This window comes from Chlorocebus sabaeus, chromosome 14, assembly GCF_047675955.1.
Source record: "Chlorocebus sabaeus isolate Y175 chromosome 14, mChlSab1.0.hap1, whole genome shotgun sequence".
Taxonomy (NCBI): Eukaryota; Metazoa; Chordata; class Mammalia; order Primates; family Cercopithecidae; genus Chlorocebus; species Chlorocebus sabaeus.
In genome coordinates, this window is record NC_132917.1 from 93,638,983 (window position 1) to 93,783,161 (window position 144,179).

General features: G+C 44.6%; 2 long non-coding RNA genes and 1 pseudogene across 2 annotated transcripts; 1 reads left to right on the forward strand and 2 right to left on the reverse strand.

Annotated features, from left to right (window-relative positions):
• Positions 1 to 27,936: 27,936 nt before the first annotated feature.
• On the reverse strand, positions 27,937 to 31,729 carry LOC119622405 (uncharacterized). Its single transcript, XR_005239033.2, has 2 exons — positions 31,602 to 31,729; positions 27,937 to 29,108 (listed from the first exon to the last, which is right to left on the reverse strand). It is a non-coding gene; the product is annotated as an uncharacterized lncRNA (long non-coding RNA).
• Positions 28,049 to 93,431, forward strand: LOC103241254 (uncharacterized). Its single transcript, XR_500380.3, has 2 exons — positions 28,049 to 28,392; positions 93,120 to 93,431. It is a non-coding gene; the product is annotated as an uncharacterized lncRNA (long non-coding RNA).
• A 45,309-nt stretch (positions 93,432 to 138,740) lies between these two features.
• Positions 138,741 to 140,511, reverse strand: LOC103241255 (platelet-activating factor acetylhydrolase IB subunit beta-like; annotated as a pseudogene).
• Between the last annotated feature and the right edge of the window lie 3,668 nt (positions 140,512 to 144,179).

The following is a 144,179-nucleotide window of genomic DNA, read 5'->3' on the forward strand; positions in this document are numbered from 1 at the left end:
TGTAAAGCGCACTAAGAAAAAGCCTGACAGAAATCCCAGCGACGTTTCAGATTAGAGGAGGAAATCTGTCCCAACCTCATCCATTTGGAGGCAGCGGGAAAGGGGAAGGGGGTCTTCCGGGACTCCAGGGTGAGCCAGAACCCTCCTGTCTCCTGTGTGGATCCACGTCCACGTTTATGATGCAGGCAGTGTGTTCTCAAGCTATATGGAAAGCAACTTTTTGTAAGGAGAATAATATTTTTATTGCATGGGATGAGGAGCTATTTTTGTAAAGGAATCCTGCAGTGAATAGTTTGTACAATGAGGAACCCTCCTGTGCTGCAAATGTATTTAACTTAATAAAAGCCTACATTTGGATCTCAGGGTTTCTTAAAGCAATGCACACACCACATACAGGAATAAATACATTTCTGAACACACAGATACATTAGATAGGGTAATGCCAGCAGCTATACAGATGAACCCCAGCATACCCGTGCGTTAGTGCTCGTGGAACAGTCCTGGTTGGCAGGCTCTCTCCTTTCCCTTGTGATTCAGAGACCCTGGTTCCTTCCATCTCACGCTCTCCACCATTCCCTGAGACCTTGGAGGTCCCGGCGGCCTTGGCATTCAGCCAGCAGACGGGGAGAGCGGCCTGAGTGAGATCCATAATGCTTTCCCTCTCCTCCCACTGGTGAGAGCTGGATCTAGGGCCATGTCGGGCTGCAGGGGGGCTGGGCCATGCAGTTTTTGGCCACAACGCCATAGCATGAAGAGGAAGCACCACATTTTGGTTGACAGATGTCATTTCCTTATGCATGGGTTTAAAAAGCAAATTTCCTCTAAGATGTCTGAACTCCTACATGGAAGTTTGAGTGACTGGTGGTACCTTTAGTTTTTGGAGAGTGAATTTGAGACCCTAGGGAAATTTATTTGCATTCTGGCAGACGTGAGAGGAGAAAGAAAGATCTCAGGGACTCCCCGGGCTTTGTGAAGAGTGCTTTTATTTATTTTTTAATCACTGTGGTATTGACTTCATTTTTTTTAAAAAAAGCAAGCCAGTAAGCAGAAGTGAACTGCACAGAGGCAGCTGTGTGGCCTGTTGTCAAAAGAGAGGAGTCTGGAGGCTGTGGGGCCATGGGGCCATGTCTGTCATGGGGCTATAGCCTGTGCACTCATCATCTGTGTTATCCTGGGTCTGGTTCTGGTTTCTCTGGCATCTCTGGGTTCCAGAGGAGCCTCTGTAGAACTGACCCGGGGCTTAAGCCAGCTTTGCACTGTTTACACTTCCCTGAATTTCATAACTTTACTGGAACCTGCAAATAGTTTGTTTTTTTCCTAAAACACAGATGTACCAAGTTCTTATGAAACTAAAAGGAATCCAGTAACCAAAACCCATCTCCAATCTCATTTGTTGTGAGTGCAAATGTCACATTTAAGGACTGGAAAGTACTTGGCCTTTGGCCTGGAGACATGGGACCCTAGAAGGAGGAACCAGTGGAGAGTCCCACAGACCTGGGTTTCACCCTTCTCTGCCACCTGATAGCATTTGAACTTGGGCGAAAATTGTAACTTCTTAGGGTTCAGTTGCCTCATCTGTAAAATCGTCCACTTTGCAGAGTTGCTCTGTGGGCTGGAGACACAGAGAATGGGTACCTCTCCTGTGTGTTTAGTAAGTGGTGAGTGGGAGGTGATTTTCATGGTGTCCATGCCTTCCCTCTTCACTTCCTTTGGAAAGATTCCTCCCCAGCCTGCTCCTCACTGCTTTGAGCACTTTGCACACAGTTCTCTGTTCCAAATCCCAGACCTGGATCTGTAACCCCAGCTTACCTGCTCTGTACACTCCTTCTTGTTCTCTTACCTATAGGACAGCTTCCCTTCAGAGTCTCGTAGGCCCTGAAAGTACACACGCCAGACACTGACCTCTTTTCTCCCCACAGGGTGTCTCCTCCTGCCTCCCCGTGCCTGCTTCACCCATCTGATGTCTCAGGTGCCTGGGTGGCAACCTCGGAGTCATCTTTACTTTTCTTTTCCTGTCTCTGATTACATCCTTTCTGCTCCTTGCCAGCCCCTTACTCTTGCCTCCCGCATCCTCGATGGTGCCCGTTCATTTTCCATATTAAAGCCGGATGCATTTTCCTACCACTCTCCTTTCCTTGGCAGCCTGCAGAGATGGCCGGCTTCTCACCAGGGGAGACACTTGTTGTAGGCCACTAGCTCTAAATGTCATGAGTCAGAAATAAATTTCTAGCCCCCTGGTCAGGGTCTTGTGGTCTAATTCCACCTCATTGTTCCTCCTTTAGCTCCCTTTCCTCCCCAGCTGAAATCATTCCGGTTCAGTCCAATGGAGCAAAACATTAGCCAGTGGAAGCTACTCACATTCACTGCAGAATCCAGCTCTCCGGTCCCCATTCTGCTTTCTAGACTCATCTACTTTACTGTTGGACTACTCTTGCCTAGAATGCATTGTTGACTCCCTACTCTTTAATTTTGTCTAAGCCTTTTCTCTCGTCTTATTTCCAAAATCTTTCATCTATTGGGTGTTGTCAGTGTGAGTCAGGGTAGAGTCCCGGAGAGTGGTAAGTGCAAAGAAAACAGGTCAAATGTATTAGGGTTGAAAAATAAATGTTAGAATTTCTTAAACATTCAAAAACCTAGCTTCTTTAGGTTTTAGAGTTCAAATTATAAATTTCATTATTCTACCTAATTTAATTTTACAACTTATTAATTACATCCCATAAATATTTTAAAATGCATGTATGTATCTAATGTATTTGATAGTCTTAAGTTCTCCCAAAGCTTGTAACAAACAAGACCTCTCCAAGAACTTAAAACGTTCTTTGAAATCGGATAAATGAAACGTAGAATGCATGTTCAACCTATGTAAAAGCTTACACAAATCATTTTATACCTTTTGACCAATATCCAGATTCTAAAGTTGAATACCCAATTATACACTTTACACTGGAGTCACCAGGCTAATCCACCGGGCTTGCCAACATTTGCAAAATATTACAAACCTTTTAAAGGTGAAATACACACCAATGGCTCACCAGGGTTAATGTAGCTCTGTATGGGTTTGGCAGACTCCCTCATTTCTCAGATGAATTCTCACCTCCTGTGTTGAAACACTGGCCCATCTAAACAGCAAACAAGTTGAGATTCCCATTGCAAGGACCTACCAGAGGGATTTGCGGCTAAGGCTCAGGATCTAAGTCAGCACAGCCATGTTTATTTGATTGTAACATGAATGCCCCTACTTACCAAGCGATTGGCCTGTCAGACCACGGTCCTTAGATCAAAGGTACACGTCACCCCGCTCTGGGTCCCTTCCAATCTGCACTCCCTGGGTTTCCATTTCTGATTCTCCTCTTCACCCCCTCTCATCTGGGCTTTAATGACCCTCCATGGGCTCCCCATCAGACCCTCTCCTCTGCATATAAATGGCTAGGGCCTCTTTTATCATCACAGATAATTTTAGTGGAAGGACTTCAGTGTCCTTCCCAGATTCTTCTTGTCAAACAAGCCCCAAATGTTGAGAGATGTTAAGATGTCATGGACAGAATTCTGCCTCTCCTGCAGACTCTGCCTCTGGGTTTGTGCACCAAAGTCCTGCCGAGGACAGAGGTCTGGGCAGAAAGGAGTGCTCCTCTGTCCATGATCTACTGCATAGGGCAGCATTGCCTGTGAGATCCCACATGGCTTTGAAATTGCAGCGGGTCATCTGTGATCCATCTCCCCTCCTCCCCGCCCCCATGGTAGCCCACATGTTTTAGGTGAGTAATAACTAACTGAAGTCCTGCTGGATGCATTTGCCTGTGAGAGAGGGCCAGAAAAGGGGAGTGATTAGCTCAGGACCGTACAGAATCAATGCCCTCACCATAAACTGTGTCACATTTGACATACTTTCTCTTTCTAGTTTAGCTGCTGACATAGGACTAATGGGCTAGCTCTTATCCTCATATTCTGAAGGTGCTTTTTAGCTATAGGAACACGAATTTATATTCCCCAAGTGAGAGAGACTTTGAGTTCTTAAACCGTCATCACAAGGTCGGTTCCCGGGGTTAACAGTGATCATGGAAAACATTTCACTTCTTCATTCATTGCAGCTCAGTGAGGTTGTAAAAATTACATAAATTGCATTTAGTAGTTCAGGCTCCAAAAAGGGGGTGGCATCAGATGTTGTATTTGTTAGGCATTTTCTAGTAGCAAGTTAAGAGAAAATTCAGAAAACTTGAGATCACACGAGGGAGACAGAGACTATATGGGAAGATACAGGAGTTACTCACAGAGTCAAAGAGAGCCTTGCAAAGTGAATCCTGGGAAAGCAGAGATGGTCAGCCCGTGCCAGCCCTGGTTCCAGGAGTGCAGGGAAACAAACAGAAACAGAGTACAGGGGGACACAGGCCTGTGGACAGTGACAGTAGTCAGCATGTCGTTTCTGGATTTGTAGTCCCCCTTCCAACGTGCCCACACTGTGAACGCAAACTGAACCAGCCCTAGAGAAACTGCTGGTGGAGGGGGAGGTATGTTTTCACGAAAGGATTTCTGCTTCTGGACCACATGATGTGCTAAGTCACAGAAGCGTGAGAAGGAAGAAATGAGAATAAACAGATATCTTGAAGGACAGAAAGGGGCCTGTACGTGGAAATGAGTTCCTTTACCCTTCGAGGAAAGTGATGCAGTCCCTGCCTAGAGGGCGGTTTCCCTGCAGACACCTGTGATGGACTGGGCTACCTGTAACTTGTGGCTCCTTTCAGCGACCAGCCTCACTATCCTCTTGTTTTCAAACAGGATTGGGATTGGATGATTTCAAACCCATCATGGGATTGAAACTTTGTCCTAAGTCAGTGACTACTACACTTCCAAGTACTTTCGAGGAGACATATTTTCATGTATTTTTGGCATCGCTCCGGATTTCAACTTATACACCCAGAAATGTCACATTTAGAGGCCCCTTTGTTGAGTACATTTGATCTCAAGTATTCCAGGTCTGGGGACGGATCTGGCTGGAAAATGTTCAGACACTGAAGTTTCTAGAGCCTGAAGATGCTCCCCTATCAGGTAGCAGGATGAGCCAGATTTCATTCTCTGACTCTACATAACTTCTGACAAATGAAATGAAGTTTGCATTTTTGGCCAACTATGGAGCCTGCTCAGTGTCTAATATTCTTCTTTGAAGACTGAGGATGTGACCTGATTGTTCTCTCCCTCCTTTTTCTAGCTATATATATATATATTTTTTTTCTAGCTGGTTCTCACACGGGTTTTCCATGGCCTCTCTCTGACTGTGGGGACTGGCCGTTTCCCAGGCACAGCACCTTGGCTTGGGGGAGCTGTGAGAACTGATTAGTGTCTTTTGAAGGAGGCATTGGGCTTCTGCAATGAGAGAATCTTCGTGTGTGGGGAGCGTGGGAACTTTTCCTTTTGTTGGCTCAGGAATGAAGTTGTTGTGTAAATGGACCAAGAGAGCTAAGGAAAGGGACAGTCCTTTTGGCTGGTAGGTCCTCTCCACTGACAGATCCAAACAACAGAGTTGAGAAGGTACCACGAGAAGACTCTGCTCATTGCCTGGAACTCAGTAGCCCCTGTGGCTGATGTTGGCACTCGCCTCACCAGAGTGAGCCTGGTTTTCCCGATCATTTGGCCTTCCACAATAAGGACAATTTAAGAGATTATTTCGCAATGTTAACTACTTCCTTGAGTAATTTTGTGATCTACATTTCTCCTTTCTGACCAGTAGTAGAATCCATTTATGTTTCCAAGATGTTGCTACTTAGGATACAATTATTTCTAAGAAATACAAGCGACATTGCTTTGTAGAATGGGAACCCTGTTCTACCGCCCTACAAGGACCTGTCCTGAGAGAGCTGGGGGGATGCAGGCTTGGAGGAGGTGAGGGCATGCACTGAGTGGGTGGAGGGAATCAAACGACTGCCAGAATAAATACCAGATGAAGCTCCTGGGCTTCTTGAGGGGTAGAATTTCCTCTGAGCTCTCTGCAAGACCCCGGCCACAACCATTCATCTACTTAATGCATTGAAGCAAATCATATAAAAAGCCAGACATTTTCTCTGAATCGAAAACTGGATTTAGAGACTAGATTAAGAAATATTGTCTTTGTCATGTGAATCTCTTTGGAGAGAATCATGTCCCCACTGTATGGCAATGCAGCAGATCCTGACCATGCATATTGGTGTGTCCTTCCTGCTGTCTTGGGGAGACCATCCCATCAGGATGGAGCACGGAGCTCTCACCCATCTCCCTGCTCTCCCATGCACCCTTCTTCTTGCCTGCTCTTTCTGCTCCCCATGGCCAGCCCCTCCAGCCAACAAACTTTTTATCTCTCTTTATTTTGCAAAATCATCACCTCCAACATAAAACTAGAATTTGGCAAACAATCACATGTCGGCATAAAGCTCTTAAATTGACCTGTTTTCGATTAAAGCACAATATGGGTTTTACAGTTTGCCTCAGGTGGACCATTTAAATGCCTTGAATAATGAAATGAAAAACTGGACAGACTAAAATAAGAGTCCTGTCTGCTTGTGACAGTAACGAATGATCCCTCATTGCCTCTCACACAGCAGCAGTCAGGGTTCCCACCACCCTTTCTGCTGATTCTGAAGTCAGTCCTAGTCCATAAATTATCAGGGAATTTGGTGAGTTTTCTCTTTTAATGTCAGTCTGTTTATTTGATTGGTAGTTTATTGACTGGTGGTTTCTGGCCTTAACACATCCTATTAATGTGTTGCTTAGTTGAGCACAATGATAAATAGAACTTTTGTTTACTTTTACATCCAAAGATAAATGTTGAGTGCTATTAAAAACTTTTCTAACATAGTAAGGCCTCCAATGAGAAATTTTCCTTCAGCAAATCATAAAACTGGGTCTAGAAGTGCCAACCCAAGTAAAATTACTGATGAACTAATCATATAGTTGTTATTTTTCCTTCATCTTCTCTATGCGCTTTGTTCGACACTTATTGAGGATACAGTTGCTGAAGACTAGCTGGGTAGGACAAAGGCTCTGTCATGCATTAACTCATCCACCCATTCATTTATTCACTCATCTATTGAGCGTCTGCTATGTGTCAGGCTCTATGCCAAACATTTTATTCAGGAGCCAGTATATCAATAACTATAGTGTAAGCTAAGTCATGCAATGAAAGACTTAGAGATAGACACGAAGCTGAATGTTAAGCCAAATAAATTGTTGGAAGATATATTAGTTATCTAAAATAGACTTAAAACAATAAACATTTATTATCACATTTCTGTAGATCCAGAATCTGAACACGGCTTAGCTTGATGTTTATGGTTCAAGACTTCTTGAGGTTTCAATAAAGGTGTTAGTCAGGGCTGCAGTCTCATCTGAAGGCTCAACTGGTTGGGGGTGGTGTCTGTATCTATGTGGTTATTGGCAGACGTTGGTCTTCACTACACTGGAACTCTTCAAAGGGTTATCTCATGACACAGAAACTAGCTTTCCCCAGGGTGAAGAACGTAAAAGAATGTGGGAGCTCTCAAGACAGACGCTATAGTCTTTTTCATAACTTAATTTTGGAAGTGATATTCCATCACTTCTGCCATATTCTTTGTTAGAATCAAGTCAGTAAATCCAGCTCAGATTCAAGTGAAAGGATTCCACAAGAGTGTGAGTACCAGGAAGTAGGGAAATTGGGAGCCATCTGAGAGGCTGATGACCACAGAGGGCCTGTCAGTTAGGAATTGGGTTCAGCTGTTGCTGTTAACAGGCTCAACCTAAGTGGCTTAAACACAAAAGAGTTTTTTTTTTTTTTTTTCCTAATGAGAAATCTGGAGGCAGATAGTTGCTGGCCTTGGCTCAAAGGCTGAGGTCACTGTGGTTCTTGTAGCCTTTCACTTATGGCCCTAAGCTGCTGGAACTCTTGCCGTCATGTCTGCATTGTTCTGCAGCAAGCAACAGAACAACAAGAAAAGAACAGGGGGAGAAGAGAAAGAGGGCACCAGCCCATTGACTATCCTGTTCATCCCAGGAAGTACCACTCAACAAGCTCAACTCTCATTTCCACAGCCATCTCCAGCTGCTCAGGAGTTTGGGGAAATGTAATCACATGCACCATTATCCCCAAGTGCACCACTGCCTCCAGCCCCTTTCCACCTTTCAGTTATAGCCATAAACATCCAATTAGCCATAAACATTCAGCTAATCCATGTCCAGACTTGACCTATAGAAACTGTGACAGTAAATATTTATTGTTTTAAGTCTATCTTAGATCACTAACATATCCTCTACTTAACATTTCACTGGTGGTTAATATTCAGCTTAGTGTCTATTCTCAAGTTTTCCATCATATGTCTTTGCACCCTCCTCATTGAAATATTGGCTCCTGATTAGAACGCTTGAGTACCCTTCTTTTATACCACCAAGACTGCTCCTCAAGCTGATTTTGTGCCCTGCAAGCCAGTGATGCCTCTATTAATGGTTGTCCTTGTCTTTTATGAGTTGATGTGACTGGGTGGGGGAGATTGAACACCCACCCTCACGCTGCTCACTCTCAAGTAAAGAAGTAAGCCAACATTAGAGTCTCAGGGCTATGAGAGGGAGCAGAGAAATCACAGTGCAACCTCCCAAGTACAGGTCAGGAAGCCTGGTTTAAATATTTGAAGGCAATGTTATGAAGTTCCCAGTGGGAAATGAACTTGAGAACTGGGTCATTCATATGTCCAACATCCACCTTCTGCATATCTGGAGTGCGCACGGCACTGCCTGGGGCCACTGCAGTGAATAAGAGAGATGAGAATCCAGGCAACTCCGAGGGACCCAGTCCCACCTGCTTTGCTGGCAGGGGCTTAGGACGCAGTCACTTTCCATTAAAGTCAGAGTCCTTCGCTTCTGCATTCCCTACAATGATGAGTGGTTAGGAGTCCACGTCCCAGAGAAAGACTGTCTGGGTGTGGGTCCCCACCTTGTCACTTCTGTGTCCCCTTGTGTGAGCTGCTGGACATCTCTGGGCCTCAGTTTCCTAATTTATAATGTGGCTGCCTGTCGGAGGATTACATGAGAAGATACATATTGCTTAGCATAGTGCCAAGGGCATAGTACTAGCCCAACACTTATTAACCACGTAGGTGATAGCTATGGAGATGATGGTGATGATGACAATGGTGATGATGATGATTCCGTTTCTATTCTAAGGTTTGGTTACAGTTTCCTAACTTTGGGAGATATGCCTATCTGTATATATCATGGCATAGCCTCTTTCTCTTATTGTAGAGAAAACACCTTCACATTATAGACGGACCGCTTGACCTCCCTATCTCTCAGGGTAGAGGAGACTCTGGAATTCCTCTCGACTGGTCCAGATGCCCAGAAAATTCTACAGGCAAGCAGCACCAAACTTATGAGCATACATGTGGTCCAAAATATTCTTTTAAAGTCAAAGCTGTCATTGCAGTTTTCCAGAAATAAAATGATATAAATTGTGCACAGGACTGCTTACCATACTTAACTCTTAACACAGCTGAGCTTTAAACTATATTAACAGTACCAACCTGAGTTCTGGGTCCTGGGAACCAGGAGGAGATAAAAGATGAAGAAATGGGGAAGGAGAGGCTGGGTGCAGTGGCTCACGCCTATAATCCCAGCACTTTGGGAGGCCGAGGTGGTGGATCATCTGAGGTCAGGAGTTCGAGACTAGCCTGGCCAACATGGTGAAACCCCGTCTTTACTAAAAATACAAAAATTAGCTGGGTGTGGTGGCCTGCACCCATAATCCCAGCTACTTGGGAGGCTGAGACAGGAGAATTGCTTGAACCCAGGAGGCAGAGGTTGCAGTGAGCTGAGACTGCACTGCTGCACTCCAGCCTGAGCAACAGAGTGAGACTCTGTCTCAAAAAAAAAAAAAAAAAAAAAAAAAAAAGGAAAAAGAAACAGGGAAGGAGAAATGATTAGAAAAAGATGGATATGCTGAGTCACATTTTGAAATTGAGAAGTCTATCTGTGATCACTTGCACATGTTCCCCTCTGGGTAGTGTCTACATCCCATGTCACTCTGCCATTCTTTTGCTGAAGCCACGCCCACCTTACCACGGGGTGCAGGGCAGTGAAGAAGCAGCAAGCTGTGAAGGCTGAGCCATACCTGGGAAGAGTGACTGCTAACATGTGTGTGTCCCTGGAGGCATTTGCTCCTTCACAAAAAAATGCTTGTGAACTCAAACTGGGTTCTAATTGTCAACATTCAAGGGAGCTTGCAAAAAGAGTCATTATTCAATAAACGATACCAAATACTACAATATGTGCCTGGCATGTTGTAGATGCTGGAGACACAGGAGTGAACAAATAAGCAAAGCCCCTGCCCTGTCACTGCATTTCTGCAGAAAAGATGTTTTGCTCCAGGGAAGCCAAATCACTCACCAGGAGCCTGGCCCCGAGTCCAGTCTGAGGGTTAACACCTAGGGCTGCCCAGTGGGCTATGTCTGCTGTTCCCTTGGTCCTAGTCCACAGGCTTTTTGATACCTCCAGTGCGCTCACCATGTAGAAAGCAGAGGTGAACTCTCCTGGGCAGCCTTTATCATGTCTGTGAATAGGGATGACTCTTTTCTGGACATTAAAAGGAGCAGTCCCGCTATCTCACCATACAATCCCTGGTGTAGTTTACTTTTTTATTCTGTGTCTGGATTTTTCCCCTGGGGCTGCAGCAGTAAGCCTGCTTCCTTGCTTCAAAGCCAGTGTGTGCTTCTGCAAGAAAGAACTTCTGGAGCAGCGGGACCCCTTAACAGGTTGCAAGCTTGGTCCTGAGAGGGAGCAGGCAGCCAAACAATATTTGGCCTGTCCTTCCCCTCCACGTCAGCCTTAGTTCTGGTTCCTGCTCAGTAGGCGAGCGGCAGCCCAGGACTTCGGAGGGAACCTGATAACTTGTCTTTATGTGATTAAGGCTGGGTAGCAGAGTCCACTGAGAACCATCTAAGCTGCACCATAAAAATAGACCTCGGCTCTGGGTACCAGGGAGTTTTAATAATGTGGAAAAATGCTTACGTTGTCATGTTAAGTGAAATAGAGTCCTAAGTAATGTATACAGTGTAACTACAACTATGTAAACAGAGAGAGAACAGAAGGAAATACAGGAAAATATTAATAGTGTGTGGCTTTGGAAGGTGGGATTAATACACTCTACTTGGCTGGGCTCAGTGGCTCATGCCTGTAATCCCATCACTTTGGGAGGCCCAGGTGGGTGGATCAAGAGGTCAGGAGTTCGAGACCAGCCTGGCCAATATGGTGAAACCCTGTCTCTACTAAAAATACAAAAATTAGCTGGGCGTGGTGGTATGCACCTGTAGTCCCAGCTACTGGGGAGGCCGAGGCAGAAGAATCACTTGAACCCGGGAGGCGGAGATTGCAGTGAGCCGAGATCATGCCATTGTACTCCAGCCTGGGCGACAGAGTGAGACTTTATCTCAAAAGGAAAAGAAAAATACGCTTTACTCTTCTACATTTTCTAGATTATCCCCAGGCAACATTTATAACTTTTATAATCATACAAAATAAACTTTATATTATAATATACATATTTTGCATATTTTAACACTTTTCCTCAGCTTTAAGAATATCTGATAAAAGAAATTTATGTTACTCTAACGAGCAGCTGCTATCTTGGTTAATTCGTATTTTTTCACAATTAATAATATAAACGTTAAACAGAAACTGATGGGAGCAATTGTCCGTTGGGTAATCAGTGGGCGAAATTGCCCAGGAAATGAAAGCAAAACAAAAACAATAGGAAAATAAAAACAAAAAATCCACCAACTACATCAGAAATGAATTTCCTCTTTGGGACATGCTGAAAAACATCCTGGGTAAAATCAAGGTATTTTGCAATTATTTTTCAAGTAAATATTGTACAGAAGGATGCAGTGACCAATGCTGCTTTCCTTTACTGCTTTGCAGGTCTGTCTGGAAACTTTAGTGGCCAGAGAGGTGGCCTGCAGGCTCAGGGATAACTGTCTTGCTAACAAGGAACTTAACAAGTTCCCTGTTGCAGTTTCCTGCTACGAAAATGTGGGGTAGTTTTGTGGGAAACTGCTAGTTCCCTAGTCAATTTTTGAAAGATCTAAGAGAATAAAGAGGTTCACCAAATTGCAAATTATGCTGGGGTTACAGTCACACTGCAGAATTTTACAATGTGGTACCCAGAGCTGATAAGGATGGGGCCCACTGTATCAATTACACTTAGGGTTGGTTGTATGTAGCGGAAACCTACAATAACAAAGGCTCAAATACAAGACATTTTATTCTTTCACATAAAAGAAATCCAGAGGATAGTGAATCTAGGGTTACCCGGCCACTGCTCTTCCCTGCTAACTCAGGCTCCTTCCACTTCTTCACCCTGCCTCCCCCAAGTGGTGGCCACCCCCAGTTGCAAGGGTGATAACACACGTGGAGTTGTTCTAGAAAGAATTATTTTGTGCCCAGCTAAAAATCGGGGCTTGATTTTCAGGGAAGAGGGGAGAACACATGTGGGGTTAGGCAACCAGCAATCACTGCTGTGGCTATAACTGGAGCATATTGAATGTTCTGAGGCCTCCAGGGGGTGCATGGCAGTCTCTCAGTAGTGTACAACGCTGCCTTTCTGGACCCAGAGGCCTATAAACAGATAATAAAGCAATAAATTGGCTGCCCCACACAGCTGGGTAGCCTGCAGTAGAACAGGGGCAGGATAATAGCAACAGCACCACCATTCTGAGAGGAGCAGACGGGAGGCACACAGGGGCCCCCGCCCAGCTACAAACCTTCTGAGCATGCAGCAGAAGGCCTTTCCCCCAGATTTTCTGGTTTATCCCTGGGGAGCCTCTCTACTCACTGTCCTCTGGGGCCCCTAACTTGTGCTCAGAGAGACCCTCTGGTCTCTCACTCTGGATAGCTGTGTATGATATGGGATTAGGGACATGCCCTTAGTGGGGTCTACAGCTCCTCCTGCCCACTTGCTGCTGCTGAAGGTTGGAGATTCCACAGTTGAATAGTCAAATGCCTTTTTAAAAAAATTGAGATGTGGTGGGGCACAGTGGCTCATGCCTGTAATCCTAGCACTTTGGGAGGCTGAGGCCAGAGGATCCCTTGAGCCCAGGAGTTTGAGACCAGCCTGAACCATACAGTGAGACCTCAGCTCTACAAAAAAATAAAACAATTAGCTGGACATGGTGGTACATGGTAGTCCCAGCTACTCAGGAGGCTGAGGTGGGAGGATTGCTTTAGCCCAGGAGGTCGAGGCTGCAGTGAGTCGTGAACTCACCACTGCACTCCAGCCTGGGTAACAGAAACAAACACTGTCTCCGAAAGAAAAAAAGAAAAAAAAAGGGAGGGCGGTGAAATTCAGGTAGCATAAAATTACCATTTAAAAATGAACAAATTCAGTAGCATTTAGGACAACCACAACGTTAGACAACCACCACTTGTATCTGGTTCCGGAACATTTTCCTCACCCCAAAAGGAAACCTTGTACTCATTAAGCAATTATTCTCATTCCCGCCTGCCCCCAGCCCCTGACAACCACTAAACTACTTTCTATCTGAATGGACTTGCCTATTCTGAATATTTCATGTAGATGGAATCATGTAGTGTGTGTCCACTTTGCATAATGTTTTCAAGGCTCATCCATGTTGAAGCATGTATTAATATTTCATTCTTTTATGGCTGAATAATATTCCAATTTATTCATAAAATATATTTTTAACTCATGGTTTCTTTGACAAATCGGGATCCACAAAAACACAGTCAGCTTCTGACCTGCTTGCTTCTCATCAGCTCCCTGGCTGCAGTCACGCTGAATTCTTGCCAAGACCGACACCGCGGACCTGCTTTATTACTTTTCTTTTGTGCCCCTTCCCTCACTCTCATTTGATGGAATGGTGGCTACCTGGACTCTTCCTGGAACACCATATGGCAAAGGCCAGTCCTTTCCCTTCATCTCGTTCTGAGTCGCTTCAGACCCTTGACCACTCAAAGGCCAGCACAGTCTCATCTCTCACTATTTGGGATTTATAAGCAGTTGACTTTTCTGACTTTGCAAAGCCCTGCATTTCGGAACTCTATTCCTTTCCTAAGAATAACAACTGCATTGACTTCTAAACAGCGTTGGTTGCATCACCAAGGGGAAAAATAAACCAAAAAAACAAAAAACAAAAAAAACCTCAAACCTCTGCCAGTTAAACCATGTCATGCCATATACTGCAAGTGCCATTACAATGTGAAAAAGAAATATGCACCGCCGAGTTGATGACGTGCAGTAAAACTACCGATATGAATGGCTGACATTAGTTGAGGTCCTACGCATTGTGAATCCTTGGAGAGAGATGTCAGTATTGTTATCTTTCTTATACAGAGGAGGCAGTGGAGGCAGAATGAGGTTCACACCCAGCAGCCCTCACTCAGAAGGCTTCTGCTTGGGTAGAGCTTGCATTGGCCAAACCTCATCCACTTGCCATTCATTCGGTCATTCAGTGACAAGGGTTTATGGTCACCTGTGGGAGTGTGTGTGTGGCAAGGATGGAAAATTTCCCTCTTGGTGTTTTCAATTTAGTGGAGGAGTAAAGCCTTGCAGCAAAATATGAAAGAGATCATTCAGACATTTAGGGACTCAAGTGAATGCAAAGGAGTTGGGGAAAGCTCCACTTAGGAGGTGACATTTGAATCAGGTTTTCAAGGCCAAGCAGGAATTTGCTTGGAGAAGGGGGCTGGAGGAGAAATGACCAGGCTGGGGGTGGCAGGAGCACAGGTATAGGCAGGGAAAGAAGAAAAGGGGCTTTTGGTTTGAGACCCTGCAAGGAGGCAGCATGGAGGAAGGGGCTGCAGGGAGCTTTGGGGTTGGGGAGAGAATGCAGCTGGAGGTGTCCCTGATGTCACTTGGGTATTATTAATGTCAATAATAAGCTTATATAGAATGACCTGCTCACTACAATAAACAGTCATAACTGTGGTGCTCTAATCAACATGACAGCATTGGAGACTCTACTCCAACTCACTTGGGTCTAGAGGTGATCAGTTTTTCCCTGGCCATAGCCCAAGGGCAGTCTCGCTCCTCTCTCCCTCCCCTGGCTCTTGTTCCTCTGTGTATGACTGTGTCCCTCCAGCCCATGACCCATCTCTCTGCCAGTGTTGGAGACCAGATCCCATGGAAGGGCACTCATGTCCACCCTGGGGTCCCTTGACTTGGGAGACACTACTAGTTGACAACAGATACCCTTCTCCCCTTCTTGCTTAATTTAAAAACAATTCTATTTCAGATGGCATTGTGTCAGTGAAAAGACCACATTTTCTAGACTAGTCTGCAACTAGGAGAGCCCAAGTGATCTAGTTCTATATGTGGAACCATTATGTGGAATTTTCAGTAGGCTCCATCATGGTGGGAAGGGATGGCGTTACACATTTTTCTGTCCTCCCTCACTTCCTCCTACTGTCAATATGGGAAACATGGACTTGCTGGTTGGAGTGCCAGCAGGCATCCTGGGCTGTGAAGTCACTTTGAAGATGAAAGCCAGGCTCCGGGATGGTGGATCAGGAAGACAGGGGCCCAATTTCCTAGTAATGCTTTGGGGCTGCACCCTCAGCCTGTGCTTCTTATGCCAGGCTACTTTTACATGAGAGAGAGAGAAAAAAAGCCCTGAATTAATGCATTGCTGTTTTTTTCCAGAAATGTGCAGCCCGACCTAATGACAGGTGATTTAGGGTGGGAAGCAGAGTAAGATGACAGAACTATAGGATCACATGAAGGGAAGGAATGGGTCCCCCAGGAAAGGGTGCAGTTTGTTGGACAGAACAATAGCATATCCACTACAAAGAGCTGCCATTTGCTGGGTGCTGAGGGCCTGGCCCTCTGGGAACCTCACCATCTGCATCATCTCACTTCATCCTCACCACAGTGGGGGCACAAGGACCCTCTTATGACCAGGGCTATTCTCAGTTTACACATGAGGAAACAAAGGCTCAGGACGGGTTCTTTCTCAAGGCCAGTGGGTTGGGAGCTACTTTCCACTCTGGGTCTGTTTGACTCAGGGACAAATCTTGAAGCCCCACAAGGGCACTGAGAAGCTGTGCAGATGTGAAAGCTGGAGTGGCCTGATGTGATCTGTGACTTTGTGTCATCACAAAAGTGAAAGAAGCAGTTCACAGAAGGGAGCGGAGTGTGCAGCTCAGAGGCAGGAAGAATAGGCAGACACTGTGATGATGACAGGCTGTGAAGAGGTGGGCGATGCCTGGGGTGGGAGGGACGGTGTTGGGCCCAGTGCTGACCTGAGAACCTCCTCGCAGGCCCTCAGTCAGGCTGGCCCCTGTTAGACATGAGATTTGACTCACCGGTTCCCATTAATAGCCACTATAGATGAATGCACTCTATCAATCCATGTCTGATTAAATTCAACAACTCACGAGCAGTCGTCAGGAAGTGTGCTGATTTTTTTTCAATATAGATAAAGTTTTTAATTACAAACTTTTCAGAGGGCAAACTCGGATTGCTTAGGGTGTATGTGCCCTTGTAGTGTTTTTGAAGGAGTCATTAGGGGCATGGAATAATTAAGTGAAAATTAAGAAGCTATTAAAGAATCACTCAGCTAAGAAACAAGATGGTGTATCAGATCAGGCTCCATCTGATCTCTTGGCAGTATACATTAGACCAAAGGGTTATTTAGGTGTCAAGGATTTTGTTTTGCCAGTTATCAAGTCTAAGAAACTTCCCAGTTACATCAAATCAAGCAAATAATGAAGGCTATCATCCACCTTTGCTTACAACAAAAAGAAACCACTTATAAGTTCTTCCTGTTAGCCAAAACTGAAGAATTTAAAGTGCCTTGGCTTTTAATAATAGTTTTACTTTATGGTTTTCTTGCTAGTATTTCAAACACATAGTCTGTCTTCACCAAACTAGAGATAGTTGATATCAAGAAAAATGTGTTTGCCCGGACTGAATGACGTCATTGCACACTCAGGGACCATGCACTCTTTAGCAGCACCCACCTAATTCCATGCTGTCCTGCCTTCTCCATTTGTAGGAAAACTGCAGTACTCAGAAGCTGGCTGGTGGAGCCCAGGCCTCTATCATTCAATTGCCATCACTGTACTTGGTGGGGCCTCAAAGGATGCTCCAGATCCCATTTTCCTGCTTCCCTTTTTGACAGCGTTGTCTATGGGTGCTGCACCCATTCCCTGCAGCCAAGTTCCTGTGCTTCACTCATGGAGGCTGCCAGAGCCATCTCCCTGGTCACCATGGCCTCCCATGCCAGGCCAGTGCATGCCAGGTCAGTGCATCCTACTCTGCTCCTGTCTGACTTGACCTCTCAGCAGTGCTGGCAGGTGGACCTCTCATGCCTTCTTGAAACCCTCACTCCTTGGCTTCAGAGCAGTGATTTTCTTGGTTTTCTTCCAACCTCACTGGCTGAGGGTGCTGGGTTCGCTTCTCATCTCTCTCCACATGCTCTCTCTCTCTCTCTCATCCAGGCTAGGTCTTTAATTCCATCTGTAGGACATTAACTCTTGAATCTGCCTCTAATATTGACTTTTCCCAAGAATTCTAAGCCTACTCAACATCTCCACATGGATATCTGATAGGCATGTTCAAATTAAGATGGCCAAAACCAAATCTGGGATTTCACCCCACCCATCTCTGTAAGTGGCACTCCTCAGTTACTCAAACCAGAAATTGAAGGGTTATGCTTGATTTATCTCTCTCCATCACTGCCCTCAAACCCAATCCATCTAACAACTCTATCTCCAAAACATTACTCAAACAGGTCCTCGTCTTTCTGTCTCTGCTACACTCATCAGACCCCAATGGGACCCACTGGACTCCCTTGTTTCCGCCTGGTCCTACACAAGGGCTCCACACTTAACAGTAAGAGTTATCCTCAGAGGCTGGGCATGGTGGCACACACCTGTAATTCCAGCACTTTGGGAGGCTGAGGCAGCTGGATTGCTTGAGCCCAGTTCAAGATCAGACTGGGCAACACAGTGAAACCATGTCTCTATAAAAACTACAAAAATTAGCCAGGCGTGGTGGTGTGTGTCTGTAATCCCAGCTACTTGGGAGGCTGAGGTGTGAGGATCGCTTGAGCCCAGGAGGTTGAGGCTGCAGTGAGCCATGATCACGCCACAGAACTCTAGCCTGCAACGGAGCGAGACCCTGTCAAAAAAAAAAAAAAAAAAAAAAAAAGGAAAAGAAAAAGTTGTCCTCAGAAAATTCAACTCAGATCATGTCACTCTCCTGTTTAAAAGCCTCCAGCGTCTCCTTGTCACACCTGGCACAAAATCCAAGCTGCTTCCTTGCCATCTTCTCCAGCCCCATCCTGTCTTCTCTTGCTGTTGCTTAGTAAGCAGCAGTCATCCTGGGGACTCTTTCCTGTTCCTTTTTGTCTTGGGATCTTGGCGACAGCTGTGCTCTTGTCCTGGAATGCTGCTGGCTGGCTCCTGGATATCATTCAGATCTCAGCTTAAATGGCATCTCTCCAGAGTGACCTTCCTAGATGACCTGCCCATCTCAAGTACTTCCCTCCTACCCTATGCTAATTTTTTACACTGTTCGTGTCACTAGCTTGTACTTTTCTCATGTACTTATTTTCCGTCTCACCCTCCTAGAATGTAAGCTTCATGAGGACAGGGATCTTTTGTGTCTTCTTCTTGCTGTGTCCCAGGACCTGAGTTGGAGCTTGGCATCTGGTGTGTATTCATTAAAGATTTGTTGAATGGTTGAGTTCCAAACTTACTGTCTTCTGCTCCATGTGTTCTGATATCTTCTTTATTATGGTCTGCTTTGTTGAGTAATGTGTTATGATCATCGAGATTTACTCATAGACAATGAGTTTCAAAAGATGATGCATATTTAGTGTATGATTCATTTATTTAAAATTCTAGACTTTTGACTGCGGCCTGTGACTCAAATACTGTATTGGTGGAAAAACTTTCAAATCATCAACCACATGTATTTGGATTTTACCAGCTCCATGGCACCTATGAAAAATAGCCAGTACTTAGAGATTGTTTTTATTATCATCCTAGACTTTTGTGGATATTAATTTTTAATTCTCATATAACCCTGTGAGTATGAAACTCTTATCCCCCTTTTGTAAATCGGCTGAATGTGTCAGTTCTCTAATGCTGTGTAACAAATTCCTGCAAATGGAGTGGCTTTAAAACAAGCCACATCTATGAGTTCACAGTTCTGTGGGTCAGAAGTCTGGGCAGACTCCACTGGGTTCTCTGCTCAGGGTTGTACAAACTAAAATCAAGATGTCAAAGGGGTTGTGTTCATGTCTGGAGGCTTTAGGGGAAAATTGACTTGCAAGCTCATCAGGGTTGTTGGTGGAATCCGGTTCCTTCTGGCTATAACTCTGAGGTCTCTGTTTTACTGCTGGCTGTTAGCTGGGGGTTGCTCTTAGTGCTTAAAGACCTCCTGAAATCCTGACACAGGACCCTTTCCTGCTTTGAGTCTCTGACTTCCTCTTCTGCTTTCAGCCAGAGAAAACGTTCTGCAATTTTTTTTTTTTTTTTTTTTTTTTTTTTTTTTGAGACACGGTCTCATTCTGTCACCCATACTGGAATGCAATGGCATGATCACAGCTCACTGCAGCCTCTCTGAGTAGCTCGGACTATAGGCATGCACCACCATGTCTGGCTAAATTTTTAATTTTTTTTTATAGGTAAGGTCTCACCATGTTGCCCTAGCTGGTCTTGAGATCCTAGATTCAAGTGATTCTCCCGCCTCAGCCTCCCAAAGAGTTGGGATTTCAGGTGTGAGCCACCACACCTGGCCAATGACTTACTTTTAAAGGGCTCACCTGACTGGGTCAGGCCCACTCATCTATTCTCCTTATTGTGTGGTCAATCAACGTGGACTTTATTGTACTTACAAAATCCCTTCACAGTATTACCTATTATTAGTGTGTGACTGAAAAAGCAGAGACAGGAATCTTGGGGAAGCATCTTTAGAATTCTGCCCACTGCACTGAGGTTCAGAGAAGTTAGGTGATTTATCCAAGGTCATACAACCAGCAGTGGAAGCCAGATTCAAATCAAGATATTCTGGCCCCCAGAGTCTGTGACCTTAAATAATACCCTACAGTGTGATGAGAATCCAGTGCTGCCTTGGAAATCGTGCTGGGCAGATTTTCTGACAATCTGATGTAGTCATGCAGGTGAGATACACTGGGCTACTTTGTTCATAAGGACTGGAACGATCCGTGGTGCCTTGTCTACTCACTCCCATCACCTCCGATGTAACTGAAGACAGACATGACCACAGAAGTCAGGACTCTGCTTTTCAATGGATTGAACCCACGGATGTTGCACCATTTTCCACGAGTCAGCAGCACCATTTCCAGGTTTTTGTTGCCCCCAGAACTTGGTTACCCCTCAAATCCTTTCATCATCAGCATGAGTGAAATCAATGTGACTCCCATTAACAAGAATATTATTATTGTGCACATGAGAATTAAGCCCAAAATGCAATCTGTGCTCACACAGGTTTGGTGATGGATGGATGCAGTGGTGTGCTGGCAGTGACTTGTTCTGGGTTTTGGAACTGATTTGCTCATCTCTGCCCAACTCACTTTCAGTGAGAGCATGCTGGTAGTTTGCAAGTGGCAATTGAGGGAGAATTTACACTAGAGAAATCAGCAAACACTACAAATTAGGGTTTGCTTTATTCATCTACATTTGGAGAAGTGATTGTTAAACATTTGCCAGCACACCTCTGGATGGATGGATGGTAGATGGAAGCAGTGAGAGCCAAGAGAGTTCAGGGATTCTAGCTTTCATAACCAGAAGCATGAACATTCTTGGAATGCTTAAGGGGGTGTGGAGGGAGGACCCCCAGCATCAGCCCAGGAGAATGAGTCTTGTGAGCTGGGAGATGAAGTCTCTAAAGAAGTGAGAAGGGAGGCGATTTGAGCTAGGAATCTTCACAAATAGCCCCAGGACAGAGGCAGAGGGGAGGAGAAAAAAGAACCATCAGGGCCAGGAAGATCAGTGGAAAACTGGAGGCCTCACAGAAAGCAAGTGGCTTGCTTGAGCAGAATGATGCCTCATGAGTTTCTTAAAAATGAAAAGGTAGGGGTAAGGGGTGTTTATCTGTCAATACTTCAACCCACTCTCAGCGCCCAAATAATAGGGTGGGTGCATCAAATCTTGGTAGCTATATATATATGAATACTTGTAGGGGTTGTTTAATTTAGGACCTTATAAAGACAATAAAATGGCTTATTGAGAATCACTAAACCAACACCCTGTAATGAAAATACTTTTTAGCTCATATAGATCGAGACACCAAACCTGACTATATAAATAGAGAGATATACCATGTTCATAGATTGGAAGACTTAACATAGTGAAGAAGTAGATTCTACCCAAATTCGTCGATAGGTTTACTGCAATTCCTTTCAAAATCCAAGGGGGGACATTTTGTAGATACAAATGAGCTGATACTAGAATTCATGTAGGAAAAAAAACAAGAATAGCCAAAATAATTTTGAAAAAAGAAGAATAAAGTTGGAGGAATCATACTACCTGATTTTAAGATTGACATATAGCTGTAGTAATCAAGATTGTGGTATTGGGAAAGGAATAGACTGGTAGATTAATGGGACAGAATTGAAAGTCCAAATATAAATACACATAACATGGTCAAGTGGTTATTTTTGTTTTTTTTTAGACAGAGTCTCACTCTGTTGCCCAGGCTGGAGTGCAGTGGCACGATCTTGGCTCACTGCAACCTCCCTCTTCCGAGTTCAAGCAATTCTCCTGCCTCTGCCTCCCGAGTAGCTGGGACTACAGGTGTGCACCACCACGCCTGGCTAATTTTTTCTATTTTAGTAGAGATGGGGTTTCACCATGTTGCCCAGGCTGGTCTCCAACTCCTGACTTCAGGTGATCTGCCTGCCTTGGCCTCCGAAAGTGCTAGGATTACAGGTGTGAGCCACCATGCCCAGCCAGTCAAGTGATTTTTTTACAAAGTCCCAAAAGCAATTCAATGGAGGAAAGATAGACTTTTTAACAAATGGTGTTTTATTGGATATCCTCAGTCAGAAAACTCCTCAATCTAAACCTCACATATTGTGAAAAATTAACTTAGAATTGATAATATGCCTAAATATAAAATGTAAAAGTCCAAAACTTTTAGAATAAAAAATCTTCATTACTAGGGTTAGGCAAATATTCCTTGAAAGACCTAAAGCACTACCCATAAAAGAAAGATAACTTCAATTGGATTTCATCAAAATATTTTATTCTGCATAAGATATTGTTAAAGAGGATGAAAAGACCAGATATAGACTGGGAGAAAATATTTGCATTTACATATTTGATCTACAAAGTTGTACCTAGAATGTATAAAGGTGGCTCTAAACTCAACAGTAAGAAAACAAAGAATCCGGTTAAAAAGTGGAGAAAAGAATGGGATAGACACTTTGCCAAAGATACACAGATGGCAAATGAGCACATGAAAAGATGTTCAGCAGCATTAGTCATTAGGGACATGCAAATTAAAGCTATGTGGAGATACCACGACTCACACGTTAGAGCAGCTAAACTAAAAATACTGACAGTACCAGCAGGGGAAAGGATGAGGATCAACTGGTCTCTCATGCATACATTGCTGGCGGAAATACAAAATGGATTGTATGGTCACTTCGGAGAAAGTTTGACAGTTTCTTATAAGGGTAAACATACAGTTACCATATCACCCAGCAGTAGTGCGTTAACTATTTACTTTAGACAAAAGAAAAACTTACATCCATACAAAAATGTGTACACAAATGTTTACAGCAGTTGTGTTTGTCATAGCCAACGTGGAAAACAAAACAAATTTCCCTCAACATGTGAATGGATAAACAACCTGTGGTGTATCCATACAATGGGATAGTTCTCAGAAATCAAAATAAATAAAATCCCACAACATTACCAAAGGGGACTTTAGTTTTGTCTGTAATGTTTTAAGATTTTTAGTAGACAGACTATTTTAATGTTCTATTTGTTTTGAATTTTTAAAATTGATGTTTCTTTTATTACAAAGTGTGAAAACTACGAGAGCACACCTCCCTGCCTGGTCAATGTCCTGTCATGTAGACAGACTCTCCTTCACCAAGCCCAAACCCTCTCCTTGAGCAGTAGGTTCTAGCCTTCTTCCTACTCCACCAAATTCCTTCTCACTCTCTCTTGCAACATCAATTTTTCTCTTTCTACTAAATTATTTCTATCAATAAGTACACAGATGGGCTGTTATTTTTCCCATCTTAACAAATAAGGAAATCTCTCTCGACCTCATTTCCCCCTGCAGCTATAGCCTTATTTCTAGAAAGCAGTGTCTGTTTTGTCTTCATTTTCTTTCCCCTTTCTCTCCTCACTCAATTCAGAGCTTCACCCTCATTTCCCCAATAATTCCTTTTTTTTTTTTCCCCAAATCCACAGATGCTCTTCTGTCTCCACCTTACATGGCCTTTCAGCAGTGATTATGCAGGTGATCAGTTTCTCCTCCCTAAAGCACCTTCTTCACTTGCCCTTGAAGGTCCTACACTCTCTAGGCTTCCCTCCCCTCACCAGCCCTTACTTCCCCACTCCCATCTTTGCTGGCTCCTCCTCACTCCCCGACCTCTTAAAGTTGCAGGGCCCCAGGGCTCAGTTCCTGCTTTCTTTTTCTACATTCATTTCTGTGGTGAACTCATGCAATTTCCTAACTTTACAGACTATATTACATCCAATTTAAGATGCCCTCAATTATAAGATGCATCATTAAGTTTAAGTTCCAGTAAGGAAGAAAGAAGCACTGCCAATGAAACTCTTTTCAAACTCTTTTATTTATTTATTTTTTTGATATGGTGTCTTGCTCTGTCGCCCAGGCCAGAGTGCAGTGACACAATCTCGGGTCACTGCGACCTCCACCTCCCAGGTTCAAGCAATTCTCCTGCTTCAGCCTCCCCAGTAGCTGGGATTACAGATACTCACCACCATGCCCTGCTAATATTTGTATTTTTAGTACAGACAGGGTTTCACCACGTTGGCCAGGCTGGTCTCGAACACCTGACCTCGTGATCCACTCACCTCGGCCTCCCAAAGTGCTGAGATTACAGGCGTGAGCCACTGAGCCCGGCTGCCAATCAAACTCGTATATCCTATCATCTCAATTTCAGATGTTTCTTTGTTCTCAGAGTCCCTCAACTGCTCTGGAGAGAGTGATCATGCTTCTCCTTCCCAGCACCCCTCTTGGGGAACAGGGTTCACACCCCTCCTTCTATCCTTTTTCTTCTAACTCTCTTCAGCACCCAGCCTGTGCAATCCTTATGTGAACTTGGGATGGTATCACCTGTTACTACACCTAGCTTTGCCACGTATGGTTGTACACATCACAACTTGTATGAATTTACTCCGTTAGGTTGTGCAGTATATAATCTGTACAACGATACATTGTTGCCTGACTTCACCCATTCTTCCAAGGCTTTTTATTTTTCTCTTTATAATACTGTCTTAGTTCATTTTTTGTTGCTATAACTGAACACCTGAGGCTGACTGGTTTATAAAGAAGAGAAATTTATTTTTTTAACAATTCTGGAGTCTCGGAAGTCCAAAGTTGAGGGGTTGCAACTGGTAAGGGGCTTCTTATTGGTGCGGACTCTCTGCAGAGTCCTGAGATGGCTCAGGGCAACACACGGTGAGAGGACCCACCAGAGACGGCCAAAGTGGCTTTCATATGAGACCCACTTTTGTGATAACCCATTAATCCATTAATGTATGAATGGGTCCATTCATGAGAGCAGAGCCCTCATGACCCAATCATCTCCCACAGGCCCCACCTCTCAATATTTCTGCATTGGGAACCAAGTTTCCAACACATGAGCTTTTGAGGAACACATTTAAACTACAGCAAATACCTTGTCCTGGACTTTTGAAACTTTAGAGCAAGAAGGAGACTCTTTAGTTCTGTGTATTCTTCCCTGTTATTTCTTCCCTGAGGCAATCGCTGTAGCCTTGGGCTTTTTGCTCCAGTTGGGCACCCCTGAGCTTACCACTGTGGCTAGAAAAAAATGTGCCCTAACTGACATAGGCCTGGGAGCCCATCTAGGAGCCATTCACAGTGGCGAGGGGTGGCCCTTGTTTGGCTTAACCGATGAGAACACTCCCTTGGCTATGAGGGTAGGGTCCATCTTAACCAAATGTCAAGATTGCTACCAATGGGGGAGGGATGGAATGAATGTGGGGGTACCCACTGGGTCTGCTCCACAGGGTCAAAGGCAGGGATGGTGTTACTGGGATGAAAGAGACTTGAGCTTGTGTTTAGGTCCACAGACAGGAAGCGATTAAAGATGTTGGAGGGAAAGAGCCTAAAGTTGGTTAGGAGCAAAATCCCAGAGAACAAATGAGGTGTATCGGGGAGGGTCTAGATTTGAAATGAAGGCATGAAACTTCTCCTGGATGGAGGATGATGAAGAGACTTGCTATGAAGGTATAAATGAAGGAAGGGATGTGAGGGCCTCTGACGGTCTTGTGTCCTCCAGGTAGGAGGAGCAGCCCAGCTGGAGATATTGGTAGTGTGGGCAGCTTCATGGTACTTTCTGGGAAGTGTCCAATGTGTAATTTTAATTGGCTCTTTTCATTAAATAGAATTGATATTGTTTGAAGAGATCGATCACTTGAAAATTAGGATTTTGATTCACTTCTCAAATGAAGAGAAAGTACCTTTGCCTCATGTATGTCTGCAGAATTTGGGAGAATACATCATGAGCTCAGGGAATGTGTGTGCGAAGATGTTTAAAAAGTCACTTGTGGGAATTTGCCTGGCTCGGTGGTTAGGAATGTGGACTCCGAAGCCAGGAGCTCTGGGCGCACATCCAGGCTCTGCAACCTTGGGCAGGCTCCTGAACTCCTCTGTTTCCTTGCTAAAAAATGGGCAAGATATCACTATTTTTGGTGTAGAGCTACCAGAAGGATCAGAAGACTTAATATCTGTGTGTGTTTTGGAGAGTTACTGGCACATATTAGATAGTTTTACTGCAAATCATCATTATTTATAATAATTCTATGACATGCTGGATTGTACATTGTCTTTATAAATGAAATTTATTTTGTTTTCCTAATTTCGTGAAACCTACATTTTTCCAGGGCTATTTTCTTTGGGGAAAGAGCATGCAGATGTTCAGTGTTTTCAATGTAGCGGTGTTTAAAATGTCATCATTGTTTCCTTTCTGGTGGGATATTCAGAGCCAGCTTAAAGAGAATCTACTCCAGAAAGTTCCATATTAGCAATTATGTGGGGGGTGGTGCTCATATGCCTTAATGAATGATTTATTTATTAGTATATTGGGAATGGCTTCCCCCTTCTCACACTAGCATCTTTTCCCCACTTTCCGGCCCATTTCCAAATGAGAAGGGCTGAAGTCAATCAGGATTTAAGATTTAACATTTCTGGGATTATCTTCGAATGAGACACTGCACTGGGGGGACACAGTTTTACTCATCCTCCATGGTGGCAGTCTAAATTGCTGCTTCGGGAGCAGGCCTGGCTGTGTCTAAGGCCTCAGAATGTTCCAGAAGGCTCCCGTAACAGTGCCACTGTGGAAGAAACCACTTCTAATGTGGCAGGAAGGTATGGCCCTGCTTGGAGCCCGTGTTTTCTAACTATTTCACGTTACTTTCTTTCATCCCTGGTGTTATTTTTTGAAATTAATTTTTATTTTTAGTTCTCCCAGGAATTAACGAGTTAACTTAATAAAAGTCTTCATAAAAGAAGGTAAAGTCTGGCTTTCCACATAGAGAACAAACATAACAACCCACATCTCTGCAGAGATCCTGGTCAATGCATTCTTCTAGTGGGGCTGCCACACCCCTGGGGCCTCGGACAAGCCTGTTGTGGACGACAGGGGCTGGGCTGAAGACTGTCTCTGGGGCTGTGCCTCCTCCCTGTTCTCCACTCTCCCCCTAAAGGAAATGCACTGCAATGAATTGCGCAATAAAGGCATTCCTAAATTCTGGAAAACCAGCAGGCTTTGAACTCTCCTGGGGGAAAGAACCATAAAAAACAAAACTGCAAGGAATGAGACTATTTGGCCAAATGGCCAATATGCTACAACTTTCATAGGGAACTCACCGCACTTGGTATTGCCTGATGGAAAAAATGCCCTGAATTTCCCGATAAAAGATCTGAGATGTGGCAAAGGAATAAGCATTTTTTCCCTAAGACAAATCTAGCTGTAAATGGAAACTGGGTCTCATGCCTCCGACAAAATATTATTTCCGTATTTACTCTAAACCTTTAGGAGTATCAGAATATAGCCTACATAACATCAGGTACAAAGCCACAAAAGGCTTCCAGGGCGCCATTGTTCATCCATGACCTTGACTATGTCACCCCCAGAAACCTTGAGTTGGGCAAATGCAATCACAGCAGCTTTGCTGGCTTCTTGAGCAGCTGCTAAGGATCACATGGATTCTGCTCACACCCAGTGCTTCTCATAATTTAAAAATGCTTGAAGCTGTGGGAGGCTGCCCGGCCCTCTGCATTATTCAAAAGAAAACCAGGAGGCAGCGACAATTCTTGATTCTTGCAGATAAACATTCTCCAACAACTATTAAGAGTTGGATTGCTCTACCTTCATTTAATTCCTTGTTGCTTTACTATTTGGATCTAGCATATTCTTGAAGTCTGAAAGATGGATAGAAAAGATGTAAGTCATGTAAACTGAAAAACAGGGCACCGACCCCCCAACAGACAGCTTTGAAGAGATGATGATTTTAGATCTTGTGAATTGTTGTGTCAGAGGAACATATGCAGAAGAAAACAGGCACCGCAATGGTTATTACCAGAACAAAGTAAACCTGAACACCTAAAAGAATAAGAAAATATCTCATCCTTCTCTCTACTCTGAACTGCCTTGAAAAGAGCAAGAATTTCATACATGAGCCTGTAGCACATTACAAAATCTTAGTATGTATTTGAAATTCAAATGCACACAAAGTTCATGCATTTTATTTTCCAGTTGTTCTCAAGACTCCTAAATAAAGCATTTCCCCTGTGTGGGCGACCCCTGGGTCCCATGTGGGGTCAGTGTTTGGGTCTCTCTGAGAGGATCAGGAAGGCTGCCCTTCCAGGAAGGGCTGCAGGGACCCTGGGAACCGGACCAGTCCAGCTCACAAGTATGAAGAGAATGTCGGGAGAGGAAGTGGTGGCTATGAGTCAGCATGAGTCATCTCGTTCCAATGAGAATGAAGGCTGAGGTGTGCGCCTTTTTTCTTTTTCCTTCTTAGTCGTGTGTACATCATTGGGAATGGAGGGAAATAAATGACTGGATGGTCGCCACTTTTTAAGTTTCAAATTGACATTCTAGGCAAGTGGTGCCTGAGCCCGTGCCTGTCTTCAGATGTTCACAGCACAGTTCCTGGGAAGGTGGAGCCACCAGCCTCTCCCTGGTGAGTATGTTTCTGTCATTTTTAGGGTCGCTTCTGCAGTTTGCCTTGGAGTCTGGGCTGTGGGAAATGCTGCTGCGTCCTGGCGGGGACACTGCGTTTCTTTCAGACTTTGAAGATATGTCGTTTTAGAAAAGTGGCTGCCTCTGCCCCCAGCCCTGTGGTTACTGTCCTGTAGTGTGACTGTCAGGGGGTGTTTCTCGGTCCTTCATTGCGAGAATGTAGATGCCGGTTGCACATTCTGTTGTCTTGGAAGAAACTGCAGTGCTTGGCTGGAAAATAAGCTGCTCGGGACTCTGAGAAGCCAGAGTGAAGCTCAGAGATGGAAGTGGGTATACTTGTGCTAACCCAGGGTTGCTGAGGTTGGGTGAGCTTCCGCTTCTCAGAGGTGGAGGAGAGGCAGCTCCTGAGCCATTTCTGGCCTCGTGGTCGGAGCTGCCCAATTTCGGTGCAAGAAATACCAGAGAGGCAGAACTTTGGCTGCCTTCTCTAAAAGCATATGAATGGTTGCTGGAGCTTATTTTGCGTCCTTTCCTTTTCCTTAACGTTGAAAGTCACAAACTGTAGTAAAATCAGGAAGAACATAAAAATGTTGGGGGCTAGCGCTGGGGGTGGGGGACTGGGGAGGACTGAAGAGGGGGGCACTCAGTCTTTGAGGCCTGACTTGATCTTGATAGGTATTTCTCAGGCTGTTATTATTCCGATGAAGCTTAGCTTTACTGTCAAGTAAAATACAGGAAACATTTTTTTAAATGTTGTTCTAGTTACTGTAAATGAAACGGTTAAAATGTCATAAATACCTTATGATAAACATTTTTTCAAATTTGCTTAAAAAGCAACACCTCAGTAGGCAGGGTATGACAGGGAGCTTTTTCAGTACAGTCATTTGAGTGTGTGGGCTTCCTGGGTTAATAATGAGTCAGCACCCAATTTCTAAAATTGGAGCAGCTAAGAGAATGTTCAATCTGCCCCTTAGCACAGCACGGTGGCCGGCTGGGCCCCCGTAGGAAGGCTTGGCTGGTGGATCTTTGGTTAAAATTGACTTAGGATGCCCCCATTGTGTAAGTGACCAGCTCCCAGCTTAGGTCCCAGCTCCTCTGGGCTACTGCTGAGAGACCCCCTCTGCTAAGGGATCTGTCTCTAAGGCAGGAGTTAACACATTTGGCTTCCAACCTTTGGCTAATGTTGACGATTTTTGAGGGAACAGGTTGAACATCGTTTCTGAAATGAAAAATCTAATGTTTATTAAGGCTAGGGCAGCTGAGGGCTGAGGCTGCATCTGGAGCCTTGAGATGTTCCGCTCGCACGTCACCTCACCAAGGGATTGGGCGGGAGAGTCGGTCACCGAGTGAACTTCAAAGTTGGCGCTCTGCATGTGACGTGTAGCGTGGGAAGATTAAGTCAGCTTAAAATGAGAGAACAAGATCCCAAGGAAGAAAACCTCCCCAGAACCTTACTCTTTTATAGATAAAAGAAGATACATATTGAGAAAATTAAAAAAATAAAATGAAATAGTTGGGCTGCAAACCAGCAGCTCTAGGACCAGATGCAGCCTTGGTGAAGGCATCCCCCACCAGATTCTGTTTGGCCTGCTCAGGATTGTTTTTTTTTTTGGTGTTGAGATAACTGTGGGTGGGGTCCACGCTCTCCGGATCTCAGGCGCTGCCACACCCTGATGCCACAAAGCTTGGAGAGTGCGATTACAGGGAGGTTCAGAAGCCAGGCTAAGGGCCTGCCAGCCTCGTGGGGCTGCCGTGTGGTCCCCATGGTTTAGCATCCGCCCAGCCCCCAGAACAGGGCCTGGATGGAGAAGGAGCTCCATCAACACTAACTCTGCTAGACTCTCTTATTAATTTGCCCTCTGAAGGCACTTGGGCTTGTGGTCCTTGAGTTAGCTCCACGCCTTTTTCAAGAAAGATCCTGCAGTTCCAGCGTGAGCAGTGGTTGTTTCCAAGGCTAACAATCCCGTGCCAACTAGGGGGCTCCACAAGTCAGGTGCCAGGCATTTCTAAGCCGGGAGAGCAGCCCCGCTTGTCTCTCTGGGTGAGTCCTCTCAGGGTGAGACCCTGTCTCCTTGTAAGCACTTGGAGACGTGCCACCTTCATGGAGACGGGAGCCAGTAAAAGGCAAACTGCCTTAGACAGCGCTTCCGTGCCGTGTGGACACCAACATTCACTCATCCTTGTTTCAGAGAAGGTGCCGGGTCCCAGACATGTGCTTATCACTGGGTCCCATGTCCTTCAATCCTTTAAAGGGTTTTGAGGTGGCTGATTTTTATCCCATACATTGATCATGTTTTTTCATGCAGAATTTGGGCAGTTGTCTGGACATTAGGAGTTGAGTCACCTCCTACCCATGAGAAACAAGCCTGTGGGGGGACTGACATTATCACTTCTGTCATCAAGAAATAAGGCCGTGGGCATCCTGAATATATAGCATGTATTAATCGAACTGCGAAAATGAAATGCAGCCAGTGATGACTGCTGGAAGTTGGCCAATGTCCTGTTGTCATGGTGCCCTCAGCCTAGGGACTGGCCTGTGGCTCACTGGACCTGTCTCCCACTTTCCACCTCTCATCAGCACCTGGACCTGGTGCACCTGGTCTACCTCATGTCCAGCATTTTCCACAGTACCTGACTGCTGTCCCTACCCCTTGTTGTTGTGTGGTGAACTCGTCCCTATATTGGCAAGTTACTTAATTCCTTGGTGTCCCGCCTTCCTCATTGTAAAATGTGAATAGTCATAGCACGAGTGTCATGAGTTCTTGTGAAGATTTTATGATTAGCACACAAGTTACAAGGAGACACGATAACTGTTACGTACATACTCATTCGTTCAGAAATATAACAGAAAGCTTAGTGTCTCCATCTGGGTCCCTCTGCCCTGTGGGAATCCATAAAGAATTGATTCGCATCCCCCGGAAGTGAGATCCCTCTTGCGTCATCAATTACATGGCATGTTCTGCATTTACAGGACATTGATTTATTAGGTAAATGGGGAATCCTCCTTGGTTCACTCCAGGAAAACCTGGAGTTCTAGATATCATCATCATCATCATCATCATGGTCATCGTCATTGACATCTCACAATAAGAACTCCCATTGTATTCAGCCCTAACTATATGGTAGCAACTTTACGGTATTCCCTTTACCCTCTCCCCACCCCAATATCCATCCTGGAAGATGGGAAGGATGATTGGTTTGTTGACTCACTCAAGGCGGTGGGACTCTCCAGCAGGCATCAGGCATAGCATCTGCTTCAAAGAACGTGTCGGCGGCAACAGGGGAGCCCCTTGCACTCACTCAGGCAGGAGAATCAGGAAAAGCAGCAGCTCTGCAGGGCTTTGTGTGTAATCCAACCAGACTGAAGCCACAGGCCAGGAAACTGAGGACGGTTGGCTTCAGACCTACCCTGGAGTGGAAGCAGCTGGATTCTGTCCTCATGCTTCCTGTCTAAAGCCAGCTAGAGTGAATTTCTAGTCATCTAGATTCGGGTTATTTGGAAATCATCGCAGTATCTGGAGATGACTCATATTGAAAAAAATTAAATAAGATACACTTAAAACTTAACCCAGGGTGAACATAACATGGCCTTTCCTTGTCAATTCTGAAGAAGATCTTTCAAGTTTGTGCAGTGCCTTAGAAGCCAGATGCTCTCTTCCATTCTGCCAGGGTCCTAAAGAAGTACTACTGTGTCCTTTTGATCACTCTGCCTTGATCACTCTGTCCCGTCACTCTGCTATTTCACCTGTCAGTGAAATACCTGGTATTGGCCTGTCAACATGAAGCACTGAATGCTTTACACGTCTCCATCCGGATTGTTTAGGCTTTGAATGCCGAGAAGTATCTGCACTTTGTTGGTCAATTGTAGTTGGTGCTAATTTGTGGGGAGTTTTTCCTGCAACTTCCCCTTGTGCCATAATCCAGAGGATCTCCCTCTGCCCCCAGTGCTGTAGGCTAGGCAGATATGGGCCTGGCTTAGGGCTGTCGGGCAAGGATTGGACTCTCTATAGGTTCTGGAGGGTTCTGGTTAGATCACAGAGCTCAGGCAAGGAAAAGACAATAATAGATCAGAAGGAAGTTGGGCCATCAGGAAGGATGAGTGGGCAGGATGCTTGGTGGTATGAGAGGATTCCTTCTGATTAAAAAAATAGAGGTTATTGCACTTTGTGTAATCAGAAAAGCTAAGGGTGACAGCAGATCTTATCCATTGTGGTTTTCCTGCTTATCTTTTGCTTTTAGGAGTGACTACCCTGCGAGTGAGGGCTTCTGCTACAGGGTCTTGTAGCTCTTCTCTTCATCCTGCCCTTTAAAAAATTTATCAGACTAGGCCGGGCACGGTGGCTCAAGCCTGTAATCCCAGCACTTTGGGAGGCCGAGGCGGGCGGATCACAAGGTCAGGAGATCGAGACCATCCTGGCTAACACCGTGAAACCCCGTCTCTACTAAAAAAATACGAAAAACCAGCCGGGCGAGGTGGCGGCGCCTGTAGTCCCGGCTACTCGGGAGGCTGAGGCAGGAGAATAGCGTGAACCCGGGGGGCGGAGCTTGCAGTGAGCCGAGATAGCGCCACTGCACTCCAGCCTGGGCGGCAGAGCAAGACTCCGTCTCAAAAAAAAAAAAAAAAAAAAAAAAAAAAAAATTTATCAGACTAAAAATCACAGGAATTTTAATGATGGCAGAAAATGTATTATTTTGGCTGTTCTCACTGGACAAATAACTTACAGAGCGTGAGACGGATGTGTAAATTTCTATCAGTTCAACTAGGTACAAGCGAAAATGTGTAAAATAGCAAGGGCTTCGAAAAGAGTCAGGCTTAATTTCTCTTGCACAGAAAAAGGATTCTGTTGCTCTTTCTGTCCCGTCCTCAAACAGGAAACAGGTTTTGTCTGGGACAAGGGTCAACAGGCAGCCTGTTCATCCATCTGCCTACTCTGCCATCCTTAGCACTCGCTTCCTTCTTCCAAGTTATCTTATGCTTCAAGAAGGCTGCTGGAGCTCCTGCCATCACTTCTGCATTCCAGACAGAAGGGAGGAAGGAAGTGGTGGGCAGAAGGCAAAGCCTCCTAGATGTCAGACTCCTCTGCAGACCTTTCCTTGAATTCCCAGCTAACACTTTCACCCTAGTCTTTTACTGGCCACCCTATCTGTGAAGCAGCTGGAGGAGAAAGATGGAGGAGTGAGGCAAGGCCCTGAGATGATGTAGAGCAAAGGGCACACAAGGGGGGACTCAAGTCCAAGGTGAAATGGCAGCAAGCACCGTCCCTCCAAAACCCACTGCCTCCTTATGAATCCCTTTGGCCTCGGTTATGCCAGTAGATAATGGGTATGTGACAGTTTCAGCTTCTCTGGCCTTTGATCAGGTTGAATTATGTGAATAGGCTCTGTGCCCTTGGAGATGAACCTGTTCTAAAAATTCTAAGCAACTCAGCCATTTGGCTCTTTGCTGGAAAGTAGCCTGATTTTTGAAGCCAAGTCTGGACAGTTTCCTTGCTGCACCTTGGGACTCAAAGAACATGGTCCTGACTCAGAAAGAGCTGGCTTTGAGGGAAGGGGTGAGTCATGAACCCAGACACAGCAGAGATTCCTGGTGCCAGTCTCCTGGGGGGAATTTATGATGGCCTTACATAATTGGGCTTATATATGTTTCACTAGAAAGACAAAAATAGGAGTGAATTGTCTGCCAATTCACTAACACCTCCTTGGGGTCTAAGAGCCAAGCTGATGGTTCAAAGCTGGGATCCTCTATGTATTAACAGTGTGGTCCTTAACCCCTCTTTGTCCCAATTCCACATCTGAACAATGGGGATGATAATGGTAGACTCTGCCATATATGGTTCTGAGGACTAAGTGAGGCCACATGTGCAAAGGATTCGGAACAGTGCCTGGCCCCAAGTCAGCCCTCAGTCAACATAGCAGTGTTTGGATTGTCCTTATTACTTTATTGGATGCATGATAAATACTGTTTAAATGCATGAATGAAAAGAAATCCTACTTGATTTTAATAGGAAAATCAAACAAGTGACTTCTGTCCCTTTGAATACCCTCCTCTAAGTTGTCCAAAGTCCTTGAAGTTACCATCTCCTTGGTACCCTTCCTGATGCCTCTGGTGCGGGCAATGTGGTTACTTCAACAAATAGACCCTGGTTACAAAGAAGCTAAGTGATCTGTCCCCAGGCCCACTCACAGGACAGAGTACTATACAATATCAATCTGGTTTTCTTCATAACTCTGTTGCAGAGACTTTAGTATGCATTCTCTTCTGCTTCCTCTGTTGTCAACCACAACCCCGTGTTGTTAGGGACAACAGTGTGCCTGGTTAAAAAATGGCATTTCCTAGTCTCCTTTACAGATATGGTGGCCAATGAAAGATGTAGGCTGAAAGGGTTAGCCGGAGGTTCTAGAAAAGCTCTCTAAAGGAGCCTGACATCTAGTAGGCTTAGCCTTTTGCACCTGAATTCCCTCCTTCCCCCTGTCTGGAATGCAGACGTGACGGCTGGAACTCCAGCAGCCTTCATGAAGCCATAACACAACATGGAGGAAGGAAACCAGTGCTAAGGACGGCAGAGCAGGCAGATGGTCACAGGTCTTTGAGTGACCAGTTATTTTGCCTGGATATTTGACTATTTTTGGAGCCGGATGCAGACGGAGGTGGGAAAATTATTCCTGCTGACATTCAATCTGTAGGAGTATTTGTCAGAGTGTCAGGGTCACCTCTGTGTGGAGCTGCCTTTCAGGTCTCTGGTATGGGGGCAGGGGTCATGGTCTTATGGTGACACCCAGGGACCCCAGTTACTTTGGTCTTTGCAGACTACTTTCTTATGAAAAAGCAGAATTGTGACTGCCCTGGCAGAAAGATAAATGTCATTCAGGCTGATTCATTATTATACATTCATTTTCATTTATTTGCGGTTTTCCTCTGATTTTAAAAGAAATCAAAATTAAAACACTTTTCAGGCCCCTAACAGTATCATGGGCCCCACGCACTGTGCCCAGTGTGCCTAACGGGCATGCAGGCCCCAGGAAGGCAGAGAGCAATCACAGAAGGACTTGCCCTGGCCAACATAGGCTGGTCTCTCTAAGGGCAGCTTCAGAATTTTGGATTACCCAGAGATGCATGGCGGGAAATGTGGACCTAACTCTTGCCTCTGAGGAAGGCAGGCAGGCTTGGTTTCATGCACTGTTGGTGAGCCCGACATCCTCAGTGCTCACTCAAGCTTTGGAAATGGCAAGCAGGATTTTCAGAACAGGATTATCTGTCCTGTCCCTGTTTTAATTTCAGCCTCCTTATTCCCCCTGTAATAATGTGCTACACTGCCTCAATATATTTGTTTAGTGGGTATGAATTCTAGTCTATAATGCTAAGGGATCAAATATGTGACATAACTTTACTCTAGAAATCTCTAAATTATGTGAAATCTGCTCCAAGCTCACCCTGCCCTACCTCACCCTTTCTACCTGGTTATTGGGAGATTAAAATTCTGTCATTATTGGGGATCCTTGCTTGTCACAATGCTCCAGATATCATCAAGCGATCTTGGGCTTAGGTGATGCCAGGAAACCTGGGCGGGAGTTCCATTGTCTGCGGTGACTGCTACCATTGCAACTTCGACACCTGGAGCCTCAGTGTGTGGGGAGCTCTGGGAGCTGCTCAAGGCCTGCTCCAGCTGGGGTGGTCCCCACACCTCTCTTGCTCTGTCCTCTAACCACAGGCTCTGCTGCTGGAAATGTGTCGCTGCTCTCCTGGCCACGGTGTGAGCTCCCGGTCTCAGCAAATGCACCCAGCAATGTCTGATGGGGCACCCTCTGTGGGCCTTGTCCTGCTTGCTGCTAGCTGCTGCTGGGCCTCCCCCAGCCTGGGCCTCCTGTCTCAGTCTGAAGGCCAAGAGACAGCAGTGACAGCAGAGGAGGCAGAAACAGAAAACTCTCTGAGGACCTGGGGAAGTCACAAGGTGGCTTCCCAAACTCTCTAGTGCAGCCCGGTCTGATAGAATCTCCTGCAAGGATGGGAAAGTTCTGTACCTGTGCTGGTCAATGCAGTGGCCACGAGCCACTTGTGGTTACTAAGCAACTGAAATGTGGCTACTGTGACTAGGAACCGGATTGAAAGTTTTATCTAATTTCAATTAATTTTCATTTAAATGCCCACAACTGCATGTGGCGTGTAGCTACCAGGTTGGACAGCACACATGAGGAACACAGACTCCTGATCTGGGAGCCTTGAAAGATGAGCTGTCACTCTGATGAGGTGGAGGGCCTGAATTGAGCCCTGCAGTGGCACTAGGCAGGTCTTCAGAGGGGTTGGTGACCCCTCCGAGGTGCGTAGCCCCTGGGCCAGGAGCAGTGGCTAGTCAGGTTGGGGTCCCTGGCCTCTGCCACGAGGGGCCACTAGTGGAAACCTCAATGTCTCCACCTCCAGTGGGCTCTCAGGCCTCACATGCCCATGCCAGGGTAGGGGACCTGTCGAGGAGGATGCCCTGGCACCCAGAGCACCTCTGCTGTTTGTCCTGACAGTTCCCTTGGGCTGGGGGCCCCAGGTGCAGGGCACGTGCAGCCAGACTGTCCAGCCTTGTGGTATTTGTGCATGAACTTTCCTGTGTGGGGATAGACAGCCTTATTCTTGTTTGTGTAAAGCCATTCCAGGAACTATTAATAGTTAGACTGGCATACATAAGCCTCAGTCTTGGTTCTTGTTAGTGTCCTACAAGTCTCCCAAACTTTACTCTTTTGGCTTTTTAAGGGAGAGGCATTACACTACGTTCAGGCACAATTGACAAGAAACATACAAGCTGTGAGGAGATGAGCAGACCCAGGGCCCCAGGCCTGAGCCTCTTTTCTCTCCCATGCTCCACCTGCTCAAGTTACCTTGAGCACAAATGATGTCCTTCTGTGTGTGGGATCACAGACTGAAACGCGGGGCCATCCCTCCCCTGAAGTCACCCCTCAAATTCCCCACATGATTTTACTCTTGGTTACTCCCCAGTTGGCTGTAGTTTGCTGGGCCATGTGACCTTGGAGGGGCTCAGAAGGCACAATGATGAAGCCACCGCCAGGGCTGAGCCTCAGCTCAGCCAGCTACTTACTGCATGCATGGCAACTGCATGTATTAACACCTACTGACCTCAGTTTCCTCACCCGTAAACTAGGAATAGAGAACAATTACCACAGAGCGTTGTTCGGAGGATGCAAAGAGTTCTTGCATGAAAACTTCTTAGGAAAGTGCTGCACGTGGTAGGTATTCAATAGCATTAGCTATTTGGATTGGAATTAGTGGCTTTTTGCCATTTACTCCTGACCATAGGAGCTGTTCTCTGGGTCCCAGCTCTCCATTCCAGCAATGATCTCTCTCCTCCAACCCCGGCACTGGAGGAGTACCACAATCCTGCCTCCAGGTTTCATTGGCTGACACCCAGGAGCAGCATTAGGTGTAGAGTGCTGGACGTCTAAGGGAATAAGTTCAATTGTCCATCTGTTTAGTTATTTATTCGTTATTCAATGAATGTTCATTGAGACCAGTCAGGGCAGGTGAGAAGCAGTGCGGTTGTGAAGAGGGCTGTTAGTCGGGGAGATGCTGGTGCTGGCGTGCTTTCCTGTATGAATATGGCAGCTAGTGCACAGTCATGAAGAGGGAATCAGGGACACCATGGGGATATTAAAAACTCTGCTGATGTGGAATCAGAATCCCTGGGCCAGTCCTGCCTTCCTCTTGCTTAGCTGTGTGGCCATGATCGAGGGTCCTCTTTGATCCTCCGTGATACACGGGCGAGGTGACCCACAGTGGCGGATGCCCAATCATCCAGCATGGAGTTATCATTTCTAAGACACCTTTACTTGGAGTCACGATTGTCAGTGGGAAGGACACTTCTCACCTTAGAAGCCCTCCTCTATGAGCCCTCAGAGGGCTGTCTAATCCATAAGCCCTTTGCCTCCCACAGAGGCAGCCCAGCGCATCACTGCAGAGCACTAGCTGAGAAGATGTTCTATAAATTATCCAAAGCCTATTCTCTGGCACATCCATGGTTTGGACCTAGCTCTGCCCCCAAAGTCATATAAGCATAGCCGTGATGGGAAGGATGGTGATAACTCAACATGCCCATTCATATTCATTGAGCATGTATTCTGTCCTAGAAACTGCTGAATTACTGCGTGAGCCCCAACTCTTTCCATACCAAAGCCCGTCGACTGCATGGACCTCACCACTTGTGTTCAAGCTCTTCCTTCTTCTCATGGTTCCTGGAAAGATTCTTTACGTGCTGAGGTGTTCAGCTACCCTTGACCTTGTGCTGCCTTCCACAGCATCTACTTGGCAACTTTCCAATGTCCCTCTTCACGTGGGCACAGTGACCTCCCTTGTCTGGTTTTTGGCAACCATATCCATCTGTTGGACCCGGGCACTGCACTCACAGCCAGCTGACCTCCCTGCGTCTCTGTGTGGGAATGTGCTGCAAAGTCACATCTCTCTAAATAGTGTGTGTGTGTGTGTGTGTGTGTGTGTGTGTGTGTATCTTTTAGAGACAAGATCTCACTCTGTCGCTCAGGCTGGAGTACAGTGAAGCAATCATAGCTCACTGCAGCCTTGAACTTCTGAGCTCAAGTGACCCTTGACCTCAGCCTCCTGAAGAGCTGGGACTAACAGACATGTGGCACCATGCCTGGCTAATTTTAAAATATTTTTTTGGTAGAGATGGGGGTCTCACTATGTTGTCCAGGCTAGTCTCAAACTCCTGTCCTCCAGTGATCCTCCCACCTCTGCCTCTCAAAGTACTGGGATCATTCTGAATATGAGGTGGTGAGTTTTTTAAAAAACTTTAACCAAAGTAGAACTTTACATTATCCTTGGTGTTGTCTTTTAGATTTAGCCCATGTATTCTCTAATATAAAACATGAAGCTCCATGTCATCTATAACTTGGAGTGGTATCCCCTTTGCATCTTCACCAGAAGACCACTTGGATCAGTGAAGACCAAGAGCAGAGACCTGTGACATCCACTAGCAATTGTCTTCACTGCTGCCACTATCCCAGTGCTCTCGGACACCGCATTGAACACGAATATCTCCCCTTGCTGCACAAGGTTCACTGACGGGGGTAAAGGGAGTTATGAAATGTATCATATGATCGAATATGTGATAGTGATCCCACAGACGAATGGAGCGGGTGGGGATGATTTAGACGCTCAGTCAGGCTTCTCCTCATGGATACCCATCCTTCTCTGTTGTTCTCTCTTTACTGCATCCTCAAGCACGGAGAACTTTTGGCGAGGTTAGCTAACTTCAGGGCAGCTGTGAATTAGATACTGGCTGTAAGTTACCTCCAACATCCAGAGCATGTAAACGCTCGGCTGTCAATGATTGTAATTTTCATTGTTTATACATAGTCACATCCTCAGTTTGTGGGGTGGATGCATTTGATTCAATTCAGATATGCCTTTCAAGCTGGCCCTGCTGAGCCGGGCCTGACAGGCACATGGCTCATCTCATCTGCGTGTGACAGTCTCTTTGAAGTCCCCAGAAGTGCCTGCTCAGAGTCATGCGCAGGAGGGAAGAGGTAAGACACAGAATGAGTACAGACTGCCACCCAGCCGCAGGAGAGGTGACTGCACACCAGAGGTTCCTGGTAAGGAGGTGACTCACCCACTGACTGTCTCACCTGTCCAAAGTGTGTGTCACCTGCTCTGTGTTCACCCACTGCGTTCATCAGAGGGGCACTTGGACAAAACAGGAATGCCACTGGACAGGGGAACAAATGCTGCCCCCAAGTCCTTCCCTGCCCTTTAGAGTAATGCAGCCACTGTCAGCACATCCTCACCCCCACCTGCCCTCAGCTTGCCAAAATTATCAGAATCTCTCAATTCTAATTTCAACCCTTCTCTGTGAAAATGAAAAGGTAGTGGCAGGCAATGGACACCCTATTGAAATAGAAACTGTTCTTCATATGTCAGAAAATAGTCCCAGAGTAATCTGGGAGTAATCTGAGCAAACGGATTCAAAGGATTATTACAATTTCTTAGTCTTCTACTGCTGCAAAAGTGGCACTCTTTGATTCTTATGTTTGAGGTTCTAATTGCAGGACTTAGGAGAGATCAGTCATGTTGCTTACACTGTGTATAGTGAATCAATGTTATTCTGAAGGGCCCCCTGGAAGCAGTAGGGATTGGAGAATGTATGTTAACATGATCATTCCTATCCTATGGGGGTTAGGCACTCTTAACTCATGTTGCAGATGAGTAAACTGAGGCTTTTGAGATTTGAGGGTGCACAGCTTGAGGTAGAGGTGGAATTCCCAGCTTCATCCAAGAAACCACGAATCTCCAATAGCTTGCACACATCCAGGTCTGCTGGATCCTACTTTCTAAGACCACTTGCAGATTAGGAGACTTCAAACAAATTATTTCCAAGGGAGGGCATCTTTCTTTGTAACCCCTCCCCTGGCAATTCTCCATGGCCTCAGGGAATCCAGCCGGAAGCTCTGCGATGAGTCCTGGGGAACTCTTGTGCCCAGGCAGGTGCTGTAGGTACTTATCTGGAAAAAGGCGCTCATGACAGGTGGTGCCAACCTTCCACGGATGCTTTTCAGCTTTTCTTGAGATGAGGATACAGAATTTCTCTTTCACCCTGTAAATGTGGTAAATGAGGGAATAGGATTTCCAGCTCTAATTTTTCTGAATAGGATTCAAAAATGAAACTGAATAAAAAGGTATCCAGTGAAAAACACACACCCATCCCCATCTCCCATCCAGTTCCCTCCACAACCCTTTTCTTAGTTTCTTATATGTCTTTTCAGAGTTTCTTTATGCAAATACGGTATAAACAAAAAAGAATGGGCCTTTTTCTTCTCTTCCTTATTTTCCACAAAATCTATCAAAATGGGTTTTTTGTTGTTGTTGTTTCATTTTGTTTGAGACAGGGTCTCACTCTGTCACCCAGGCTGGAGTGCAGTGGCACGATCACGGTTCACTGCAGCCTCGACCTCCCCAGGCTCAGGTGATCCTCCCATCTCAGCCTTCTGAGTTGCTGGGACTACAAGCATGCACCACCATGCATGGCTAATTTTTCTATTTTTTGTAGGGACAGGGTTTTGCTGTGTTGCCCAGGCTCGTGTCAATCTCCTGGACACAACAACCAATCTGCCTGCCTCAGCCTCACAATGTTTTTTTTTTAATGTTAAACCTCTTTTTGTGTTGAGAGGCCTGGCTTGTGTGTTTGATCTCAGCTGCCTACCTTTGCAGCTGTAAATGTCAGGGCTCCAGGAGGGCTGGCTGGGTCTCTCCTCCTCCCCTGTAGGGTGAGTGGGGCCCTGAGCTTATCCAGGCATCCGCAGGGGAAGTGTGGATGGATGGATGGATGGGCAGGCCCTGGCCTTTAGGGAATGCGCTGTGTGTGGTCTTCTAGCCTCAGCAAAGTCCCAGGGGGCCCGAGCGGGAAGTCGCCATCCTCAGGGGGTCTGAGTGGGGAGTCGCCATCCTCAGGGTCAGTCGTGGTTTCGAATTGAGCTCCCGGGTACGGAGACTCCATTCCCGGGGGGACAATCTGATAGCTAGAAATGAGAGCAGTGACTTGGACGCTGTGTAATTCAGGAGGGTCCCAGTCCCTCAGAGTCACCTGGACACCAGATTGTATTTACCAAACAGATGGATGAGGAAATGGAGATTGGGTCTTCAAAAGAATTAATCTCAGATTTTATTTATTTATTTTAAAAATATTAATTTTTCCCGAAGACCCTTTCCAAGTCAAGAATTGTTTTAAAAACCAGCCTAGCGAAGACAAGTGCTGTCTGTGGCGGAAGGCACCGCAAGGAGCTGAGGCTGACTTACGTTTCTCCTCTGGGCTAGGTGCGCCTCTAAGGAGTTCACACACTTTAACCCCCTTAGTGACCCCACATGCTCATCCCCATTTCTTAGACGGGAAGCAGAGCCAGCTCACAAGTCGGGGAGCCACAGTTCCAGCCCAGGTGGCACTGGGCCCTGCCTGCCCCAGCCAGATCCTCAGGAGCACACGGCACCCCACGCGCGTGCAGGGGACAGCTGTCCTCACAGAAGCAGCCCCGGGGCCTACAGGACTTCCTGAGGTTTACCCTCAGAGCACCCATGAGGTTAGAATCAGAAAGCCTGGGAGTCAGGAGACCCAGGGCAGCTGGAGGTCTTTGCTGAGGCACAGCAGCCCCGTCTGGAGGCCTCCCTGAGAGGCACTTCCTGAGGAGTCTGGTGGATTTTGAGCTGCTTTTAAAACAACCTTCTCCTTAGCATAGACACTGACACTGAAGGGAAAGAAAGCAAATGGTCCGTTCTCAGTGGGAAGGCAACTTGCTTTCAGGACAACGAGTTTGGGGGAAGAGGACTGGTAGAAGACACGACTAAGAAAGTGAGTAGGAGTCCAGACGTGTGTGAATCATCCTTTAGGGCCTCCATGTGTGTGACGGGTTGACTTGTGTCTTCCAACATTCACATGTGGACGTCCTCGCCCCTGGCAGCTCAGAAAGTGACCTTATTTGGAAACAGTGCCATTGCCGATGTAATTAGTTCAAATGAGGTCATGCTGGAGTTGGGTGGGCCCCTCATCCCATACCACTGGTGTCCTTATAAGAAGGGGAAATTTCAAGACAGACTTACACACAGGGAGTACACCATGTGAAGACTGGGCTTACATAGCTACACCACCAGAAGCTGAGAGAGACGCTGGAACACAGCCTTCCCTTTGGAGGCAGCCTGGGCTGGCGGGCACTGTGATCTCAGACTTCCAGCTTTCAGAACTGTGAGACATATTTTATTGTTTAAGCCACTTATTTTTTGGTACTTTCTTACGGCAGCCCTAGCAGATGCTAATCCAGCGTGCATTCTGACAGAGGGTGAAGTGGGCTCCTCAAGTCCCAGGTCCAGCTTGGTGTGGTTCAGCTACTCGAGAGACATCTGCTGCTAATGGATGAGCAATCAACCTGGACGTAGGAAATCATTTTTTATTTGGGTGAATACAATATTCTAATTTTGTTTTAACTTTTCCTAAAAGTTAAATCAAGGTTCAAAAGAAAATTGAGGTTCAAAGAAAATTTTTGGTCTTTACATGTGCTAAAAAGAAAAAACAGAAAGATAGACTCATTTCGTCTTTATGTGGGATGTGATCTATGCTCTGGTGGGCTAGAGTGTGTCTCTATGCGGGTCCCTGTACTCCGTGCGAGGTTGGCGGCCAAGCCACGGTTCCCATGTGAGCAGGACAGCAGTCTCACCTCACACCGAGAACCTTGCCCGAACATGGAACTTTCACCCACGTTGCCATTTTCCCGCTCCCTTTCCCTCCTTGGAGGTTCACACTCATCTCTCCAAATTAAAATTTACAAAGAGAGGAGATGGAGGCTCCCAAGTGACCACAAAGTCACATTTTATGTGAGACCTTTTTGCCTCATTTGCTAGTTATTGAACAAAGGTGACTCTGAACCTAGCAGAAGCACGGGTTCAACACACAGTTCAGAAAAACAGGAACCATCAATTCGTAAGAACTTAAAGAAAAAAATAGTTTAAAGAACTGAGAAGTTGCCACATTATAGTGAAAGAATGTCGGGTTTTGGAAATGACAAAAACGAGCAATCTTCACCTCGAAAATCCGGTGGAGTCAGTTACACAAGACATAACCGCACACAAACATGGCATTTCTGATAATATAATGGCATTTACAGTCAAGAAGCCTCTTTCAGAGTATTTCATGGAAAGTTATTTTAGTAGCAAGGGTAGCCTTCAGCAGTGAGTATTCGTCAAGAGAGTGAAACCTTGACTTCAAAGTCAAGAGGCGGAGGAGTGAGGACTCAGATCTGGAGGCGACCTGCAGGGTGGGTGCCCACACACAGGTGCCCCAGCTGTGGACATCCCACGTGCACGGGAGTGGGCCAAAGAGAGGCCCATGGATCCCTGCCCACCTCAGAAATGTGAGCAGGCAGCTGGGGGGCATTTGGACTCCAGCCGGGACACCCTCGTGGCAGGGCAGGGGATGCAGGCAGCACAGGTCACAGTAGTTTGCTACAAGCGTCAACTTTTAAAATTTTAAATAATCCTCTTATTGTAAAATTGAGGACATTATTTTAAGCAACACAAAAACCATGTAAAAAAATGTCTGTGGGATGTGAATAGTATGTTTCTTTAAGGTAATGTCTGAAGAAAACATAAAAGCCCCAGGTGAAAGACACCCTGGGAGCAGAGGTGCCCCTGAGGGTTGGCTGCCCCAGGACAGAGAAGGGCTTTGCTGGTGCCCAGGTGGCAGTGCCTGTCTTGATGCCAGGTGCAGGGGTTTAGAAGAAAAGGCAAGGAAGAAAATAAAACTCACCGCTGACATTCCCACCACTAGAGCTGCCCACTGTTCCCAATCAGGCCTATTTCCTCCCAGCCCTGTCCTCTGTGTATATTTGATAATTGCATAAACCATCTCTCCCGTAATTAATCTCCTTTAAAATTTGGAATAACATAGTTCTTAGAATAAATAATAATCATGCAGAATAATTTAGAATAATGTTATTTAGAATAATTTTTGTAGTCATACCACTTTGCAGTCATTCATAACTCAGAAGGACTCTGCATTTAGAAGGTGTATTTAAAATGTGCCCTCTTTGCTGAAGAGTTAGTTTTATGGTAAAAATCCAATAAAATTGTAGCTAAGCACTGAGAAAAAGTGAAGGATTAAGCTCAGCCTCCAGAAATACTGATTTTATATATATTTGCTCTGGGGAAGATTGGTTTAAGAAGACCTACAGCCTGTTAATTGCTCTTTTATCAATTGCCTCCTCATAATTTTTGCCCTCTTTTCCCCTCCCTCCCTCCCTCCTTTATTCCCTCTGTCTCTTCCTTTTCCCCTCCCTCCCTCCTTTCCTTCCTTTCTTCCTTCTCCCTTTCTTCCTTTTATACATTGTTGTTCTGGGGGAACTTTTCTAATATCATGGATTTTAAGCCTTTGATATATGTGCTGCAAATACTGTCTCTCAGCCTGTCTTAACTTTCTTTACTGTGTCATTTATATTACGGAACTATTTCACTTTTAAGTAGTTATTATTTTCCTTTTAACACCCAGGTTTTGTCTTGCTTAGAAAGTCTGTTCCTACCCCTAGATTCCAAAAATATCCTCATATTTTTTTCTTCTGATACTTAATAATTTTATTTTTAAAGTTTAACATCTCAAAACAAGTAGAACTTATTTTTGTTTATAATTTGAAGTAAGGGGGTTTCGTTTTATCCTAAACGTGTAGCAAATTTTCCCAGACTATTTATGAAGTCATCCACTTTTTTCCTGCGGAAATTATGATATTTAAGCTGATACGTTTTATATGTTGGGGAGGTGTCCAATGGGCAGTTTCCAGTTGGAATGTGGGATTAGGTAGAGCTTTGACACGACGTCTGTGTCTTTCTGACTCCCATGTGACTTCAGGGCAAAGAGGTAGAGGAATGGAGCTCAGAGCTTTTAGAGAATATGGGCCAGAAACAGGAAGGAGTCAGGGCCTGATAATGGGAACTAGCGGACAGTGAACGCAGTGGAGGGCCACTGGAGCCAGAGCAGCTGAGAGACTTCAGGAGGTGAGTTTCAGAGAGCCTCGGCATAAATGGATCCAGGGCGTGGTCAGCTCAGGGAAACACAGACAACCAGACCTGAGCACAGGCCAGGCCAGGCATTTTAGTATCTGCATATTGAGAGAGTTTGACCTTGAGTGTGAAATGTAGATAAGCAACCCAAATAAAAAACAGGCCTGATTGGGGCCAAAACTAAACCAGATTGATGAAAATAATTGCAAGAGTAGGAATGGACACAACCTACAAGAAGGAGACTGAACCCACCAAGAGTGGAGCTTGAGACAAACCAAACGAGTGGAGGCTGCCGTCAGCCCAAACCCCAAGGGTGTGGGAATTTGGGAGGGCACCAAGGGCTGGACTGAGAACCTCTTCTCAAAGAAGTCTTTCCAGGATGCTGTACTTCTGTCTTGCCACCTTGCAGGCCTTACAGTGAGACCATGAAGTCCCTGGCACTCTCTCTGCTGGACCCGTGGCTGATGTCGATGTCCGCTGGGCCGGCCTCACAGGCGTGCGTGCTGTGCAGTCGCTTAGGGCCTCCCCTGTGCAGAAGGGCCCGGCTTGGTTTAATGCCCTGCTTTTACCATCTGAAAATTCTTAATGGTTTTTGAACAAGGGCTGCACATGTTCATTTTGCACCAGTTTATAATTACATCATTAAAAACTCTGTGTTTTTCCTTTTTATTAAAAACAAGAATATCAGAAATTATCCCTTTAAAATGGTAAAACAAGAAGGCATTAAACTCTTAATATTTCAGGTCAAATTTGACACTGTCCCTGGACATGCAGGTCTGGGTATCAGTGGGTCTTAGCCCCTTTCCTGCTGAGTCCAGAAGATGCTTCTAGTCACCTAGCATAGGTTTCTAGGGGACCCCTGCCACAAGGCAGGGCCAACACCAAATGACATGTAGTTGCCTTTGATGACTGGGACTCTCCACCACTGCTTTATGTAACAGCAGGTCCTAATTTATGAAATGTGGCTTAAAAGCAACTTAAAGAAATGAAAGGTCAAGGATAGAATATGTGATGAGATTCTGACCCCATGGAGCCTCCAGCCCCATGGCTTACTGTGCTTGGGCTGTGTTCTCTGGCTGGGAAGGGTCCACAGAGAAGGCAGGCTGCCAGCAGGAGGCCTGTCTGCTCCACCAGACTGATGACACTTATCCCACTTGGTTCCCAGAACTAGGAGACCAGGGGCTCTGAAGGACTAGTTGCAGGAGAACGCTCTGTGTTAATTTAAGGCATGCTCTGTGGAGTGGGGCTGTTGGGCAGCCTTTCCAATTTATTCACCCATTCCTGGGATCCCTTGGGATTGAGAAACCGAGTTTCTCCGGGGTTCTTCTCTCACCACCCATATCCTACAACCTTAGGGTCCTCCCTGTACTGGGCATCAGCCTGGTCTCAGCATTCAGGGACTCAGAGAGAACAATCAGAGGTGCATTTCTATCACTATGAGGATCCTTGACCTTTCTTCCTTGACCTTGACCTTCTATCCTTGACCTTTCATTTCTTTAAGTTGCTTTTCAGCCACATTTCGTAAATCAGGACCTGCTGTTACATAAGGCAGTGGTGGAGAGTCCCAGTCTCCTATGAGGACCTTAGGCTCAGGTCAACAATGCAAAGAAGCACCCTACTTGGGGGAAACTTGCTGTCCAGTTGTAAAGAAAGCACCAGGGGGCCATGATGCCCATCCCACTGGTGTTCCCTCCCAAACTCTCCTAAACCCACAGCTCCCAAACAAGTTCTGGATTGCACTGATCAGGCTCCAGCCAAGGTGAGCCCATGGAGGTCCAAGCTTGCAGAATCTGGGAGCTCAACTAACATGATGGTTTCAGAGATGAAACACCCAGCACATCCAGCTGTAGTTACCCTGTAAGGAGCAGAAAGTTTGCTATCACTTCCTCTCTACTGTTTTTATGTACAGGTGACCAGTGGGTCAGTTGTTCGTACTGTAGTGATGCCTGTAAAGGGAGCACTGGAGGTCAGGGGGTGCCAGTGAGTGATGGAGACCATTATAAATACTATGTCCCCAAAGGGTGTACAGTCAAATAAATATAGCATGGGTAAAACCAGGTTGATCCAAGAGAAACATCTTTTTCTAAAAATCTGCAAGACTTTTCAGAGCCTTTGGTCATGCATTTTAAATATCCAAATATGTGTTTTGAAAATATGTGAAATAGCATAACCTTTGCGGTATGTGTTAAATGTAGATGATGGTGGAACTTTTTATTTTTTCTTAGAGAATTTCATGGGACCAGAGTTCCAAAAAACACAAACGTTTTGAGGACAAAACCTATGAATATTGTAGAAGATTAGAAGCAATACATTACTATAGGCGGAAGATAAATGACATTGGATAGAAATTTTTAAAATGGGAAAATAATTGCAAATGGAGGAGTGGCACGGTCAGAGGTGGAGTGCAGGTGCCTGTAGCACATCTGGATTCACTGGCTCAGGCAAGCTGTGGTGGAGCAGGAGACTGGGGACGTGTGTATAGAGTCCCAACTGCCAGATCACAGTGTTGGGTTGGGTCTTTCACCTGCAGGGCTGTGTGTGTGTGTGTGTGTCTGTGTGCACGTGTGTGTGTGCTGCTTAAAGGTTTTTGAGCAAAGGATGGAATGATGAATGTGCAGCTTTAGAATAATGACTTGGTGGGAAGAATTGAAGTGAAGAAACACTGGAGATTTGTAGCCCTCCTAGGAGTCACTTTCAGCATGGATCTTGGTGCGGCCTGGAAGGAAAGGACCCGGCTTGTGGGAGGCAGCAGCAGAATGGACACATGAGAGCCGCAATCAAGACAGACGTGGCAGGGTGAAGAACTGGCTGAACTGTGAAACTCTAGGCTGCCCATATCACACTGACATTTTGAGAACTCAGAACATATGGCAACACCTGGGCCCCTGCCTGTGCAGATGGGCCAGAAAAACGTGACACATGTGAGGGTGGGCATGGGGTGGCAGCAGTTTCTCTCGCCCAAGCATTAAGAGTGTCACAGAGTAGAAATATTATAACAGAATTAGTGAAGCACCTCTGGGGGACTCCCCTTCCTTCCCCCAAGTATATGTTGGCTAAGTAGCCACCAAAAACAAATGGAGACACCTGCATGCTCTCGCAGCCACTGCAGTGCGGCCAGCTCCTCTGCTGGGCTATACACATGGAGATCGTGTAAGTGACCAGGGCCAATGTCTCTGGCAGCCATGGAGAAACAGGTGGTCCAGCCAGGCCCCTTCATTGCCCATGATGGACCAGCTTGCCATCGCTGGTCAATAGCTGCAATCCCAGATAGTATTAGGCAATATATAATTAATAAAGAATATTCCAGTTGATCTGGTTGTTTTAAAACAAGGAAACTTCTTGCTATTTGGAACCCCACAAAATCCACTGCTCCCTGAATTGTATGTCCTGAAATCTCACAAATTTGCACGCTGACACAGTTAATAAAGGAACAGCAGATAATTTAAACAGCCCTGTGGTTTGGAAGTCACAGGTTCTGCTGCTTCATGTTCATGCACAAGACTAAGAGCCTTTGAAGAAGATCACTTCCTAGACGAACGCTTTATGTTTGGATTAAATGCAGCTCCTCCAGATCATCTCCAGAGGAGATTCAGCCAGCTTCTGTTCTCTCTACTATCCCCGTCTTCTTGCCTCCTCTCATGCACATATTTATATGTGTTCATATTTATGCACGGACATGCTCTAGTGTGCCCTCTAGTGCAGAAATTTTATGCATGAAACTTTAACCCCTCTTGCATCAAGGCATATAAGCAGAACAGATGAGTGGAAAGATTTTAGGGCTTGGAAGGGCAAACATGATAGTCACTATACATTATAAAGAACACCAAATGACAGTGTGCTTTGGAATATACCACTAGGAATGTTTGTGCATTGCAATTAGAAAGTAATGATATTGAAATGAAGTGAAAAAAAAATCACAGGTATATAATTCAGCACTGAATTGATGAGGACACAGAGGTGAACTAGAAAGACATCCCAGTGGAAACCACTTACAGTCCCACAAAAGTAAGATCTAAGCAATGGGGGTATAAAAAAGGAAGGCAAATTGATGGAGATGGCTTGGGGTGATGCGACCTGGAGTTCAGGGAGGGACAGGGACTTGCCTTGGACTCACCATGGGTGCTCATGAAGGAGGCAGCATTTGGACAAGGCCCTGAGAGGCAGGTGGATTTGGATGTGCAGTGGTGGTCCAGGTGTGTGGAGTGGGGGTCAGCATGTACAAAGGCATGGAGGTGGGCAAACCGAGGCTGAGAGCACAAGAGGTTCGCTGTGTGTCTTCCAGCTGGCCAATGAGCACATGGAGGTAAAGGTCCACAACTCGGTAAGAGACAGGAGTTTGTGTGGATCAGGCCTGCTGTGACATAAATATGCAAATGATGTGGTCCCTCGTGGTAGCACCCTCAGGATGACGCACTCTTCTACCAAGGTTGACGTTGCTCAAAACATGGCTGAAAATTTTGGCCGGGGGTGTACCCTGGGAGCCCATTTAGAAGCCACAGTGGAAAAAGCCCTCATTGCTTCAGCTTTGAGTCACCCGGGCTCTCCCACCTGGCTCATTTCACCTGACAGTTTCTAAAACTTCTCACAAGGAATTTGTCAGTTTATTACACATCCATAGAATGCCCTGAAACGCTATTCCAAAAGAAGAGCTTGAAAGTCGAACGCTAAGCAGCAAAACGGTGACTTCCAAACCACAGGGTTTATTCGAATTATCAACTTAGTCCTTTATTAACAACTTCAAGGTGCAAATTTGTGAGATTCCAGACGGGCAGTTCAATGAGCAGCTGGATTTTGCTGGTTCCCAAGCAAGGAAAATTCCCTTGTTTTAAAGAGCCAGATGCATTTGGAATAGTCTTTCTTCCCCACATATTACGGCATGAACATGACTCTAAAGTACCTGCCGAGGGTCTTTCTTTTTGCGGCGGTGGGCACTGTTCCCCACTGTCGTGGGCTTGTCACAACGCTCAGTGTGCATTCCGTTGCTTCTCTCCATAACGCCTCTCAGCTCACTCTACTGTTTCTGTGCTCCTGGGTTGTTAATGTTCGAGTCTTGGCTCTATACCATTTTCCTTATCATTTAGGATTCCACTGGGAGGACCTCACTAAGTTTTGTGAAATCAGACTTCATGTGTTGGCTGAAATCATGGGGGTTGAGTGTTCTCTGAGCACTTGCAGGCTGGGGGAAGACAGAAAACCTGGACACCTTGCAATCGTTTGCCACGAAGTGGAAAGACTAAAGTAGTTTTGATTTGTGCATTCGTCTGTTTGGACTACTATAACGAAATACTACTTGGTGGCTTAAACAACAGAAATGTCTTTTCTTACAGTCCTGGAGGCTGGAAGTGCAAGAGGAAGGTGTCAGCAAGATCTTTTTTTTTTCTTAGAGCTCTCTCCTTGGCTTGAGGATGGCAGCCTTCTCCTCGCACAGCCTTTTCTCTGTACGTGCTCATGTCTGTGTCCTGATTCCCTTTTCCTAGTAGGACCAGTCAAATTGGATTAGGGCCTAAACTAATTACCTCGTTTTACTTTACCTCTTTAAAGGCTGTGTGTCCAAATACAGTCACATTGTGGGGTGCTAGAGGTTAAGATTTCAACATATGAATTTGAGGGGGGACACAGTTCAGCCCACAACAATTTGTTTTTTGTAATACATTTAAAAGACCCATTTCTGGGCTGGACTCAGTGGCTCATGCCTGTAATCCCAGCACTTTGGGAGGCCGAGGTGGGAGGATCACTTGAACCCAGGAGTTTGAGACCGGCCTGGGCCACATAGCAAGACCCTATCTATAAAAAAAAAAAATACACACACAAAAAAACTTGACCAGATATGGTGGTGCACACCCATAGTCCTAGCTACCTGGGGGCCTGAGGTGGGAGGGTCGCTTGAACCCAGAAGTCTGAGGTTACAGTGAGCTACGACCATGCCACTGCCCTCCAGCCTGGGCAATAGAGTAAGACTATGTTACTTAAAAAATAAAGTAAAATAAAAAGACCCACTTCCATTGATTTCACCCATGGAGAAATTGTGCAGCAAGTGGTTAGGTGAAGTGTGAAATGTCTGACCGATTATTGTCATCATGCTCGATTATAGAGACACGGTATCCTCCCCTTTGCATTCTTCATTGCTGATTCTGTGCTTTACATCTGGTGGCTACAAAAATTTAGTATTTTGCTGGCAGGTACATATTTCTCATTTCAAACATTACACTTTTTGTTTTCAACGATTCTGACCCGTAGTCAACAATTGCAAGTATGTGGAAATGTGATTCTCCTGCTTTTGGGAACAAGGGAGCTCCCAGTTTTCTGGGCAGGATCTGACATTCCCATCGTAAGGGTGGCCTTACCTGTCTGTTCCTCTGGCACTTCAGTCAGAGCCCTTGGAGTTGGCTAGGCTGGTTTTGGCCCTCCTCATTGAGACCTAGTCATTCTGTAAACACACTTCATTCTCCCACGCTTGGGCTTCTGGTTCAACCTGTGGCTCTGTCAGTATCACCAGAAGATAACCATCTGGCCCACCTTCTATGATTTTTTTCCCCTGTACCTTTCTGACTAAATTGTATACGATCATCCTCCAAAGGGTTGGCTGTCTTTGGTGGTATTTTGGCCGGAGTGTTCTGCCTTGGATTTATGTTTTTTGTTTATATATATATATATATATATATTTTTTTTTTTTTTGAGATGGAGTCTCACTCTGTTGCCCAGGCTGTAGTGTAGTGGTATAATCTAGACTCACTGTAACCTCCGCCTCCTGGGTTCAAGCGATTGTCCTGTCTCAGCCTCTGTGTAGCTGGGATTACAGGCATGCACCGTCATGCCTGGCTAGTTTTTGTATTTTTAGTAGAGATGGGGCTTCACCATGTTGTCCAGGTTGGTCTCGAACTCCTGACCTCATGTGATCCACTTGCCTCAGCCTCCCAAAGTGCTGGGATTACAGGCGTGAGCCAACGCACCCGGCCTTATTTCATAATTTTTTACTGTAATTTCACCCACATGTTCTATTCATGTGAAATTTACTAAGATGAGACCAAGTAGAGATAAAAACTATCTAAACGAACAACTTAGGTCTCTCTTTCAGACTTTTTTTTTTGTTTTATGGTCTTAAATACAACCCACTTGGCTTTTCCCCTCAGACCACTGATTCTTTTGTCACTGGAGTCCCAGAGATCAGGGTTTGAACTAGCCCACCACTTACTAGTCATGTAACTTTGGGCAATTCAGTTTGCATCCCTAAGCCTCAATGCCTTCATCTGTAGGATGGAGGTAACCATAATGCCTGTCTCGGAGGCTGCTGCTAGTGTTAACTGTGGGACACAACACAGAATGAGGCACATACAACCTGTGCAGAAAATGTCGGCTTCATTTTTTACTCTTCTGCACTTGCTGTAGCATTCTGCAAAGCTATTACTCCTTTCCTAGACTCATGCCCAAAGTTACAGAGGACCCAGCAACCATCGCCTGCAGCCCCTGGAAACCTCTTGACTCTTCTGTGATGTCCCCAGTGATGCAGCAGCCCCGGCCTTCTTCTGATGGCTTGAACAGTTGGTCTTCATCGAACAGTTCTGTATTGGAAGCTTGCCAACCTCCATCCACATTCCAACCTCCATCTGCATCCCTTGGTAGAAAATGGTTCAATCTGTCTACCTCCTTTCGCATTCCACCAAGATATTCCAAGGCCCAGGGTTCCTTTGACCACCTCACACCTAACAAGTTCCCTCACTGTCTCTCACTCTCCCCTGAATATTCTAAGCTGCCTCTGTCCTGCTAAAACCGTAGACCTGAGAACGAAGTAAGGTGCTTCAGGTGAGGCTTGATCAGCATAGAGCAGTAAGGGGCCACCTCCTCCCACTCTATAAGACCCTATTAGTGCACCTTGGAGCCCTTTGCTTGGCTAGTGGCTACATTACACTTCGTTAATGATGGAATTCCATAACATTTTTCCCCATTAATTTCTGCTACAAAACATGAAAGTCTTAGCCAGGTGTGGTGGTGTGCACCTGTTGTCCCAGTTAGGCAGGAGTCTGAGGTGAGAGGATCGCTGAGCCTGGGAGGCAGAGGCTGCAGTAAGCCAAGATGGCGCCATTGTACTCCAACCTGGGTGACAGAGGGAGACCCTATCTCAAAAACAAAACAAAAACAAAAATAAAAACAAAACAAAACACACACACACACACACACACACACATATAAGTCTCATATTTTACACTTATGAAGTTAGGTGGGTTTTCTTTGTTTGTTTGTTTGTTTGGCTTCGTTTTTTGTACCCAAAAGTACATAACCTACTACTACCTACCCTTATTTTTTTTTGAGATGGAGTCTTCCTCTGTCACCCAGGCTGGAGTGCAATGGCGTGATCTCAGCTCACTGCAACCTCTGCCTCCCAGGTTCAAGTGATTCTCCTGCCTCAGCCTCCCGAGTAGCTGGGATTACAGGCACCTGTCACCACATCCGGCTAGTTTTGTATTTTTAGTAGAGACGGGATTTCACCATGTTGGCCAGGCTGGTTTTGAACTCTTGACCTCAGGTGATCCACCCACCTCAGCCTCCCAAAGTGCTGGGATTACAGGCGTGAGCCACCACTGCGCCTGGCCCCTTTCCTAAGGTTTTTCTAAAGCATGTTTTTGGCAATCTATCTTAGAATCTTGTCAAAGGTAAGTACAAGGTTCAGGGTTTATGGAGTCACCTTCTAGCCCTTTAAGGCCACCGGAATTGCTGGTGTCTTATGGACTCCTGAGAAGCTCATGGCGGTGATTCTTACAGATCAGCTCCTGGCTGCTGGGCTGCAGGTCACTGGGCAGAAACAGAACTCAGTTCTCATCTCCTGGATGCCGTTTCATACTCTCCACCCTCTCCTGGGTTTTAGTTGCCCCACACAATGTCAGTCTCTTTGTGATTGTTAGTTTTATGTGCCAACTTTGCTAGGCCATGGTACCCAGATATTTGGTCAAACGTCATCCTGGATGTTTCTGTGAAGGCATTTTGTAGCAGATTAACATTTAAATCAGTAGATTTTGGCAAAGCAGAGTCATTACCTTCCATAATGTGGGTGGGCCTCATCCAATCAGTTGAAGGCCTTAATAGAAAATGACAAACCTCCCCAGAGAAGATCGGATTCTGTCAGCTGACCCGAACTGCGACAGGGACTCCTGGGGTCTCAGCCTGCCAGCCTGCCCTGTGGATTTCGGACTTGCCAGCCCTTACCATTGTGGGAACCTAATCTTTAAACAACTCAACCTCCCCCCTCCCTCCTCTCACACACACATACCCAGTTGATTCTGTTTCTCTGGAGAACCCCGACTAACACAGTCTCCTTCTCAGTATTAATGTGTTTTTTTTTCTTGGACAGAAAATATAGATAAAATAGAAGTCCAGAAGTTCTGTTTTCTCTCATGACCAAATTCTTCTATTTCTCTTTTAACCCATTTGGATTTGTGAGTCCCGGAGCGTGCTCTGCCAGGGCTCTGTTGAGTTCCAGAGTGCACTGAGCACCACTAGGTGGGAGGCACTGGCTCCCAACAGGCAGTGGGCACCTTTTCCCTAATGAACTGTCTTCCCAAGTTTCACTCAAGCCCTTTCTATCAGACTTCTACCATGAGGCTCTGTCAATTTCTTTAAGCATCTCTCCCTTCCTCCTGACTGTCCTGGCCAAGAGACTCCCTAATCTCTAATATCTAAAAACATGAAACCAATTGCATCATTAGATCTGCAGTATATATAAATAACATTTACTTACAAGAATATTTGTATAGAAATGTACGTAAACGTACTTACACACATTTCTATAAATACATTTAAATGCCTAAAGACGTGTTTGAGCAATTTAAAAAAATGCTCCAGTTTAACTTGCTATTACCATTAGGAATTTGGGGCAGGGGGCAAAATTGCCTGGTCTACTCACAGTGACTGCAATTAGAACGTGCTGCGGAGTCAGAGGAACTGCGTGACAACGCCTGGCTGTTGACGCTGGACTGGGTTCAGAGCTCTCCAGTGGCCACTGAGAAGTAGGAGAGTGTTTCCTGCACAATCCTGATTTCTTGGGGGAGGAGGTACTATTGCACGCTGCTGGGCGGAGCCTCTGAAACCTGGGCCAGGTCTCCTCCCATGTTTCCTCTCCTTGAAGCAGCCTCACCTCTCCCCAGCACACGCCTCTATAGCTTCCCTCTGACTCACCGCTCTGTGTCTGTTTCTCCCCAACTCGGAGTCCCGCCACCTAGGCCTCTCTCCTTTTTCCTAGGTGCCTGGCCGTTGCTCTTTCCTTGGTTTTCTCTAATTCGATCTCTTTCCCACCCTTCAAACCTGCCACAGTCACCCTTGACATCTGTAGAATCAATCCACCCGCCTTGGAAGGGGTGAGGAAGGGGGTTTATGTAACTCAATTTGATTTGTAATGTTTCAAATGGTATTTTTTTTCTGGGAATAATTGGCATTGGATTCTGAACTATCTTTCCTGTCGCAAAGAATGAAATCCCTTCTAGGTGATGGGGCTCGATCTTCCTCTGCTGCAATAGCAGCGGTGTCCAAAACAATCAGAGACATTTTCTACCGTACCTGAGCCATTCAGTGGTTTCGACCTCTGCTCCAGACTACCCTGGGTTATCCAGATGGGTTAATGCGAGTCCTTAGAAAGGTGTTTCCCACCTTGAGAGTGAGTTGTTGGCTAGGTGTGGGGGGGAGCTGTTTGTCTACACCTCAGAAACGCTCACAGCAGTAGGTTCCAGGCAGAGTCCCTGGGTCTCCCTCCCTGGGGGGCTCTGAGACTAACAGAACGGATGGCCTCATAAATGGAAGCACAGGTATGCAATATTTCATAGGAGTTGGTGGGCAGACCCATTTCTGTTCCCACCAGGGATGCAGGGGACCCTTCTCCCTTCCCCACGTCAGCCCAGGGCTACAGAACAGCAATCTTGAAGCTCCTCAGGAGGCAAGGAACGGAACAGAGAGGACAAGAGTGCCTGCAGAGTGGGAAGGAGACACAAATTCTCAGGTATTTACTCAGGGTAAGGGCAAAGGCAAGGGCTTTTCTGCAGTCCAGGACATTAGAGAGAGTCCTGAACCAAGAACTCCACTCCTGCCCCGATATCAGCTGTTTTGATGGACTGAGCTGTTGGAGAACATAGTTTTGGGGTGCGGAAACAGTGAGATCCCTAACCCCACATCCCTGAACCCAGCAGATGTTTCCACACAGACCAGAAGGGACTGGGTGTGCACGGCAGGGAAAGGAAAGCCATTCTTGAGTAAATGGTGTTCAAAGGTTAGGCAACATGTGTATACGGTATTCTCCTGTAGACATAATGATGTACAAGGGTCAGAAGCAATTGCTTTCATCGGGCAAGTTACTTAACCTCTCTAAAGCTTTGGTTTTTTATGATCTATAAATGGAGATCCTATCTCATGGCTCTGCACGTCATGCAACGATAGTGGAGTGCTCAGGCGACTGCCTGGCAGGTAATTAGCAGACAGCCCGGGTGTACTTTAGCTGTTCAAGTTTCCTCAACCAAATCGCCTATGAGTTTGCACAGAATCCCCTGCAAAGAAATATGTTCTTGTTGTTGACTTACATTTGAGTTGGTTGGTCTTACAGTTAAGGCGGAGGACATCACTCTTAATAAGGGCCATTTTAAGTGGAGTGACGAGTCACTAAGGGAGTTGTTGGCATTGTTTACTTCTTATTCAGGGCTTTCCGAGAAAGGACGGTGTGTCTGTAGTTTTTATCTCATGAAGGTTTCCCAACTGCAGTTTAGTTTACTATTATCTTAAGGGCCATTTATAAATGGACTAGCTTGTCTTTGCACTCAGGGTAATTCACAGAGTTATCAGTAATTTCATTGCAGCTGTGAGCTTTACACAAACCTTGCAATCTGCCTTGAAAAATGAAACTGAGTATACGTGGGGACCAAGGAAGAATGTTTTTGAGGGAAATAGAAATTACCATCCTAAAAATGGTTCCTTCTCTGTGTCTGCTGATAGAAACCCTTGACCTCTTTAGAAACAAGGGCAAAATTATTCACTACAGTGATCTGAATCTCATAAATAAAATAATGATTATAGCCGAATGGAATTATTCAGGTCTAAATTCATAACCCTAACTAATTTATTTACCATGACAGTAAAGGAAAGCATAGCTTTGTGCACCCCATCCCACACCCTCCACCCCCTACAAATTTTACTAATGCTGTTTCTGGATTCGGAATTTTTTTTGTCTGAGTCGGTACCTCAAATCACTTGAGTTAAACTGCAAATAAATCACACATAATGCAGATAAAATGACTGCATGCCCTAATTTCTAGAACGTGACCTGAATGTGAACTAGACATTCATTTTCTTCAATCCCATGAGACCCAGGGATTCTTGACATGTGTAGCGAGGATTGAAGAGGCCCGAGGCTGTCTGTCCACTCTCCGTGGGCCTGGCTCCCCTTGGACCAAATCGAATGCATGGGAACACACCCCTCAGTTGTCTTTTTCCTTCGGTTTATATAATTCCTGGCATGTGCCTTTCAACGCTCCATTTATGTTAGAAGTTTGGTATTAGCCTCGGGGCTTTACTCTTGACACCGCTACTAATTCTCTACTTTATATTCGTGATTGCCCTTCTGAAAGGAGAATCTTGTTTCAAAATTGCACCTGGGCATTTTAAAGTAAATAGGATGCAAATCCTTAGTTGGCCTCTTGTGTACATTAACTTCAGAGTGAAGAATGAATATGTAAGACACTGGTGGGGGATGGGGAGTTGAGCAAGGAAAATAATTTGCATAATGGTGTTTGCTGCCTGGTGAAACTGAAACCCAGCCTGTGTGGGTGGGGCCTTGTTTCCTAACGTCAGCGCTGCTGCCCACGAAGGCCTGCACCAACGCACGGTGCCCTCTGGCCGCCCACAGAGGCCGGTGTCTGGCCAGGGGCAGGGGCTGGGGGCAGCAAGTGTGAAACCAGCTGAAGCACCTGCAGCTCAGGCGGGCTGCAGACTCCCTGCTCTCCCCCTGTGAAGCAGCACACATTGTCCTTTCTTCCTGCGCATTTGAATCTCTCAGTGGGGTCTCATTTTCTGTGACATGGCAAACCTCAAAAAATGGAAGTAGATCATTTCTGAAGAGCTTAGCTAGGCACGGTAGCTCACGCCTGTAATCCCAGCACTTTGGAAGGTCGAAGTGGGATGATTGCTTGAGCTTAGGAGTTTGAGACCAGCCTAGGCAACATAGTGAGACCTCATCTCCACATACACGCGCGTACACACACACACACACAAATTAGCCAGGTGTGGTGGCATGGTAATTCCAGCTACTCTGGGGGCTGAGGTTGGGAGGATGGTTTGAACCTAGGAGGTAGAGGTTGCAGTGAACTGTGATGGCACTGCTGCCTTCCAACCTGGGTGACACATTGAGATCTTGTCTCAAAAAAAAAAAAAATAAATAAATAAACAAAAAATAAAAAATAAAGAGCTTCTGATTTCCACCCCCCACCGAGAGTCATTTTCTGAGTCAGCTGGAGTGTTTCAGAGCCTAACATCTGAGGGACAGTGCAGGGTTGGTGCCCAGTTACAGGGGACGGCTCAGTTCTGAATGTCACAAAGGACACTCCACGGACCACCACCTTTTCTCTGCTTGCTCTGTACCCCTAAAGTACTACAAGGCGTTTTTGGTTAGTAATAATTTGAATACTATGTGATCTTGTATCTTCTACTGTGTTTGGGTAGCTAATGTCTCTAAGTAGCAAGATGATTTATTTTTTCTGGACAATACCAGGATTATATGCTGATATAGGACTGACTTGCTCTAAGGATCAGATTTTCCACTGTAAAATATATAGTCCTTATAGGGTTGTAAGAGCAGAAGCCGTTCATAGCCATGTTTCTTTTTGCTCTTTCTTCAGCCAGCAGTTGGCCTGGATCTTTGCTGGTAGACAGAGGGGAATGTTCTCCTTGAGGAGTGGTTCCCACCCTGGCAGCCTCAGATCCCACCATGTTGGCAGGGATGCTGAAACCCACCTGCCTGTCAGCCTCTGTAAATAACACAAATCACAAGTGACTCTAGCGTTTATGTATTCTATGATATTGGAACTCTCGTGATGTAAATAATACAAATCCTTTTACATGCATTAGTTAATTTATCCTATGTTTTATCTTTAATTACCAGATAATAAAAACATAACTACTCTCAGGGAGTGTGGGGGATGGTGACTTGGGCTAAGTGGAGACTCACAGCCTGGAGGTTGGCTTTGGTGCTGGCTGGGAGAGCCGCAAGGAGACGGCATATGCTGCCAATGAAGGTGCTCTCCAGGAATTTTCAGTTGGAAGTTTTGATCATTGTTCATTTGGCCTCAGGATGAACATCATAGTACTGCTTCTCATTCTCTATAATTAGTATACTTTTCACAGTCAACTTTGCATTGGAAAGTATTTATTTTATAGGAAACAGTACAAAGCAGATAATTAGCACATGTGCAAATCTATTTGGCATTTGTGGGGTGTTTGCCCTGAAAACCTACGGATGAAGCCCAAAGACAGGAGCTGGGGGGTTTCATTCAGTTAACTTAAAAGTTTTAATTGGTCTGTGTTACTCTTCTTGTTTCATATTTTTTAAGGCCCTAAGGTAAGCAAGTTACATTTTGAAATAAGGAGGAAAAGCCAGTTTTAAAAGTAGAATTGAGTCATTGCATGTGTTTTTTTCCACAAACATTAACTGTGTGATTATTATGTCCTAGGCACCTAAGGAATAGTGCCCTTGTCCTTGGGAAGTTCACAGTTTGGAAGGGCAGATAGTTGGGAAAGGTAATGTGAATATTAACACTTGTGTTTCCCGGGGGCCAAAAACGTTCCACCTTCTGGGCCAGGTTAATTATCTGAATTATCTTATTTCATCCTCACATTGGGAGCCAGATGCCCCCAATGCCCTTCAGTGACTTTTTGGGGGGCTTTGAGGAAAAATGAGGGCCAGAGAGGTTATGTAACTTGTCCAAAGTCACACAGTAGGTAGATTTCAAGTCAAACAGATCCCAAAGTGCGCACTCTTAATTACCGTGCCACTAAACCAGACTCTGCACAAAGCACTTTGGGAGCACAGAGAAGACCTCTGAGGGTCTGTCTGTGTGAGTCTAGGGCGTGTTCAAAGTTAAGAGCTGATGTTTAGCCCAGCAGGAAAGGGTTGGGGCACAGTGTTGGATGCACATATCAGGTGGCTTTTATTGCTGATGACAGTAAAAGAAAAGTATAAAATAGGATAATTTGTTCACATTTCAAGATGCATTAAGTTTTTGTTTTGTTTTTTTTTGAGACAGAGTCTTGCACGGTCTCCCAGGCTGGAGTGCAGTGGTGCAATCTTCAGCTCACTGCAACCTTCGCCTCTCGGGTTCAAGCGATTCTTGTGCCTCAGCCTCCCAAATGGCTGGGACTACAGGCGTGTACAACCACGCCTGGCTAATTTTTGTATTTTTGGTAGAGATGGGGTTTTACCATATCGGCCAGTCTGGTCTTGAACTCCTGACCTCAAGTGATCCGCCCACCTCGGTCTCCCAAAGTGCTGGGATTACAGGCGTGAGCCACTGTGCCTGGCCTCAAGATGCATTAAGTTTTAAAGACCCCTGGTTATTTTTTGTCCTCTGAGACCTCATTCCAGTGTGACATGGTTAACATCAGTGAGGATGGCATTCCTGTCCCACACAGTAAAATGTCACTTCTCACACACGTAACTCTGGGCATAAAGCGAGTACAAATATAAGACCTAGAAGAATATAACATCATGGTATGCTGATTGGGAATTTCACTTACTGACACTAGAAAGGTTTTGCATTTCAGAACACGATGAAATAGGTAATATTTATCTGAAAGACACAGACAAGTGGTGGAGGAGCTAGACACCCCCACTGCCTTTAGGTGGCTTTTACCAGAGAGAAAGCAGAAAAGGAGAAACGTGTTTTATCCCATGAGAAGGAAATATTGGCTTGATGCCTACCATGCCCAGCCTGGCATTAGACCATCCAGGTAGCTGCTCCCTGGAGAAGCTCACAGGGTGGTCAAGATAGCACGGGGAGGAGGTAATACGCTTGGGGGAAGTCCAAGAGGGACTGAGGGAGGGTAAGCCAGTAGGGGGCGCCACAGAAAGGGAATGAGGATGTGCCTTGAAAGATTGACTAGATGGAGGAGGAAGGAAAGCATCCGAGGCTGCCCAGCAGAGGGAGGAGCTGGGGCTGGGGTGGGCAAGGAGAAAGTCATGCCATCTTCCTGTGTGAACAGTGGAGTTTTGTCTGCTGAGGGTAGGGGCCATATTTTATCCATCTCTGGGTCCCCTTCTATGTCGCTTTTTCTCCTCCCATCCGCATTCCCTGGTATCATATTGGGACTTGATAAGGGCTGAATTGTGTCCCATCCCAAATTCGTATGGTGCCACCCCAACTGCAGTACCTTGGAATGTGACCATATTTGGAGAAAGAATCTCCGAAGAGGAAGGTAAAATGAGGTCATAGGGGTAGTCTCTAATTCAATATGACTGGTGTCCTTATAAAAAGAGATTAAGATATAGGCCCATGTGACAACACAGCAAGTAGGCGGTCGTCTACGAGCCAAGGAGAGAGGGAGGCCTCAGAAGAAACCACCCTGCCACAACTTGGTCTCAGAACTCCAGCCATCAGAGCTGTGAGGCCATACATTTCTGTTGTCAGTCTCTAATACTTTGTTATAGTAGCTCAAGCAAACTAATAAACCAGTGCTCAACATACTTTTGTTGAATAAAAGCACAAAGAGATTCGTGAGAGGAGGGAAATGTTGCGTACTTAGGGTGGGAGCAAACCACAGAGGTCTTTCTCAGCCTGGGCAAAGAATGTCAACTCTGTGTTGGCGCCAGTAGGGAGCTCTGTGGGTCCCTGAGCAGGAAAATTCCATGGCTTAAGCAATGTTTCAGGAAGACTGGGACGTTAGGCTCCGGAGCTCTGAGCAAGTGAGATGGGGCTGGGAGCCATAAGAAGGCTTGACTGGGGCTAGTGATAACCAATGAGCACTGGAAACATGGAGGGGGAATCTTTTCTCCCTTTTATGTCAGGATTCTCTCCTAGAGGAGCAGATGAGGACCTCTGATGGACCAGGAAATTGGAATTCTGCCTGGGAAGCAAGCCCAGGGAGGCCCTGATCTGCTTGGACAGAGAGCAGCTCCCTTCACCTGTAAAATGAGAGTGAACGAACTGGTGTCTAAAGAATTCAGAATCCACACCCATGGAGTTCCACATGGTATATGGGATTTTAGGGGGACCAGGGTGTCCCCAGTGCAAGAAGGAGGCTTCCAGCAAGGGGCTGTTGCACTGCAGATAACCCCCCAGGGGTATGAAAAGAGGCTGAACTGGAGGGCCTCCATAGTCAGAATCCATCCATTGACCCAGGATGCCAGGAAGGGGTAGGCCCATGGGTAGCAGAGGCTCAATGAACTCCCTGGCCTGACTTGGCCACCAGGTTTCTTCAGCTCTTCGGCTGCTGCCCATAGGAAGCTAGCTGGCATTCCTTCCCTGGCCCTTAGCTTGCGTGGATCAGGGTTTCACATTAAATTCTAAGCCCAATGGCATGGCTCTTTTTATTTTAACTCAGTGCTGCACAATGACGAATGAATGAATGAAAGATCAGGGCAGATGAAATGTCAAACCTCAGCAGTTGCCCTTATAGAGGTGTTTCTGTGAAGCAAATCAAAGCTTCTAGTATCAAGAACTTTTTAAAAAAGTACACTTTGATCAAAGTTGGATGTTATTTCTAAGTGCATCAGGGTGAACACGTCTTAAAACCCCTTATTATGTATGCTGAGCTATTCTGAACCTCAGTGAGAAATCACTAATGTCAAGAAACCTATACATAATTCTTTGTTATAACATAAAAATCCAGAGCTCTTCAAGCATTATCCTACCCTAGTTGGTCAGATTCTGCAGGAAAGAACACTGAGCCTGAAGCAAAATAAATTCCTTGAGTTGAAGAAATTTGTTTCTCATAAAAAAGCTGAAAGAGAAATAATGTTGAAAATGGAAGGAGGCCTAATGATGATATTAGGCAGTCTTTTGTCATTACTTAGTCTTCTGTGTTTCAATCATTTAATCTGGTTTTCTTTCTGGATGTTTTAACTTCCACTTTAATTTTCTTTATAATTGTTATACAATTATAAAAGAGAATTCAAGGGACCGGCCTTGACAGCCTGGGGTAATATCACTGGGAGTAGGATCTCTCAGTGTGCTAAGGAGCAGAGGCACTAAGAGAGCTGCATTTCACTCCATTTTTTTGGATCTTTTGGTATATACATTTCTGTGACTTAAGTCAAATGGGGTAGACTGTTGCATAATACTGAGGGCTATATGAAGGAGTCGTCGTCTACGCTTGTAAAAACCTTCTCCTTTAGGGGTGGTGGATAGTATATAATTGCAGAGGCATTTCTGATTTAATTAGGAGTTTTTTGGTTAAAAGTGACGGAAAACTCAATTCAAAGTGGCTTAAGCAAAATCCAGAGTTTTAGCGTCTCATGTAAGTGAACAATCTAGGAAAAGGCTGGCATAGATACAGCTAAAATGAAGTCAAGATGTTTCAGCTCTCCCTTCTCCTGGCCCAGTTTCTAATGCACTGACCCCATTCTCAAGTAAACTCAGCCCTCATGATCCCGAGGTGGCTGATATTGGTCCTTTCAGGTCCAAACCAGCAGGAAAAATCTTCCGTCACAGCATTCCTGTGAAAGTGCTGAGGTTCACCCTGATTGGACCAGCCGAGATCACGTGCTTATCCATGAGCCAATCACAGTGGATGAAATACTGTGGCGTACTCATTAATTTACCCGGCCATTATCTCCACTCCTGTCCTGAGGGTGGAGTTATGAAGCTTGCTAATGGGATACTAGGGGAGCAAGCCAGATGTCCGCTAGGTTTTACTCAGTGACATAGGTGACCCACTAAATTTAAGCATATTGGTGCGCAAAGGAGGCATTTGTTGACTTGCAAGTAACCACCTCTCACTTATTTGTCACACTAGCTCTTCCTTTTGTAAGCTGCCTGGGAGAGGGATCTCAGTGGCTTTCAAGATCACGCCTTGCAAATTCGGCATCATGCCCCTCATTCCATTCCCCGTGTGAGATGGTGGCAGAACAGCTCCTATTCAGACACCCGCCCTCATGCCTCTTCCCCCGTCCTCCCAGCAACCCCAGCTCCTGGTTCCGAGCATCTGACTCCTTCCTTATCAGCACAGGGAGTTGCTTTTTGTTTGTTTGTGTTTGAGAAAGACTTCTTATTTCGTGCATGCACATTTCCTTTCTGTGAAGCAGACTCGGGAGCTTTGCCTTTCTGACTTATTCTGTGCATCCTATCAGTGAAGTGAGTGAAGTCAGTGAGTGGCTTCAAAAAAAAATTTTTTTTTTTTTCTTTTGAGACAGAGTTTTGCTTTTGTTGCCCAGGCTGGAGTGCAGTGGCGTGATCTCGCCTCACTGCAACCTCCGCCTCCCAGGTTCCAGCGGTTCTCCTGCCTCAGCCTCCCGAGTAGCTGGGACTACAGACACGCGCCACTACGCCCAGCTAATGTTTGGTATTTTTAGTAGAGACGAGGTTTTACCATGTTGGCCAGGCTGGTCTCGAACTCCTGACCTCAGGTGATCCTCCCACCTCGGCCTCCCAAAGTGCTGGCATTACAAGCATGAGCCTCTGCTCCCAGGGTTTTTTTTTTTTTTTTTTTTGACAGAGTCTTGCTTTGTGACCCAGGCTGGAGTGTAATGGCGCGATCTCGGCTCACTGCAACCTCCGCCTCCTGGGTTCAAGCCATTCTCCTGCCTCAGCCTGCCAAGTAGCTGGGATTATAGTACCCCACCACCATGCCCAGCTAATTTTTTTGTATTTTTAGTAGAGACTGGGTTTTGCCATGTTGGCCAAGCTGATCTCGAACCCCTCACCTCAGGTGATCCACCCGCCTTGGCCTCCCAAAGTGTTGGGATCACAGGTGTGAGCCACCACTCCTGACCCAAAAATATTTTCTGATGCTGATAAAATGTTTTGTCTACTCTTATGCCCAAGGAGCAATTCCTCCCTTAGCAGAAGTTAGAGATTAAAGGTTCGTCTATGTTTGCCAGTCAGGAATGCCACAGGGCCAGCCTAAGTGTCCATGAGTGGATGAGTGGATAAAGAAATGCGGCACACACACATATATACACAATGGAATACTATTCAGCTTCTAAAATGAGGAAATCCTGACATTTGCAACAACATAGATGAACCTAGAGGACATTATGGTAGGTGAAATAAATTAGGCACAGAAAGACAAATAACACATGATCTCACTTATATGTGGAATAGAAAAAAGTTGAACTTACAGAAGCGGAGAGTCGAATGGTGGTTACCAGGCACTGGCGGAGATAGGGTAATGGGGAAATACTGTTCAAAGGATACAAAAGTTCAGATAGATAGGTGAAATAAGCTTAAGAGACCTACTGTACAACATGCGACTCTAGTTATTAGCAATGTATTGTATTCTGAAATTATTGAGAGTAAATTTTAATTGTCTTCGTCATAAAAGATAAGTATATGTGAATTAGCTCAATTGAGCCATTCCTTAATGCTTATTTCTAAACATCATGTTACACAGTAAATGTGATAGAGTTTTTGTCAATTAAAAAAATCACCAAAAAATAAAAAATGAATTCCACAGAGGCATTCTCTCCAGGAAGGGTCCCCTTCCTAGATTTGACTACTGATTAGGGGTGATCAATGCCCTTTGGTAAAACAAAACCAACCCCACATTTCTTCATCTCCCATGTCCAAGACACATGCCGTGAGTTCTCAGTGATTACTACCAGCACACAAATGATGGCTGCTTTATTATTTGGTGACCTTTGTTGTTTGTTGTGATTGTTCTGTTCACTTTTAGTCCCTCACAGCACTTTCAGCCATTTAGAAAGACAGTATTTGTTCCACTAGGGCATTTGCAATCTGTTTCTGATTAGCTAAACTGATCCTGACCAGTGCTAAGTTCACATTTCAGCTTTGATTTATGCCTTCTCTATCTGCAGATATGTTTCTTGTTACCCTGTACAAGAGGAGGCCTCTTCTTATTTTCATGTGAACGAGGTAATAGGCATCAGGAATAATTAGACCAGGCCATATGCACCAATGTCATACGAGACTGAGATATGGAGAGTAAATAATAACAAAACTCCTGATTACTAAGGCATAGAAAAAAATCTTAGGCAATTCCCCAAGTTAATAATCCCAAATGTCTAGGCATCCTTCTCAAGTAGGGAAAATATGACATTAGAACTACTCAAAATAAATGAGACTTAGTGGTATTTTTAATCATAGATTAAAAAAAAAAAAAAAAAAGCAAGGGTCCTAGGGAACTATGCCAAGGCCCAGCCCTTTGATTCACAAGTATCCACAAAAACACACTGTACAGGCTGCTTTCAAGAGAAAATGTGGCCATCAAGGTCAACAGTGGAAGCCCTATGACCACTCATTCATTCCATCTCATTGGCCCTGAGCCTTTCAAAAAGTAGGCAGAGAAGGAGCCCAAAGAACAACATGGCAGGCGGGTTAAGGAAGAAAAGCAGAGTTCACAGACCTCACTAACAATTTCGTAATGACCTCATGACTTAGCTGGAAGGATTCCAGTGAAGGCGTCACCAGCTCTTTGTCCACCTCTTAGGCTGGGAACCTCAAAGGCCGCCCACACCTTGACCACATACTTTCTTCCTTTTCTTACACAACCAAGCTCTGCACCAAACATCAGGGGGACATTTGCATTTTCATTGTATTCATGCATATTTCTAGCAGAATACAAATTCTTACTGATGTTGACTTGTACTGTGTAGCAAGGAATACTGTCATACAGCTGTGCAGAAAACAAGCCCACTTGCTTACTTTTTAAAAAATTAATTCTATATAATTCTTATAAAATAACAAATTCCATTTATTTCCTCTTGACCTCTGCCATCAGAGACATTTGAAAGTCTGAGGTGGGTTCAATTAAAAAACATAACGCACTTGACAAGTTGTCGTATGTGTGCATTGTGAATAGACTGTGAATAGGCCTTAACAGTGCATTCATTTGTTTTCTTTTCTCCCATTTATACAGACTTTTGTTCTGCTCTTAGATAAAATACTAATAAACAGGAAGTTGAAAAAAAATGTGGTGCAATTGTTCTGAATGTTGTTTTTCTTGCAACGCTTTACGGGCCACACCACACCATCCTATTCAAAACCGTCCCTGTAGGTGGTGGTGTTAATAAAGAAATGAGGCTGCCCAGGGCCGCCTGCCTGAGCCTCTCTGCAGCTGCTCACCTCCTGCTGAGGCCTCTGCCTTCAGAGCTCGTGGGACCTGCTCACACGTTCCAGTAGTTTCCTCTTTATTTGCCCTGAACCAAGTTATAGAATTTAAAGGAGGTGAAGTAAGGCGATTTCTATGGAAAATATATTTTTCTTCTTTACTCCTCATGCTGACTGCATAAGAATTTATTATTTCCCCTGAATGTTCAAAGTGGTGTGTGTGTGTGTAAAGGAACCAGGAGCAAACAATCTTAATAGGAATGTGCGATCTTGTGTTTATCTTTAGCACCCTAAATTAGCTACAACCCGGGACTGTTGCCATTTGAACAAGTTGTTAAGAAAATCTGCCATGTTTTGCTCTTTTTTAAAAGGAATGACTGTAATAACCATAGCAACACTTACTCAGTTTTGTGATCCACTCCAAGATTATGGGAGCAAGAACAGATACTCCTAAAAGCAACCTTCACCTGCTCCCCAGCCCCCTGCCCTCAGCAAGTCCTGGCCTGTGTGAACTGAAGGGTTTGGGAGCTCTGGACTCTAGGAGTGCCCAGAAGCTAGAAAGACTGGGGTGTACTAGTTATTGAGGGGCAGTTGTCAGTGGCAGTGTGGGGCGGCCCCAGTTGTTATTCAACGCACTGCATTGCTTTTTTTGTCTCTGTGAGCGTCCTGCCTCTGTGCCAGGGCTTGCAGAAGTAGGCCTGGACTTATGCCCCCCTACCCGACCAAGGCTTTGCCTTTTGCCCTCCACTATGGTGCCACCTACTTGGGTTTCCCACAGTTGGTGGTGCCAGGCAGGAAGCAGGAGTGCAGGTTGCAGGAAGGGAGAGCAGAGGAAACAGAAGGTGCTTAGGAGAGAGTTGGGCAGGCTCTGTCCCCAGCAGATCCAAGGGTCCCTGAAAAAGAGAACACCTCACCTCCGCCCCTCCCCGGAGGCACACAGAATGCCCCCTCCCACCACGTCTAGGCTGTTAATTCACACCCACCCAGGCCGCCCCCAGGATCCCCAGACCTGTGCCAGTCAAGTCTGGCCTGTGGCTGTGACACCTGCATTTCCCCAGATGGTTGCCTGGCCTAGGCCGGTCCTTCTATCTGCTTTGTTTTTATGTTGATTACTAAGTGAAGCACAGTGTTAAATATGGGAAGAAAAGGCTAGAGATGCAGTCATGGGAGTGTGAGACTGGGATGGAATAAGTGGGAGAAAGTCCAGGGCTTAATGTGTGGACCCTGCTCTGGGGATCTTACTGGCTCAAGCTCCCAGGCCATTAAACAAAGTTACTAATGTCAAAACAAAAAAAAAAAAATTGGGAGAGAATAAACAAATTTGTCCTCTGTTATTCTGCACCTGGAGAAAAGTAAACCCTTTGGGCATAATAGGCTTTCACCAATTAGACATCTGGGAAAGGCTTTTCTGGGCTTAGCCCTTTTGGAGAAGCATGAGGGTAGATGTAAGTGTGTGAACCTTCACCCAAGTTCTGGAGAAGGATTCCAGAGCGAAAGAGGTTTCCATGCTAAGTCTTGTGTTTCAGAGATCTTCCATGGCATAGCTGCAAAGAAACCTGAATTGCCCAGGATTAACCACCTTTCCTTTAGATGGTGAGCAGTGTGTCTCATGAACACATTACACATTTTAGGGTTGTCTATGGAGGTATCAGCACTCTCATTACTATTTTTAACATTTTATTCTCTATTCAGGGTCAAGAACTTCATTCACCTAAGTCAGCTCCTGTCACTACATGGAATGTTCTAGCAATGAAATGTGAACTTAAGATATTTGGATTAAAACCCCAAAGTTAAGTCAAGTTTAAATATTCTGCAAGAAGCAGTGAGTTCCTTTTGTCTATTTGGGCACAGTTTTCGTGAATTATTTAGGCTTTTTTTTAAATGCCTGAGCTCCGTGGTTAGACAGCAGATAAGTTATTTTTCCCTTTAATGCTGAGGCATTTTCACTGATTTCAGTCTTACTCATTAGAAAATGCTGTGCTCACCCACAGCTGCCAGGGTTTCTAGAACACAACACCCTACCTTCTCCTGTAGACATTTTAGTCCGTCCTCACTCCTCCACTGTGGCTTTCACAGTCAAATGTGAGTTGACCAGCAGTCATTTGTGAGCTGTGAGTGGTATTTTTGGAACTTACCCACCCCCAACCCTGCAGAGTCCTGTGGAGGTCACGCCCGTGGGTTCTGCCATCGGGACAGGAAAGTTTGGACATTACTACCAAAAAAATGCAACGTGACTAAGCACCATTTAAAATAGCCTTTCTTATTCTCTTGTAAAATTGTAGGGATTTCCATGACAGATGTCGTTTTAGTCATTTTAAAACCTCAGCGCGTTGAGCCTCATCGGCATATTTTTATTTTTGACACTTCATATTTTAGAGTGGATTGAAAACTAATTTGATCCGTTTCAATTTGGAACATCCCTCAAGGTCATTTTACCAGCATTTAGGCCAATGTCGATCATGCTTTCATTTTAAACGTAGTCATTTTCTCTCTGTGAAGTGATTACTCCTTGCTTGGTGTGTGGTCTGGTGACTTGTTAATTTCAAAAACAACGACAACAAAAATTCTACGATGTAAGCGGGTTTAGACGTGGAGCCTGGCCCGGTGTGGCCAGGCTGTGGCTTTGCCCATCGCAACAGGCTGCCTTTGCCTCAAATGGCTTGAGGCTGGCACCTGGTCGATGTTTGCTTTTGTCCAAAAGAAGGAAACAGTAGAGGACTTGGGTGGTGTAATTTTAGAACTTCAGTGTTGGGTTGTCAGCTTGAAAGATCCATTCTCTTCTGTAAATATAGATACATATTCACTCCTCCAAACTTTCCCTCCACACAATTAAGAAACCCTACAATTAATTATGCCACATCAAGATTTGCTTTTCTATATGATTTTTTCCCTTTTCCCTAGGAAGTCTGTAATGAATTTTCTTGTTTATTGTAATATTTTATGTTTTTATATACACTTATATATTGTATATTCTTATAGCATATATATGTATGTATGCAAAATTTCTGAGGCTTCTAAAAAAGAGAAATAATATTGGTTAATTAACCTCAGTTTCTTTTCAATATCAAATGTGTGACAATAACTCCAAAAGGAGAGGTTTCAGAAATCAAAACAAGTTGACATTTGCCCATTCTGAATTAAAATGCAGCATTTGACTTTCATACTGTTTTGGCTGTCAAGCCTTAGTTTTTTCACACTATCAGGTATTTTCAGATCAAAGGTAAATATGATTTAGAATTATATTTCAAATTAGAACTGTCATATGCCCACACACACATTTTGCTGATATACTTACAAACTAGCAAACAATGCTCTTTAATCAACAATTCATAATGTGGGTCAGTGATTTTTATCTCCATATTTGCTCATACTGTATGCCATCAATATTTTATATTGGCTTGCCTATAACTTAATATTTTATATAAGCTGATCTATGAAATTAATATGTCACATTTGCTTGGCTATGAAATTATTTTTTTGTGATACTACAGTTCACCTTGTGGCATACAAGTTGAGAAAATTAGCAAGCTGCATGTACAAAAACAAATGACACATGGTGTCTTTATCACTTGCTTTGTATTTACAGATACGTTTTAAAAATAAAACTTGCCTTTCTATTAACATGGAAAACTCCCCACCCCACTCCCATTCGTGCTGATTCTTTTTTAGTTTTAAACAACTAATAAATAACCAACTTCAGTCATCTCATTTTTCAGGGGAATTACTCATTGTATTTTCTACCTACGGTCCCCGGAGACTGATGTTGGGATCTGTGATCAGTTTCCTGTTGTTACGCATAGCTTTTCTCAGTGGTGAGAGAGAGATCATGTACAGAGTACACACGGAGGGTTGAGATAGCAACCTGGTTTATCTTACTTCTGATATGACTTTTAAAATATTGATTTTAAAAGTGTGTCTTTTAGTATACCAAAATAGTATGTCCCTGATACTTTTCACTGCATGCAATCCCGGGACAAATGCTTTCTATGCAGTTAGATTTGGGGGCTCAACTTCCATTTTTTCAGTCTGTGAAAACATTGATCATGCCAACAGCCCTGGAGAGGGCCACTCTGTTTTAGTGCAATTTACATGTGTCAGGACAGGACAGAAAAGGGACAGCATATTAAAAACAAAATAAAACTGTAATCTGTTCAATCCTTGTCATGCTGAGGATGTTTGTAAATACAAAAAAAAAAAATTGTATGGATTCCACGTCCGTGAGATAACTGGAGTGGTTAGATTCATAGAGAAAGAAATTAGAGTAGCGGTTACTAGTGGCTGGGGGCAAAGGGGAATGAGGAGTTATTGTTTAATGGGAACAGAGTTTCTGTTTGGGAAGATGAAAAAGCTGTGGAGATGGATGGTGGTGATAGCTACACAACAGTGAGTGTACTTAATGCAACTGAAGAGTACACTTAAAAATCGTTAAAATAGTAAATTTTATGCTATGCCTATTTTAGCACAATAAAAGAATACACATTCATGGAAACAGGGCATTTAAATCATTATGCATAATAAAGTGAGAAGCTAGTTGTGATTTGCAAAGAATTATAGAAATTATAGGGAGAGACAGAATCTCAAGGGCCACCCTGGCGTCCAGAGCTCTTGTTTTACAGATTCAGGAGCGGCGGCCCAAAGAACATGTGCTTTCTTAATGACAAGAACCCAGACGGCAGGACCCCCACACAGGGCTCTTTGCTGACCCTTTGCTGCCTTCCCCCCTCCCTTAGAGGGGCCATTCTTTATTCTGAGTAAACGTGCCACTGATTAGATGGGCTTCATGATAAAGACCTGCAGTAAGGACGTTTTAATCCTTTAATCTAGACGGTTCACGAGTTCCACTGGTGTGTCTCTGGGGGCAGGCTCCCAGATCACAGACTGGTTCCACCATGCCCCGTGACCTCAGAGTGCCATTAGATGGGAGGCCTTTATTTCAGGGGAAAATCACGTTTGAAACTAAGCGGGTCCCCGGCAGTTTGCAGCAACACTGGCTGCTCAAAAGGACAGCACGAGGCTTTTTCATAGCATGTAGATGCCATGGTTTTAGGAGAGCTTTGAGCTTGGGAGGGTCTACTTGTGCTTTTGCAACCTTACTTTAGATTTCATTTGCATCTACTATTTGTAAGTGCACCATTTTGCTAAGGGGAGTATATATGTGAGAATGATCTACATATGATTTTTGTAGGTGGCTCACAAAACACATGTCAGTAGCCATTCTATGGCCTTGGAGTATCATTTCCCACACCTTTTCTATGATCTGTCTTTATTTTTGACTTTAATATGTATCCCTTATCATACAAAAAGTTCTTGAGCCATATTTGATATATTTCAAAACTTCCACCCCAGTGGAATTAACACTCATTATATTTAATTCCACACAAACTTTCGTCCCAGTTGTAGACCGTTTACCTACTTCCTGACAGCAAACACTACACCGGTGTGAGGTTTTATTTTAACACATTTGTGTCCATTTTCAGCATTAATAATCGTGTGTGGAAGTGGCAGTAAAATGAAGATGTCACCTGAGCATGGAACCACAAATCCCTGAACGTGTGACGGCATCTCAGTGAAACAAAAGCATGACATACTTTTTCTTTCCAAATGAGGCAGTGCCACAACTAAAAAAGCCAGTGCGCCTTTTGCTTTCTAAAATACATCTTGCTGGAGAAAACGGGTATCAAATCCCATCCACTGCACGTGTAAAATAAATACCATTTAGAAAAGCATGGCGTGAATGGCTATACTTCTGATGAGTTTATAACTGTAGATTGCATACCATCCCAATGTGAAGCCTGAAATATGACATTCAACGTCAGGCTTATTCCAGGCTATTGCTGTGGCTACTTTTGTAATTCAACCAGCAGGGCGTTTTAGGCTAAAGTATATTTCCCCTAAGCTGATAAGCATTTTCCTGATCCAAGGCTCCTTCTGGAATTGAACACACACATTCAGTTGGGGACATCTAGATGGAAGAAAGAGAAAGAGGAGAACCCGAAGTGAAGGAAAAGTCACCAAGAATAGTTTAGTGAAAAAAAAGAAAAAAGGCTCTCAAGATTTAAGAATGTTGAATTGCTTGAATGGAGCTTGGGGAGGAAAAAGACCATAACTCTCACACATGTGAAGGTTACTGATACCCAGGAGGTAAAAGAAGTATTTAACATACTATAAAGAAGGGTAACCAGAGTAATGGGGCGAAACCAAGGGAGGACGTCCTGGAATGTAATATTAGAAATAAACTTCCAAACAGGGAAGTGTCCATCCGAGTGTGAAATGGGTTTATCAGAAACAAGCTGCATGCCAGTTTCATTGACATTGCAAAGAAGGTTAGAATAAAAAGCTAATGAACAGAAAGAAGAAAGAGGCAAACAGGGTGTGTGTTAAGAGTGGTGGAATATGAAGGATGGTGCATTTGTCCAGGCCGGAGCTGCTGGCCTGAGGAATGGTGGTGGAGTTTTTTACAGAGCATCTTCTGAGCACCAGGAGAGTGTTGGAAGCTGAGTTTGACACTAGCAAGACCTGCCCTGAATCGGGGACTGCTGGATGCCTGAAAGTTCCCTACATGTATGTTCCTGAAGTTGGGCTTTTTGTCACCTTAGGACTATGGCTTCCCAAACTTGGCAGTCAGTGCCCCGGCAAAAGCCCTATTCCTGCGAGGTAGTGTTTATGGAGTCACAGCTAAGAATTACAGAGAAAATCATAATAGGGGCATCTTTTTTTTTAAAAAACAAACAAACAAACGTTTTCTGACTTTGCAAATAAATTGCAGAATTATCACCATTGTTGAAATATTTTCCGTTAAAACTAGAGTTTATTAAAAGTGCCTGGAAGGATGCCCCCTGCTGCCTCCCTGAGTCATCGCTTTGGATTTGTTCTTTCTTCAGGGGCAGAGATTTATTTCCATAGCAGGGGTTTCCAGTGTTGTGCTTACAGTTCTGCAATATTTCTTCCTGGCTTCGTGTCCTGACTTGCTTTTAAAACAGTCCTCCACTGTGTTAGGTAGGCAAAGCGATACTTTTCGGGGCTTTTTTTTTTTTTGAGACAAAGAGTCTCGCTCTGTCGCCCAGGCTGGAGTGCAGTGATGCGATCTCAGCTCACTGCCACTTCTGCCTCCCGGGTTCAAACAATTCTAGTGCCTCAGTCTCCCGGGTAGCTAGGACCACAGGTATGCACCACCACACCTGACTAATTTGTTTTTTTGTATTTTTGGTAGAAACGGGGTTTCACCATGTTGGCCAGGCTGGTCTCAAACTCCTGACCTCAGGTGATCAGCCCGTCTCGGCCTCCCAAAGTGCCGGGATTACAGGCGTGAGCCACTGTGCTGAGCCCAAAATGAAACTATTATAGCAAGGTAAGAGCAACTTTTCCCAGAGTTAAAGGACGGTGCTCCATGGAATAGTGAAAGTCTGAGACCAAAGCACCTTTTCCCTTTAATTTCTCCAATTGCTTCTAAAATATTCTATGCAATAAGCATCTGAGTCCAAAGGGAGGCTGTGTCTTCCTCCAGGGTCTCTCTGAATGAGGTCAGTTTCTCTGTTAACTTTTACCGTTTCTTTTTCGTCTCATTCCAAACCGTTTCTCCTCTTGTCATCTTTTTCATCCTCATTTCCTTCTTATTTCTCCTGTTGCCTTTTTTCTACCTTTTTATTTTTTGCCAATATACATAAAATTGCTTTTTAAAAAAAGATCAAAGACAGGATTTTTATATTTTTATATTTTTTTTTCTTAAAAAACAATATGAAGGGCTGGGCTCATGCCTGTCATCCCAGCACTTTGGGAGGCCAAGGCGGGCAGATCACGAGCTCAGGAGTTCAAGACCAACCTGGCCAACAGAATGAAGCCCCGTCTCTACTAAAAACACAAAAATTAGCTGGGCATGGTGGCACGCACCTGTAGTCCCAGGTACTCGGGAGGCTGAAGCAGGAGAATCGCTTGAACCTGGGAGGCAGAAGTTGCACTCCAGTTTGGAGCAAAAGAGCGAGACTTCGTGTCAAAAAAAAAGAAGTTAAACAATGAAACCACCCATAATATATTAGTCTTCAGAAAGAAAAGAAAACCAAGGTAAGAAGCAAATAACAGAAGTACAACTTTTATTTTTCTAATCGTGGACTGACTCCGAGAGGATTCTGCCCCCCACTCCCCAGGTGGGCGATAGACATCCTGTTGGCGGCGTGTAAAGGAATGGAAAGCTACAACCACCTGGGGAGTCCAAGAGGGGCTGCTGCAGGGTGCCCACCTACCCCGCCTTCCCCATGACCACAGCCGCCCACTCCCTCAAAGTGGGACTTCAGGCCAAGCAGGAGAAGATCTCAGGCAAGGAGAAACAGTTCATCCCATCCGAGAGCTCGCTGGGAGAATCTTGTAGGCTACACACTAATGAGATAGGCCTGTCGCCAAAGGTCACTTCCGCACTGCCTCGGCCAGAAATGAGGCCTGAAATCCTGCTATTAGAGTTGCACGCACACAGGAGCCTCCTCCGGGAGTTCTGTTAACCACTGGTCTGGCAGAAGCGATGGCACAGATGGCCTCCCCAGTCTTTCCAGGGCAGAGTGGTGGTGGCAGAAAGGAAAGAAAGTGCTGAGCAGTTCAGGAGATGGGGTGAGCATGGGGTTGGGGGGCAGCCTGGGGACACTACGACCCCACCCTGGCCTGGTGGGAGCTGGAGGAACAGAGAGAGTAAGTCTAAAGTAGGCTAGACTCAGGAAAGGGAAAGAAAACTCTGTGTGTCCTTTTATCTTTCCTTCTTTTCCTGCCACACGTAGTCTTATGCTCTCTCAGGGCTGGTTCTACTAGTGCAGTGATGCTACGCGGGAGGGGCCCAGGGACCTGATAACAGGTGGGCGTGTGTTAAATAGCAACTCAACCAATGAATGAATGAATTTGCCTCTCCTACCTTTCCAGACAGTTTTGAAGTTTAGGTGAAACCATATGTATAAAAGCTCCTGTGAACTGGGAGATACTTTGCAATCCCAAAGTAGGTAATAATAAAACCAGTAATACTTTTATAAAATCATAATTAACAATAATAATGCTATTGGAAACATCAATCTAATACACTTTTTTTTTTTTCTATGAAAGACACATTGGATTCTTTCCTTGGCATGAAAGCCCTGCTTCCCCCAACACAGGCAGGCTCCCTCTGGCACAGGGTGATTGCATCCTAGACCTGGCTCAGCGTGACAGAGAAGCGGTTCTTAATGGCCATCCATCTTTCAGCAAGAGTGCCTTCCCATTTTCCTTGCTCTGCCCATGAGAATTTTCAGCAGAACTTAGGTGCCAGACATGTTCTACTCTCGATTGTGAAGATTATACACACTCTCACCTTCTGAGATAAATGTTATTAAATTGGATAAACAACATTGTGTAGTTTTGCTTTTCTGTTTTATCTCAAGATCCTGCTGACATGGCTAACAGGGCAACCTGTGAAAAGATTTTTATTCGTGTCTACATCAGTGTGAAAGGCTTCATCCTGGTGTGTGCTAATCACTTAGACAGTGGTATGAATAAATGAAGGAATGCGTTGACAAACTAATATGCAAGGTGATTCCGGAAAGGCACACCTCCTGGGATAAATATGGTGACAGTGGTGAGTCTGCTGTAGGTCTACTAAGGTCTTGCTCTTAGCAGAGATCCAAACACCCAATGTTGAAGACAGTTCCTCTTTGCTTTAGAAAGCTTTGTGCACAGGAGATGGCAAACTGCATCTTAAAAACTGAGAGTCCCATAAACGCATGCCAGGGTCCCTGGTGCTCCAGGCAGGGTGCTCGGTGCCGGAGAGACAGAGTGAACTGAGCTGGCCATGGCATCTGTCCTGGAGAAGTCACACTCCAATCAGGAAGACAGGAATGTGGACCAGACCTACAGCCTCTGGGGAAGGGTGTCCATAAGCTGCGAGGTGGTGGACATTGACTCTAATGGCGGAGAAGGTGTGGTAAGAAGGCAAGGACATCTGCAATCCTTCTCTAACTCTTGACTTATTGTTATCTGCTGCAGGTTAACCACCCCTCTGTTAACTTCCTTCTCTCTAAGGAGGATATTAAGAGTAGTTGCCTCAGAAGGTTGAACAAATTTGATAATTTACAGAATGTGTAGTTGTCCCTTGGTATCCATGGGGAATTGGTTCTAAGATCGCTTATGGATATCAAACTCCAAGGATGCTCAAGTTTTTGATACAAAATGGCACAATATTTGTCTGTGACCTACACAGATCCTCTCGTGTACTTTACATCATCTCTAGATTACTTATAATATCTAATACAATGTAAATACTGTGTAAATGCTTGTTATGATATTTTTATTTTATTTTTATTGTTTTATTATTATTTTTAAATATTTCAATCCATAGTGGATTGAATCCAGTAATGTGGAACCCGCAGATATAGCGGCCAAGATACCTCAAGGAGTGGCAGTTCCAGCATTGCCCATCTCCCTGCACCAATCTCTGCCAACCTCGGAACTGTGGTTCAGTCCTAAGCTAGAGAGTGAGTTCATGCCATCCATCCCACCACCATGATCCCATTCGGCAGATGCTCACCCAGCGTCAACTCTGAACCAAACACCGTTCTGGGCAGGGGCAAAGGTGAGAAGCACAGACCTTGGCCCTGCCCTTCCCCGCTCAGGAGCCCAGCAGAGCCATTCTCCACAGGTGGGACTCCACTGCCCAAGGGAAGCCTGAGGCATGAGGCATGTGTCTTGCTCAGTGACCAGGTCCATCCTCCCAGTGCCAGGGAAAAGGAGGTGCCCCTCAAATCACAAAGTAACCCTTGGACTTCTCTTTTACCTGAGGTGGTGGTAGCTGGAGAGAGCCCCGCTTGCTCATCTCCACCAGCTTCCCAGTCCCTGCAACCAGCAGTGGCCAGCCTCTGGCCACCCCCATGAAAGCACATAAAAGGGTTGGGGGAAGCCACAACCCCAGAATTGAGGTGAGCTGGAGTTTGAGGACATAGGTTGCTTTTCACTTATCTCTGGCAAGAACCATATTACAGATCATTGGTACAACAACGATTTCATGCTTCTAATTGAATACTGATGAAAAATTGGCAATGGTTTCTCAGTTACTTCTTGGAAATAAATTGTGGGTAAATAACATCTGCTTAAAGCTTGGAAACCCAGTTTCCTTTGGTTTGTGTTTTTAAATCTTTGACGATGCGGTTTGCCTTTTTACTCCAAGAAAAAAAAAAATTAAGTAGAGGCTGACAACTAGGTGAGATCCACAGCCAAGCTATTCTAAGAGCCTGAAGTCACCCTGGACACCCAGGTTGATGACAAAGGGCAGAAATTCAATATGGAAATAGGATCCACTCCAAACACACCATCTCTGACATTATGATGAAGAGAATATGTATTTCATGACAGGGCAAATGTTGCCATCCTTCTGAGGGAAAATGTAAATGAGGATGCTTTTAGGGATGATTTCTACGTTGTCACTAAACTGAGACGTTTGTGCTTGCTGGTGCCAAGTGAAGATTGCTGTTGCTGTTGTTTTCTCGCAGTGATTAGGGTTCATTCCCTAGCAACAGGTAGCAGCAGAAAGGAAGCTTTGCAAGCAGAGTCACCGAATAAACGCAGTGGGAGCGGTATCAACAACAAACCAGTGATGAAGGGAGGGGCATGTGGGGCATACCACATCGCCTCTCTGGCTTTCGTCTGCACCCGGGACCAGAGGCAGGTGGGAAGGAGACCCTGACAATGTGGGAAGTCCCTTTGATTGGCTGCAATGGAAGAGTCCACATTTTACTGTGCAGTCTAGCATTGCCCATTCTGGATTAGCTCCATCAGACACGCTTTTGTGCTTTACTGTAATTCTTTCTTTATTTGTCCTCCTCGAAACTGATCCGTAATGTCAATTTGCTGATCAACTGTCACTGGGACTTCGGTGTGCTGGCTCAGAACCCCAGTCTAGTCTTCAAAGGAGCTGACAGAATGGGGTGTCTCAGCATGGAGGACCCAGAAGCAGAGCTCCCTGGTGCTTTGGGGGAGAGTGAAGCCCTTCATTCCACTCCTCTTTGCAGACCAGCTTTCCTGGTATTCATGCACTGCTTTTTGTAACGTCTCAAATGAAGGCCACAGCTCAGGCAAGTAGAAGAGAGCTCCTAAGAAATGAAGTCTGGTTGCCTTTGAATTTATAAAATAATCAAAATTGCTAGTTCCTGCTAAGAAGACAGGTACAGAACAGGTGACAGGCCACAGTCATTACTGTCCCCTGCTTGTTCCCTGGGCTCCTGGCCTTCCACCTTTTCTAGCTGCTGTTAGAACCCTGGTTGGGGACTTCCTCTGGCCTGGCTCTCGTGGGCTTGAATGGCAACCTATATTGACAGATTTCATGCCACAGTTCTTTTTCAAGCAAGATGATTAAAATGGAATAATTGGGCTTGGGAAGAAGGCCTTTTTAAAGCAAACTATGGAAAATAATTGATGAGTAGTGCAGTTTTATAAAACTTTTTTTTTTTTTCTATGACCCTTTAAAAACTATGTTGCTAACTGCACATCACACTGCATTCACATCCTAGGACTAACACCCCTTGACCTCTGCCATATGAATTAAGGTAGAAGAAGGGTCATAAGTAACAAAGTTTCGAAGTTGAATGAATCTTTTTTTCCTGTAACTTGACTGACCATTTTCCTTTCTGTTTGAGAGATCTGCGCAGTCCCGTGCATGAGGTTCTGTGGTTCAGGTGTGCTACCGGCGACAGAGTGCTGATTTCACTTGGGTCTGTTCTGGTTTGTCCTAATTTCTCTTTTAGAGCTTAATTATAATTTCCAACAAATTAGGCAAGACAGAAAGTGACATTTTCATCATAGATGGAGTGAATGGATGACTAAACATTCACCAGACGTCATTCTTGTAACAGTTCAATGGTAGTGATTCATGTCTGCATCTCTTGATAAAATATAAAGCATTAAATCTTGTTTGCTAAACACACTGACAAAATGACTGAACCATGTTCCTGGTTGAAGATACCTGACGGTCGACGTTTATCTGGGATCTTTTGCTGCTGCTTTGGTATGACTTCTATCGAGATAGCTTTCAACGAGGTAGAACGTTTGCTTTCACTCTGGGTTTTCCTTGGTTTCGACAATTTTTAAGTGTTAAGTGAAGGAAATCCCGTCTTGTCAGAATGTTCTTTTCAATACAAATTGCAGTGAAGTAACAGGCTAGAAAGATGTGGATCCTTCTTGATTTCAGGAAGCACACGCCTGTCGGCAACTCTGGCCTGTGTTCACTGCGGTATTTTTGCCTCTGTCACCATCCTTGGGACTAGGTGCAAAAATAGGCTTACGTTCCACGTGTCACCCACCGCTTCACTTCCTTTTCAATAGATCATGCGTAAGGAGGTGAGAGGACATGGGAAGGATTGCTATGAAGTAAATAGCAGTTAAATCTTTTCAGCCAGGGGTGGTGGCTTACGTCTGTAATCCCAGCACTTTGGGAGGCTGAGGCGGGTGGATCACCTAAGGTCAGGAGTGTGAGACCACCCTAGCCAACGTGGTGAAATTCCGTCTCTACTAAAAAATACAAAACTTAGCCAGGCGTGGTGGTGGATGCCTGTAATCCCCACTACTCAGGAGGCTGAGACAGGAGAATTGCTTGAACCCGGGAGGCAGAGGTTGCAGTGAGCTGAGATCGTGCTATTGCACTCCAGCCTAGGTGACAGAGTGAGACTCTGTCTAAAAAAAAAAAAAAAAAAAAAAAAAAAAAGAGTTAAATCTTTTCAGATTTCTAGGCTGGAAATCAACAGAACAAGATCTGCTAGCAGAAGTTGTTATATCTCAACTAAGTATAGACTGGAGATGAATCTGACAACCTGTGACATCTTTAAATGTCAAACCCACCACACATCACAGATGACATCGTACCTAATGATCAAACTCCCTTTAAAATATACTTCATGTAAATACATTTTTGCGAAACCACAAGCTGTTTCTCTCAGTTTTGTTTTCAGCTGGCTTTGATAAGGAGATTGGTTGGCAGCCTACAGCTAATTAAACAGCTTTCAAGCCAACATCAATGAAAGGTTTTAGGTGACTATCAGAATTACACTCCACTCTTCATGGTCCACGGGTATCCACTATGCCTTTTAATTGTGCCAACAGACCCTGTCAGAAGAGAATGATTTCACACTAATTCGAGTTTACAACCAAAATCATCCTGTTTTCAGTGGTGTAGATCCAGTGTCTGCATCTGTTTGTCAACTCACAATAACATTAGAACAGGGGGCTGGATTTATGCTCTAAGAAATGCAATTTGCCTTTCTAAGCTCACTTATACATATTTGTATCTAACATATTGTAAATTTCTTAAACTTGTTACACATTTAATTTTATAACTAGAAATCAATTTTATTTATTTATTTATTTATTTAGTGGAAAACAGAAAATGAAGTGCAAGAGACCCTCATTTCTGGGACAAGAATTCTGAGTTTCTTGGCTTCTTTCATTCTTGTCTGACTTCCCCCCCACCCCCACCCACCCACCCAGTTGCAGTTATTTCTAGATTTTGGTAAATTATTCATTGCTTTAAAAAGAGAAAAAGCTCGATTTTCTAACTCTACAGTTGAGCTAGCCCTCACCTCTAAAGCCAGATTGCTTTAACAAAATTGTCATCATTTTATACATGACAGATTGGCTTCAAATAAAATGGTAAATGGGAGGAAAACTATATTTTGCTTACACTTAGGAATGCCTGTAAACATAACAGAGTTTAAAAAAAAATCTTGGTGTTTTAACAAATGCATATTGTGAAAAAGAGGAAGAATAAATTAGCTGGTTGCCTGTGAAGTAATTGTGCTAAAAACATTCATTTTTAATATATGAGAGTTCACATTTTGATTCATATACTTGCAAAAGAAAAGTGGGAATTTTTTCCTTAATGCTTTGACTATTTAAGGAAAGCTTTTGTGCTGTGCCACTCTGCTTTTAAGAAATTCCAGAGGTACAGATACAATTGAGGGTGAACTTGAATTTGTTCCGTGGGCACGGCCTTTTCTGTTGTGGTAAAACAAAGTTAGAATGACAACGGTTCTGAAGAAAGTGCTTCAAGACCATGTCCTGTTTCACTCTTTCCAGATGACTAAAATCACCCTCATTTCCCAAGTCTTACATCGGGGGAAGAGGATATGTGGTTTAAAAGAGTGGCAAGTACTAGTTAAGGTCAGCCTTTTTCTGAATGTGAACATTCAGTTTTGCTGCATGAAGATAGGGGCAGGTATTGTAGAGTAAAATTCTCATACAGAAAATGTCTGAAAGTAACAAATTAGGTGATTACCACAGTCTCCTTATCCACTGTCATCTTTAGTCGTCGTGCTTGTTTTCAAGGCTGTTTCGTGTGTTTGTTTTTAAATGCTGCTGTCTTACATAAGTCAGGCTACTTGCTTTAAAGTACCAGAAGAGTCCTATAATATTGAAAAAATTGAAATCCAAAAAAAAAAAAAAAAATGAAGTATGAATTCTGAGTCACATGTTTTAGATATGGTGTTAAACAACATAACACATTATCTTGAATGGAAGCTGTTACTACCTTGATGTCATCAGTTCAGCTTGACCAGAAGCAATGCCGACCTTTCACTGAGAATCTTTTAAACTGACCCCAAATGTCCCTATTCTTCTCAATGATTTAAAATGTCCTGTGCTAACTCTTCTATCAGTCAATATATATTTTTCAGTGTTCTTACTGAGTTTTGTTCTTTGCTTTTAGTTCTTTTCTCTGTTTATTTGCTGGTTTATGTTTTATGAAGAAATCCACTTTCAGAAGAAATAGTGACTTATTTTCTGTGGGTGTTTCCTTCTTCACTACTTTAAGAATTTTCAAGTATAAATAAATTGTGAGAATACATATGTGTGCAAGGAGCATGGGGAAGAGTTAACTAATTTTTAAATTGAAATGAGGGAAATACTGGGCTGACTCTACTGGTGTTTTTCAGAGTGTTCCTCAATTTAACAAAGCAAAGCACTGAGTTGTATTTCTTTCTAACATAGATGTTTAAAAACATCTTCTAAATGTAAGTAACAAGGACTAATGCTCAAAGTATTGTCTGAAAAATCTAGAAATATCTGCATGCTGTTATGAACGATTCTGTCTCTTTATGGAGAGTTGTTTAGGCTTTTTAGAAACTCATTAATTTGATTGTAAGTGCCTCACTGTTATCAGGAAAAGAAGCTTTAGAAAATGGTTTCAGAATGTGTCATTTTCTCCTTGTTTTAATCTGAGACAGTGTGTGGGCATGCTGGTATTTTAAAAGGCTAAAAATGTTGTACATATTGCTGTGTCTTCAAATATGAGGGAAGATTACAAACAGAAGTTTTCTTCAAGCCTCCGTCTGAAATTCTGCTTTTCTTCTCAGTAGTAATTCTTAAATTTTTACGGAGGGATCTTTCAGTCTTTTTTTTCATTTTCAATTTGTTGTTGTAATTCAGCCAAACAAATGCTTTAAAAGCCAAGTCAGCTTTCTACCATGTTGATCTTAATATTTAATGCTTTATAAAATAAAACCCTGTGTTTTAATTTTAACTGGTTTCATTATTTTTTTATGAAATGATTTGCGGTATTAGACTGTCATTTGGTTTCAATATTAATATATAACATGAACTACGTGGGTGTCACTTATTTTCAGTAGTAAATAACTGCTTAACCGATTACTTTACTTTAACGTAGTTCTACTGTTCTTGAGCCTCGTGATCTGCATGTTCAAACAATATTTGGTGTGTGTTTTTGCAAAAATAGCATTTACATACTGTGTCATTAAAAACAGGTTTCATGGTGTCATGGTGGTCGGAATCAGGGAATGTCGTGTAGTTGGTTTCAAAATCCATCAGTAGGTTAATCATTAATTATTCTTTTTCCAGGAAAAAACCGATGAGGTTGTTTCAGAATTTGAATTTACTAGAATTCCTTTTTTTTGCATTTAAAAAACAGTTTGCATTTTAACCTTAAAGTGGGTTAATTTGGTAAGAAAAGGTACCTTTTCTGTTTGTATTGTGGCTTGTTCATTTTCTCATAAACTGTATTTGGTAGCTAAAATGTTGAAAGCAGTTTGGGAACAAAATGTCTGCTCAAACCATGACAAAATTGGCCACAATTTGCCGATTGGGCTGATAACAAAAGCCAGCAACACAAAATAGGTAGAAAAACAGTTTGTTCGGTGATGTGAGACCACTGAAGCTCTTTTTTGCATTTTTTTTTTTTTCATTCTGATGCTTATGTTGTGATGGAAATACATGAAGTCTCTGCTTACCATAGTTTCTGATTAACTATTTCATCTTTGGATTTCTTTGAAAACTTCAGAAAACAAGCTGCCCACTGGAGATCTGAGAAAAATTTGAAATAAGAGCCAGCTCTGCACCTAAACCTTTTGTTTTCTCTAGACCCCACTTGATTGTAAATATCCCAAAGCTCATATTTTGATCGTTTAAAGCAGCATTTAAATTCCATTTCCCCCACCACCCCAATCTTCAACACTGAATTGTATGGCTGTTACTACACTTTTGCAAGTGTAAAACAAAAATTCAAGTTTGCAGTTTAAAAGAAAAGTTCTCTTCCTGGACATATAGTTGACAAAAATGTCAACAGCTAAAAGTACATATTGGCTCTCATATCATCTTCACAGACTGTAAGCAACTATTAATGTTTTACATGAGACAATACATTTTTTTTCAAACGATAGAACGAGATAACAGCCTCCTCTCCCTTGCCTCTGCTGTTGTAACTTCTCATACCTTGTGTTGCCTCTGTGTGTGTGATAGTCTTATTTATTTATTTTTTTTTTTGGTCTTAAAAATCAGATACTCCAGGACAATAATTAGGATGAGGTTTATGTTTCTACTTATCTAATCTTTGTTTTCACAAATAAATACAAATAACTCAAACTGAAACTTGATGGCTTTGGTGATAATATAATAGCAGCCACGGGGAAATTTTCTTCATTTTAATGTTCTTTCACAACCCACATTCAGTTTCGGTAGGAAAATTATTAACCTTTTCAACAGCATGCTGAAATATGGGTTCACAATAGACTCCTGAGTATGATTTGCAGGTTTTGGTTCTATTTTGAGATTTTGGTGTACAGTTTTTCTCTTTTTTTCTCTTTCTTTCGTTCGTTCATTCTCTCATACCAATTGCTTTCTTTGACACCAATCACAATGACTTAAAATCCTTCACTTGATATCTTTTTAATGTGTGTACATTATACAGTGTTTGCATTTATTTTTTATAATGAGAAGGGAGAACTCCTATTTCCTTCTCTCCTACTGATTGGTTCTATGGAAGAGGACATATTCTTTATTCTCACTGTTTTTCTCCACTCTACTCCTCATGTGGAGGTTGGGAGTCCTCCAGCCCCATTTAAAAAAATCCAGTTGAGCCACATTTCCCCGAGGGCACCTGGCTCCATGTCAGGCATCAGATCTGACTCCTGTCTGCCTCCAGTGGCCTCGTGTCTGTGTCCATCACCAAAGCAAGTACCCCGGTTTGGGCTTGCTGTCCTGAAGTTCTGCACAGCCTCAGGCTTCCATGGGAGGCCTGGGTGACGGTGTCTCCATAGCTGACTGCTGCTGGGGCTGCAGGTCTGGAAAGGCTATTGGAGGGAGGTGATCATGATCTTGTTACTGTGGCTTCTTCACCTGAAACACACACGAGGGCAGGACCTGGGGCCAGAGAGGCTGGTGAGTAGGAGGATCTTGGATAACAGTTTCTGTTTTAGGCGTCCCCTTCTCCAAGTCTGGCTGGGACGGCCACACCTGCAGGGAGGGCCCTGATTGGGGTCGTGGTCCTGCCCCTCATCTGGCAAGCCTGTGCCTCATGTATTCACAGTCATCTTTTTCGTTTGATCCCCATCTATCCTAAGTCCGCACCCCCCCCTCAGTGCCCTACCCTACATGTTCCCACCATCCCTGCAAAGTTGAATATGGAAACTGAGAAACACATATTTTATCTGTAACAAATGTGGACATTTCCAGTATTGTAGCCTGGGTTTTTTTTTTTTTTCTTCCTCTTCTTCTGCTTCTCATACTTCCTGTATGAGGTTAGTTTTTTTTTTTTTTTTTAAATGATAAACAAACTATTTTTTTTTCAACTTTCTTGGGAGGCCTGGGTGTCTAGTGCCTCCTGCCTGCGTTGTTGTGAGCCTTTTGCTGGTGCTGTCTACCTGGGCACAGATGTCGGCGTGAGCAGAGCCTGAAAGTGGGATGTGGTGTTTTGCACCCACCTCTCCTCCCCAGGGTTGCAGTGAGGAGGGTTGAGCTGGTGAAAACATTTCTGTTCTATTTGAAAGAGACTGCGGTAGAATTCATGGCTAAGTGTTCTGTGCAGGCAAAAGGAGTTGAAGGATGGAAGGCAAGGGGGATAGGGGCAGGGATGGAGCGTGGCCAGAAGAGACGTTTGATGTTTAGGGAGAGATCACTGGTGCAGATTGAATATCCCACAGTGTTCAGTCCCACGCTGTGTGGATGAGCAACATCTGGAAAAGGAGATTAAGGGATGAAGCATGCCAACATTTCTCCCCAGGTCACCCCAAAAATGTGTTGAAAATTCTGGACGGCTTCTGAGTTGCTTGCTCTTTCCACCCCTGGTCGAGATCTCAGGAGAGAGCGTCCAGCAAGTAGCTTGGGTACAGTTGACTAAGTGTGAACATCAGTAGCCAGCCGCATGGCCAACCTGCAGTCACCCATGGCCCTGCATACAAGAATGTCACTAGGAGCAGATATGACTTGCCACCAGTGGTTGTGTGTATCGAATCACCTGGGGGCTGTGAAACACACATCCCTAGGACCCAGCCCCAGGGTTTCCTTCTTAGACTATCTGAGGTGAGGCCGGAGAATTTGCATTTCTAACAACTCTCAGGGAAGGAGATGCTGCCAGTGCTGAGACTCCCGTTGAGAACCACAGCCTAGAGCCAGGGTGGTTGAAATGCCTGAAAACCATGTCTACTGGAGTCTGCAAGTTGTCTCCACTTTTTTCCTAATGTCCCTTTGTGTGCCCTACCACAAACTTAGAATCCACACCAGCCTCTCACAGAAGCCTTTTTGCATTTCTCAGTAACTGCACAGCAAGGTTACTTGTCATCTTGATGTTTTACCATGTCCATCAGACTATAAAGTGGCTAAAATGTTTTTGAGGTTTGGTTCTTTGAAATATGGGTTTTATTTTACAGATAGTGAAAGGGTGAGTCTGTAGTGTATGGTATGACTAGACTAGGAAACAATCTACCAAGGGCTGACCCTTGGGTTGCTGCCCCTTGACAATTTTCACCTTTACTATAAACTAAGGGAGCTGTCATAGGTTCTTCCCTATACAGAGCACTCTTGACGGAGGTGACACTATCTTAGAAAAAGACTCCATCTTATGTGTCAAAAGGCATCATGCCAACAAGGAACAGATGACCACCTAATCAATAAAGACCACACCCAACCAGATAGGGACATCACCAGCTCTTTTCTACTATCAGTCCTTGCCAGAGGTCTCAGGGCTATAAGAAGAGCAGGATTTCACCAGCTTGAGATGGTCGTGTTAACAGAGCCTTGCTCTGTTGTTGTCGTGATCAGCACCCGGCATCTGTTGCCAAAGACTCTGCCCACATCAAAGACTCTTGATGTCTGTCCGGAACAGGCCAGGACACTCTCATCCACGTTGCTCTCGTTGGATTGGCTCATTAACCCTTTCTTCTATCCCCTTCTGACTCTTTTTTTTTTTTCAAAGCCACATTTATGTTCTTTTATCCCCTTTCTCTCGATGTTAAATGTTACTGTTTCATGTGGAATGTTTAATATAGCATTTATATATTGATTAAATTAAGGACACTGCTGTGTATGGTTTGCAATATTGACTGACTTGCAGAGTGGCTTGAGCCTGAGTACTCACAGCTCTGACTACCAACTGAACAGGACATACTAAGGAGAATCACTTCCTTGGGAACTCCATGTAACTTGTGACTTTTGTGATTGAAATAGCATCGGTAGAAGTCTGACCCTGTGGAAAGACACAAATGTGCATGGACCTGGCTATGTCTGACTTTGTGCTGCTCAGGACACTCTGCACCCAAAAGTGAGCGAGCCTGGAAGACCTCGGGGGTCAGATGTTTGAAGGGGCTGCTGAGTGTCCTGGCAAGCAGCAGAGCCTCACCATCAGTTTGCTGCACGGAAGGATGTGTCCCTCTATTTCCCTGCTAGTTTTTGAATTCCCTTGAGCTCCGATCTTTCCTAGGTGAGAGAGATGATCCCAATAGCACCAACCTGAGAGGGCTGGGGAGATGTTTGAAGGAAAGCTCAGCTGGGGAGCTGTAGCTGGCCTATGGTACGTGTTTGGGTGTGTGTCCTGGGACTGACACACTCTGCTGACAGGGGTATTGAAAGTCCCCACTCAAAGACACAGAATCTTCCTGACCAAGTGTAGGTCGGTAACGATGCGTGGAGCACTTTGCAGAAACTGCTTCTCAGGGGAGGTCCCCTTGAAAAGGTGCTAAGTCTACTCAGAGATACGTGGCTGGAGCTCTAGACGCGGGAGCCTCTGTCAGAGACAAGGGCCAGGGGACTCAAGTACTGCTGCCTGGCTCCCCTGCCCTGACAGCTCTAGCAGCACACAAGTCTGATTTATACAAGAAACCCATCTCATATCTCCCTAAAATTAGTCTATGATAAGCAATATACATTTCCTGAGTGTGCAGTCTAGGTTTTAATATTCTGAAAAATAAAAACAGTGGACTCCTGAGAACCGAACAGTTTGGCAGTTACTGAGCAGGCTCCATCCTCCTTGGCAATTCTTTTGAAATCTCAAAAGTTGGCTTCCTATAGTGTTAGAATCTGACGTGAGTCAAGATGGACAGGGTGTGAGTTCCTCACTCGTCCCTTTTCTATGCATTGAGGAAGACCTCGGTGCTGCCAATGGGGAAGAGTGAGCTCCAGTGTGTTTTTGCATGTGACTGACTGGAAGCTCTGGCTTGGGCTCTCAGCAGTGAGGTATTGGCAGTTCCTTGGATGTCATAGCGAATCGAAGCTTGTGGTCTTCACTTCCTCCTGCCTTGAGACTTACTGCGCAGAAAGTAGAGGCTTGGATAGTTCAACTTCAAGGGCAAAACAGCCTGCCTCGGGGGTGGGACTGGGGGTGGGCATCTGTACCACTGCTTCTCTCCCCTTGTCAGTTTATCATGCCAGCAGCCTTCTGTCTGATCGTCATCAGGAACAGAAAGAGCATGATTTGGGAGCTAGCTGGGGAACTTCGTGAAGGTTGCCTGAGCTGCATTTTGGGCCCCTGATGAGGGCTTCTATTCAGGGTGATGTGTGTGACCCTGAGGCCATCTCTCAGATCTGGGGGGAAATGAGGTTGTGTACCCACAGTGGGGAGACCTACCTGGGGGCTCCTCAATATTAGACACCTGCAGGAACAGCAGGTCAGCCAAGCCAAGAGTAAGAGTGGCCCTGTCTGTGACTAGAAGCTTCTTCAGGGCTGCCTCAACACTGGGGTGGCACTGATGGTCTCCACCCACTCCCAGTGTACACTGGCATCTAGGAAGCTCTGAATTAGAGGCAAAACTTTTAGTTCTCAGATGAAGTGTCATGGGTTTCTTCAGTGATAACCAGACAGCCAGGCCAACGTAGAGCTGATTCATCCTTGCAAAACCTCCCAGACAAGCCAGCTCAGGCCTTGCAGTGGAGAACTGGAATTCAGAGTCTTCTCAGCTTTGGCCAGAAGCCAAAGGTAGGAGAGACCCAGGCCCCGGTCCCAGCTGTGTCCTATCCAGAGTGACCTTGGGAAGGTTGCCAACTTCCTTTTTCGGTGAGCTTTGCTTTCTTTACCTGCAAAGTGAAAGGTTGGTTTGATGATCCTTAAGGGTGGCCACCTCTCACTCTGTGACTTTGGCCCAAGGTCCACATGGTTGGGTGTTCCATACTGTAGCCCTCCTGGGCTATTGCATTTTGTGTTTCATCGCACTCAGAAGTGGGGGTAACTGGTGAGGGGCACGGGTTGGTAAACCACCTCTCTATTTCAGTGATGAAACTAAAGAAACCAGGTTTCCCCTTCCACCCCTACCGGCCACTGATGCATTACTTAGTTCCTGTTTCTCTTTGCCCACCCAGGAAGGCATTGTGTATGAAATCCTGGGCCCAGATGCTGGACTTTAAGCCACACTAGAAAATGCTAGCTCATAGGACTCAAAACGGGAAGCTGGCTTTCCCAACAGATTCATCTGGGCAGTGCTCCTCCCAGAATGTGTAGGGATCACGGGGCCAGGTTCGTCAAGACTCAGGAAGCTCGATTTTTTCACTGTCACTAGCCAATAAGGCCTTTAAGGAAAAAACAAATAAGACTGTAGGAGTTTGTATGGATCCATTAACTCACTTGTACAAGACATTGGGAAAGATACCGGGGTGGAGGGAGGAACAATACAGTTTCAAAAGATAAACAGAGACTGTCACAATTGCCACATGTCCTGGTAGCCAGGGCTACCGGCTCAGGAGAAGCTTTATTCCCTGGCCTGCAGTGCTGCAAGAGACCCTAGGAGGAGGAGAGCTCTGCCAGGCCCTGCAGGCTGGGCAACCCGCCTTCGGCCACATTTCCTAACACCACTCAGCAGAACCATGCCAGCAAAGGCCAGTGAACAAAAAAAAATACGGTGTGCCAAAAAAAAAAAAAAAGTTATGCCCATATATGTTCAGGAAGTGCACAATAATTTAAACAGCTTTCTTATTTCTTAACTTCTCTACGTCTTTTGTGTGCTACTGTTTCTTGTGAATGAGTCTCAAGAGGAAGGATGAAGCTTTTCCAAAATCACATCCCCTCATCTCATTTTACAGAAAAATTTGTGCCTAATATTAACCAAAGGAAATGGGGAGCGGCAGCACCAGTGGGTTTTCATGGTGAACTGAGGGTTGCGCCTTGGACAGGTTGTATGTGGAAGGGACGGCAGGGTTCCCAAGGAAGCTTTGCACGGTCATGGGTAGAGCTATCCCTTCTTCATCCATAGTGAATATGGCTGGAAATAGCAGGTGGTCTTGGATTTGACCTCCCTCCCATGAAAGTGCTGTCTCCGGTTTGCTCCTGGAAAAACTGCTTTCTCCCCAAAGTGTGTCTGAGCAGCAGATTTAAGCATGAAGTTGGTTTTGTGGGGCTACAGTATGGACTTTGGGAAGATGGTGCCATCTGTATTTCTGATTCTGCCGTCCCTCTGTCTGTCTTTGGAAGTACCCTTTCACGTGTTTGGAAGACGGAGAATGATTTTCTGCAAACAATGAGCCAAACCACGCTGGTCTCAAGCAGCAGACCAGTTATTAACAGAATCACAGTCTTTCTGGAGCTGCTGTCAGTCCTGTGCTGTCCTCAGGGACTTTGCTTGGCCAAGGACCCCACTTCTTAGCTACCCTTCCCTCTACCTCACCGAGGCTGCTTGGCCCAGGTTTATTGTGATTATTCGATGTACCTGGGAGGCCATGTCTCCCAGGGAGGTTCAGGACCTCATTGGGTTGGAATTCCATGGGGATCTCTCATTGGGTCTCTTTGGGCCCTTGGAGAGGGGAGTGCAGGGCACCACCTGGGCAAACACCTGTGCCATCCTGTAAGTCCTTGTGTGACTCTTCATCCAAGTCAATGGGGGCATGTAGGGGAAGAGCCTCAGGGCCCACCAGGAGTCAGACTCTGACCAGGAAGTCTGAACTGAGTCAAGTTTTCAATAAACACACAGGCTGGCCCCAAACAAAGCAGCAGGCTTTTGGGAACATCTGCCTTCTCAGTCTCTTCTGAATTCTGTTTATGTGGACACCCCATGTCCTGCACCACTGTTGCCGCCAGCAATGTTTGTTGCTTGTCAATATTTGAATAGATGCTGATAAATTTGATTCGCTGGCTTATTGTGGCATTCATGATATGTCTTTCCCTTTTCAGTCTCCATGTACTAGACTAGAGCAACTGTCGGTGTGGTTGGCAGTGACCTGTGTTTTTCATGCATGTTTTTGTTTCAGAATAACTGGGAGATGAAACAGGAAGCTCTATGACACACTTGATCGAATATGACAGACACCGAAAATCAGGACTCAGCCCCCTCCAGCACCTCTACCTGTTGCCCGCCGATCACAGACGGGATGCAGCTGAAAGATTCCCTGGGGCCTGGTTCTGACCGCCCGCTGTGGACTCTGAGGCCTCTGCATTTGCGGGTGGTCTGCCTGTGATATTTTGGTCATGGTCGGGTCTGGTCGGTTTCCCATTTGTCTGGCCAGTCTCTATGTGTCTTAATCCCTTGTCCTTCATTAAAAGCAAAACTAAAGAAAACAGAATTGTTTGCTTATTAGCTATATTTAAGCACGGAGTGAAAGGTGTTTGAGGGAACCCTGGTATTACCACACAGTTCGTCTGACATCTTTAAATGTGTGTTGGGCTTGACTCTCTCATAACTCAGCCACGCTTGCCTTGCTGCTTCTTATATCTCTCCCAGATTGCTGTAGAGTCAGTGTGGGCAGACTGACATTTGAGAGAAACGTTGAGCTTCATCTGGAAACCTCTTTTCACACCCACCCTGATCGTGGCCTATAAACTGTGACCCCAAGATCTCCATTAACCTCGGGCTTTCCACTAGAGACATCTACCATCTCTGCTGCCTCCCTCCCCTCACACATCCGTTACTGCTTCACTTATTCATCCCATAAGGATTTCTTGCGGGCCTGCTGTGTGCTGGGTTCTGGAGACAAAACAGTGGGTGGGATTAACTCAGCTCCGGTTCCCACCCAGCACCTCTAGCCAAGTCTGAGTGGGCTCTGCTGAAGAAGTGTTGGGCACACTGCACAGTTCATCATGGTAAACGGCTCCGTCCCATTTCACTTAGATGCCCCGATTTCCTAAATGCTCTCTTGAACTCTGACACTCTGGGACTGGCACCTGAACAGTCCATACAATGGTGAAATAGCGAAGCCTTCCTTCTGTGTAATCCCACTCTCTTCCCCAACCTCAAGCAGGACAATTTGACCCCCTCCTGAGGACATGACCAGAGAGGCCATTAGTAGGAACCTTCCAGAACTTTCTGGCAATCTTCACTTTTAAGCTTAGCAAACATCCAAGAATAATTGTAAATGACCATGTTTACTGTTTTGTACTTGTTGGAATTAGTTTACCAATAGGCCATGATAATGATCACAAAAGCCACTACGTGCGTGCAGTGTTCATTGCAATGCATATCCAGGTCTCAGCCCAAATGCCCCCTTCTCAGGGAGAATTCCCTGAGCACCATGTCCTGAGAGAACCCTCCTTCCTCCCCACCGTTTCTCTCTATCTTGTGATTTTATTTTATTTTTTTCATAGACTTACCATTATCAGCACTTATTCTGAATGTTCAATTATTATCTGTCTGTCTCTCACTCCACTCCCAAAATTCTGCCCTAGAAAGGCAGATTGTGGTCTGTCTTATTTCCCAGTCTGTCCCCGGCGTTTGAGATCTGAGCCTCATCAACAACTATGGGCTGACTGGGTTCATCGTCTCATTACTTCTCAGGCACACTGAGATGCTGAGCAGCCCAGTGCTCTGACTATGTTTGGCAGATAAGGAAACTGATCTGAGTCTGGTGAATGGCCTCACAAGGGTGAGGACCCAGGCTTTCCTCTGGGACATCACCCAGCAGAAAAGGGTGATCATGAACGCTCTACTGTCTGGATAGTCAGGTTCTCATCAGAAACCAAACTTTGCCTTGCTGATAAACTTCCTAAAGTTCCCATTATTTGCCCCCATCCTGGAAGATAAGGACCACTGTGTTGTGGAGGGAATTAGCCTCAGCTGGGTGTCTCTGGATGCTACTTTTCCCAGAAGAACACTAAGAAGAGCAGATGAGATGAATACAAAGATTCCACCTTGCCCTGAGATTCTGCTGGTTCTACTTGGCTAGGTTCTAGCAGAAGAGAAGGAAGTGTACAAGGGTTACATGTGCAAGGGCAGTGTACAGGGGTAACATGGACATCAGGGACAGTCCTCCTGAGGATGTGGGGAGCCAGGCCCAACTGGGGTTGGCAGAGTTGCTGACACACACCTAACTCTGGCCCCTCTGGATACACCCTTGTCCAGGTGCAAGGGGCTCCACTGGGAAGAACATCTCCACCCAAGTGATTACTCTTCCTCTGTGTTCTTGAGCAGGATGAAACCATATGCTCTACCCATTTCCCAGTCTCACCCCCAGGATTATTTATGACCTCAAAAAGATGGAAGTCACAGGCGCAGGGAGGACCAGACATAACCCATATGGTGCCTGCAGGATAGTTAGTTCACAAGGATATTAGGAGAAAGAGCAAAAGAGAAGTGACCACACAATTCTAGATGGTTAAGGCAATAGTTCTGACCCTGGCCAGACATTAGAACTACCCAGGGGCTATGAAAAATCCAGACACCCAGGATCCGCTTGGACCAATCACATCAGAATCTGGGGAGTGAGGGGGTGTAGACATCTGTATTTTTTACAACTCTGCAGGTCATTTCAATGCATAGCCAAGACTGAGAAACACTGGTCTCTCAATGTACCATCCACTATGGTAGCTGTTAGCCACAGATATCTATGGAACATATAAAATGTGGCTTGTACAACCAAGGGACTGAATTTTAAAATTCCTTTTTATTTTAAATTTAAATATCCACATGTGACCTGTGGCTGCCATATTGGACTATGCAGATACAGAACATGTCTATGAGCACAGGAAGTTCTACTGGCTAGTGTGGTCCAGGGGAACCTGGAGTCCTATAACTGCCAAGTAAAATCCTGCTAAGCCTGAAGGGACTTGAAGGTAATTCTGTCTGTTAACTTCACTAACAAGCCCTCCTGTCTTGGATTTGCTGTATATTTTTCATGTATGTTTCAAGCCAGGGCTTGTGCAGCAGCAAAGGCGACAAACTTTCAAAGCACTGCACTGTAGGACTGAAAAGCATTGAAAATACAGTTATGCACTCAATGATGTTTCTGCATATACAATAGCGGTCCCATAAGATTATAACAGAGCTGAAAAATTCCTATCACCTAGTAATGTTGCAACTGCCATAATGTTGTAGCACAATGCATTATCTTTTCTATGTGAAGACACGTTTAGATGCACATATTCTTACCATTGTGTTACAACTGCCTACAGTATTTAGTGCACTGAAATGCTGTATAAGTTTGTAGACTAGGAGTAATAGGCCATACCATATAGCCTAGGCATGTAGTGCGCTATGCCATCTAGGATTGTGTAAGTATACTCTGTGATATTCGCATTACAACGAAATTGCCTAACGATGCATTTCTCAGACTGTATCCTTCTCATTAGCAATGCACGATTGTATCTGTAAAAATCTAAGGCCCAGACCTAAGTACTTTGGTGTTCATTCCCTTGGTTTACTCAGTTTGTATCTATGAAGACCCAGTTCTAGAAAGGAGCTTTCTAAATTATTGTTTAGTTCGTGTAATCCAAGAATTTACGAGACTTTTGGAAAAGCAGAGTGCTGGAAGTGCCACCTTTCGGAGGTCACGGATTTAGTCAGGTGGCCCAGCAAACTCGACTCGTTGGGGTTAGAGATGGAGAATTAGAACCAAAGCTGAATCACTTTCTGCTTATCACTCACAGACTGCCAGATTTTCTTTTTTTGTTGGAGGGAAAGCACCTTACAACAAATAATAATACTAGTTTGAATTTCAGAGCTTTCCCTTTTTCAAAGCACTTTACCATCTCTGACTTATTTTGTCCTCCCAACAAGGCTGTAAGATAAGGAGGGGAGGGCTTTTTAGAGCCTGTCTAACACCCTAAGACAGAGCTTAATATTGCTGAAAGCATTGAAAAGTACAGGTTTTGTTTTCGCATCCCTGGCCACACTCAAGTACTTAGTGGCATAACTTGAAACAAATTGACATAGATTTTTAATCCTACAGTGGACTGTGTTTTTAAAAGGCACTAGAGCTTACATTTGTTCCCTTTGGTTCCATCCCAGGTTTCTAACCCTTGTGCCTACATTTTTGGGAGCCATTTCTTCCTCAGAACTTTGTGTGATCTGCGAATTTGGTAAATATGCCTTCATTTACCATGTCTCCTTCCAAGGTATTTTTTTGTTTTGTTTTGTTTTGTTTTGTTTTTTGGAAGGAGTAGCTCACTGCAACCTCTACCTCCCAGGTTCAAGTGATTCTCCTGCCTCAGCCTCCCAAGTAGCTAGGACTACAGGCACCCGCCACCATGCTCGGCTTATTTTATTTTATTTTATTTTATTTTTTGTATTATTAGTAGAGACAGGGTTTCACCATGTTAGCCAGGATGGTCTCAATCTCTTGACCTCATGATCTACCCGCTTCAGCTTCCCAAAGTGCTGGGATTACAGGCGTGAACCACCGTACCCAGCCTCCAAGGTGTTTTTTAAATGGTGAATGGGACAGAACACAGGACAGAGCCCCATGGCTCTCCACGAAGAAGGTCCTGTGTCACTCCAAAGGATGTCCCCTGTGCAGAACCAATCACGCCAGGCTGACATCCTCGCTTTTGGGTCCTCAACCTTCTCATGGGTAGAGCTGCAGAGTCATTTCAAACCATACTTGACTGTGGGCAGAAAGCACGGAATTGTCTGTCCAACTGGGGACTCAGGAACAGCCTGACTGTCTGCAGCAGCCACAAAGGGAGCAAAGGCAGGCAGGACTTCCATGAGCCAGGAGGTGGCCTTCTTTGGAGACGAGTGTCCTGCCAGTTGCAAGTCCTCTTGGTCACACCATCATCTGGCCCATCTTTTTTATCTTAGATCGAATAGGGTGAGAGGTTTTCAAATGCTTTACTGAAATCAAGACACACTTTCTGGGGCATTCCCCTAATCGACTGTTCTGGTGAAGCTCGTCAAAACAGGAAATGAGGTTAGCATGGAATGACTTTCTCTTAGAGAACTTATGTTGCTTCCTTGAGACCACCACTTTCTTCCCAAAAGCTTGTGAGCCTTGTTTCGTGTCTCCTCTGGGTTTTTTTTGGAACTTGGAGGAAGTCTGTTCTTCTGTAGTTTTTAGAATCCATTCCCCTGGAAAATGGTGGTGGTATTTGCTTATTCCCGGTCTTCCAGACTCTCTCCTTTTTCCTCCAGTATCTCTAAGATGTTTGCAAGTTTGTCTGAAGTGAGATCTGCACATACTGGAACTATAGCAAGAATGGGATTGAGCCACATGTTCTGTGCCCATGACCAGGCTGACAGGGCCACATGCGGCCTCCCTGGCATGGGCTTTAGGTAGCTCCTTCCCCTGAGAAGCTGTTGGATCCACATGTTCTCACTTTATCAAAAATGGCAGGAAGAGAAAACTAATCTGGTGGAGATGAAACTTAGTGGGAACACTCCGCTTTCCTCCCCTGCTCCGTGTGTGAGCACTTGGCTCAGAAATGCACTGTGGCTGAGACAGCCCTATCTGGCTTCACCTAAGCCGACCCCCGTGTTGAGTTCTTTAACTCAGTTATCACAGCAATGAGGCTTCAGAGCTAGACAAGCTGCATCATGCTGATTTTTGCTGAGGTTTTCTGACAGATGGCTCTACTTGAAATTTCCAGATTTAAATGTCTGTTTTATTAGAACTAAAGTACTTTTGAGTCGTATTTGCTTTCGCGCAGTAAAAGAGAGTCCATGAGAAGGAATAGCTGGCTTTGCCTCACAGGTGTTTAGGGAGGACTGCTGTCTCCAATGCGAAACCTGGATTACCTTTTGGAGAGTCACCTACTTCTCATGATGCTCTTGTTGCTGGAATCATGGTCTGTTACATGCTTTACATGACTTAGCAGAATCTTGAAAGCTGTCCTGAGTGCTCCTGCTGGAATGGGGTAGATACCAGTTCCCTCTCCCTTAGTCCCGCGTGAACCTCAGCCTCACTCTACTCAGATCTAGGGTACTTAGTATGTTCAGTGGTGATTGTCTACTTAGATGGATTAAAAATGGGCACCTTTATAATCATCCCAGCCACCACCTAAGATTCTAGCTTGCTCTGGAGACATTTTTGGTGGCTTACAATGTTATTTTCCAGTGTGCATAGGCAGGCCCCAGAGGCATGGTGATCATCCCTTTGTTTCAGTTAAGAAAACTGAGTTTTAGTGAGGACAATCAATTTTTCCCATATCACAAAAATGGTCATGTGATGCTGTATCCCATATTTAAGTCCAGAGTGGTGAACTTCTCCCTATCCCTCTACTATGCTGCCATTTTGTATTTTGTAGATGTGTAAAATCAAATGTCATTCTTCCCTAAAAAGGACTGTGAACGGTAAGCAATAGTTGGGAAGGGTGACACCAGACAATGGCTGAAAACAGGGCGACTGAAAGTTGACTGATGGGTGCTGAGTGCTTGGCACCCCTTCCTGCTGCAGATTCCACTGGAGTCTCCTCAGCAGGGGACACCGGTGGCCCCCATTGGCCCTGCCTCCTTCCAGGGCTGTGTGAGGATCCACATGGGCTGGGATGAGGGTGGACGTTGTTCTGCAAAAACTGCCCAGTACTCAAAAGTGATGTTGTGGCCGGGCACGGTGGCTCACACCTGTAATCCCAGCACTTTGGGAGGCTGAGGTGGGTGGATCAAGAGGTCAGGAGTTCGAGATCAGCCTGGCCAACATGGTGAAACCCCGTCTCTACTGAAGATACAACAAATTAGCCGGGTGTGGTGGCGCGCACCTGTAATCCCAGCTACTTGGGAGGCTAAGGCAGGAGAATCACTTGAACCCAGGAGGTAGAGATTGCACTAAACTGAGATTGTGCCATTGCACTCCAGCCTGGGTGACAGGGCAAGACTCCATCTCAAAAAAATTAAAAAATTAAAAAATTAAATTAAAAAAATTGATGTTGCAGGGTCAAAAAGGGAGAGGCCCCACCCGGACCCCTTAGCACCGGAATCTGCACTTCAGCAAGATCCCAGGAGTCTGTCACAGTTGCTAGCTCTGCTCTTTATATTCACCTCAGTTAGGTGCTGAGTACCTGTTAGAGGAGTGCATTCGGTCTTTATTCTTCAGAGGCGCTGGTCAGAGGGTAGAGACATCGGACAGGGACTCCTGGGCCCCAGGCAGGCCTCCCCGACTCAGCTAATGGGGATGGAGCAGAGGATGGAATGTTTGAGAACCACCAACATGCAGCAAGGACATTAGTGAGAAATGAGTTCCACCTGCCAGAAGGGAATTTGAGAAGGGAATGCACAAATACCATCGAAAACTATGACTCTTCTACCTCCAGCCCTTGCCACCAATTCCTATCCCATTATTTTCATATCTGAGAGGGTTGATAGTCAGCAGACACACAGACTCTGTAAGCATTGTCCCTGGTCCCCGCAGGCGAGGTGACCATGTACCTGAGTTCGCTCAGGGTGGTCCTGTCCATGCCTATTAGAAATGAGTTCATAATGCCTTTCAGCTCTGCCTTTCACTCTCGGGCATGCCCTCGCTTGACAATGCCTATCTGGTTTGGATACCCTCACTTTAGAGTACCTTATATCTGCTATTATATTTCCCCAAGAAGTTGCTTTACGAACACTGACTCCTCAACACACGGTCATCTCTAAAAGGAAGGGTGTTTGGCAGTTCCTCGACAGTTCTGGAAAGGCTGCCTTAGTGGAAGCAGAGTCAGCCATGGGAGGGTGAGAATAAAAGTGTGCACTCAAGCATGTGTGTGTTTGGGGTGCGTGGGTATGGGTGTGTGACAAGGTCATATGGGTTCTGTGCACCTTAATGTGTGATACAGGTGTGGGTGCAGAAGAGGACACAGGTTGTCTGGTGTGTGGGTGCCCATATGCACATGGGGTGGTTGTGTGTGTGAGTGCACATCTATGGTATGTGTGTATAGCTGTGCATACATGCCTGTGTGTTTAGAATGTTTGGTGTGGTATGGTGTGTGGGAATGCATGGGTGAATATAAGTGTGGGGGTCTCGGTGGATGTGTGCATGGATGTAGTATGTGATGTGGCTGGATGTGGGTATGACATGTGTGCAGTATGAGCATCGGTTTCTGTAGCTTGTGTGTGTATGCAGTATGTATGTTTGTGGTGCATGTGCATTGTGTGTGGCTGGGTGTGGGTGTCTATGTTGCATGTGGAGTGAGGTGTTTGTGATGTGTGTGGGTGTGTGTGGTGGGTATATGCTGGTACCTGTGTGCATATGTGTTGGTGTGTGGAGTGGCTGTAGGTGACATGTGATGCCATGTGTATCTCCTGAGCTTATGTGTGGCTGTCCCCAGACCCACTGCAGACTCAAGCATGGCTCCACGTGGCACCACCACAGGAGAAGCCTCTGTGCCCTGGGAGCTGGTGGGGAGAAGGGTCTCACTCTTGCCTGTCCCTGGGCATCCACCATGGCTGCACTGGGAAGCCACCGGGTGCAGTGGTGTTGCTGTGTGGGTTGGGGCCTCAGGCCCACAGGCAGCAAGCATAGACCAGATCCACCCAGCACCCTGACTGTTGAGGACGGACCCTGGCTGTGTCTCTGCAGCCCAGCTAGCTCCTGCTGCATAGTCAGGCCTCTGGAGAGATGTTCCCGGGGAGGAATCACTGAATGGATTTCCTTCCTCCTGCCCTGTTTGGATAGGGACACTTGTGGATGCTTCTGGCTCCAACTTCTGTGTGCAGTGGCTATGACGGAGAAGAGATGAGCTCCCTCTCCAGCCTTCTGGGCTGCTGGCATCCCCTATATGTTTCTCCTTGGGGACACTCTCAATGAGGCCAATTCCGGGCTGCTGGGGGCTTTTCCTTCTGTCACTGAGGGGCCTCCACAGGGATCTGCCTGGCTGCAAGATGCTGATGGGTGGAGGGGTGGCCCACCTGACCTCCAGGAGCAGGAGCTCCCTGCCCTGTCCCTCACCTGTTGCCCCTCTGGAAGAACATTGCTCTTGTTAGCTAACAACCACCTGACTTTCCTTGATCTGTCTCTCCCTGAGGCAAGAACGACCTAGGTCTCAAGACTGAAGATCAGTGCTGGGGCCCCTCTTGGAAGGCTGAGGAAGTGGAGAAGTGCCCAGGTCTGGTCTACTTAGCCTTCCACTAGTTGTTGGAGCTCTTTGAGCCTTGGTTTCCAAACCCAAAAACTGGGAGAATGACACCTACCCCAGCAGCACGGGGGGACCTTTGCAATAAGGTGCGAACCCACTCAGCATGATGCTTGGCACAAAGCACAAAGCCAATAAATGCTGGCTATTATCACTATTATTTTAATTCAGAGGTTCAAATATTGAGAATGAAATAAATATACCAGGAAATAGTAGCATTGTGCCATCAGAAAAATACTCTGATGGGGTCCTGGCGATTTTAGTCATGAAAATAAAGTATCAGAAGAAAGACAAGATGATCTAGAAAGAAGGGATGCCAGCAGTCTTAGAAAAAACAAAAAATGAAAACAAACAACAAAAAACAAACTGGTGGTGGACAGTGAGACAACAGGAGCAAATACAGGACCAGCCAGCCAGACACTGCTTCCTCTCCCTTTGACAGGCAGGACAGGGGCCCACTCCCAAATCTGCAGGATCAGACACGATAGATGAACAGTGATTTGCCTGAGTGTAATTATTGTGATGTCTTTCTTTTCTTGAACTTTTAGCGTTGTTGGTAAACAGGGTGCATCCAGAATTGTTTTTCTGAGAACTGACTTTTGAGGAAATAGGGGGAAAAGGGGTTTTTATTAGCTAATTTTCAGTCTTGTGCATGACTCAAAACCTTCTTATTCTGTTTCTTAACTTTGCTTCAGGAGACCCTTGACCAAAAAGTAGCTTTGTTTTTAATTGATGAAAGAAAAGTCATTACGATGTGTAAGTATGCCAATTCAAACACGGCAAAACTTGCAAAGACAAAGTGGGGGTGGGGAAGTCATTCTGAAGAAGATTTCTGAGACAAGAAAAAGAACCAATCCAAATCCCCATTTGTGTTTTCTAATGAGAAACTCCTCACACGCCATTTCCCTGCTGACCCCGGTCCTACCTTGACCACCTCGCCCCGTTTTCGTCTGTTATAACTTCTGAGATATAGTAATGGAAGTAAAGAGTAAGCTTGAGATACTTTCTCAGCATTCAAGGTGCTGCCTTCCTTTCTCCAAGCAGGAGGCTGACATAGCCACCTTTATTTACAAATGCCGTAATCGACTGTGCAGGATCCTTTCGTGAGAAAGAAGAATAATGGCAGGGAACCATCCCAGCAAAACGAAGACCTGGGCTCCACCGCCAGCTTTTCCCTCGAAGGTCATATTTCACCTCTGCCCTGTAATTTCCTGAATTGTTCAGTGAAGATGTGACTTCTTGGCTTCCAAGCTTCATGGAGGTGTTGTCCAAACACAAGGTCCATAAAGTGCTTTGGAAGGTTTGGAGGAATAAAGAAACTCTCTTGATCCGAAGTTGGGACGGAGTCTCATCAACATTGTAGCCGATGATGGCGAGTGCTGGAGGGTTCATCAGACCTGAGAGCAATCCCAGCCTTCGAACCACTCTCTCCCCTCACTATTCATTTGTGTCTGTTCAGCTGAATGCTGGCAGACTGTCTTTCAAATAATGCTCCTGTTGGAAAGTAAGCTGAGGACATTGAGAATAAATATCTCCAGTCTTCTAAGCTGTATGGCAGTGTCGATGGGACCTCTAAGGAAGTTTCTCCCTGCCATCTTAGAAGGAGGAGGGAGAGGAGAAGGAAGCAGGAGAGATGGAACAAATTGCTGTACCTTTTTAAAAGATGGGATTGAAATAAATCACAAAGAGTGTTAAAACAGGCAGCTCGTGGGAAGCCAATTGCTGACACTCTCAGGCCCCATCCTTTCCTCCTCCTCTTCCTTTCAGAATAAATTAAAGAATGGGCCCAAATCCAAGTTGTGTGTATGGTATCTTTATCTGATTGACCTCGTACTCCTAATAATATCTTATCTTCGCTTGTAAATCATTAGCACCCTTTTCCGTTCTCCCGGCATGTCACTTCTTTAACTGTTATGAACACTCACAGGAGTCCGCTCTGCAGACAGACAAAGCTACTGCAAGGGTCGTCTGTCATTCATTTGGCCATTTGGTCCTGAAGGCCTCAGCTGGCTTCACTAGCAAAGTGTTTCACACATTCCCATAGCTCTGCAACAGCCGCTTCCCCAAAGCAAACAACCTGAGAGATCAGGTAAACACTGAAGAATGGAAATTTCATTCATTTTCCTACCTGCGTCCTCTCTGGTTGACAGAGAATATCAGTCAATGCAAGATTTGTTGAGAGTGGTACATTTGAGGATTTATTTGTAGGCTGTGTTAATATACTTTTGAGAAATTCAGTTGTATCTAATGAATGCTTTCTTTTCCCGTTTGATTCATTCCAAGCTATTTAAATTGGAAAACTGTGTGCTATTTCAAGATGCACTTTCAAATTCATGTTGTTGTGATGGTGCTTGTTGTCACTGCTTTTTGTTGGTTGGTTCTTGTTTCTACCCGGCCCCTCCTCTTTGGGCTCATGTGGGTACAGATGAGATTCACAGTTCCCTAGCCAGATGATCCACAGAAGTTTTTCAAAGACTGCGTGGGTAGCGTTACTGAACATAGTTCATACGTATGGGTACGTGTGTGTGTTTCTAACCTTGCAAACTCCTTGCAAAACTACATAAATACTTGTATGTAAGTTGTGCTGTACATATGAACATGCCTTATTATGAGAAAGGTCGATTTTAAAGTATTCCTTCCATGGGTAGATAAGTCTTCCCTGATGATAAATCATTACAGTTACTTTCACCTCCGAAACCCCTTTAGCTCTCCTCTCCCACTCAGCCCCTGTAGAAAAGGGCTCCCTTTATTAACTGCCCTACTTGTTGGAAGTTGGGGGCTATTTCTTTAAGTCTAACTTAATATTTCTTGTATTTAGTTCAAACTGAAAAATTCTCACGTTTACTGCCGGATGGGGCAGGGGGAAGCAGCGTCTACTTTAAATCTGTTGCAGCACACGAACTTAAATGACAAAACAAACACAGAAGACTGGAAAGTCAGGGACCCTCTTAAAGAAAAGCTTACAAAATCATAGTGTCCACGTGAGGCACGACTTTCATATCCTTTATCTAAGTGTCACATGATAGGGCGGCAAGTTGATTCCCCCAGAGCCTGGATGATAGAAATATTTGTGGTTTGATATGCGTCAGTGCTTATGTCTTTGGCATAAAATGCAATCTCCTTTGTTTCTTCCCCAAATTCAAGAGTGCATCTTTCCATAATATTGAGAATAGAACCTAACATTTATTGAAAATCTATGAGCATATTTTATCAAAAAAAAAAAAAAAAAAAGCACTTCCACATACTCAGTAATGCCCAGTGAGGCAGATAATAGCTTCATCCCATCTCACGATGGTGAAATGAAGATCAGAGGGAGCCAGTAACTTATCCAAAATGACCCCCTTAGGAGGTGGCAGAGCCCATACTCAAAGTCGGTTTGTTTAACCAAACTGCTTACAATGTCAACTTAGTTTGCAAAACAGCCCTATGTGGTTGGTGGTGTTATCTGCAATTCATCATCAACACACCAGGCCCATGGCAAAGCTAAAAGCAGCGCTAACAGCCAGAGTGACCAGAACAGGGTCTCCAGAACAGGGTCTCATCGTGCTGCACCTGTGCCAGAGAGAGAAGATGAGCACTCCAAAGTGTTTTCATGCACCTGGGGGCCTTCCTGTCCAAGTGCAGTACAAATATTCTTTGTGCCACATCTTAAAGGAATCCTCTTACAGAAAGGGCTTCCCCTCTGAGTGGTAAGACCCAAGACCGGGCTGATGCCTCTTCCTTTGCTATGAGAGACCTGAAGGCAAAGTCTGCCTGGACTGACAGAGATCGATGTGGCCTCCATCTGTCTGTGTGTCATGACAGAAAGGCGGTGGGAAAACTTGGAAAATGGGAACCCTCACTTTCCTGAAATTCCCAGCAGTCAGTTCCAAGAATTGTAACCTTGAAGCACAGGAAAGCAAGACCCTCAGCCGGGAACATGGAAACTTTTGTCGGGAATTCTCTGAGGTCCTGACGAGGTGACACAGTGGTCAGATGTTCCAGATTCAACATCAAGGCCGGTGGGGGCGGCACTGCACCGGTCACGTCAGGAAGAGCAGTGTAGTCAGAGAGTGTGGCAACCACCATACGCCTGGTAGACAGCTCATTCCATCTGCCTTGCACATTTTCCTACTTCCGCTGAGCTCAGAATGGGGAAGATCGAACACGGTCTGCTCTTATCACCCTGAAGACTTTTAAAAAGGCTCTGCACACTCACACAAAAATCGGGAACTTGATCACTGCGGCCTGACAATGTGTTTTGAAAAGGCGGGGGTGCGGGGGGGCTAGTCTTTCCCTGAAAGTTCCCATCCATTGTTGAGTAAACATCATAAATCTATCACAGAGAGACAGGCTGCCTGTGCTCAAATTACTGCCTGCTACAATTTTAGCTTCAAGTTTTAATGCCCTAAACATGAATAACGTCGTATCCCAGCACAGGTCTGATTAATGAGGCAACTTTGCCAACTTCAGGGTCGGAGAGTGTGTCCCCACCCCCTTCCTTTTTTTTCCCCTTGTGGCTTAGTAACCATTTCAGCAAATTTCCCCATTAAATATACAAGGCGACTGAGTGCAATAAAAACTAAAGGATATGGCAGATAAACACCAGCGTCTCTCTGGGCAGACCTCACTGGCCAACAGAGCAGACCAGCTCAGGTTTGCTGGGAGGAATCCAGAATGTTCCATCATGAATTCCAGCACGAAAGTCATGCACGCATTGCCATTTGCTGTGGGTCATTTTCAGTCTGTGGGTTACACTTGCAGGACCGTCTGCTTTCCGAGCTGTCATGTGGTTTATACGTGGAACGCCACTCATGCCCTATTTGCACTTAAGGTGACCAATGGCTGGCTGAAGGTCATGCTCAGGAGATGATCCAAATTAGCGTGTAATGTCCAACCTTGAAAGGAAAGAAGGAAGTTTTATCTTGCCCAGATGTTGTCTGTTCCCCAAATAAGATTGCGTGTCGCTTGAATAATTCCCGAATAGGAGCCCATTTGTTAAGCACTTAATGCACACTGGGCACTGAACAAGAAATGCAGAGGAGTCCCCAGGACTTGCTGAGTCTCCTAGATACAGCAGAGATGCTCTGCTCACAGGAGCTCATTTTCCATTATCTCTAGGTTTCTCACACGACCAAAGCTGAGGCTAAAAGGGTGGCACAACTTCCCCTACTCTGGCTGCAAATTCAATATTCTTAAGCCATAAGGCATCTCTCTTTCCTCCCTGTCCTGTTCCTATTCTCAGTCTCTTCATGAACACACACACACACCCTTGTCTACACTTGAACAGTAGTCTGGGCCCGTTACATCAACAACACAGCCACAGCAGAACCTGGCTTCGTCCAAATTGCAGAGATTTTACATCTAAATTTCCTATGCTATTGAGACGTTACAGAACCAATCCTTCAGGTGAGTTTTGATTTTCTGTTTAAGCCAGGGTTCAGCAAACATTTTTTCTAAAGGCCAGATAGTAAATATTTTAGGCTTTGCTGGGCTGCATAGTCTCTATCACAACGGTTCAACTCTGCCATTGCAGCATGAAGCAGCCACAGGTAATACATAGAGGAATGGCAGAAGCTGTGTTTTAATACAACTTTATTTTTAAAAACAGGCAGAGGGCCAGATTTGGCCTCCGGGCCATAGTTTGAAACCCCATAGTTTGAGATCTAAGTCACTAAAATTGTTATCAGTAATCTAGGGTTTTAGACATTGGATCTGTCTAATCTATCTGAAGTAATATGGGGGGCCAGGACCATTGTAGCGAGGCTGTGGAAGTTCACAGCTGCTTAAGAAGCACTGTGATCAACATTGCTCCTTACCCCAGATGAGCCAGGCCAGCAGTCACAATGTGTGCTCCATGAGGAGAGAGCAATAGGAATTTCACTAGAAAAGAGTTCTCTGGACTAGTAAGTTTAGAAAACCTTGGGCTGTTATTATCATTGTTATTATAACATTCCATGATTGCAGGACTTCTCAGGGCTTTCAATATGCTGATGAACATGAATCTTCCTAGATATTCTGGATCTCTAGGAAGGAAAGGTTTGTGTGCAGAGCACGTCTGCACAATAGTCTTTAGGAAGACTGATCTGGCTCCTGTCCTAAAGATTCTCATGCTGTCTTTTTTTCTACCTCTTTTCTCAACTGTCCCACTTGAGGGTACTGGCCGGAATTGCTGCCAACCATACAATATCCAACTCCACCCTCAGAGCCACACTGCGGTCCCACTGGGGACTTTGGTGGCCCTGCCTCCCTGCAACCCCAGGTACTCAACTTGGAGGGTGTGGAGAGGGCAGGGTTGGAGTGCAGGTTGCTGTGTCTCTTTCCGTCATTTTTATCACCAGCTGCTGACCATGCTTGCTTAAAGGTGTGGTATTTATGGACTCCTAGAATCTCCCAGAACCTCACAAATACCCCTGGGCTCCTGGTTTGAGGGACTAGATGGGAAGCCCCACTCCCTGGGAGAACACAGGCCCAGAGCTTCCTGGAACTAAGGCAGGAGCAGCTTGGTCAGGGAGTGTGAAGACTCTGACAGAAGCATGCGTGTGGGACATTCATGCCTGGAAGGCCCTCATCACCTGAGACCTTGGTGAGGAGGCGGGACTTGGAGAAAAGGAGTCCCTGCTGTCGTGGAAAAACCAGCCAGGGTAGGTAGTTTTGTATAAGGCTCTTAACTCTATGGAGATTTCTGTTCATTACCTGCAAAATAGAAATGTCTATCCCAGCAGCCTAGGCTGAGACTGTGGAGGGCTAGCTGAGGGCTGTGTGAGAAAGTTTTGCAAACATGGCTGGGCCCAGAAGGCTGAGCTATTGTCTGGGGGAAAACTCTCAGGGCAATTCAGACCTTTCTGAGCCCTTCTGAGGAGAGAGGCATTGAGGGAAAGTTTGAGATTTGACTTCAGGGACACTGTTCTCTAAGCATACGCCTCAGTCACCAGCACTGAACCCACTCTCGAAAGCTAAGTAGTAGCAATGAAATGCTTAAAAAGTTCTACCGAGACTACAAAGACCCACAGCAAATAGAGCGCAGTGGCTGGCTTGGGGAGGGCCCCTTGGTCCAGGCAACAGCCAAGGAGTTCTTGAGCCTTATTTATCACCTTGTAATATTTAACAAGGAGGGCTATGCATTATTTCTCTAATTGAAAGTTACTTTTAAAAACAGACAAAGAGAATCAGGAAAAATGATGTGAGGACTTTAGGCCCAGATCTGTTTCTGTTTCAACAAGATGTGTGAGGATGACGAAAATGTCGTTTGGTTGAGCCGTGGTCATCACCCAGCATTGTTCTTTCACGTGTGTGTGTGTGTGTGTGTGTGTGTCCCTCTGAGTTTCCTAGTAGTCATTACTAAGAAAACTCCTAAACTGACTCAAAACAACAATGACAAAAACAAAAGCAAACAAAAAGACCCAATCACCACAGGTGCCATTCAGGCCCTCTTGTCTGACGACGTTCATAGACTGTGCTTGTGTTTCTGGATGTACCTGCTTCCTTTTCTCTCTTACTCACCAGGTATCACTGGGAATCCCTCCTTCTTGCTCCGGGACCCTAAAGGAGACACTGGGGCAAGACTCATATGGGTCTTGGGGCAACCCATTTCCAGGAGAGCGTGACTCCCACCCCCAAGCCCCAGGAGGAAGGACCCTTCCCTGCTGAGGCCTCCTCTCTATCCAGGCCAGGGGTCTGGGCCTAAAGCTGGGTTTTGGCCTTTTGCGGGTGCCTCTCTTGTCCAAGAAACACAAGGTCTTTAAACTGAGCCTGTCTGTGGGGAGAGTAACCCATTTCTTAGAGGGACTCAATCCATAGGGATAACACTAGTCCATCAGGGGACTCTTGTATTTTCCTCCTGGAGAGCACAGTTCCCTGTTTCCTTCTGGGACGTAAAAAGTTGCTTCTAATGCTTCATCCACACAACCTCACTTCCCCAGCCTTGATTTGCAAATGGGCCCACAGAGAGGTCCCAGGCCACTACTTGACCCAGGCAGTGAAGGTGAGCGTGGGTCCCCTCACTGCCGTGAGCCAGGCAGAAGAGCAAGCAAAATAGCTAAGAACCAGACAGGCCAGAGTTCAGGCCCTGACTTGCTGTGTGACCCAAGGCCACTCACCCAACCTCTCTGAGCCTCAGTTTCCCCATTTAAAGTGGAAACAAGACCAGCCCCTGCCTCATGGAATTGTCATGAGGAGGAGTGAAGTGGTGCCCGTGCAGAGCTGGTGCCCAGGGAAGGGGCTTCGGTGCCAGGCCTGACAACTCGTCAGGGAAGCCTGCTGCCGGCCATCCCGGGGAGACAGTGCCAGATCAGAGGGAAGCTCAGCAAGCCACTTAAAAGGGACCTTGACTCATTTTGTGGTAACCGAATGTGCAGTTCAGGAAGTGCTTCGCAAAAGCGAACTGGGCTCCAGCCGCCCCCTCGTCCCCCTGCCCTCTGCTCAGGATTCACTGTGCCAAGACCCACCTGACACCACCCGATGCATGCCAGCAGCGTGGATGGCAGGCCCCATGCGTCCTCGAGCCCACCGAAGGCTGGTGGGTGTCAGCTCTCAGAAAGATAGCCTGACCTTCTGGACTCAAATTCCACTCCTTCCTTTAGTCCAGGTGCTCAACCTCCCTGAGCCTGTTTCCTCCCCTGTAACTGGCACTACCGCATACTAGGGCTGGTGCAAAGCCCTTAGCAGTCAGGTATCGTTTAATCCTCACAAGCAGTTCTAAGGGCAAGTATGAAACCTTGCCATTTAAGGATGGGGAAGCTGAGGGCACCTTGAGTTATGCCAGGGCACACGGAGGATATCTTGGAGCTAGAATTAGAACCTGGGGAATGGCACTCCTGGGCCTTCCCTCCTAACCCCTAATATCTAGAACCTGGATCGTAGACCTAGCTAGTAGGTCTTGGTGGTCCTTCCCTCCTAACCCCTGGTGTCTAGAACCTGGATCGTAGACCTAGCTGGTAGGTCTTGGTGGTTCCTCACATGGATGCCAGCTTCCATTAATCATGCATGCTGCTGGTTGGTGGGCAGGTGAGGAAGTGGCCTGAGTATGGAGGAAGCCCAGGACAGGACCCTTTTTGCCTCCCCATGGGATGTCCTGGCTGCCCTGGGGGAATATGTGTGGTATTCTCCACACCCACCTGGACCTCTAGCTCCCCAGAGCCTCTGACTGCATGTTCTGAGGGCAGTGGCATTAGGACCCCCTGGGCGCAGTGTGCAGAGACTGGCCGAGGAGAGCTGTAGAGGTTACCTATTAAGGAGGCAAGTCCAGGCAGGGACTAGGGACAGAAGAGGGTGGAGGGAGACCAGAGGGAGGAAGAGGTTGCCCTTGTCATTAGCCCGGATCCCTCCCACCCACTTCTTCCCATCTCCCTGTACTTGCCCCTTGGGGGTTCCCAAAGAGAGGGAAGTAGAGGGGGAGCAGAGTGCGTGGACACAGGAGAGCGAGTGAGCACCCCACCCCACAACAGTGTCCTGAGAAAGGCCCCTCTTCTGTCCCCTGCTTCACAGGCCTTGGGAACAGGGAACTCTGCAGACTGAGTGGCATCCCTGCTGGGAAATGAGGGCCTGTCTTAGTTCCTCATTTAAGGCACCCGCCCTCATTCCCAAGGCAGTTAAAAGCCCCAAGTTGCCCAACTTGGTCAGGAGAAGCCTGTCCCATCAGTCTCACACACCCAGAACTTGTCTTCTGTCTGGCCTCTGAGACTGGGCAGGGACCAGCTCTGTGTCCCCGAGCCCACGTGTAGAGGAGAAAGCTGCGAAGTTGATAACCCAGGAACCTCTGTTTACCACTAGTCATTGTCAAACTCTGATGTCTTTTGGGACTAAATTTGAAGGACAGTTTTTACTGTTGTAACCAAAAAAGCAAAAGGAAGCAAACAATTAACAGGCCCCCTTCTTTTCGGGACTTTTTTTCTTTGTCAGTAGAAAGCCATTTCAGTAAACAGGAGCTGTTACGAAATGTATCTCACCCCACAGTACGCCTTAAACCATCTCCCTTCCTCCACTGCATAACCCATTGTACAAGAAATATTGTGATAGATACCTTTGGGTTGAGGCTGGAACAAAATGAGCCATTAGGAAGCATTCCATTTTCACCTGGATTTGTTTCTGCATCTTTTGGAGGATTTCTGCAAACCCACAGCACAGTATGGCATTTCCCATACTCTGTGATAAGAACCTCTGGGATAATGTTGGTGACTCTGGGACCATCTGAGCCTTGAGCAGCTTCCACTCTGATCTGGATGTCTCTGATGTGTGCTTGTTCAAGCAATCGATGAGCCAGTCGTGGGCGTCAGACTCGTGGGAACTGGGGGAGTGCCCAGGTCAACCCTGCTTGCTTTTACGGCTTTCCTGTAAAAGCTTCTCCACTCTTTGCCTGGGCAAGCCTGTGCCTAGATCTCCAGTACACACTCTAGCTGCCGGAGGGGGTGGGGGGCCTCCCTCTTGCGTCTGGAACCTATTCAGCCAGCCTGAGATTGAGAAGGGGCTACCTGCTGGAGCTGAGGGTGGGTGAACCCTCCCACCTGGGGCTAGCGAAAGATTGCATCTTGTCCCAAATCCTCCGCTGGACCACGGAGGATTCCCACTATTGTCTTTTTGGGATTTGAGGGAGATGTTCCAGACTGGGACACCAGGAGAATGTTTCCCAGAAGGAGGCAGAGATTGGGGTTCCCGGGATGTGACTCCCTACAGACCATGAGGCTAATACAGTTCCTCTCTCTGTCTTCCTGCTTTTCTCATGCAAACAGCACCGCTTTCCCATTGCTGTTCTAACATCCTTGGTAGCTTAAAACAGAACACAAATGTATTCTCTCACAGTTCCGGAGGCTGGAAGCCTGAAATCTGTTTCAATGGGCTAAAGTCAAGGTGTCGGCAGGGCTCTGGGGAGATGAGCTTCCTTGCCTGTTCCAGCTTTTGGAGGTGGCCAGTGTTCCTTGGCTTGTGGATCCTTCCTCCACTTAAAGTCCATCACTCCAGTGTCTGCCCCATCATCACATGGCTATCCCTTCTTCAAACTTCTTCCTCCTTCATATAAGGACTCCAGTGGTTACATTAAGGGCCCACTCAGATAATCCAGCACCACTCCCCATCTCAAGACCTTCAACTTAATCACATCTGCAAAGTCCCTTTTGCCATGTAAGGTGACATTCTCAGGTTCCAGGGATTTGTGGATGTCTTTGGGGATCATTATTCAGACTCAGTTACAGTCAAGACCTGCGAGACAGCCTCCTGTATCCCTGAGTGGTACTCGAAGCAGCCTAGCAACAAAAAAAGTCACAAAACCTTATCAGAAGGGCTGTTTTGGGGGCCACCCCACCTTGACCCTTACCACTGCAGCCCCTGGTTTCCTTTGGCCCCTGCGCTCGTGTGATACCTTGAGAAGGGGTGGATCCACATGCCAGCCTACACAGGAGCAAGAGGATGGGTGCTTCCTCTCCTTTCTTGGTACATGCCAGCACAGTCTGTGGCTGGGATGCTGCTCTCTGAGACTTGGGAGCTTACTTGTTCACCTCAGCCATGAACCCTGACCACATTTTGCCATTCCTATTCTCAGCCCCCTAGGCAATCTCATTCCCAAACTCGATGACCCAGTCTTCCGCATGGCTCAGAGAACTGCCGGAACTGTTAGCACAGAGGCCCTCTGCTGGCGTTCACAGATGCAGATTCTGTTGCTTGCACTCCAGATCTGTGATGCAGGATTGCCTGCTATGTGGAATTAATTCAGGACTTGAGGAATCCTTGTAGTGCCACCTTACAAATGGGGTAGTATCTTGAAAACCCAGTCCTGACATCAAGACCTTGGCATCTGTCAAGCAGAAGTGTGCACCTGGAGTGTATTGGGGGAGGGGCAGTGTTGGAGCTGATTTCACCGATTTCTGCCCCTCGCTCTCTATCGTGCAACAACAGGCTCTTCTATTCCTTAAGACAGCAGCATTATTGCCAGGTCCTTCTATTTGCTCATAAAGCTCCCATTTACACAGCAGTTTGCAGGACACATCAGATACAAAAATGAATGTGAGGTTTAGTAGAGGGAGACCACAGCCATAATGAATCCTGACAGGGTTTCTGTTTTGGTTGCATCTCAGAAGCACTTTGCCAAGCAATGTATATGTGTTGAATGAATGAATGAATGAATGAATAAATGAATGAATGAATGCGGTGGACTGACATGGCTGTATAGAACTGTAGTCACACTTCAGAGGGAAGTCTCTGCAATGCACCTGAAAAGCAATGACCATCTACATGTTCTTCCTTTTCTCGTTACATGTTTTACCCCACAGACCAGAAACTAAACAAAAAGCTCACGTTCCCGAATTCCTCTTTTACTTGAGGGTAAAAGCTTGGGGTAGTGAAGTGAATGTTGGTGCCATATCATGTTCAAGCATTTTGGAATTATATAGCTCTAATTTAGACAACAGCAGCAACAAAGGAAAGAGACTCCATCATGAGAATTGATAGGTTAGTAAATTTACAGATAACTCAAAGATATTAAAACAAAAAAACAAAAAACTTTCTAAACTCTCAGTCTTCTTGGGAAGTAGCCTGCTGTCGTTGGGCTAGAGATACCAAGAAGAGCCAAGGCAGCAGATTGTGGTTGAAATTTAACACGATGTGGGGGTGGGTAGGCTGGCGGCACAGGGGCTGCCGTCAGAGATAACACACAGCCTGGAGAACCAGGGTGTAGATCAGTGCATCAGAACCCTTTCCAACGGTCGGGAGAGGAGGCAGCTGCCCTGGGGGCAGGGAGGACCTCTGACCCACAAGTCCTGACCTACTGGCAGGAGGACCATTACTGGTTTGCTTGCGTGGGTCTGAGACATTTCCGGAGATGTGAGACTTTCAGTGCTAAAACCCAAATAGCCCTGGGGAAACTGGGATGGTTGCTCACCCAAGTTTCAACTTGTCTATAGAATTATCTGGCTTTGAAAGAATGTCACGTGCTTTTATCTTGAATCTAAGGTCACTGGTATGCCCCTCTCATCCACTGGTTATTCTTAGTGGTAAGGTGGTGGGGTGGGTAGAGTGAGGGGAGGATGAAGGGGAGGTTACCCCTGCCATTCCTTTTTGGAGAAGAGACCAGGGCCTTTCCAGGATTTTGGAGTCTGACATAAATGGAAAACACTTAGAGACCTTCAGGATTTCGTGAGAATAACAAGATTTTATTTTAACAATAAATTTTAATATTTGAGAAAATGCAGACATATTGTTTCTCAGAGCCCATACTGAGTCAGTGTGGAAAACAGCCTTTCTCTGGAGGCAAAATTGCACTGATTAACTTGAATTACAAAGGGAGCATTGCTTACCTTAAGCTAAGACAGCTCAATGAGACCCGCTGTAGCATTTTTTATTACCAGGATACACCTGGTGCAATTGCGCACATGTACCCTAGAACTTAAAGTATAATAATAATAATAATTAATAATAATAAAAGGAACACGAAAATCTAGACGTGGAGTGCTTGTGGTCTCCGGCCACTCAGGTCTCTCCTCTTACCTCCTCTCACAGCCCATCGCTGACATTTAGATCCTCTAGAAACACACACGTAGCTCAGCTGCATGTCAGAAGTGCAAAAATATTTAACTTTCTTTTTTTATGTATATGCCTAAACTCATCCTACACTTAAGGTCCCTGTATTAGTATGTTTTCACACTGCTAATAAAGACATACCTGAGAATGGGTAATTTATAAAGGAGAGAGGTTTACTGGACTCACAGTTCCACATGGCTGGGGAGGCCTCACAGTCATGGCAGAAGAGGAAGGAAGAGTAAAGGGACTTCTTACATGGCGGCAGGCAAGAGGCATGTACAGGGGAACTCCCCTTCATAAAACCATCAGATCTTGTGAGACTTACTCACTACGACAAGAATGGCACGGGGAAAACCTGCCTCCACGATGCAGTTACCTTCCACTGGGTCCCTCTTATGACACATGGAGATTATTACAATTCAAGGTGAGATTTGGGTGGAGACACAGAACCAAACCATATCAGTCCCCTTCTATTGGTGGCAACAAAATATTTCATTTTACTAACTAAAGATGTGTAATCTCTACTGTATTAAAACTTACATTCATTAAGGTTCTAAGTTTCTGATGCTGCTCAAGGATTCCCCACTCCCCTCCTTTCCCAAAATGCAGCCCAGGTGCCGGGAGAAGTGGGTGTGTGTGCCCTGTGGCATTTGGGGAGAAGGGGCTGGCCTCCCAAGGAAGCAGAGCTTCTCCCTCCTGGTCTTCAGGTGCCACCCTCATGGGGTCCCTGCCTAGGTGTCTATGGCTGGGGTTGCTCATGACCTGTTCTCACCATAGGCACAGCACTAAGGTCTGTGGCGACTTGCGTGTGTCCCCAGATTAGCTGAGAAGTAATTCATTGTATGATTATAGCACAGTTTGTTTAGTCATTCACCTGCTGATGGCCATTTGGGCTATTTCCAATTTTGTAGTAAAGTAGTCCCCCTCTCATCCACAGGATAGGTTCCAAGACTCCCCAGTAGATGCCTCAAACTGTGGACAGTACTGACCCTTATATACACTGACTGTGGGTAGTATTGACACTGTCCATGGATTTGATAACTGAGAGGGCTACTAAGTAACAAATGGTTGGGAAGTGTATATGGCGTGGAGACACTGGACAGAAGGAGGATTCCTGTCCCTGGTGGAATAAAACAGGACAGCATGAGATTTCATCATGATACTGAGAAGAAGGCACAATTTAAAACTTATGAATTGTTTATTTCTGGAATTTTCCATTTAATATTTTTGGACCATGATTAACCACAGGTAGCGAAAACCATGGAAAACAAAACTGTGGAAAAGTGGGGACTACTGTATCATGAATAAAGCTGGTAAGAACAAGTACAGGTCATTTCGTGGACAAGTGTTTTTACTTCTCTTTGGAAAGTAGAAGTATTGCTAGACCATACGTACGTGGATGTTTAATGTATAAGTAACTACTAGTTTTCCAAAGTGGTGTATGTTCCCACTGACAAAGCATGAGAATTGCTTCATGTCCTCACCAACATTTTGTGCCTTTAGTCTTTATAATTTGCGCTATTCTAGTACATGCGAAATTTATTCTAGTACATGGCATTTAGTTCTGGTTTTAATTTGCATTTCCCCAATTACTCATTATGTTGACTACCTTTGCAAGTGCTTATTGACCATTTGCAAAGTGTCTGTTTTAGGCCTTTTATTAGACCTACTTCCAGGCTGTTCTAGGACTATTTTTATATTTAGCTATGTATTTTTTATTATGGATTTATAGAAATTCTTTATGTATACTTGATACAAGTCCTTTCCTACATAAATATATTGTGAATATTTTCTCCTGGTCTCTGGCATATCTCTTTTTCATTTTCTTTCTTTCAAAGAGAAGAATTTCATGAAAATAAATTTATTACTAAAATAAATGTATGATTAATGTATGATTAGTGTTCTTTGTATCCTAAGAAATCTTTGCCAAGATAGCAAAGATCTTTTATGCTTTCTCCCACAAGTTTTATAGTTTTAGGCTTTTATTTTTAAGTCTATATTGGTAAGTCTAAAAGTGTGCTACTTAATTTTTGCATGAAAATTTTAAAGATATTTTATGGTTGTTGATTTCTAGTACCCACTTAGTTAGATAATACACTTTGTATAGCATGACATAGACAACAGGGATAAGCAACAGGCAATTATCTTTTAAAGAAATTAGAGAAAGACAAAGAGAGTAGTCTTTTATGGTTACACATATATTTTACCTATCCATGGTTGTCAACGTCTTGGTATCTTCTTTCCATTCTGATATCATTTCTCTTCAACCTGAAGAACTTACTTTCATATTTCCTGGTGATGAATGCTCTCAGCTTCATTTAACTGAAAATGTCTACATTACCTTATTTTTTTGAATGATATATTTTGCTGGGCATAGAATTTCAGTATTTATTATTTCATTATCATAAAATTTTGTCATCTCTCACCTCATTGCTTCGGAAAAAAAAACAGATATGATTTATGTCATTGGCCCCATGTATGTAACATGCCTCTGGCTGCTCAAGATTTTTCTTTCTCTTAATTTTTCAACTGTTTAACTGTGTTGTGCCTGTGTATGTGTGTGTGTGTGTGTGTGTGTTCATCTTTCTTGGAGTGTTTTGAGATCCCTGAGTTTATAAGTTAGTGCTTTTCATCAAATCTAAGACATTTTCAATTATATTTTCTCTCTATTCCTCTTCTGAAATTACAATTACACATATATTAAACTATGTGATATTCTACCAGATGTCACTGATACACTTTTATTAAAAAATATTTTCTATATGTTCTTAAGATTGGATAGTGTATATTGACCTCTCTGCCAGTTCACTGACCTTTTCTTCTGTTGCCTCCAATCTGATGTTAGGCTTATCCACTGAAATTTTCATTTCTGAGTTCTAGAAGTTCTATTTGTGTTTGTTTTTTATTTTCCCCCAAATTGTTGCTATTTTCTTCCCTGATTTCCTCTCTGTTCCCTCATTATGAAAATATTTTCCTTTATGTCCTTGAACATATTTATAATAGCTACTCAAAAATTCTTGTCTACTAATTCCAACACCTAGAATACCTTGGAGTTTGTTGCTATTAACTTTTTTTTTTCTTTTGAGTATGAGTCACCTTTTTCTGTTTCTTTTCATATTTATAAGTTTTATTACATACTGTGTTTTGTGGATAATAGATTTAGAGATTCTGGATTGTACTGGTTTCCTTTGGCAACATCAATCTGTTAATTGTGGAATATCGCCTTAAAGTTGTAGAAGCTTGATTTTATACTCTTTAGGGTAGGCCTATTTAGATTTTTCCTTAGTCTTAGGGAAGATCTTTAATCCTGGGGGCATCGTTATTACTCTTAGGAATGACCCCTTCCTAGGATTTTAGTGAAATGCCCAAGATGTTTCCAAACAGCTCTTTTGGAAAAATTGATAGGATTTAAACTCCAAAATCTGTCTCCCAATCATTGAGCAATGGGCAATTGGTTGAAATAATTATTCAGCTTTAAAGACTTTCACTCTTTCCAGGATTTATCCACCTCAATTTCCAGTCACTCTGGCAGCTCCGAACTGTGTCCTCTAACACCTCAAGCAATAAGATCACAGCTTTCTGCCTGGAGAACTAGAGACAGTCCGTAGAGAAAAACAGGACAAGCATAAGAATCACGGGTGCAGTTCCTTCTTTCAAAGGTCAAACTTCAGTTTCTCTCTGCCAGTGCTTTCAATTTTTAAAAGTATTTTGGTCAGAGTTTATAAATCTCATTTGCAGGAGGATTGGGTCAGTGGAGGATACTCCATCATCATTAAAACTAGAACTTCTCCTATACCCACTTTATGGCTCTTAAAATGTATTCCAAAATTGACCTCCACAAGGATTAGACATTCTCACTGGCAATAAATGAGAGTCCCTGATATTCTTTCCCCTTGGCAGCCAGAATTTCTTAGACTAAATTGCATAGAATACCAGAACCTTAGAGAACACCAGACCCAGTACTTCCCAGCTCAAGGCTCCTGAATCCCAAAAGGGTTCATGAGGGTAGTATGGGGTCAAATGGCAGCTTCTGTAAGTTATAAGCACTATGTATTTCCAAGTATAAAATATACAGTTATTCATAAAACAAATCTTCAATGTCATTACTTTTGGTTGGAATTACATTATAGTTTTCCTGAAGACATAGATTTTCTTTTGCTCATCAGAGGCATTGCTTTATAGTTAAGTACATTTTTGGTCAACCCCAAATGGCAAGATGTATTATTATTGATAAGTGACATGTGGCTTTTATGACATAGCAATCTCAGAAAGAAAGTTTATTAGAAGAATTCTTGGTGGCCCTGGGCACTTTGAGTAGTAATGAGTGTTTCTGGTTGATGAATTTAGATTTAATCATTGGATCTATCTTTGTTTATAAGAGCTGCTATAGCTTTAGCTTCGTTATTTGTTGAGGCCCCAAGAGATAAAAGCACTTGCCTGGAGTGACACAGACTAACACCCCTTGTGGGTTCAGAGATCAGAAACTAAGATCAGACTTTGTTATGAACACAGCAGCATCTATAACTGTGAAGGACTAATTCTGATACCTACCATGTTTCAGAGACAAAATATAAAAGGGTAAACTTAGAGAAAAGCACTTTAGAGAGGCATCCAGAGAGAATGTTGATGATTGGATGGACGTGGCCTTTTGAAATGCCTGTGATGTCTGTTCCATTACTTACCCAGGCAAGAATGAACCAATTGGAATTCAGGTGAACGAATTTTGATTGAGCACAGATTCATCATATCTTGCCAAGTTTGTCCTTTATTTGTCTACAATGCTGATGCATGTGGATTCACATCAACTCCGTCCACTACACTTACAAAGGCAGATGCTTCCCCACCTTCTGTAATCAGGCAGGAAATGTACAGTATAGGGCAAGCACATAGATGATTTTTTCTTTATAACTCCTGTAATATCCAGACCAATGTTACATATTCCTTAATATATATTTTCTGCAGCAAAATGTAGATTTGTTTCACCATATTTTCCCCCAGAAAAGTCATCATCCCTATTTGAAGAAGCAATCATAGGAACATGGAGAAATTCATTATAGTCTCAGTGGACATAAATCAACTTTTAATTACCTCTACCTGGAGACGCTTGGCGCATTGTGCTGTGTGTGTGAGACGGAATGTGTGTGTGTCTGAGATTGAGTGTGTGTGAGTGTCTGAGGGGGCGTGTATGTATGTGAAGGCGTGAGGCTGGGTGTATGTGAGATCGTGTATGAGAGTTATCTACGCATCTCCTCTGTCTCTTCAGAGCCATTTCTTTTCTAATTGTGCTCTCAGACAACCAGCCAGCTAAGTGGGGTCTGGCAAGTCTGAGACACTCATCCTGGGGTTTGCATGAAGCTTGTCTTCAGGAACCCAGGATACAGTTTAGATTTGCTCAGACCCGTCTCAGCGGCCTGGAGTTAGGAGGACCAGATCCTTTGAAAGGTAAAGAAGCTGCTGCATAGGAAACAGAAATGAGTCAATTTCTGGGAAGTTGCTAGAGTTTGAATATTTGTCCCCTCCAAAACATGTGTTGAAACGTAATCCTCAGTATTGAGAGGCAGTGCCTTTAACAGGTAATTGAGTGATGAAGGCTCTTCCCTTATGAATCACAGGGTTATCATAGGAGTGGGACTGATGGCTTCACAAAAGAGGAAGAGGGACCTGAGCTAGCAGGTGAGCATGCTCAGCCCCTTGCCATTTGATGCTCTTTGCTGCCTCAGGACTCTCTAGAGAGTCCCCACCAGCAAGACAGCCCCGCCACATGTGGCCCCTCCACCTTGGACTTCTTGGCCTCCATAACAGAAAAAATAAATACCCGGTTTCAAGTGCTCTGTTATATTCCACAGAAAAAGACAGGAGTGGAGAGGCTTATAACCCCCAGGATGGCCACAGGCTTATATCCCTTTTATCCTCAGGGGCAAACCCTTGTCGACCTGTTTTTCCATCCAGCCAGGCCAGCACTGTAGCAGAGGGAAAACCCAAGGGCCCCACATCCTGGCAATGCAGCCAGGACTAGTGTCCAAAAACATACTGGGAATGGTGCTGTGACTGCATGCTATGAGTTGAAACAGCCTGACTACAGAAGGAGGAGTCAGGAGGGGCTTCCCAGAGGACAAGGCGGGGTGGGGTTCACCCCTAGTGCAGCCACAACAGGAGACTGGGGGGCTCTCTCTCTACTGTGAACCTGGTGTTCTTCCCTTCTCTGGGGTCTGGCTCTTCTGTTGGGAGAACAAGGTGGGCAGCAGAAGTCACCAAAACCTCCTCCAGTTGTGCAATGCTAACCTTGAGAGCAGGGCCAGGCTGAGACAAACACAGAGCCCCCAGCTTCTTGCAGATAAGATGTGAAAAGAGTCTGTAACTCATTCCAGGTCCTGTGGCACTGTTAGCAGAGATGGATGCTTCCAGCTGGGGGCTTGCCTTAGTTTATTAGAGACACTATAACAAAACACCTTAGACTGGGTAATTTATAGGTAATAGACATTTATTTCTCAGTTTTGGAGGCTGGAAGTCCAAGATCAAGGCACAGCCCGATTTGGTGTCTGGCGAGGGCCCACTCTGTGCTTCATAGATGGTGCCCCTTGCTGTGTCCTCACAAGGTGGAAGGGGCAAGCAAGCTCTGCTGCAGCTGTTTTATAAGGGCACTAATCCCCTCTAGGAGGCCTCCACCCTCATGACTTAATCATCTCCTAAAGGCCCACCTCTTAATACTATTACACTGGTAGTTGTCTCAACATATAAATTTCAAGGGGACACATTCAGGCCTTGCAGGGCTTTAGATCCCACCACTCCATCTTATCCTCTTTCTTGCGCCTTCTCCCTTCTCCTGAAGCTTGAACTGAAAGATACTTGATTTTGGCCTCTACTTTGTGCTCATCGCCACTGTGACAAATGAAGAAATTCTATGTATGGTGAGGACAGCACCATGGAGCCCCTTAGAATTTAGATCTGTCCATTTGGCTCTGTGGGTATGGGTTGTATTTTCTCTACTTTTCTTTGAGCTCTCCAAATAAAAAGATTTGATAATCTGAATACATTGACCATATATTCTAGAGGTATACAGAAACATGTGTGGACTCTGAAGCCGAACTTTCTGGTTTAGTCCTAATTCCAACACATATTAGAAGTGTGACTTGGGCAAGTTACATAAATTCTCTGGGTCTCAGTTTTCGCATCTGTTAAAAAAGACAGTGATACAGCTGGGTGTGGTGGCTCACGCCTGTAATCCCAGCATTTGGGGAGGCTGAGGAGGGCAGATCTCTTGAGGTCAGGAGTTCGAGACCAGCCTGGCCAACATGGCAAAACCACGTCTCTACTAAAAATACAAAAATTAGCCAGGTGTGGTGGTGGGCACCTGTACTCCCAGCTACTCGGGAGGCTGAGGTGGGAGGCGGAGGTTGCACTGAGCTGAGATGGCCACCACTGCACCCAAGCCTGGGTGACAGAGCAAGACTCCATCTCAAAAAAAAAAAAAAAGAAAAAGAAAAAAATACAGTTATATAATAGCAAAGACATGGAATCAACTTAAATGCCCATCAATGATAGACTGGATAAAGAAAATGTGTTATATATACACCATGGAATACTATGCAGCCATAAAAAGAATGAGATCATTTGCTTTGCAGGCACATGGATGGAGCTGGAGGCCATTATCCTTAGCAAACTAATGTAGCAATAGAAAACCAAGTAGCACATGTTCTCACTTATAAGTGGGAACAAATGATGAAAACATATGGATACATGAGGGGGAACAACACACATTGGGGTCTGTTGGGTGAGTGGGGGATGGAAGGAGGAAGAAGATCGGGAAAAATAACTAATGGGTACTAGGCTTAATACCTGGGTGATAAAACAATCTGTACAACAAACCCCCGTGACGTAAGTTTACATATGTACATATGTAACAAACCTGCACATGTACCCCTGAACTTAAAATAAAAGTTAAAATAAGCAGTGATAGTATCGATCTCATAGTATTGTTCTTGGAATTATGTTAGCCATTATATAATTCTTAAATAGTTCCTGGCATGTAGAAAGTACTATGTAAGTGAGAGCCATCATTGCTTTTGTAATGATTATTTTGCTTCCTTTCTTTTTGTTCATTGCACACTTAAATTTCTAAAAGAGATTCCAATGTCTTTATTAGTAAGGTGAGAGGAAAGCCTGAATTTACCTTCCCCCTCTTCCCAGCTCTGCCCCTCACAGCCCCAGACCTTTGCTTTGCTTTGTTGCTGGACCCAAAGACACACAATTCTTGTCCCTGTGCCCGGGAAGGGGTGCTGGGATTCAGGGCGGATGTATTTACCAGAGTGTGGTTTGGGTCCCTGTATTGTCTTTCAACTTATAAAATATCTGCATAATTATTTTTCATTACTAGCAATGACATTCCTTTGTTATAACTGCTTTTTTGAAAATGAATATATGCACATCGTAAACAATTTCAAGTGCAACCCCTTCCCCATCCCTTGTCCGATGGATGGCCAGTCTCCCTCCCCTGAGGGCTGACGCCACTGCTTGCCAATTTTGACATAGGCTTGAAACAATGAGTGTCAAGTGACTGGGTGAGTTTGATTCCTCCTACTTGTCTTGGCAATCCCAAACAGTTCCAGGAGAAGATTGTTTCTTGGAGGGTGGGTGGCAATGAAATAATAGCAATGGTGGTCAACCTTTATTGAGCAGAAATTGTCTGCCAGGCACCCTTCCAGGAGCTTTACTTGAGGGATCTCGTGATCTTTGAGATGAGCTACCGAGGTGGCTACTGCTGCGACCTGGGATGGAGATGCCCAGATGGAGGTTCAGAGAACAGAAGTGTCCTTCTAAGGCCTAACAAATAGGGGACTTCCATCTGCTCCAAGGATATCTAGTTCCAGAGTCCACACCCTTGGAATCTGGAAAACTCCATCAGGACTAATTCAGGAGCATCTTAGAACCACTTTCCCTGAAATTTCCTTTCTACAAACCTAGGAAGGCTTTCTTCCCCCATCTTCCTAGCAAGTTCTTAGCTTTTTATGGAATAAGAAAATGCACAGAGTGGCCTTCATCCTGGACAGGCTCCTTTGATGTGAGCCATGAGGCACCTTGGGCTGGGTCGTCTGTGGCCTCTGCAGGTGGCCTCCACATGTCCTTGGGCTTCCCCATCTGCCCGGGCTTTGGTCTTTTTATTTCAAAAGCAGGGAAAGAGCAGGCTCACTTGAACCTTCTCCAGAGTTCTTTCTATTGCTGAGAGTCCATCTAGCTAAACATGTTTTAAAAAATATTTATTTGCACTGGTGAGCCCATGGCCGTGGTGAAAGTGGGGACACAGGTAAGCAAGAGTCCACCCTGCCCCACAGAGCTCACATCTCACAGGAGTAGAACACACAGCAGCCCTAGGAAAGGCACTTCTGGCCTGTCTGTGTCCCTCACCTGCTTTGCACCTGGTTATGTTTCCCTTACTCCCAGTGGCAAGTGCCCCAGGAACCCCGTGGGTGACCTACTCAGTGGTGGGCTGTGCCTGCCTGCAGGAGGAACCAGAAGGCTACCTTGGGCTACTTCTCAGGCATGAGCCAAGGGTCACATTATAAAAGCTATGCCAGATTCCCCATAGATGATCCTCTATCCAAAAATTAGGAACTCTTAAGTCATAAGATGAGTCAAATCTTCCCCCTTAGGACTCAACATAGCTACGTTTTACTGGAAAAAAAAGTCACTGGAAAGCACTTTTTATTGTGTTCTAAATCTGTCTTATACCCAAAGAGGTGGTTCAGCCCTGGTCTAAGGCACTGCTCACTTACTCTGATTGCCATCTTCAGCATCATCGTGATGATGATGATGATGATGATGATGGTGATGATGGTGATATAATAAGATAGTAGCAATAACAAGAGCTGCCTCTTCCCAATTGTGAAATTATGTTTATGGATATCTGGGGCTTACTGTTCTCTTTAGGAATGACCCCTAAGGGCTCATGGCTCCCAGCCTCCAGTACTGCAGGTAAAGCAGTGACCCCATCTCCAGAAACGTGGGTCTCACCACCACAGTTATAGCTTAGATGGGGCAAAGGGTGCTGACTCTGGAAGCCGCCATCATCACTGACTGTGTCGAATTTGGAAATGGAGACAGAAATGTACACATACTCATGGGCTTTGCAGAGAGGCGATCCAACCTTACTGTTTCTTTTTGGTTGTAAAACCCCGAGGATCCCTCTGCATTTCTTCCCTTCCCACCCCCATTGTTTAAGCCTCCGTTTCTCCTTTGAGCTACCTGGGATTCTGATGGGCAGGATTGCTCTGTAACCGCTAAACTTTGTCCACAACTCAGCCATTTTGTGTCTCTGGTTTGCTTTGGATGGCAGTTTTCCCCTTATCCTGCCCAGATTTCCAGTATCCAAGCCTGTTATTTTCTTATTTTCTTCTTTATGACCTGTATTTTTCCAAAGATTGAGAAACAAAAATGTCAAGGTGATAGATGCATATAGATAGGTTGAAAGATGACGGTCAATTTTAATCCTCATTTTGCTTTTCTGTATTTCCAAAATTTCTACAATGAACATCTATTGTATTTGTAATCACAAAATAGTCTAATGAGGCTGGGCGTGGTGGCTCACACCTGTAATCCCAGCACTTTGGGAGGGTGAGGCAGGTGGATCATGAGGTCAGGAGATCGAGACCATCCTGGCTAACACAGCGAAACCCCATTTCTACTAAAAATACAAAAAAATTAGCCTGGCGTGGTAGCAGGCGCCTGTAGTCCCAGCTACTCGGGAGGCTGAGGCAAGAGAATGGCATGAACCCAGGAGGCAGAGCTTACAGTGAGCCAAGATTGTGCCACTACACTCCAGCCTGGGCAACAGAGCGAGGCTCTGTCTCAAAACAAAAACAAAACAAAACAAAACAAAAAGAAAAATAGTCTAATGAAAAGCAAGTCTGTACCTTGAAGCTGAGTGTTTTGATTGAATGTTGGCTCAGGATCCAGTCTCCCAGAGGTTAGTTAAAAGCTCTTTCTCCAGCCCCATGACCACCGAGGTAACAATTCAGCTCCTCAGGTCATGAAATTTCAGAGGGTTATCTTTGTCCTGAGCCTCAGACCTCTGTGGATCCAACAAGGGCAGAGCTGTCCGACAGTGGAGACTTGACATCTCACTGGCTCCCAGTACTTGGAGCTGCAGTGTACCTTGAGCGCTACTGTGTCACACCAGGCCTGAGTGCCTGCCCCCATCTTCAGAGACCAGCACCCCGGTCTGGTCAGCTCACCTCACTCAAAGTGGCAGGACTGTCTCTACTGCGTGCATTTTCTGTGTGGTGTGTTTTTCTTTCTTTGATAGCTCATAAAATTCCCCTATCTGTGCTGGGCCTCTTGGTCTTTAATCTTCAACCTCTGCTGGAGCTGTCCCTATTTCTTTTTAATTATGCCTCTTTTTTTATGGAAGTTTCCTATTGAATTTTTATGACTCTATAGAGCTGTGGATAGACTCCAACAAAAATGAAATCTTTATGGAGTAGTCATTTCTCTCCAGGAGGCCCTGATAGATGTTCCTCTGTGGATAGACACGCATGTATGGTGGGGGTGGGGAAAGTCCCTCTGGTCTTGGCTGCAGCTCGGCAGGATGCGGACAGGCAGCTGAGTTGCTTATTCCTCAGCGTGAGGGCTGCTGGGAGCGTGGGGTGCATCTCAGCTAGAGGGGTTTGGGGGTGACATGGGATACAGAGAATAAGAAGTAAATCTTCCCTAGGTGCAATTTCTTTTTGCCTTGGTGTCTGCTGAATTAGCACTGCTCCCTAATCGCAAGCAGTCAGGATACATGGCTGCATGTGAGTGGAGACATGCCCTGTTACTCCTTATTCAGAACCTTCATGGCCAGGCACAGTGGCTCGCGCATATAATCCCAGCACTTTGGGAGGCCAAGTGGTAGATCGCTGGAGCCCAGGAGTTCAAGACCAGCCTGGGGGAAACATAGTGAGACCCATCTTTATATAATATAAAAATTTAAAAAAAAGAAGAAGAAAAGAAAAGAATCTCCTGCCCAGGTCTGCCAGCTTGCAAAAATGTTATCCTTGGGGCTAACATCCTGTATGAGTTCATTTTCTTGCTGCTGATAAAGACATACCTGAAACTGGGAACAAAAAGAGATTTAATTGGATTTATAGTTCCACATGGCTGGGGAGGCCTCAGAATCATGGCAGGAGATGAAAGGCACTTCTTACATGGCAGCGGCAAGAGAATAATGAGGAAAAAGCAAAAGTGGAAACCCCTGATAAACTCATCAGATCTCGTGAGACTTATTCACTATCACGAGAATAACACAGGAAAGACCGGCCCCCATGATTCAATTGCCTCACCCCAGGTCCCTCCCACAGCACGTGGGAATTCTGGGAGATACAATTCAAGTTGAGACTTGGGTGGCGACATAGCCAAACCATATCACATCCTTAATGACTGTCTGGGGTCACTGGACCGTGGCATGCCTCCCCCTGTGCCAGCTACCAGCTATGTGGTCTGGGAATGGCTTGGGATCCACAAATAGCTCTCCAGGGGGGTCAGGGACCAGAGATGCTGTTGCAGAGTGTGAGTCCCTATACCAAGGGGGGAAGGGACAGTCATTCATTTATAAATAGATATTGGGACTCACCCACATTGAGTGCTGGGCCTAGATCAGGGCACCAGGGATTTCTCAGTCATAGTCTCTTGTCCCATGGAGCTGATGTTCCTGAAGGAGGAAATGGAGAAAACTCAAGTAAGCATGTAAGTGAGTGAGGTGATTTTAGACTGTGGTGAATGCTGTGGGGCAAACAGGGAGAAATTAAGAGGGCTGCCAAGGGAGGAAGAGGGAGGGGTTCTGCTTTCAACAATGTTCAGGGAAGGCTGCCTGCTGGGGCAGTCCTGGAACTGGGACAAGATGATGAAGGGCTTGCATGCTCAGATCAGGGGCAGAGCCTTCCAGGCAGCAGGACCAACAAGTGCAAAGGTCCTGAGATGAAATGAGTTTGTCAAGTTGAGAAACAGAAAGATGAGTGTGGCTGGGGCAGTGTAAGCCACAGGGAGAGTGGAGAGACAGGAGGCTGGGTCAGGCATGGGGGCTTTTCAAGCCTTGCTAACTTATTTTAAATGTCTAAAGACACAATTTTGACTGCTGGACAAAGAATGGACTGTGGAATTGCATTGAAGTCCAGATGTCTAGCTTTTGGAACCACCAGGAAGGCAACACAATGCCCCTACTCTCAAGGGGATTTAGGGAATGGGAGAAGGTGGGGTTATTGTTTCATCAGGCTGTTTGGATTTCGATCTGTTTTCTTAAGCTGCAAGACCTCCTACAAAACTTGATCCTCACCTAAGTTTGGAGGACAACTGAGAAGTGATAGTTATGTTTTCCTCCCTGCAGAGAATAAACTCTCAGGAAAAGATGGAGCACTGCAGCTCTTACCTATGAATGTTGATAAGGAATGGAGTCTCCTGTATGAGTGTGGCAACTGTCTACTCACTGGAAGGAACAGTGATACATATCGTAAAAGGGAAGGAAATGAACAGCATCCATTATGTGATGGCGTCTATCCCGTGTGTTAGGTCCTGTAACTGACAACGGCCACCCTGAAAAGTATTATTGCATATGAGACTGGAGACCAGAGAGGTTAAGTAAATTGCCCAAGATCACATAGCTGCTAAGAGGCAGAGCTGGGGTTTGGACTCATGTCGGCCTGACTCCAATGCCCTTTCATCTGTCACTCGCAGCCATAGCCCTAGACAACACCCACATGCCAAGGGCATCTGTAGTCCCCTCTAACAAAAGCTGTTATGGCTTCTCAGAGAGACTGGAGTCCATGGCTAGGAGAGGCAGGGGCACCCTGGGAGAACCCTATGTCATCAGGGTTATTTTCAGGCCCTTCCAGCCACCCACCCATGGGTATAAGGCCTACCCCAAGTCTGCAAGAAAAAAACATGCTTGACACTTGAACAAAAACTGGCTCCGAAACGTAGGAAGAAAGCTGCAAAACCACAATTAGTAATTTAGATCGATGAAGAACAGGGACTATAAAGGAGAAGAGAGTAGGGGAAGTAGGGAAAAAAAGGAACACAATGTATTTATTACCTGGAACGATACACTTAAAATGGTAAAGATGGTAAATTATATATGTATATTTTACCTCAATAAAAAATGAATTAAATAAAAAAATAAGGAAAACAAACGATCTTATTTTACCTTCATTTATGCTTTCTCTGCCCTGCGTCTCTGCCTGATGCCGACCCCAGTTTCTGACTAATAAAGTTTTCCTTCTGCCTGAAGAGCTTCTGCAAAGCTGTCCTTAGGACAGATCTACTCGCTAGGAATTCCCTCAGTTTTTCTATGAGAAAAATCTTTATTTCTGTCTCACTTTTCTAAAATTAAGCTTTTTAAAAAAAAAAAAATTATTTATTTATTTATTTATTTATTTATTTATTTATTTGAGACAGGGTTTCACTCTCCCACCCAGGCTGAAGTTCAGTGGCTCAGACATGACTCACTGTAGCCTCAGCCACACGGGCTTAAGCAATCCTCCCACCTCAGCCTCTCAAGTTGCTGGAACCAGAGGCACACGCCAATACATCAGGCTAATTTTTTTTACTTTTGTAGAGATAGCTTCTTACTATGTTGCCCAGGCTTGTCTCAAGTTCCTGGTCTCAAGCAATCCTCCTGCCTTGGCCTCCCAAAGTGCTGGGATTACAGGGGTGAACCACCAGGCCCAAGCCAAAATTAAGTTTTTTAATCTGGAGATCATTGTAAATTCTTCTGCAGTTGTAGGAAATCAGAAAAACATTGTGTGCCCTTTATCCAGTTTTCCCTAAAGATAACATCTTATATGATAGTATAATAGCACAGCCAGAATATTGGCATTGATATACTTTTACTTGTCCTCATTGTGTGTGTGCACACATGCATGTGTGTTTAGTTCCATACAATCTTATCCCATATGTAGGGTCTGTGTATCCATCACCACAGGGTTCCTCTTGTTGCCTTTTTATAGCCATACCTCCTACCATCCTCTTCTCCTTAATCTCTGGCAACCAATAATCTGTTCTTCATTTTTATAATGTTGTCATTTCAAGAATAATAGACTCATGGTGTGTATGTCATTTTTGCTCAGCATAATTCTCCGGAGATTTATCCACACTGTTGGGCATGTCATTATCCAATGCTCCCTTTTCTGGCTGAGTAGGACTCTATGGAGGGGATGCTCCACAGTTTATGTAATCAGTCACCGACTGCACAGTGAAGCTGGAGAGAATGGGAGGTGAGAGAGGGGAGAGGTAAGGACAGGGAGAGAAACCCCTCTCAAAGACGTCTCAAGATATGTGCAATAAAACCTATACTCTCAAACAAAAACTCTCTTGGTGGACTCTTTTCTTCTTCTGGGAAAAGAGACAACATAAATGAACTCAGATCACCTGCCACATACACATGTGCATACTGACGTGTCCCCTCGTGTGCTCATGCGTACGCATTTTTGCACATGCATACACACACACACAGACATGCCTATGAAGAGGCCAGCCCCAGTGTGCAGCAGCTGTGAGGCGGCTGTGCCCCTCCTCGCCTAGAGTGGAACATACATTCTTGTGAACATAGGGTGTGGCATTTTCTTATGTCGATGTGATGTGAACAGCTCCTGGTCACCAGCCACCTTACCCACTGATGCCTCTTCATGGGTGGGTGAATGAGGGAGACACAGCCATTTATTTCTGGCATCTTGAATTGAACTTGAAATTACTGCCCACTAGAAATAAGGCCTGGGCCATAGAGTCTTATTATTAAAATCTTTTGTGGAAAGTCATAGGGCTCCAATCACCCCAAAAACATTGTGTCTATGGGAAGACGCACCTTGAGTTCCACCATACAAATGGATTTGTATCAGTTTAGGTTTCATGTAAGCTGCTCACGGTATCCTAGTGATACATGTTTATGGTAAAATATTTTAGAGGGTAAAGAACAAACACTGCCAATAATTTTTTACTGTACACACATTTTTTCTTATAAAAATGTTACCCTATTGCACATAGTGTTTTGAATCATGCCAATTTTTATTTGGCAATTGTATAAGGGCAGAACTTTAAATATCACCCCCAACATTCCGTGCCTAAGCCTCAGAACCTATGCTTACAAAGAGCAACCATATTCATGACTATGTATTTAATGCAACATTAGGAAACTAATACAGTAATAACCCACAAGCATTTTCCATGCCAATGACCTTTTTGCCATCTGGTTTAGTGACTGCAGAGTATCCCATTACATGGTTGTCTCACACTTTGGCAAGCAGCCCTTAAGGATGGACACTAAATCATCATGGGGTTTAATACTCTCATCCACAGAAGTTACTCCCAAGCCAGTCCTCACATATCTTGCTCTCATTACTAGGGCAGAGTGTTCTAAGAATTATCCTCTTATGGGCCACCGCCAGAGTAGACCAGACTCACTGTTTCCATGCCTGCTGGCTCTCGCTGCCTCCATGCCCTGATTTCAAATAACCACTCCATCCATGAGCTAACTGACCTTAGAAAGATACACTTTTAGGGCTGGGCGCTGTGGCTTATACCTATAATCCCAGCACTTTGGGAGGCCAAGGTGGGTGGATCACCTGAGGTCAGGAGTTCGAGACCAGCCTGGCCAAACATGGTAAAACCCCGTCTCTACTATAAATACAAAAACATTAGCTGGGCGTGGTGGTGGGTGCCTGTAATCCCAGCTACTTGGGAGGCTGAGGCAGGAGAATTGCTTGAACCTGGGAGGTGGAGGTTACAGTGAGCCCAGATCGCGCCAGTGTACTCCAGCCTTGGCAAAAAGAGTGAGACTCTGTCTCACCAAAAAAAAAAAAAAGATATACTTTTAGAAAGCATATCCTCCCAATTTCCAATTAAGGCCAATAGAGACCAAATATATCCTCTTTCATAAAACAAAACAAAAAAAATGGCAAAAATATGTGAATCTACAAAAAGATACTAGAACTAATAAGTGAATTTAGAAAGGGTACAAACTGTAAGGTAAATATTTAAAAAGTCAATTGCATTTATATGATTAACAATGAACAATCAGAAAGTGAAATAGAGTACCATTTATAATAATATCAGAAATATAAAATACTTAAGATAAACCTGTCAAAGGATGGGGAAGACCTGTATACTGAAAACTACAAAGTATTCCTGAGAGGAATTAAATGAAACCTAAACAACATACCACATTCAGGGTCAGAGGACTATATTGTCAGGATAGTACTTCTTTTCAAAATTGATACATAGTATTTTGTTCTGTAGAGATTGACAAACTGATCCTAAAATTCAAATGAAAACACAATAGATCTGGAAAAGCCAAACCAATTTTGAAAAAGAAGAAAACGTTGGAGGATTAACATTACGTGATTTCAGATCTTATTATAAAGTCCCAGGAATAGAAAACAATGTGGCATACACATGGACAAATAAATCAATAGAACAAAACATATGTTTCGGAAATAGACCTACATATATATGGACAACTGATTTTCAATGAAGGTGCAAAGATAGTTCTGTGGAACAAGGGATACTCTTTGAACAAATGGTTCTGAAACAACTGAATATCCATGTGGATGAAAAACTGAACTTGAAGGAATATTTTGCACCCTATATAAAAGTTAACTCAATATTGACTATAGACCTAATTTTAGAAGGTATAACTATATAAATTCTGCAAGAAAATATGGGAGAAAATCCTTGAGACTTTGAGTTAGGCAAATACATTTTAGATATAAGAGCAAAAGCAAGACACATAAATAAATTGATAAATTGAACTTAACAAAATTTAAGAACTTCCACTTTGTGATAGAGACACCATTAAGAGGATGAAAAGATAAGCCACAGACTAGGAGAACATTTTACAAATCACATATCTGATAACAGACTTGAATCCAGAAAATTTTTAAAACTCTCAAAATCACAGTAAGGAAACAATCCAATTTTATAAATGGAACAAAAAAATTGAACATCTGTTTCACCAAAGAAGATGTATGGATGGAAAATAAGCACAATGCCATTAATAACTAGGGGAATGCAAAGTTAAACAACAATGAGATACTATTACACATGGATTACAATGTCTAAAGATAAAAATACTGACCACACCAAGTGTTGGTGTGGATGTGGAGAAACTGGAACTCTTATATGTTGCTGATGTGAATGGAATGGTACCTCCACTTTGTAGAACAGATAGGCAGTTTCTTAAAAGGTAAACATACATTTACTATATTACTCAGCCATTCCATTCTTAGGTATTTACTCAAGAGAAATGAAAGCATATGTCCACAAAACATTCTTACATGATTGTTAATAGCAGCTTTATTTTCAATCACTTAAAACCGAAAATGATCCAAAAGGTACAGCAACAGATAAATGGACTGAGGCACATCCATATAATGGAGTACTATCAAACAATAAGAAGAAGCAGACAGCTGGGCAGTGGCTCACACCTGTAATCCCAGCACTTTGGGAGGTTGGGGCAGATCACGTGAACTCAGGAATTTGAGACCAGTCTGGGTAACATGGTGAAACCCCGTCTCTACTAAAAATACAAAAAAATTAGCCAGGCGTGGTGGCACACACCTGTAATCCCAGCTACTGGGAAGGCTGAGGCAGGAGAATTGCTTGAACCCAGGAGGTGGAGGTTGCAGTGAGCTGAGATCATGCCACCGCACTCCAGCCTGGGTGACAGAGAGACTATGTCTCAAAAAAAAAAAAAAAAAGAAAAAGAAAAAAAAAATAGCAGAGTGTGGAGGTGCACATCTGTAGTCCCAGCTACTCAGGAGGCTGAGGTGGAAGGATTGCTTGGGCACAGGAGGTCCAGGTGGCAGTGAGCTGTGATTACATCACTGCACTCCAGATTGGGTGACAGAGTGAGACTCTATTTAAAAAAGAAGGAAAAGAAAGACTATTGATACATGCAAGGATACAGATGAATGTGAGAACAATTTTGCTGAGTGAAAGAAAGCAGAGGAAAAAACATACAAGCAGCAAGATTTCACTAACATAGAATTTTTAAAAATGCAAACTATAATGTCACCTATAGTGACATAAAACAGAACAATGGGAATTTATAATGTTAAACACATATATTTATTAGAAAAAAAAGATATACGGTCAATCATTCAGGTTTTCATCTTAAGAAACTAAAGAAAGAAGCCTAATTTAATTTAAGCCTAAAGCAAGGAAAATAAGATAAGTGATAAAAATTAGAACAGAAATTAATAACATTGTAAACAAGAAAACAACAGAGAAAAATCAATAAAACAAAAGCTGGTTCTTGGAAAAGATCAATAAAATTGATAAACATTTAGTCAGGCCAATGAAGAGAGAAAAGACACACATTATTAACATTAGAAACAAAAGAGAGGGCATCACAACTGATCCCATAGCCATCAAAAGGTTAATTAAGTGATACAACAAACAACTTCATGCTCATAAATATAACTAAGGTGAAGTGAAACAATTCCTTCAAAGACACAAACTATCAAAACTCCCCAAAGGAGAGTAGTCTTATATTCAAAGAGATTGAATAATTTAAAACCTTCCAGAAAAGAGAGCACTACGCCCAGATAGTTTCACTAGTACATTCAACAGAACACTTAAAGAGGAAATAATAACAATTCTCCACAATATCTTCCAAAAAACAGAGGCAGAGGCAATGGTTCCAAACTCATTCTATGAGGTCAGTTATCTTAGTCTATTTAGGCTGCTGTAACAAAACACCACACAAACTGGGTGGTGAAATTTCATAATCAATAGAAATTTATCGTTCACAATTCTGAAGGCTGGAAAGTCCATGAGCAAGGCTCCGGCAGGTTCGGTGTCCAGTGAGGGACCACTCTCTGCTTCATAAATGGTTTCTTCTAGCTGTGTCCTCACATGGTGGAGGGGATGAGGAGTCTCTCTTAGGCCTCTTCTATAAGGGTACTTAGTTCTCTTCTATAAGGGATCACCGATTCATAAGGGCTCCACCCTCATGATCTAAGTACTTCCCAAAGGCCCCACTTCTTAATACAATCACCTTGGAAGTTAGAATTCCAACATATGAATTTGGGGGAACACAAACATTCAGACCATAGCACAGTATATTACCTTAACACTAAAACCTGGTAAAGACATTTTAAGAAAGGAACGACTACAGACCAGTATCTCTCATAATCATAGACACAAAAAAACTTTAAAAAATATTATTGAATCATATTTAGTAATGTTATATACCATAAACAAGCGAGATTTATTCCATGTATACAAAGCTGGTTTGACATTCAAAAATCAATGTAATTTACCACATCAATAGGCTAAAGAAGATAAATCACATGACTATATCAACTGATACAGAGAAAGTATTTGAAACAAATCAATACCTATCTACAATAAAATCTCTCAGCAAACTAGAAACAGAGGGGATTTCTTCAACTTGATAAAGAACGTGTACAAAAAGCCTGCACTAAACATCATACTTACTGGTGAGAGGCTGGGCGCTTTCCCCCTAAAATCAGGAATAAGGCAAGGGTGTCCTCTCTCACTACTCCTATTGAACATCATACTGGAATTCATACAGCAATAAGAAAAAGAATTAAAAGAAAGATATGCAGACTGGACAAAAAGAAATAAAAATGGTCTTTATTAGTAGATACATTGTCTATGTAGGAAATACCAAATAATCTACACACACACACAAAGGTGAAAACCTCATTGGAAAAGGTGAGTATAACAAGGACACAGCATACAAAGAAAATATACCAAAGTCAATTGCTTTTCTATATACAATGAATAATCAGAATTTGAAATGAAAATTACATTACCATTTACAATAGCATCCCCCCAAATCAGTATTTAGTTATAAATTTGACACAATCTGTATGGAAACTGTATGCAAAAAGCTAGACAATAGTGGCAAAATAAAATAATCTAAATAAACGGCAAGACAGTCCCTGCTTATCGATTGGAAGACTTGGTACTGTTAAGATGTGAAGTATTTCTAACTTAATCAGAGCAATCCAATTCAAAATCCCAGCAGGTTATTTTTTAGATATTGATAAACTGATTCTAAAATTCATATAAACAAGCAGAAGGCCTAGAACAGCTAACACAATACTGAAGAAGATGATCAAAGTTGGAGTACTCAGAGTCCTTCATTTCAAGAATTACTATAAAGCAATAATAATCAAGACGGTGTGGTATTGGCAAGAAAAAAACGGACATATAAATCAACAACTGGAGAGGCCAGAAATAGACCCACCCACACAATGTAATAAACTCACTTTTGACAGAGGCGCAAAGGCAGCTCAATGGAGAAAGTGAAGTCTTTTCATCACGTGGTGCTGGAACGATTGGATGTTCATAGGCTAAATGAATCTGGACACAGAACTTGCAACTTACACAAAAGCTAACTCAAAATGGATCATAAACCTGAATTTAAAATGCACATTTATAAAACTTATAGAAGAAAACGTAAGAAGAAAATCTATGTGACCTTGGGTTTGGTGAGAAATTTTTAGATACACTACCAAAAGCATGAACCATGAAAGAAAAAAAATAGAGAAATTGGACTTTATTAAAATTAAAAACTTCCACTCTATGAAAGATTCTGTTAAGATAATGAAAGCACAAGCCGCAGACTGAGAAGAAATATTTGCAAAACATGAACCTGATAAGAAACTTGTATCCAAAATATTTTAAGAAATCTTAAAAGTCAACAAAAAGAGAATAAGTAATCCAATTGAAAAAAATGAATAAATCTGAACAGACACCTCCAAATCACCACCAAAGATGATATTTGTGTGTGTGTGTATACATATGACATACACATTTGTACATATATGTGTGTGTATATATATATACACCTTACAAATGGTAAATAAGCATGTAAAACATCATCTGTCATTAAAGAAATGCAAATGAATACAACAGTGAGCTTTCACCACACACCTATTAGAATGGCTAGTATACAAAAAAACCAACAATACCAATTGCTGTAAGAATTTAGAGGAATAAGAACCCACATTCATTTCTGGTGGGAAGGCAAAATAGTACACCTACTTTAAAAGATGTTTGGAAGTTTCTTAAAAAGGTAAACATTATTTTACTGTATGAATCAGCAAGCATACTCCTAGATGTTTACCCAACTGGTTGAAAACTAAATCCACAAAATACTTGCATGCAAATGTGTAACAACATTATTCATAATTGCCAAAATCTGGAAAACCAGGATGTCTTTCAGTAGGTGAATAGATTATATAAACTGTAGTACATGCATATAAAGGAATACTATTCGGAGATATAAATAAATGAACTATCAGGCTATGTAAAAACATAGATAAAATTTAAATGCATATTGTTTACTGAAAAAAGCTTATCCATTTATATTATGTTCTAGAAAAGGTAGAACTATAGAGATGGTAATTGAATCAGTGGTTTCCAGGGGCCTGGAGAGAGGGAAGAGTAGAGTCGGGAAAGCACATGAGATTTTTTTTAGAATGGTAAAACTATTGTGTATGATACTATGGTGGTGAATACACGACACTGCATTTTTCAAAACCCATGGAATTTTACATCACAAAGAGTGAACCTGAACATACGCAAATTTAAAAAAATAATTAAAGATGTTGGGGGATTCCAAGATGGGATGATGAATATGGCAGAAGACTATCTGTATTACAAATGTATAAAATAATTCCACTGAAGGGGTGGGAGGAAAACGTGCTGACCAAGTGGCATTGGAAGTGAGTGGAGACTGTAAGACTAAAAACATAAGGAACTGTTCACAACCCTATATTCTAGTAGATAAAGCTCTTTCCCAAAAGGATATAAGTTCTGAAGCCACTAGTCACACACTCTGAAATGTGAAGTCACTGGATGGAGGATGGTGGGAGCCAGGTTTCTCCTTGTTGGAGGGGATGCTACAGACAAGCAAGCAGGGAAGGCTGCAGTGATTCATATGACAGTGGTTAGTGTTGGGGACATCAACGTGGAATCGAGTTCAGCTCAAAATAGATGCAGATGGATATGTACAATATACTTACAGATATGGGTTGGTATATATTTCCTTGTTCTGTCTCCTGACAGGGCCTGAAGAAGTGTCATCCCAGTAGCAATGAGCACACCTAGTATTTACGTCTTAGTTTTTAATGCTGTTCTTTTTTTTTTTTTTTTTTTTACTTTGTGTGTAACATTTAATAAGCTCAATCTACATCCAGAATAATTTACATGAAAGAACAATATTTATTTCAACAGCGCTCAATGGGGTAACCATGGTATCATCAGAGTGCATCCAGAGGAAAAGAGGGAGGAGGGGCCGAAGGAGATGCCATCAATGGCACTCCCACGCTTTTACTGTTTGATCTACGCGGCCAGTGACCACATAGGGTGGTGTCTTCTGGAAATCCAAGGAGGTAACAAAGTGTTCATGCGTACTGAGGGTCTTCATGCATTGCTTGTTCTTGTGATCCCATGGGCGTAGGGTCTTGTCATCAGCACAACTCAAAATAAACTTTCCCCTGGAATTGAACAGAACTCGACGTACCCAGTTATCATGAACCACGAGGGTCATAAGGCACATGCCAGTACTGAATCCCATGTCTTCATAGTCTTGTCTCTGGATCCAGAGAGCAAGAATGGCCCAGGTTTGCCACTTTTTCTTTTAGTCTCAGAGGCTGCTGCTTCAGAGATGGAAGAATATGAGCTTTCTGGAGCCCAGGAAATGCATTCTACCACATGCTCATGTTCTCGGAGCTCAGCCTTGCATTGCTTTGTTGCTATGACCCACACACACAGTCTGCTCATTGGAACAGCTGGCTATCAGAGTGCCATCTTGATTTGGTTGTACCATACGTACCCATTCTCTGTGTCCTGTGAACGTCTTCACACGGTAGCCAGTTTGCCCTTCCCACATTTTTATAGCTTCATCCCTTGAGGCAGACACTGTATGATCTCCCCTGGCCATGATGGCTACTGAGGAAACATTGTGGTCTTGGCTGTGCATGGTTCTGATGCATTCAAAGTCCCGAAAATCCCAGAGTTTAATGGTCATAGCTGCAGAACAGGAAGCCAGAAGCTTGCCACTGTGGTCGAATGAAATATCCCGTACAGAGTCCGTATGTCCTTCAAGAGTTCGTTCAAAATCTCCAGTCTCATAATCCCACACGTTAATTGTAGCATCCTCTGAAGCAGAGACCATAACATCGAACACAGGATGGAAAGTGACTCCAGTGACTGGACTCCTGTCACCACTCAATGCATATTTTTCTGGCAGAAAATACCCATTCTTTTGGGTCTTGTTGCTGACCAAGAGGTCCACCTGACATAAATCCTTCTTTTGCTTAATTTAACTTTGATTCTAATTCCATAACCTTCTTTCGTTATCTAATAACAGATGTCCATTTTTTTCCCAAAACTCCAGCCTACTTTAATTCTTCATTCATATCTAATTCAGCTTCCTTTTTAAAAACTGAATATGCCTCTTCATAGCCATTTGGACGAAGATAATCTGCTATAGCTCGATTGAGTTCATCTCGTTGTCTCTGGGACAGCACCATCTTGGCTGTCATGTCAAGCTTATCTGATATAGTGGTATGTCCCTCCTTTGGGAAATCAAAAAGCTTTTTGATCCGTGGACTTATAATTTAAATATGCCACTAAGTGTCTTCCACACAGGGGAAAATGATTCTTTTACAAATGAATCCAACTAGTAACCAGAAGGTATTCAACAAGTAAGATTCATTCCACTCTCCCGGGCGCCAGACTCTGCCACCGCCCCACCGCTCCAGCTCCGTCTGTCACAGGAGCTGCCCCAACGCCCTGACGTCACAACGCTGCTGCCACTGCCTCCGCTGTTCTTAACACCATTTAATAAAAGGAACTCAGCCTTCCTGGAGAAAGGGTTGATTCTAGGACAGGCGGGGAATGTACAAGATGAGCCTGGAGGAGCATTTCACAGGGCCAGAAAGTGAGAACGTGCTCAGAAGAACAAACAGTAACGCACAGGTCAAGGGGACACAGTAACCACTTGAAAAAGCTTTCAATGGCCAAAGCTGGAACAATTTGAGCAACAAAGTAGTATTGGTTTATAAATAACCTAAGTAGAAAATAAATCTGTGTGACTCCATACTGATTTACATTTATATATCTATTTAATCATATACATATGAATAAGTAAATGGCAGAGAATAGGCACATCTCCACAGTGCGGTGGAACTTCAGGTCATTTATGTAATACTCCACCCCCAAGGAGGTGGAGCATAATTCCCCCCGCCTTAAGTATGGGCTGCACACAGTGACTTCCTTTCCAAGCGTACAGTGTGGAGAGGCGGCAGGGGGAGAAACTTCACAGTGGAGACGTCCAACAAACACTACCTCAGTCAGACGATCATGGTCAACATGAAGCGTGACGTCATGTTGATAGTATGTGTTCCTGATAGAATGTGATGAAAGTGGCACTTTACTTCTGTGGTCTTCTCCCAATAGAAGAAAACACCAGGCAAATCCCAATGTTGGGACATTCTACAAAATACCTGACTAGTGTTCCTCAAAACTGTCAAGGTCATCAAAAACAAGGAAAGTCTAAGAAATTGTCACAGCCAAGAGAAGCAACTACTCAGTGTAACATGGTGTTCTGTGGTGGAAGAAGGACGCTGGGTCAACTAAGGAAATCTGAATGAAGGGTGACTTTAGTTAATATGTATCAACATTGGCCATTAATTGTGATAAAAGTACCTCATTAATGTAAGATAGTAACAACAAGAGAAACTGGGTATGATGTCTAGGGAAACTCTCTGGACTATTCTCAACTTTTCTAGAAATTTAAACCTATTCTAAAATAAAAAGTTTATTTTTTTTAAAGCAATCCCCCTTCTCTCTGCTCCCTCTTTCTCCTTTCCCTCTCTTTCCTCATTTCTCCCCTCTTTTCCTTCCTCCTCTTCCTCCTGGCCCCTTCTCTTTCCCTTTAACAGTAACAATAATGTATTAGTCCATTCTCACACTGTGATAAAGAACTACCTGCAACTGGGTAATTGATGGAGAAAAGAGGTTTGATTGACTTGCAGTTCCACAGGCTGTACAGGACGTATAGCTGGGAGATCTCAGGAAACTTGCAATCATGGCGGAAGACGAAGGGGAAGCTAACACATCTTCACACCAGAGAGAGAGAGATAAGGGGGAAGTGCTACACACTTTCAAACAGCCAGATCTCGTGAACTCTATCATGAGAACAGCAAGGGGGAAGTCCGCCCCCGTGATTCACTCACCTCCCACCAGGCCTCTCCTCCAACACTGGGAATTGTAATTCAGCAAGAGATTTGAGGGGGGACACAGAGCCAAACCACATCAAATAATATCACACATGTGACCAGTAGGTTGTCGTTTCCAGCTCTCTTCCCTTGCATTATTCTGCAGGCCACAGTGCAGAGATGGGTGTGGTATTCTTGAATTCACAGTTGGGTCAGCGAGGTGAAATGACCCGCCTAGGAGGTAGCAGAGGTGCTAGCAGTGCCCCCAAGACTCATAGTGAATTCTCCTGGGCCCGCCCATCACCCTGTTATGCCACTTTTCAGTTTCCCTCTGATCACAAATGACTTGGCACACAATCTAAGTGCCATGCTTTTACTCAGAATTTGACTTATGTTGTCCTATAGGCTGCAGGTACCCTCTTGTTGCTCCTTTGCCTTGAAGAAAATACATCATCTCAAAAGAAGGCAATCAGGAGCTGGCAATGGCACTGGAATCCCTTCCTGGGCACAGAATTGATGCCCTGTGCCCAGCACTTTTACAAGAAATTTCATTTGGTCAACCCCCCAAATATCAGGGAAGGACATTATTGTTATCTCCAGTCTGCAGTCGAGAATGCTGAGGCTAGAAAGTGGTTACCACTAAAAGTAAACCTTCTCTCTCTTTCCAATTGCCTATCCACCCTGACTCTGGGCTCTGACCCACACCCACTTGCTCAAGGTCCCAGGTAGGAGTTGCCCATTCCTTCAAGCATGAGTTCATTCATACCCATCACCCTGGGAGACTTGATGTGGCCTCATTAACAAGCAGGTCTCACCTGCTCTGTGCATGTGAATATGCCTTAGGAAGCTTATCAAATCCCAAAGGAGAAATTACATCCTCTTGGAAAAATACAGTGAGGTGACTGTCCCGTTTCCTTTACTGGCTCTGGACCACAGCTGAGTTCCCACGCACGCACTGTGGCACCCGAGAGTGTGGGCAGAGGCACTTCTGCTGAGTGGGATGAAACATCTTAAGTGCTCTGAGGGTTGAAACTTTGAAGAGGTTGAGATCTGTGAGAGCTGAAGAACCTTTGAATCTCCCTTCAGCTCTCCCTGCCCCAACCACAGCCCTTCTCTTGATGTAAAACATGTGTTCAGATAGAAAACAATGAGGCTTACTTCTATGCCAGTAGGACTGTTTGGCTTTAAGCTTCCCCAGTGGTTGGAAATAACAATCTCTGAGATTTGCCCAAAACTTTAAATGGAAGTCACTCCCATGGGTCACATCCATGGATTTACGAGATAGGGCAGGAGGCTGTGTCTCTGCCACCCAGCGGTGGGAGCAGGGGTACTTGCAGCCTGGTTGTATTGGGGGTGAGCTCCTCATCCAGTTGCCCATGAGGATAACCTGCGGAGAAGATCAGATAGAGGTACCTGGACTTATGCAGAGGGGTGTTCAGGTTAAACAGAAATGCTCAGGGGCCAATAGAGGGAACCTTGCAATGAGTGTATGAGTTGGCCCCTCACCCGACACTGGCCACTCAGATGACATCTTCTTAGACATGATGAATGGCCTCACTTCCACCAGAACATCTTCCTGCCAGGCCCTGCTGCTGCTTCCCCAGCTGTGTGGCCTTGGATGAGTAACATGGCCTCTTATTAAAGAAATGGATGAAATACTTTCTAAAGAATCTTCCAACTCTGAAGGTCTGTGACATCTTTTGTCATTGAATTAATAGGAACTCAGCTCCGTATAACATTCTAGATTTGGTGTATGTTAGGAGACAACCTCTGTTGATGGGCTGACCAAATGTCTGAAGTGGGAAGGATTTGGGGACCAAAACAGGTAACAAGAGGAGATGAACACAAGAAATTCAGTTGAATTAACCTTCAACAGATATTTACTGAGTAACTTCTACATGTAAGTCACCAAAGTCTGGGAAGGGGAAATGGATAAACGTATGATTCTCTCTGTGAAAAGCCTATATTCTAATTAATTGATGTATTAAGTAATGCTGGGTGGAGGAACAATAACCCAGGACTTGTATAAATGATGGGAGACTCTGGGGGAAGAGTAAGGCTAAAAGAGACATCATCCGGGAGGCAATTCTAGAGCAGGTAGATTTCAGGTACAGGACAATCAAAGAAAAGGAGAGTGGCATTCACGCATCAAGTCTAATAATACGGCCATATTTTACGGTCCACCTGAGTACTGCAGAATTTAGCCCTAGGTACCACCACATCCAAAGCTCCTTCTTTAAGCTACACTTTAAGCTTCTGTCACTTAGAAGGGGCTTTCAGGGTGTCAGGGATGGTGGCAGGTTCTGCACGGACTTCCCTGGTCCTAGAGGATGTTGGAGTCACTGTGGT